Source organism: Parambassis ranga, chromosome 5 (genome assembly GCF_900634625.1).
Source record: "Parambassis ranga chromosome 5, fParRan2.1, whole genome shotgun sequence".
NCBI lineage: Eukaryota > Metazoa > Chordata > Actinopteri > Ambassidae > Parambassis > Parambassis ranga.
Genome location: NC_041026.1, coordinates 28,297,552 through 28,441,730, shown reverse-complemented (window position 1 = coordinate 28,441,730; position 144,179 = coordinate 28,297,552). Strand labels below are relative to the sequence as shown.

The following is a 144,179-nucleotide window of genomic DNA, read 5'->3' as shown; positions in this document are numbered from 1 at the left end:
ACTCTAATGGTTTTCTTCTGTAAAAATATCTTTACATCATCTGTGCTGCACTGTGCGGAGTGTGTTTCAACATACAACCAGCAACACTCAGAGTGGACCTGGACACACACAGAGGACAGAGGAGAGAGCAGTAAACACACAGACCAGTTCACATCATCAACACCCTCCGCCACACATTGATTCTGAGCCTTTTTTCCGCCAATGCGACTTTATAATATCGCTATCTTTCCATTCATTCAACTCCGCGCAACTCTCTCTCTCCCTCCCGTCCGCGTTCACACACACGTACACACATGAGCGCAGATATGTTGACAGAGAAGACGACCAACGTTCTTGATAATGGAACATCGCACCCTAACTCAGCACAGACAGAGCTGGTAACGCAGCAAACATTATAGGTGATTTAAGGTGAAACGCGGTTGCGGTTGAGATAAACTACGTCATATGACAATAGTCACATATGAATAATAACATCAAAAGCTGTTTTATTAATCAGTTCGTTGCCTTTAGTAGTTCCATATATCTGATTATAGTATTTATGCTATTAATGTATTTATGTGGTTATATCACATTATTTATTTTAACCTATATTTTACCAGAAAATGTCATTTTACAAAACAAGAACAGGCTGATATATGAAGTCAGTGTTGACTTCATATAGTGAAATAAAAACCTTCAGCTTCAGATGTTTTTGTATGTTTTTGTGGCCCTTTGCTTTTCTAATGGAAGTCTATGTGGCCCTTGCAAAAAAATAATTGCCCACCCCTGTCCTAGGGGAAATGCTTGATACGGCTGCAAATTTGTGCGCTTGCCCTTAAGGGGTTAGGGACCAAAAGTTATCAAAAACGCAGCACTTCGTCATACGGTCTGGCTGTGGCGCCACCACATAATTGACCCTTCACCAACACACAGGACATGGATGTATTTGAAAGAAATCAGGCATGCTGAGCCTGTCATTCTGAACAGATTGATATGCTAATGAGCTGATACTCTCATAGCGTCACCTACTGACAGTATGAATTGTGTTCAGGCTGACATTCCATGTTCCACACCTCGTATTTGAACGATCTCCTCCTAGGGAAATACTCTGATAGAGCTGAGAATTTGTCACATGGTTCTGAGGACATGGCTGAGCAAAAGTTATCAAAAACGCAGATCGATGTTACACCGTGTGGTGACTCTGCACGCATTGATATGCTAATATGCTGCAGTCACCGCCCCACCTACTGGCTGGAGGACCTGTATTTTGTATGTGTGTTTGGGTGTACTCTTCTGCCCTGCAGACCACAGCTCATGCCTGTATCGGGGGAAGAGAGGACGTGGGCCGACAGGGAAGGCGGCGGCTGCTAGTCCCGCGGACCGCAAGGAGTGCAAGGGCCCTTCATCACTGCCTGCAGCTTTAATTTTTATCTTAGTTTTATCTTATTTCATGTTAATTATTATATGTTTTATGTATGCACCAATCAGGCAAATTCCTAGTAATGTGAATCCTCTTCACTTACATGGCAATAAACACCATTCTGATTCTGACGACAGGATAATAAATGTTTAACAAAATCAGTTTAAACAGTTTAACATTTTTACTTATTAAGCATATTGACTGTGATTAGGATAAACTGTCAGAATGTGGTTTACATAATATATTAGTTGTAATACAATAAATCTGAAAGATGAGAATTTTTTGGATTGAACTGGATTGTAGTTGTTTTGATTGAAAGCACAAAGGTGTGGTTTCCTGTGAAGCTATGTGTTCACTGTACGTGTTCACTTCAAGATGTCCCACAGACACACTGTGGACAGTTCCAGTATGAAGTGAGCTTTCATCACTGATGGACAACAGTGAGATGAAAAGGTCCTTCAGAGTCTGTTCACTCTGTATGTTTTGACTAATGAACGTGTTATCCCACTGACAGTACATGACACACAAACTGATCCTAAATCCCATCAGTATCTCTACTTTTGTCCCTTTTTTCTTGTTTATGTTCTTAATATACTAGAATACAATCTTTACCTTTCCTACCATGTAGAATAAAGCTGTATGTTTGGGTCATGTATGCCTTTAATCTGGAACTAAACTTCACCTCACATCACCTAATGCATCTGACAGGCAGCTTTTACCACATTTGCTGTGGAGCAGACAGATGGGGATTATGACAGAAGAGTGAGTGGAAAGCAGCAAATAGGAAAAAGTGGAAAGAGGAATCTGGACAGAAAGCCTTAAAATGGAAGCAAATGCCGTTTTCTCTTTACATGGACCAAGTAGGCATTAAAGTCACTGTCACACAAAGGTACACAGCGTTTTCATCTGCTGTGAAATACTGATTTATTGATTTATTATGAATGAGTTATTCACAAACCCAGAGGAAAAAAAGGCCCAGAAGCAATCGTAAGGTATGTTTTGGCTCAGAGGTATTTACCAATGGATAAACTCCGCTCATGCTTCCCCTCTTTGTCCATATTTGGAGTTTTGGCGGACATGACGCTGCCAACATGGCGGCGGTCAGACCGAACCACAAAACGGCTCTTGAGAAACAAATGGGTGACGTCACAGAAGCTTTTTTTAGTTTTTACTGTGAATGCTTTTAGCCAATTTCAGCTAGAAAAAAAAAACTGAAAATATGTGCTTAAAATACAGTTTTACTAATACAAAACAACAACAACAAATACACTCTTAACACAAGAAATTGACTGGTTCAACCTACATTTGGTTCAAACATTAGCACATAGCCAGAGGCATGGTGAGATAGTTTTATGTGAGTCAGGAAATATGTGCTTAAAATACAGTTTTACTAATACAAAACAACAACAACAAATACACTCTTAACACAAGAAATTGACTGGTTCAAGCTACATTTGGTTCAAACATTAGCACATATCCAGAGCCATGGTGAGATAGTTTTATGTGAGTCAGGCTGTAACATATTTTTAGATATTTCCTCTGAGAGACAAAAAAAATATTATTCGCCAAACACCAGTATGGGGACATATCACCTTTAAAAATATAATATTGACCATCTGCCTATAATGTGGAGATATCAGGTGACAACTAAAACTTACTGTTGATCAATTGAAAAGGATGTCAGTGAGCTGTGTGGAGGTATACAGTGTCAGAAACTGTTAGCTGCTCTTCAGTTTACCACCCTATTACAGATCCATATAAACATATAGCTTTAGCTTGACTGACATTATGTGGAGAGGCACACATGGAGACAAACTTCATCTTAGCAGGTAATTAAATTCTCAGCTGCAGGGTAAGTTTCTGATGAAAGCGACGTCAAAGTCATTTAGCATTATTTAAACCAATCTGCCCGTTATCCAAAGTTTTTCCAAAGGTCTGGGATAATATCTGATGCTAATCACTGTCACAGTACAAAAGGTAGCAGCTCTCAGCTAGCCGACGAAATCAACTGGGCTGCGTGAAGCGTGGGATCGGAGCAGACAGCTTTTTATACCCTCACGCAAAAAAAAAAAATAGATGGCTCTGTTTCACAGCATGCACCTCTTCATGTTCGCTGATGCTCTGGAATGGGACCAAACGCCTGACAAAATGTTTCAGGAGAGAGAGTGAAAAATACACACACACACACACACACACACATATAGACAGTATATGTCCCAAGGCGCTTATATCAGACACAAATACACACACAAAATAATTCAGCTTTGCACTCAGAATCACCTCTGACAGTCCCCAGCCATGAAATTTCAGCTTTGGCAAAGAAGCAGGCACATACAAAGGGAAGACAAAAAAAAACAAATCGCACAAACACTCACTCACAGATTCTCGTATGCCCTCCCTGTGTGAAGGCTTGCCAAATTTAGATTTGGCCATGGATTTCTCTCTCTCTCTCTCTCTCTTTTAGTCAGTGCAAAGACGGGCTGGTGATCAATGCCATTAAAGGGCAGATGTTAAACTGTGGCCTTCTCCTCCTCCTCCGCCTCCTTGCATAACTCCTATTTTATCAGGCCAATTCCCTGAGGTGTAATGAGGCCAATAAAATCAGTGCCTTGTTAGCATACTTATGTAACCTGAACTAATGAACTGGGCTCAATCCTTGAGCCCGGACCAAGCCATATTTAGGTTACGTGTATATTTATATGTGTGTAAGAATTTAAAATTAGTTTCAAATTAGTAATGAGGTTGTCATTTTGTTGTTGTTGTTGGTTTTTTTGTAAGCCTCTGTAGTCAGGAGTCAGCTCCACTTTGTGATCAAGAGCCATGGAAATGGTTTATGGCGTAGTCAACACATTCTCCCTTTAATCCGCTGAATACTTGCATTAGTGTGCGAAGACAGCCAGGCAGCGTAGCATAAGCCATCCTGAATGCTTTCCAGGGTGACAGTATGAGACGGGGAAGTAAGAGAGAAAAAAAAAAGCTGGAGAGGTTGAGGGATGGGTCGAGGAGCGGATGATGGAGGAGACTGGGAGGGCTGGGGAAAGAAGAAGACAGGGTTAAGCTGGGTGAGGCGAGGACAGAGACACAGAGACACAACATGTCAACGAGAGGAGAGGAGAAGTGAGGAGGAAAGAGGAAAGGGGGGGGGGGGGGGTCACTAAGAGGAGAGCAGGGAGTCGGGGCTCCTACGTGGGAGGGTGTTTGACTTCAACCCCTGCTGTTCACTTTTTCGCTGCCTTTTTCAAAGAAGCCTTATGTCTCGGAATCTCACTTCATTTCTCTCATGACATCTTCGCCTGGCGTTGTCCATGCATCGGTGCCCTGCCCTCATTCCACTGTCTGCTTCTTTTGCTGTCTTTGTGGAGACGTGGGTGGGGAGGAGAGAGACTCTAGGTGTAGGTGCGTGTCTGTGTATGTGTTATAGCTAAGCTGGAGTCCTAGATAAGGCTCTTCTAAACAGTGTGAGATCGACAGAGCTGCAGGCCTCCAGCTTAGAGTTGGAACAGCCACCCTCTGAGTACACTCAAACCCCACACACCCGAGTGCACGCGCATACACACACACACACACACACACAGTGCATTCATTAAAGTACAGTTTGGGGGCATTTGTACAAGATTTTGTATTAGATTTTGTATTATAAGATTTTGATTTTCTGCTGTTTTACAGATTGTACTTTTTAAACATCATATTTATCTGACAAAAAAGCTCAAATTTTTTAAGTTCAGATGTTTTTCACAAAAAATATGAATAAATGGATGGATGGAACATCCGTTCATTTAACATTTCCGAAATATTTATTTATATAGTACTTTTGCTTCCTATATTTTATATCAGTGTCAGTATAACAAAAATACTGGTCAGAAAGGCACATTTACCATGATATAATCATAGCAGTATTAAAGTACAAGTACTATAATTTTCTATTAACAAAACTATCACTTAAAGTGATCATTTATATGTCAAAGAAGGAGTAAAATACCCAGAATGCACTGCACCTGTCATCTTCTTCCTTCTAAAAACTGCTAGTCAGAGGCATTAAAGTGAGATTAAAAGCCAATAACACAGTGGCTAGACAACTAAAGCATTGTTTGTGAGTTGACAGACATAATATACACGTGTTGTATGTTTTTTACACAGTACTGTTGTCCTTAGTAAATAGGACGCTGCAGACAGCAACTGTCCCTGCCCAGTACTATGTGTCATGATCCTGGGTTTTGTTGTTGATTTGATCCTTGTTTCTTGTTTATTTTCATGTTTGTGGTTTAGTTCCTTGCTGCCTTGTCTTGGTATCTTGGTATTATTTGGTTTTCCTGGATTTATTGGCGTTTCCTGTGTTGTCCTGTGTTGGCTGTCTGAGTTCTGTTTCCTGTGGTCTAGTCTGTTTGCTGTTTTATTGTGAAAGTCCCATCTTCCTTGTGCTTGTCCATGTGTTTTACTTCCCTTTGTGTTCCCTGCTTGTTTGATTACCTGCCCTGCTCTAGTTGTGTTCACCTGTGTCTTGTTGTGTGTCTATGTCAGTCCTGTGATTCCCTTTCTCTGTGCCAGATTGTTTCCTATAGTGTGAAGTAGATTTCAACCTTGCCACCTTGTTCCCCGTCAGTCCCTCGTTGGGTTTGTTTCCAAAAAAACACACCTTTTGTGGAACCCTCTGTCTGCGCCTGAGTCCTCCTCACCCAATCCCTGACACTAGGCAGTTCTGCATTGTCATCAAGTTGCCCCAAAGGTCCAGCATGGAGGCTGTGCTGAGCATGTATTGTTACAAATGCTAACCACATTCTCAGCTAATTTTGATACATCCAGGTGTTTGAAATGTCCGATGTGTATGTATCTGTATGCTGTGGTCATATCTATGTAATGCATGTCATAGGTGTTGTGGGACTACCATGGTGTGTCTTTAGTGATTTGTTTTAACCCAAATGAAAAATCCCAAACCCAAATTTTTGTAAACTGAAATAGGTGTCTAACCCTAATCACGTGTGAAAATAAGTGTATAGAATATAATGATTCATGAAGCATCAGTACACATCACAACCCAACAGTACCCAAAGCTCCTAGATGAGAACCTGAAGCTACATCAGTCAAACAAAATCTAAAAATAAAGTTCCAAATAAGCAAGTAAAAATGTATGTAGCACAAAAAATTTGTGATATTATTTGGACTGCATGTTCATGATCAAATAGTCAAAGGTCACATAAAGGTTAAATGTAATGCCAAGGTTTCTTGCAGTGGGTTAAATAATTTGTTGCAACAGGCCAAGTTTTGTCAGGGTTTGGGTCCAGAACGTTTGATGACGTCGACTTTTTTATGGTGGCTAGGCAAACGGGAAGAAAGGACAGTTGGTTCAGGTTGGTAGAAAACAGAGCTGAGTATCATCGGTATAACAGTGGCATATGATGTTTTGAAAGCAAACAGTTGACTCAGGGGAAGTTTATAAAGTTAGAAAAGAAATGGACCTGGGGCAGACTGCTGAGGAAGTAGAGGAGAGGAATAGAACACATGACTGTAACTACAAAATTTGTCAGGGAGCATTAAATGGCGGACACAAATGCATAGTAGCCAGTGGTAGAAAGCAAAACTAAATCCTTTTATACAGTCCAAGGTTCGGTACACAGATAATCAGTCGGCGAGTCAAAGGTACAAACGGGCACAGGCAAAAACGGTAGTCAAAATTCCAGACGAGGTCAAACACAAGAAAATCCAGAAGTCACTTGAAAAACACACAAGGAAATCACAAGAGCTTACAGGCTGCTTGGAAGGCTGGGACGTTAGGATCACTCACAAAACGAACTGGCAACAAGAGGGAGGAAACACACAGACTTTTTACAAAGGAGGGCAGGAAGACAATATGACACAGGTGAGGCACATTAGGGCGGAGCAGGTAATCAGCAGGAGGGGGAGGGAGCACATACGAGGAAGGGGAAGTCAAGACACCTGAAACAAGAGGGAGACAGTGGATACAAAATAAAACAGGAAATAACTCAGTAAAACTAGAACTAATGCAAAAGAAAATGAACTACAAAATAAAAGCCCTGACTCAAACCATGAATGCTTGCCAAAATGCTTGCCAAAATTAAAGTATCTGCTGGTCAAATAGGAATGGAAAGATATACATTTAGGCTAATATTTATAGAAGAAATAAGGACATTTAAATCCCAATGAATTAGATACCAATAACACACACTCTCATACTTGCAAGATAAATCATCCATCCATTTCTTAACCTGCTTGTACTGTATGGGTTCACCGCAGGACTGCAACCTATCCCAGCTGTCAATGAGTAACAGGCAGGGTACACCTGGTCGCCTGTTTATCGCAGGGCTAACATAGACCCCGATTAGACTGGGGAAAGTCAATCGAGCTACAGTTGGATTGAATCTGGATTGCTTTTGAACAGGATCTGTTCAGACCTATTTTCCAATCTGGCTATTGCACACATGCCTAGACACTCAGTCTAGCTCAATCTGGCATCTTTGCTGTCACATCGTAAAATTCAGACCCGTTCAGACCGGGTGAGGACAGGGTGTGCGCATGAGTTGCACAGTTTCTTCCGTTTCCTTTTCCTTTCCTCTGTGCTCCAGAACAGTTGATTAATTTGGAGCCATGATAAACTCGGGGCAAAGCTTAATAGTTGGACGGATGATTGATAGTTTAGTAGTTTGAGAGGTGGACCGGATTAAAACCGATCTGGCTGAAACCGGATTTCGCGCTGTTTAGCTTGACAACAATCAATCTGGCTAGAGCCAGATTCGAACCAGGACCCTTCTTGCTGTTTTGACCAGGATAAACCTCATAAGCACAATCAGGAAGGTAAAGATCTCTTTTGTTTTGACCTTTTATTGTCTTACTGTTTAAATATTATTCCACCTAGAGTACATTTTCTCACCACATAGACTTGTAGTGTACACACATTTAAGAAACTAATGCTGGCTGTTTTTGTCTGCACTGAATTTGATGTTTAACGTTCTGAGTTTCTGTTCTGGGAAAGTAGTGAAGCCCAAGATTACAGTCATATGAGGCCTGGCTTTAACTGTCTGAGAAGAGGGGGAGGGGAGTAATGGCAAAAAAAGGAAGAGGAGGAGGAGGCGGTGGTGGAAAGGCGGCTAATAATTGCAGCTGGCTTGTTTTAATTGTGCCCAGAGTCCCTGGTGTTTGCAGGGGCCAATAGAGGGACTGAGGCACTGTTGTGTTGATCAGCATGCTCTTTTCTGCTCTGCACAATAACACACATATAAGCAGTACACCACAATGACTCTCAGGCGCGCACACACACGGTGACAGCCAAGCTGTCAACAATCTCAACAACGGCGGCCATTATGAGCAGGCGTACCACTGCCACCCTGCCGCCTCCCCTTGTGTCGCCTATTTCAGAAATGTGTGTGTGTATGTACAGGAGGGTGTGTGTTCTTTAAATCTTCAGAACACGCTGTCCAAAAGCGCCCCTGCCAAGTGAAAGTCAGCGGTGCTAGGCTGGCCAGAGTGGCAGCAAAGCATTCAACAAAAACTTTCATTTAACTAATCTGCATGAAGAAAGAGCAACCGGTCCTAGCTGAATTTTAAATCTGACACCTTCCTTTAAACGATTGTGTGAAGTTGACCAAGGTTGTGATGTTCAAAGGGACCAAGCAGCGATCATCCTGGTGGAGAATCTTCCCCATCCTAAATCAGGAGGAGGGAAAGCGTGTCAAGGAAAAAAACTTTTCTCTTGTCTGTCTCGCTGTACTTGTTTTTTCTTCACTAGTCTTTTGTTTGATGTGTTCACGAGAGAGACAACAGAGAAAGAGAGAGAGAGAGAGGGAGCATGTAAGAGATGTGTGTGTGTGTGCATGAGGGAGAGATTCATTATTCGGATAATGAGTCCATCTGGGACAATATGAGACAGTTCACTTCCCCTGTGGGTGTCTCCAACATTCAGGAAGAGGACACTTTTCCAGCTCGGAGCCAGAGGACGTTGAGCAGCGCCGCGGCCTTGTTAGCATGATTGCCAACAAATGATGCCGCCATTGCTGTGCAGAATTCTGCTACAAGAGCACTATCAAGTGTGTCTGTTCAAGAGTTTGTCTTTGTCTGTGCTGTAGTGTTTTTGTCCTCTAGTTATGACTCATCCACTTGATGACTCTTGCTTGTCGTCAAGTGTAAAGATAAAACAAGAATAAATCTGCATTGTAGTGACTGAAAACAATGGCAGCTTACTACTTTTTCAGTCCCGTTACCTGGGTTTTGGGATGTTGTGCATCTGATACCATACATACACATACTGGTTATTATGATTGACTTAACTTTTCCTAGACCACTGTCATTATTTGGCATATATGTAGCATATACGGAGTAGCTGTGTGTGTGTTACATGTTTCTACACCTATCATCACTGAGCAACAAAAAGCTTTCTGAATGGCAGCACTATGTTGAAAACATTAAAAAATGAAAAAAAAGAACTATGACTGAATCGCCTGTATTGGATCCGAGCATCGGCATGCTGGTACTGGCTGCAATGTGAACAGAATTGTGAATTTATACCACACTAGCTACAAGATGGCAGCAGGTTTTAGACTATGTTGGAGTGTTAGGAGCACACTTTTCTAGATGTGCATATGACAGTAATTGAAAGCTAAATGAGTCAGTGCTGCACAGCTCTATTTTGCTGGGTAGAACTAAGGTCAAGCAACGTGACCTCAAACGATTGAGAATGTATGAACTTTTCTCTTCAAGTTAAACAAAGCTAAGGCTTCAGACAGCTGCAGTAGTCTTTTCTTTTTGTGTTAGTGTAAGCTCCGCGCACTGCTGTGCGGTGCATCCAAATCGCTGAAATAAACCTTAAAGTATGGATTTTCTCATAGAGTTGAGCCGTCAATTTAGCACCCATGGCTGATGTAATTTTTTCCCAGCTGGGTTCGGCACTCGCTTCCTGATGGGAGAATCACAAACATTAATCAATAGCCCCCCCCCCCACACACACACATATCTCCTTGCCTCTCTCTCACCTCTAAAACAAGCAAACAGAGGAGCACACACCTTTGTCATCACAGAGGTGTGGAAACTACTTCATGAAAGGAAGTCAAAGCCTTGGTGAATATGACATTTTTGTGACAATGTGTCCCTGTACTTTTGGTCAGACGTGGCACTGGGTCGTCCTCTTTTTATTCACTTGCTTTTATCCCTGAGCCAATACACAGCAGCCGTTGGCGGGCGAGCCCTGCAGGAGAGAGGAAAGAGCCAGTAAGAGCGTGCAAGGTCGGAGATAAGTGGAGGTATTAACTTGTGGAATGAGACAGAAAGAGACCAACAGAGATGCACCGTTCATTCTCCATTCAGAGCTGCTGCTACAGTGCGGCATACAGGAAGCACACTGGGACACTTCCCTTGTCATTAATCACAGTGACAGGGCTTTTGTTGTCACTTAGCAGCTGTGTGCTGGGGAACATTACCCTACTGTTCCTGATTACAAACACATGTGCACCGCAAACCACAAATGCATGTGCATGTGGGACCAAGGAGGAGCTGCTGTTGACCTTGTGTGAACCCACAAAGATAATCTGAGTTCTTTGTTGGCTCAAAGAGCTGACTGTTGAAGATGTACAACGTAAAAAATAATCATAAAGGAACAGTAATTTAGAGAACATCATTTTAAAAAATGACTGTGATTAGGTGATGTCGGCCATTTTGGAAATGAGCGCTTCATCTACACTGAAAAAAATCTTTTTTGGCCCTGTAATTATTACTTCAATTATATATTTAATTCTACAAAGAAATAAGAATTTATTGGTTTTACATTAAAATTGCAGTTGCAATTGGAGCATGACGTCAGAGCCCCTCCCCACATTTGAATCTTTCCGTCAAACAGTCCAGAGAAGCTACACTTGGACGAGGACGGCGGACTTCATTGAATACATTTGGGAAGTTTATGGATATGGAATCATAGAGGTTAGTTTTAAGCAAAACGAATTTTGTACTTTGCTGTGGCTCATTGTTTCTGCACTGAAAGCAGCAGCGCTAGTTAATAGCATGTATTTTCCTTAGCTTTTGTACTGAGAGGCCCCATTAACATGAGGTTGTGGTTTTTATCAACGCTGGATATGTTCACGAGGCTGCTGGCTAGAAGGAGAGACTTGCATATGGTATATAATGTGACATGATAAGCATTTTAGAGAAGAGCTGTGCGGCTTGCACCGCTTCCTCCCCTCCCCCACCCTTCATGCGCCACACCTGCCGGTACAAGTCACTCTAATGCCACGTTGCCTCTTGTCTCAACAGACATCGTTATCAATTCCACGTTGAGTTGCGCACTTCACATAACATTAGAATACAGTTGTAGGCTTACATTCCCCATATAGTGTTCTGTTTACATGTGTATGTGCTGTTATGTATTGTTATCTGCAATAAATGTTCTTCTTGTGTTTAACAGCGTCAGGTTGAAGCTGGTTGAGCTGATAAAAGGTTATTAGGTATTTGATGATCGTCATGACCATATGAAGATGATCTTCTAGCAACTAGTAATTGTCTTGTGCTAATATAAGATCAAAAATCTAATTGTGACTTATGTGTTTTCACAGGATGTCAGCCAAGAAGCAATGAAAGAGGCCTGCAGGAATCACATCATAGAAATCACTGTCATCCATCCCATCATGGCACAGGAAAACCAACAATACAGGTGTTATTGTTGGACAGTTGATTTGGTGTTTTTACTGTTCAGAAATTTTGAATTAAGAAGAAAGCAAGAAGTCAGATTACCACATTTTTATGTTTGTGGTTATAATAATATGTACATATTTTAAATATGTATGGCATTTCAAGTGTCAAATACAAAGATGTCTTTCAAACATCCCTTTTGTTTGTAATATTAAATTATTAAATTCATATTAAGTAGTTTATTACTATTATTATTAATACATATTAATTACATAGAATATAACAAAGAAAAGGTTAGTACAACAACACATAAACACCAGCAGTGTTTACTTGGGTTTTGTAATAATAATAATAATAGATACAATAGTAATCTGAGTAGAAGTTACAAACTATCTGTAAGTATTTCCAGAGAAATATACTTAGGTTTTTTTTGTAAAACTAATTGGTTCTAGTAAGTAAATATTACTTAAGTAAAAATTACAAGCATTTTTTGAGTGCAATAAACTTTCTTTTAAAAGTTTTTTAAGTAAATGTCACTCCAAATGTATTTCAGTGTATGGTTTATTGTGGAGTAAAAAAAAATAAATAATCAACACTACCGTATTTTCTGGACTATAAGTCACACCAGCCAAAAAATGCATAATTAGAAAGAAAAACACATACTTATAGTCTGGAAATATATGTGATTTTGGACAATAACAAGAACATGCAATATTTTTGTATAAAGTGAAAATATGTACTTTGTTCTTAGTACACATCCTGTTGTAACAATAAGTTTTTGATTTTTGTGTTTGTACAGCAGAACTGGTTACATCTACATACATGTAAAGTTCTTGTAATAAAAATGGTCAACCTCTTCAAATTGAGTATGTAATGATTCTGTTTTCTGGTGTCCTGTAGCATATTTCTTGTTTTTTGCTAGTTCTCTATTTTGACATCCTGGTTCTCAGTATTAGTTCTCCTTCCTGCCCTGACCTCCCTTGTTGTTGTTGTCTCCTGTCCTCCCTTGTGTTCGTACTATTGTCTCGTTCTCTTGTTGTATTTAGAAAGTCCTGTCCTCCTTGTGTTTTACTTCCTGTGTTTCCCTGCCTTCTGTGATTACCTGCTTCAGTGTGGTGTCCTCCATGTTTTCTCCCAGTCCTGGATTTCTCCTTTGTCTACCTGTCCTCCTGTTGGATCTCTTTTTTTTTTTCTTCCTCGCCCTTTTCTGTTCTTTTGTACCTTTTGGACATGATTGTGTTTGACTTAGGCTTTTATAATAAAAGCTCACCTTCCATTATGTTTGCCTGTCTGCAAATCTGCATTTGGGTCCTAAAGATTCTGACCAATCAGTGAGCTGCAATTGGTAGTATGTTTCATGTTGTTATTGCGACAGTCTGATAGATTGAAGTCAGCATCTTACATGGCTAAAGATGATAAACAAGAGGTCGGCCATTTTGAAAACAAGTTCTTCACCTATTAAGATTAAGATTAAGATTAACTTTAATTTAAAGATGTATTATGATGTACTGTGGAATAACACATTCAGATCTGTTATTGCTATTAATGTTCATCACCTGGATATTTTCACATTAAGCTACTCTACAAAGTTAAGAAAGGAAAAAAAAGGAGAGGTGTCACTCTGAATGAAATGCTGCTCCATCTGATCTGTTTTTCATTTCTGAACACCCTGTAATAATAATTGGAATTACATGTGGATGTTTTCAGCCTCATTAGCATTTGAGACAGCCACTCACCAAAACAACAGGTAAAAACTGTGGATAATGACCGTGTAACACAGCCATTACTTCTGAGTATGCATTATCATGGTTACGCATATATTGACCTTTGAAGTGTTAGACAATATGCAATTTGAAATTTTTCACTGGGTATGCCCAAACTACCTCTCATAGCCACACACACACACACACACTTTGAAGAGTGATTGTGGATGCAGCTGCATGCCCCGTGCCAGTGGTTGTCTGTTAATGAAAGTAAAGCCTATTTTAACGAGATAATTCTCCATGCAGTGTGTTTAATTTAAGTATATAAAAATATGTTTGAAATAAGTGACATCATTCACTCTCCGATCTGGCACCACCCATTGCACAAAAGTGAGGCCAAAATACAGGCGCTGTTTGAACCCGGATCAATTTTCTATATTTTACAAACTGAACAAATCAATCAGTTGAATCTGTAAATCTTCGTTTCTGCTTTAAAGCTTTGGACACTTGCCCCGGGGAGAATGGCAGTTTTGGGATTCCATTTTGAGCCCAAGAAGCTTCCTTTTCTACTGCATGCCCATCTTAACACCAAGCTGTTAACATGGTAAGGCAGGAAAGGGTCAATGCACAATTATCAAAAGAAAATCAACAATTAGTACACTAAAAACTGTCATGGTGAAAACACTGAGATCACACTGAGGATAAAAAGCTCAAACACAACCCACAAAGACGAGTTGCCTGACAGAGAAGTGAGGGGATAAACACACAGGGAGGCAAGGAGACACAGGTGGAGCACATCAGGGTGGGGCAGGTAATCAACAACAGGTGGAGACGCAGGAGGGGCGGAGGAGGTCAGGAAAGAAAAGAACAAGAGGAGAGGGTGATAAAATAAAGATCTTTTATGACAGCTGTACTGTGAGTGAATATGACTCGCTTGGTTTCATTATATTAAGACTTAAAATGTTGCCTAATTAGAGGTGTGACTGCTTTGAGTGACAGATGGGAGCAGACATGCATTGTAAGTTCCCTTCCCGCCCACCTCAATGTTGTGACGGTTGAAACTTCCCACAGGGACTCAAAAGGGCTTCTCAGAAAGCTTTAAGTGACACCACGCATGCTCCGTCCATAGTTTTATACAGTCTATGGTGCAGTCTCCTATGCGGCACCTGTACTGTATTGACACTTTCCCAACAACATGATTGTAGTGACCTTGCACAATTAATGATCCTATTAGTAATTTAAGAGAGTTTTTTGTCTTAAAACTGAACAAAAGTCATGATTTAGTTTGGCTCACGCATCTCTATTAACAGGCTGAACAAGAGACACCGCTGTGGGACGCTTGCTGAATTCAAATGTGTACATATGCAGCTCTGTCTGCTTCAGGTCAGTCTGCTGATAACTTTATCAAGCAGACGGACGGCAGTCAGTTACACACACACACACACACACTTCCTCTCACACATAAATGGATTTACAGTGTCTGGTGTTCACTGTCCCTCTGCACTCTTGGCAAACAAATGAGCAGCCTACATTCAGACAAGATAAGCTCATCGACTGTATGTTTGTGTGTAGCAGTTGTTTATGTGTGTGTGTTTAAGGGCTTTATACAGTGCTTTAAGGCACCATGGGTATTATGCCCCCAAGATGGTAAATTTTTGGACTCAGTCATTATCCTGTGTGTGTTTGCATTATCCTGACTATGCTTCTGGGTCAACACACTCCATATTGAACTCTATTTGACCCTACCTCCCATCACGCATCGCTCCCGGTTACCTCCCACGGTTTGCTCACAATTCCTACCATCCTTTCCAATCACAGGCACAAAGGTACATTCAGACAAAACACACACACACAGACGCTTAATGCAGAGATGCTGACACACACCTCCGTCCTTTTTTCTGTGCCAGAGCTGCTCTCTCTCGCTCTCTCTCTCTCTCTCTCTCTCAGAGTGACAAACAACTCTCTGGCTGTTTGGTGACAGTACTTGTTTACCTTCCTTCACTCCTCCTCTTCCTCATTTTTTTTTTTTTACCGCCCCTCTGAGAGAATCTGTCAGGGATAAAGAGCTCTTCAGACACGGACTAGGACTGAGCAAGAACGACCCTCTGCACCAAGTTGCACAATACTTAGACATCTATTTCTGTCGTCCTTTATCCAAGCGTATGAGTGTGTGTGTGTGTGTGTTTCCCAGCCTCACACACAATGAGGCCGTCACAGTTTATCAGGCGCAAAAATGTGTCCCATATCGATTCTAATGCCTCAAATGAAAACGGGTGCAGGGAGAATCATAAAAAGCTGTGAAATGAATTGACATGGCTGTTTCCAGCTTGTAAAGTAAACCTCACTGGTGCAGAGACAGGTCGCTTCCTTTAATTATGCTCATGCAGGCTTGCCTGTACCCACACACACACACACATAAGGAGAGTGTGACCGTAAGGCAGGTAGACTTCCCTTAGAAGTGGAAATGAAGGTGTTTGGAGATGACAGGAGGAGGTGCCTCCAGTCAGATGAGTAGATTTTTAGAGGCTCCTTTACAATGACAGCTATTCCCTCAGTAACAATACACATATTACACAAACAGCTTATATATCTCTGTAACTGGAAGCTCTGCTTTAAAAAAAAAGTATTGTGTAAACAACTTTAACAGGACAACCTGTAAACTTACAAAAATATTTTAAAAAATGCAAAAAAATATGCTTTTCTGCTTTGTTCTTCTTCTTAATTAGCATTAGCTACTAAATCAATTATTAAACCCACTCTTTAGTGCTCTTTTGTATTATGAATTATATTTTTTCCCCTTTTTTAAATGCATAGTATTTATAAGGGTTTATATAAGGGTTAGATAGAAAATAACCCATAGCCCAAAATTGCCCAAAGACCATCAAAAAGATATTTTAATATATATTTAAAAAATTAACTGCAGCATCAATTTAAATATTAAAGCTGCAAGCAGCGATGATCGGGCCCTTGCACTCCGCGCGACCGCCCCCTCCCCGTCACACCATCCCTTCCCACCCCCGCTCCCCCCACGAGCTGCGCCGATTTTGCCAGCGGTGGGAAGAAGCAGAGATGTGTCAGTGCAACAAATCTCTCAATATATGTAAAAATTGTTAGTGTGCAGTAATCTCCTCTTTACAGTAGGTGGCGCTGTCCACAGATGTCCACACGTGGTCGGGGTCGGGTCTGTATCACATGTAAAAAATTTGAGGATTTTAGGAGCATCCGTGGTTGAGTTATATCAGTTGCAGTACCGTATGTGTCCACTGGGTGGAGCCAGACACCATGAGAATAGTGGAGACCTGTCTGTGCATCAAACCTCAAAAAACATTTGATTCATACATGAAAAATGTCCAGAAGCAGTTACTTCCGGTTTCCTGTAGGTGGCGCTGTGCAGGTAACTCATGAGCATGCAGACATGTGGGGGGACGGACCGTTAGGACATGAAAAAAAATTGAGGACCCTAGGACAATGCACGGCGAAGTTATAAGCAGTTGATGTTTCATGGCGAATGTTCAACAGTCGCCACCGCCACGGGCAGCATGATACAGAAAACCACACAGGTGTCTCTGTGGGACGTCAAATCTGTGATCCTCATTTCGCTGTGTAATGACAGGGAAGGATTAAACAGAGTGCATGTCAGTGAAGAACATGGCACTTCCTGTCTCCACCACAAGGGAGCGCCATAGATCATGATGACATAGAGACGTTCAGGGAGGGGCTCTGACCACGTGCAGAAAGTTTGAAGCCGTTTGGAGCAAGTATGTAGGAGAGAGAGCTGTTCGTGTATGAATGGCGAAGTGACGCCACAGCGGCCACGCCCTTTAACTTAGAGAAAAGCTTTTGATAACTTTTGATCAGCATGGTCTCTAGGTGACAGCGACCGAATATGAAGTCAATCGGTCGAAATCCCTAGGAGTTCGTCCGCATACCAAAGGTGGAAATCGCTGAAATTTGACCGCCTAAATCAAAATGGCTGACTTCCTGTGTGGTCTAGATCAATGGTGCAAGAGACTTTTATGTGCGCCTGGGCGTGTTCTGTGTGTGTGCCGATTTTTGTCTTCCTACTCCAAAAAAACCCCTATGGAGAGGGGTATAAAAATTCAAGGGGGCGCCATTGAGCCATTTTGCCCCGCCCACTTACGAGACCCCCATCAGTTGCTAGTACATGCCCCCGAGAATGTGTGTATGAATTATCATGATCATAGAAGGTCATTAAGGTCATTAAATACTCAAACGTAATCTCACGGCGAAGGATCGACAGTTGGCGCCCCGCCACACGGACACCATTGCACGCAGCTTCACGGCCTTCATAGTGTAGCTTCACCAACTAGTTGGGAAGGTTCTAGAGGTGAAATGAAGTTGATGCTGTCAACTATGTAGGAGCAGTACATGTCAGAGTAAAAAGAGGCCATTTCCTGTTACCAGCAGGGGGCGCCACGAGTAAGTAAGGGTTTCAACATATGGAGGCGTTCAGGGCGGAGCCCTCGTCATGCTCATAAAGTTTGAAGACGTTTGGATAAAGTATGCAGACGTGAGAGCCGTTCAAAGTTACATGGCGAAATCATGAATCGTCGCCAGACTTTGGCGAGCCACAGAGGCCACGCCCTTTAAGTTAGAGAAAAGCTTTTGATAACTTTTGATCAGCAGGTCCTTTAGGTGACCTCCAGCAAATTTCAGGTCAATCGGGCTACAGCTCTAGGAGGAGTTCGCTCACATACCAATGGTGTAAATCGCCAAAATCGCCATTTTCCATCCAAGATGGCGGACTTCCTGTTGGGTTAAGGTCATGGTGTCAAGAGACTTTTTGGTGCGTCTTGGTATGATAAACATGTGTACCGATTTTCGTGCACCTACTCCAAACTAAGCCAAATGCGAGGGGTGTTTTGAAAATTTCAAGGGGGCGCTGTAGAGCCATTTTGCCCCGCCCCTTTGCAGCGACCACAAAATATCAAATTTTTCGCCACCCCTGATGAGTGTGCAAAGTTTCGTGAGTTTTCGTGCATGGCAAAGGGGTGAAAAATGCAGTTAAACAGGCAGGCAAATAATAAGAATAATAATAATAAACACAGCAATTACAATAGGGCCTTCGCACCACTCGGTGCTCGGGCCCTAATTAAGAGGAATTGTGTATTGAATGAATGTATGATAAACATTACATGGCCTTTTTAAAAAAAATCTGGTTTTATTTACTGCATCTGTTTTTTTTATTGTGGTAATGTTTTTTTTCTATACTTCACCAAAATAAACACCTGCTCTTCTTGTATTTTCATGCAGACAAAGTGTAAAATCACACATCAAATGCACAGAGCCTGAGGGTAAAGCTTGTAGGGTGTACAACCAATGTCCTGATACCAGTGATCTCTGATTGAAGCCTTTGGCTTTGTCAAGCGGGCACACTCAAAGAAAAAAACCTGCCTCTGTCCATGCATCTGAGATCCTGGAATAGTACAGTGTATTAACTGATTTCTCTTATCTCACCTTGTTCCTCAGCCTGTGTGTACTACTACCTGTGTACTTTAAAATTCAGAGAAATATTTTTATAAGAATGTGTAACATTTGCACCTGTGACTTATGCAAGGACACTCTGCTGCCTACCTCATGAATTTTCATTTAAATAGAAGCATTTTCATTCAGTGTGAGCACAGCTTCCTGTCAAAATAAATATCTCTCTCCAGTTTATAGCACTGTTTGACCCTACATCTTTTTACTGTGTGATTCAGTTTGGTACCTTAAACTAGCATGTTTTGGTGATTTTTAGAAAACAGGAGCACATAAACGGAAAGCAGCATAGATAATGAAAGTATTTCAACCTGTATGTGTGCTTCACTTAGTGCTGTGTCACCTTGTCACATTTGGACGTTAAGGTGAGACCATTTGGAATTACTGGATTCCTGAGGCAGTGCAGGTTTACAGGAAGGTTTAGGCACTTTGGAGTTTATTGTGGGGAATCTACTGTGGCTCAGGGGGTAGCGGGTACATCGAGATCCCCAGGCCTGACTGTCTGCCGATGTGTCCTTAGGCAAGACACTAACCAAAGTTGATGCCAGTAGCTTCACCATTGGTGTGTAGACAAAAGCATATATGTGTAGTAGTGTAAAAAAGGCTTTGAGTAGGTAAAAAAGTGCCACATAAATACAGGCCATTAACATTTCTATTGGTCGTGGTGACAGTCAGTACAACCTTGGCCTAGCATAGGGTAATTATTAAGCATGGATTCATTATATCACTGGCAGGACATACAGTAATTACCTTAAATTTAAATAGCAGCTATTGGCCAATGTCATGTCATTAGTAGTTGTATAAAAAGGATTAGTGTGCATGTGTTTGTGGATATTTTTAGGGTCAGGATTTGTCTTTTTCCTCTTCTGTTTTCCCCTGCACTCTTTGTCCAGTCATCCACACACTCCCCACTCTCTTCTCCCTATATGGGGAGTTCTGTGTAGGACACTATATATTGTGGTTATCGAAAGCTGCTTATCGAATAACACTGTCGAAAGCTGCCTTTTCTGTCACTGCTGTCGCATAAATAAAACATGTTGATCTCTGCCAGTTAAACAAGCTACATCAGTAGAAATGATCATTTGTACCATTATAGCACAATTTATTAAATAAAAGTCTCATTATGTGATGACAAATTATAATAAATTAAATTTAACATGTCACGCATGTTCAGGCGACCTGCAACCTGTGTTTTTCACATGTGACAACCATGAAAGTGCACCGAAACGACAGTCAAACTTGTAACTTTCCACCTGTGAACCCGTACCAGACTGATGTACTCCCAGTTCTATGCTCTGACGTCACACAGCTCTCTAAACACTGGAAGCCCCCATTGATGCGGTGCAGATGCCAAATTGTTTATAAAAGAAAGATATTGCTTTAATGTTATTTATCTTATCTTTAATGTTATGCATTATTGGCAGCTGCTCTATGTTTCAGTTGCATTCCGGTAAAATGTGTTGGTGTGTGTATGTGGCTGCCTGATTGAGTGGGTGTGCTCTCCAGGTAGTAAATCTCTGGGTGGCTCCTCCCTTCCCCACCACTCGTCTCCAGAAAGATCACCCTCATCTTTTCCCAATCAGCTTATCAAGCACAGTACAGCACAGTTGCATTTAAACTACTTTATAATTATTGGGACTAGTTCAGTATTGTGCATCCCTAATTACTATCCTAAGTATGCAAAAGCTTCTAATATGCTCATTGCTTGAAGAAGACTTCCCTATAATATCATTATCAGTGAGGTATGTTAGATTGGTGAAACTGTTTGTGAAGCCAGTGAGGAAACAGATTATTATATCTGTGGATGCTCTCATTCATCCAGGTCATAGACATTTCCCCAAGTGGCTTCTGTTCTGCTGAACTGAAGAAGCCACTTGGGGGAGTGGCACAACGTCTTCAAAAAACAATCCTTGAGTCCAGTTGCCTCGATTTAAACTCTTGGAAAGATAACAGTATTGCGATCGCTGCCATCCAAAATGCTGTTACTGGACAGGCTTGACCCTGGTCCCTGTGGAGACTGGCCTACAAGCCTGCACAGAGGTTTAGTCTGCTCACTTTTACATATACAATACACACTGACTCAAACACCATCACTCAGAACCAGCAGGAGGATTATTTGGGAAAATCTGAGTTTTGACAGTGGATTACCTTACATATTTTTTCTATTGATTTAAAAAAAAACACTTTGCATTTGATGCAATGGCTGCAGTTGAATATAGAACACAATCTGTGCATGCGCATCTTTGTTCAAAAATAAAGGGAACACTGACCAAGTCAGTCACACTTCTGTGAAATCAGCCTGTCCAGTTAAGAAGCAACATGGATTGTGAATCAATTACAGCTGCTGTTGTGCAAATGGAACAGACAACAGGTGGAAATGAGAGGCAATTATCAAGACAACCCCTATAATGGAGAGGTTCTGCAGGTGCTGACCACAGCCCATTTCTCTGTTCTCATCCTTTCTGCCTGATGTTTGATCACTTTTGCATTTTGTCAGTGCTCTCACCCCTAGAGGTAGCATGAGGTGGTGTCTGCCAGAGCCCTGCAACATGACCTCCAGCAGGCCACTAATATGCATGTTTCTGCTCAAACTGTCAGAAACAGATTCCATGAGGGTGGTATGATTGCCCGACGCCCACAAATGGGGATTGTTCTTATAGCACAACATCCTGCAGGGTGATCGGCATTTGTCAGAGAACACCACGATTGGCAGATTCACCATTGGTGCAATGTACTCGTCACGGATGAGAGAAGGTTCACATTGAGCACGTGACAGACGTGACAGGGTCTGGGGACGCCATGGAGAACGTTCTGCTGCCTGTAACGTCCTGCAGCATGACTAGTTTAGTGGTGGGTCAGTAATGGTTTAGGGAGGCATTTCTTTGGAGGGCCGCACAGCCCTCCATGTGCTAGCCAGAGGTACCCTGACTGCCATTAGGTACCGGGATGAGATCCTCAGACCCATTTGTAAGACCATATGCTGGTGCAGTGGGCCCTGGGTTCCTTCTGATGATGACAATGCTAGGCCTCATGTGGCTGAAGTGTGTCAGCAGTTCCTGCATGATGAAGGCATTGATGCTATGGACTGACCTGCCTGTTCCCCTGACCTGAATCCAATCCATCACATCTGGGACATCATATCTCGTTCCATCCACCCACGCCATGTTGCACCACAGAGTGTCCAGGAGTTGACTGAAGCTTTAATCCAGGTCTGGGAGGAGATCCCTCAGCAGAACATCTGCCGCCCCATCAGGAGCATGCCCAGGTTTTGTAGAGAGGTGGTAACCAGTACAACACTTTGGAATGTCCCAAGGAAGAAGTAACGGACCTTGAACAAGAAGACCACAGAACAAAAGCAGCAGTTAATGACAGAAACAATTCACGAGTTGAAAGACCCTAAACCAACTATCAGTGACAACAGCAACAACCTCCAGAGGGTGGGAGTGAAGGTGTGACAATCTATTTTTTGCAGAAGACTTCTTAGACAAAAATACAGAGGCTACGCCAGAAGATGCAAACCACTCACTAGCCAAAAGAATAGGGAGGCCAGGCTGGAAATTGCCAAAACGTACAGGTATGAGCCTCAGACACTCTGGGACAAAGTTTTATGGACTGATAAGATAAAGATGAACCTTTACCAAAGTAAAAAAGGCTAAGGTTTGGAGAGAGACAGGATCTGCTCATGATCCCAAAAGCCCATCTGTGAAACACAGTGTAGGTAACTTCATGATTGGGCTTGCATGACGTCTTCTGGGATATGTTCAATAATCCTAAATGATGATATAACACATAATGGCAGCAGCAAAATGACCTCAGAAGTCTACAGAAACATTTTGTCTGCCAATTTAAAGAAATATTCAACCAAACTGACTGGGAGGTCCGACGACCCAATACACACTGCCAAAACAACAACAACAGGAGTCCATCAAGGGGAAGAAATTGAAGGTTTTAGACTGGTCATTGTCAATTTGTGTACTTAAACCCTACAGAGCATGCATTTCACCTGCTATAGAGCAGTGGTCCCCAACCACCGGGCCGGGGACCGGTACCGGTCCTTGGGTCATTTGGTACCGGGCCGCACAGAAAGACTGAGCAAAACATATATTATTCATTATCTGAGTCTGAAAGCTGTTTCATTTTAAAAATCGATCAGATTCATCCGCCTGTGCCTTTAAGCACCTGCCCAGACGCTTGTCTCGTTCACGGGATATGGCCCCCAAAATTAAGCCCACAAACAGCAAAAATGAATAAAAACAAACGTCTTTGGAGAGCTTCTTCGGAAAGGGGAAAAGGCCTAACAAGGAGACAGAAGAAGAGGAGCCTACCCCTTCAAAGAAAAAGAAACCTGCATTTAAAAGACTATATCAGGAGTCATACGGATTTATTGCAACAGGTGATTCTCACACACCAAGTCCGCTCTGAGTGATATGTGGCGACAGACTCACAAATGAGGCAACAAAGCCTTCAAAACTGCATTAAAAGACAAGCCATGGAGTTTTTTGAAAGAAGCAAACATGAACAAGAATGACAGAAGCAATTAATGATGGCCAAAACAAAATTACGGAGTGGACTGGACATAAGAAACACACTTCCGGTGTCATTGTCTCCCATTATCCCCAGATGGGACCGCCTCATTGCTGAGAAAGCTCAAAGGCTCCACTAATTAAGCATAAGAGTGAGTTGTCTGTTTATGCACTTTGTTTTTATTTTTTTTATTGTTTTTCTGTGCCGGTCCGTGAAAGTATTGTTTTACATGATACCGGTCCATGGTGCAAAAAAGGTTGGGGACCGCTGCTATAGAGGACACTAAAGGGACTAACCCCGGAAATAAGAAACCACTCTAAGAGGCTGCAGTAAAAGCCTGACTTAATGCAGTTATTGCAAGAAAGGGATTTTCAGCTAAATATTAAGTCTTATGCACTTTAATCTACTTAAAGGGGACTGTATTAGGCCTGTCGCGATAAACAATAAATCAATTAATTGCACGATAACTTTTAATGGGCTCGATAAGTTTTTCAGCCGCGATAAATTACATTTTCACGCTTGTTTGTTTTCCTCTCTCTCTCCCTGCCAAAGAGTCAAAAGGCGTCACTCGGTGCGTCGTAGCGTATAAGGTGTGCAAAGTCCCGCCGTCAGATTTAATATGGCCCGCGGCTTCTGTCTTAAAATGTGTCAAATCAACAGGTAGTTGTAATTTTTTTAACTCATTGTGTAACGTTTACGGGATGTTCTGAGCAGACCACGGTCAGCTCGCTGTCTGCGTCGCCACGGTGCGTCACAGTGCTGCAGGGCTTGGACGCTGGTTACAGCAACACAGAGAGCTGTGAAGCTGCACAACACTGGTTCAACACTTCGACACAATTCACCATGAGACTACACATGCTTATGTATACAACGTGCTATCAGAGTCCGCGTTGTACGAGTGAAGTTCTCTGCCTTCTGACTGGCGGCACTCGCGCCAGCGCCACACACTAGTTCTCTTGCTCAGTATTGTACCATCTATCAGTTTATTTTATATGTTTCTGTCTACATGGTGGCGTTTTTAAAATTCACTGCAGCTGTCTGCGCACAGCGGCCCGATGCGCATACACACACGCAAACGTGTGCGCACACAAACACACATGCAGACACATGTGCGCACATACAGGTGAGCCCACTCCCAGCAGCAGGTAGAGTGCGTGTTGTTTTGCTCTCTGTTGCTCATGCCATGCTGGGTTGACTCCATAGACTATGCTCAAATAAGCAGGTTGGTTTAACTGCTGCTATTATTCTGCAAGTGAACTGTACTGGAGAATCATTGGTGCTGCCACTGATTTAACCAGCCATCCAGCAACTAAAGATGAAATAAAGATAGATAAAATATAATAATAATCTGACCCACTTAATCAGATGATTTATTTTTTTCTTAAATTAAATTAAATTGTGCTCCTGCCCCATGTATTTTGGTATGTATGGTCCATATAGGATTTACATGGGGACCCGTGGTGGGGCATTCACATAGGGTGAGAAAGTTGTACCTAAATTAGGTAACATTAAGTTACATAACGGACTAACACATAGTAACTGCTTTTGAAAGACAACTTCAAGTACAACTATAGGGACAACAATAAATTGAAGAATAAAACCGTGGCTCCTCAAGACTGATATTTTTCAAAAATGCTAGTACAGTGATGGAGGGTTAGCTTCAAGGGAGAGGCCCTGGAGCTGCTCTCGGCCAAGCAGCAACCTCTTGGGCTAAGAAATAAAGCCCATGCAGAAATGTTAAAAATTGCAGTTCACCCTGCAGCCTCTAGGGCTCCAACAGTGAGTAAATCCTCATAGACTCCAATGTCTATGAGGATTTACTCTGTGATGATGTCTATCATCACAGCATACATAAAAATATTTACAGCCTGGTACAAGGCTGATTTCTTCTTCTTTCTGATTTTCATACTGATTACGGGTGTGGCTGCCTTGAGTGACAGGCAGGTGTACAGTTACAGCTACCGTCTGCCCACTTGTGCTCCATCTCAGCACAGGATTAAGATCCCAGATGAGCTTTGTAATTGCTACAAATTACCAGAGGACCCCAAGTAAAGCTAGCTTGACCTAACTGTGCAGAGACTTGTCTAAACAGCCTGTAATGTGCAAGCAGCACCTCTGTTTAATGTTATTTTTAACTTTGTAAAGTGATTTCCTCATGCTAACGGTCCTTGCTAACCACATCTATCAAAAAGAGAGAGAGTACATAACTGACTGCTTTGCACCAAAGTGGGACTCAAGACTAAATCTGCTGGTTTTTGGCCTGATAGTCTTGAGTCCTTTTCTGTCTTCATTTTTCTCTGTTCTTTATTTAAGCTACAACAAGTCGTGTGTCACACAGACAATATTTGACCCCCAATAACACACACATACAGGAAGGGCCCACACACCCACACACACACGGTCTCAGAGGAGACGTCCCTGTCAGTCTGTCAACTCTCGGGGTTTCCAAACAAGTCAAGACAAGCTTTCTTTGAGACAAGATACAAGACAACTCATCACTTTTGCCTATTCGTCTTTGGGGATGTCAGTCTTGTGTTGAAATGTCATGTTCACAGAGAACATAAGGTTTTTTAAAAAAAAGAACGACAACAAAGACTTTGAGTCATCAAGTTGTAGTTTCAGGACTAATTCTTGTGTTCATGAGCATTGATTGTACGGAAATGAATGTGTGTATTGTGAGAGGACACTGGAGGCTTACAGGCAGCTGTCTAATTAGGACGAAACTGTATTGAAACAACAACAACACTGACCCCCACTGAGCCCTACACACGCACACACAAATATGTGAAAATACATTATGTACACACATCCATGGTGCAAAAGTGTGACCTCATTATCGATGTATGTCTTGGTTAAGATCCTCTCACGGTCTATGCTGCTCTTGGATGGTCTAAAAAAAAAATAAACATGGAGGATGGTAAGGACACAGTAGCTGTGGTCCAAGCTGCTCACTGTGTATCACACTGATCAGGCCAGGGAGCGCTGTGTAATTAATAAAAGCTTTATTCCATTATATGTATCGGATCATTTTACAATTTATAACTCTGATACCCTAGCTCTTATTAATCTTGCCTATAGATCTTATATATCTAATAAGCTGATAATCAATGATATGATAACACACACACATAAATACAACTCTTATATTCGGGAACTGATCAATATCCTACAGTGTTTTACACAGGCCAAACAATAGATTATATATTGAATAGAGAATATTTGTCTTAATGCTCTCTTAACCTTTTCAGAAATAAAACATTTAGGAACTGATATAACACAAATGCTCATATATCAGTTCATTATGGATATAGTGTTATATTAATGCCAAACCAATGACTGACAAAGAAATAGTTTAAAAATGAATAATTCCAGGGGACTTCAGCCATAGTGCAACCGACATTTCTTGTACATCAGCATTAATAAACGTAGGGAATATCAAGGGCTTTGGGTAGGTCCAACAATAAGAGGATATCTATTGGTAGGACGCCAAAAAAGAATGGAATTTAACCCTTCCTGCACCCAATGAGAATCTGTTTTTTGGTATGTGAATGGATCAAATTATTGGTGGGGACAATTTAGGAATCACTGGACATTGGTGGGGGACACATCACCTCCATCCATGCTAAAACTACGTCCTTGCTGCAGGACAATGTCGAACTTAAAGTGTAGTTCAAAACTATTGTAACATATAATGTGGAACTTACCTATTTACAACAGGAGAAAAGCTATAAAAATATGAAAATATTAGGAGTATGTGAATGTCAGGTGGGTTTATCATCTTCATTTACAGTCTATATTCTCACATTTATTTACATGTAGTTTGAACTGCGACTAATGCTACTTTGATCGTTGATTCATGTATAAATTAGTGAAATGATTTGACTAATTTGTTTGTCAACTGCACAATTAATCAATGGCTCTTATATAACAAGACCAGCTTTAACATGTAACTTAAACATGTTCTATTTAGGTGCTAATGTGCAATAAAGACAATAACTTGAATAAATTATGAATTTAAACATTCATTTAATTTCAACTAATTTTGCCGCCAATTAGACCATTATTAAACCTATAGTTTCATTGATAAAAATACTGTTTGTGCTGATAAAAACATACATGTAAAAGGCAAAAAAAATAAATCAATAAAATGATGTCTTAAATCAAACATAAGGTTTATTGTAAGGAAGTCAGCATCCCCACATGGTCTCTGTGAGGCTTGATCTCCTATGAGAGCAGACATTCCTGCAGCAGAGGCTGCTCTGATGGGGTGGAGGCTGCAGGATAACTAGGTAACAAGCTAACTATATCATTGAGGCAAACCTGTAGGCCGTGTATAAAAGATATATGAAGGGGAGCCTGGATCCGTACTGTCGCCTTGCATTAGGCCAGCATGCTTTCTCTTCAAGCATAACACAAGTGCATCCATGCCGAACAAGCTCCACCTTTTTTTTTACCTTGTCATGGTGAAATGTTTCCACACTTTGGATGATTTCCGACGTGACTGCGTTGCATCGGCTGCTGCCATTTTGGAATATTTTTGTTGTTGCCTTCTCTACCGCTTAATGATAGTAAAAATTGAAATGATTCACTCTGCTATAGCTTCCATCATCACCTCTGGGTAGAGGCAGAGCATAACAGGCAAGGTAGACAAGTGCTCAGGGCCAGTCAAAGGCCCCCCAAGGGCCAACAAATTCACACCAGTTGGAGGGCCCCAAAAGACTCTAGAAGTACCTCAGTTCCACAGTGTGGAGAATACATGTATTGACATATCCAACTAACAAGAAGCTATAAACCCATTGTTGGTCTTTGTGGAATTTTTATAATTTCCTTAGTATTTTGAAGACTAGCTGAACAAAAAACAAATGTAAATGATAGTCAAGATTTAGTCAGTCTTCTTCATTTGTTAAACAAAGTAAAAGTGTAATTTGCTATATGTTATAGGACTAACTTGTTTTGTTTTATCACAGAAAGAACAAAACTCTTAACTTATAATAAATAAAATGAAATAAAACAGAAATCAGTTTTCCAGTAAACAGATTTCATGTTTGCAAATTGAGTTAGTTAATAAGAATTTTAACTTATTATTTATTTTACTTAAAAAATATATTATTTGCTCAAAAGCTTTGTCCTGTGTTTTATTATGATCATAATCATTGTATTTAATTTTAGCAGAAACCCCACCCCTACCTGAATGGGCAGGGTCTTCTCAGCCTCTTTTTACCAAATTACATTATTGATATATTTGGCCATGTAGACAAGTAACACAAGCAGCAGCACTGTCTGTAGCAGCAGCAGCTCTGCAGGAAGAAAAAAAATCGGTGAAGCGGCAATCAGTAACATATGCAGGTAAATTAGCCTGAATAATCAGTGCTCATTACTCAAAGCATAACATACTAATCAGACTGTCTGTAGTCATGTCTGAGGGAACTGATTTCCAGCAGAAATTACATCACTGTGTGAAAACGTACTTTCACTGCACGTCAAGCCCTGCGCCAGAGAGCTTACAGTTTGATTCTGGTGGGTTGCTCAAAAGAATTGTCACAGATTAGAACAAAAAGACTGCAGTAAAGTTTGAGCTGATGTTAGGGCACATTAAGAAATGTTGCAGTGGTATATGTGTTCCCTATAGTAAATAAGCTTTACAGGACATTCCAAAAAAAAAAGTTTAATTAAAAAGTATACATTAGTAATGTCATATCTTTGAATTAGCATAGCTCATAGGTTTAGCTGCTACTAAACCAATTCTCTTGTGCTTTTTGGACATTGAATATCATTCACTTTCACAGAAACTGGTTACTGGGCATGTCCTCACATTTGCTTCCAGTATTAGCATGTAATTTAGTAAATGTCAGTGTCACGGGTGGACAGTGTACATGTCAACCCAGGTTGCGTTTTGCAACTACATATATTTCCATTTTTAGATTTTTTTTAAATGGTTTGTGGCCTTTAAATTTTAAAAATACTTTAACTGTTAGTGATCTCAGGCAGCACAATATGACTTACAGCATCCGGTTATTTGGCCTAATATATGTGAGGATGCCAGCTACCATTGAGGGAAAAACTGTGAATTTGACCTGAACGGGCCAATCAGCATAAATTAGCTGAATGCTAGCGGGATTTTGTATTATAGTATGTCATTTTGTTACCACATATTCACATGGAGCCATTTTTGTATCGAGTTGCAAAGCACCGTATTCTACCTTTGCTTTTTGCAGCCTTTTATTACCCAACTTCATAGACAAAGCTTGCGTCTGTGAGCTAACATGTTAAAGCGCAGTGCATCTGACCCACAGCTGTGTAAGCTACAGCACCCTGATAAGAGTTCACTGACCTCTGTGTTGGAGAAAAATGGTACAAAAGAGGAAGCGGCGTCTTTGCAGTGGATCAGGTTTATTTTAGATTCTCTCTGTTACCACAGAGGTGAACGATGGTTTTCTTGAAGAAACTGAAGGTGTCAGGACATTGGAGAGGACCAAGGGGCAGAAAAGCCTCACTAGTGCTGAGTCTGATCAAACAAGCCATCCGGAGAAGAGGAAGATTAGATTAGATGAGGTCCTGGCTGATTCAGATGGCTGACTTTGTGCAAACATACAGTAGTTACCTTCGTCTGGGGATGTAGTCAAGAGGGAGTTCCTCTTAAATGGACATGACTAGTTTTTTTTTTACACATTTTCTGCCTTTGGTCATGTAAAAACACAAATTCCTAAATAAATGTTGCTCCGAACATAATACTCAGGGAGATGGATAGGGCTGAAAACAAAGGATGCTTTTCCACTGCAGGAACTTGGGGCTGGTTTACATGAAATAAACTAACAAGGCAACAAAACTTTATGTACTTTTCGTGAGTTTTTACATTGTTCGCTCTGCTTTTGTTTTTCTGTTTGATTAATTAAATATTGATTAATTGATTATTGAGCTTAACCAGTGACTGGCTTTACCACCTTATATGGACTTGTGCCGCTGTAATAGGTCTCATGTTTGGATGACATCAGCATGTCGCATGTATTATTGACCAAATGTGGCTTATTTGTTTGCATGAAGAAAGCTGTGTTGGAATAAACATGATTTGGCCAAAAACACAAACTGTTAGCTGAAACAGAAGATGGAAAAAGTTCACATTGGAACAAACCTGAGAAAATATAATTTGTAAAATATGTTAAATAGGCCTTCTTTGTTTTCCTGCTTCAGTTAAAAGCTCGGTGGTTCTATCTCACAAATAGGGCCCTGCTATGTTTAATCCTGCAGATACTTTGTGTTTCAAAGAAAGAAGATGCTTTTAAAAACAAACTATTGTGTTGTTTGCGATGGCTTGTCGAGTGAAATCTCAGAGCTTTTACCATCAATTCTGGCTGGTTAGCTTATGTCTGAAATGACTTGCTCCGAGGCGAGTCGATTACACTGAGGTGAAGCGATCGGATCAAAGAATTAAAGTGAGAGCAGAGACGGTGACTGTGCTCCGAGCGGCTCTGTCACTACTGCTGCTATATTTAGCCAACACACACCAACAAGCCCCACAACAGTAGGCACGCACTGACCCCCACCATCTGCTCTCTCTCTCTCTCTCTCTCTCTCACACACACACACACACACCTTAAGATTTCAGTGCCAACTGTGGCCCATGGACCTCCAGGTAAACCCAAGTGGACTTTTTAAGAATCCTGTCACGGGTACGAGGGGACTCCCACTTTGTTGCTGTGGCGATAGAGTTGTTAGTAAATTTCCTCATTATGGTGGATGCATATAGTGTATACAACAATGGGGCTTCTCAAAGACTTAGCGCGAGAGCAGAGAGCTATGGGGAGCCATTTTAATGAGCTTGGATTTGTGTGTATGTGGAGTTTCAGTGTGTGTATATAACACAAGCACACTCACACATGCACATCTATCACGCATTCTGCTTCAATTATGGTAAAAGGACAAAATGACCCAGCAATATTACTATTACTCCTCTTTGTGGTCACATTTATATTCATAATCTTTTATTCTTGTGCAGCCAGCGCCTTAGTCACACACTGCTGGGTGTTTATTTTGAATGTGGAAATTTTCTATAGGCTTTGTACACAGTGATGTTACACACAGATTTTTTCTTTTTTTTCTTCTTTAAAAGAAAGGTGAAAGGTGACCAAAGCAGCAGATAGTGTGACTCCAGGCTCTATACATTTGTGTTAATATCCCTTGTTGTGGCACTAATAGAAAAGCATAGATCAGTTTTTGTAGTTCCAAAGATACAGATCCTCGTGGTCCTGACACACTGACAGAAATCCTTGAATTGTTTTGCTGTTATTGGCGGGTTCAGAAAGCATTTCCCTCCTCTGCTCTTAGAAGACTTGGAGCGTCCGGGTGAAGATGACAGTGTTGTCGTCCTCGCAGCCTATTAAGACAGGCAGACTGACAGTGCAGCCTAGTGGCAAAGAGACAGAGCCTCACACATGAACACACACAGACACACACTGCAGATGCAGGACACGACCACAGAGCATAACTGCGTCTGACTTAGAATATGATCCATGTTGTTGTTTATTTGTGTATGTGGACAGCTCTCTCCAGCCTTTATGGAGACAGTGCACGTAGACACAAGTCTCCCCTATACATGCTGTGGAAGAAGCATTCTAAACTCACACAGAAACCCCTGTGTCTGCAGGCCTGGAGGTGGGGGTGGAGGAAGGAGTTTGGCAGGCATAGCGTTGCCTCAGTTTGGCCTTGACACTCGTCTCAACTATCCTCCATCGCCTTGGCTTAGCAGGCCAGCTGCATGTATGTTTTCACACTCGATATTCATGGACAGCCCTCACAGTCTTAAATATTTTGTAGGATGAGGACGGGTTTTCTCCTTGTTGTTGTTGTGTGTGTGCGATTGGAGTGGGCCTGGCAGTGACGGTTCAGCAGCAGCCTTGTCGTGATGCCAGCAGAGCTGTGACAGTGCTGTGCTTGCCGTGTCCTGGGGCTCACAGGGCGTATAGTTCAGTTTGGAAAGTCGGCATGGCAGCAGCTCTGGCAGACCCCCCGTGCAGACCCCTGTGACACACTCACCATGTAAACATTAGACCAGAGTTACAGTCTGAGAGTTCAGCTGGCCCCGGTACACAGAGAATACTGGGAAATACATACAATCATTTGAATTTCATTAGCATTTTAGTATAATATCAACACATATGTGTGCATTTATTATTATTAATTCTATTAATTGTGTAAAAAAGAACATATTTATCTATATTACTAGTAATATCATATATAATAAAAATATATGATGATATAAAAAATAATTAAAAGTAATAGCTGTGGTTAATGGTAGTAAATCATCTCTGTATTAAATATTATATTTTAATTAAGCTGTAAGGAGTAACAGTATTAATATTAGTTGTAGAATTAGTAGTAGTAGCTAGTACAAATGTATGATTAGGTAAACTAATAGTAGCTGTAGTTGTGGTAGCACATTTAATATTAATATATATTATAAAATTAATAATATTAATATATTAATATATAAAAAATTAATATATAAAATTAATAATATATATATATATATATATATATATATATATATATATATATATATATATATATATATATATATATATATAAAATTATTATTATTATTATTAGTACGAGTGTTAAATTTGTAATGATACATAATAATAATAATAATAATGAACATGGCATTGGTTCCATGCTAACTGTCTTGGCATACATTTTAATTTTATAATGTATGCCTCTTCAATGTAGATGGTTTAGTAACCTGTCTTGACCTTTCAGTCCCATCACATCATCATTAATCAACATGGCTGCATTTGTTTGCTTTATTATTAGTTTTATATCATCCAACATTAACCGTACCTCATGAATACAAATGTGAGTTTTTGGTAGGGTGACTAAAAATCTAATTTTCTATCAGCTTTATGAGCCACAGTGTGTGTGCGTGTGTAATGATTGTATTTAAACACAGCTCAGGTCATTGCAGCGGTGTGTGAAGGTGTGTGTGTGTGTGTGTGTGTAGCGAGTGCAGAGGAAAACAATTGATTAGGACAGGTGTTGTGACATTTTCCACCATCGCATGAATTGATGCATGATCATAGTCCTTGAATAACAGTGACACACACACACACATGTGAACTCACACTCTGTTGCACCTGGACATAGTTGTGATAATAGCTTTGTGAATGCAATATGGAAGATCGATAACTGATCATTGTCCTTGAGCCTCGCAGACATGCTGCAGTTTTCAGTTCATCCTATCAGTCAGATATTTGCCACTGGGTAGGTGAGTGTGTGTGTGAGAGAGAAGCCAATGACAAATGAGGGTAAATAACAGAGGAAGAGAGAGAAGGATTGGGGGGATGCAGTTTGCCAGCTCATGACCCAGAGAGATAAACAGAAAGTGAGAGTTGGCCGGGCAGGTAGGACAGGAGGGTGTGGCGACCGAGAGAGCATTTAGTGTGCAGCAAGGGCTCTAATTGGCTGCCGCAGCTTTGACAGGCACCCTGGTCCCTCCCCTTCCTCCCGCTGCCTGCTGAAAGTCTGTGTATGTATGTGTGTGTGTGCGATGGAGCCGGCAGACTGAAGCGAGCCACAGAGGCAGGCTCTAACTCCAACCCAATGAGCTCCCAGCCCTCACACACACACACACACTCACACACACGCTCTCCCTCTCCTCAGCACCCTGCTCTCGCTCTCTTTTCAACCCTGGGACACAAGAAGAAGAAGAAGGAGAGGAGAGAGAGTGAGAGGCAGCGAGAGGGAGAGTGAGGGCGAGGGAGTAAGAGAGAGAGGAGAGAGGGAGAGAGAGGCAGAGGGAGACTGGCGGGGTGTGAGGGAGAACACCATGGCTTCAGATCCGGGGCTGGCTGCGATGCTTCTATGGACTATATCACTACAAGCTATGGGCACGGCAGGAACTAACAGCAATGAAGGTAAGAGTGTGTGTGTATGTGTGAGCTCATTTGAATAGACAGAGTTAAATAATGAATATACTCTGGCAGCTGGGATTAACTTCATACATGTGGAAAACACACACACTGACATCAAAGTTTGCCCCACACAAAAACTCTGGGAGCAGTAATATTTGTGTGTGTGTGTGTGTGTGTGTATTTGTGAACTGTTCTTGACATATTTGCCTGGGTTGCGTGTCAGCTGCAGCAAAAGCGCAAGTGTCTGCTGTGGGGTTAGGCGGTGACGTGAAAGTGTGTGTCTATGTGTAATTCTTTAGACGATGTGTTTCCAGATGTATATATAGGTTCTTGTTTCACACACACACTTTGCTCCCTAAAGCCCAGACTGGGTTTGTTTACTTCCATCCTCCTGTCCTTCATCTTTCCACTATGAGATGGAAAACTATTGTTGTCACTTGTTCAACTAATGCCACACACACACACACAGACACACACTACGGAGTCCCCCGGCACCTCTCGCTCTTTGTGTGTGTGTGTGAGAGAGAGAGGGTCCTTGACATAGGTCTGGTCTCTGGAGGCTGAGTGACAGCAGCAGGATCTCCACTGTAGGGCCTCTTCTTCGCCCCTGATGGCAACATTCAGGTTTAACTGCTGTAGGGTGGGAAAAAAATAAAAATGAAGAAGAAAAGGAAGAGGAGGAGGAAGTGATAGTCATGAGGGGAAAAGAGAGACATCATTACTTTCAGGTGGGGTCACCTCAGAGGTGAGGGAAGCCACTTATCCTGTGAGGTATCGAGTGTCAGTGAAGTCCTGTCAGATTTTAAGTTCCCGTCCCCTTCTTCGCTGCCCCTGGATTGGTCCAGAATGTTGACATCACTGTCCTGATCTCTGTCTTTACAGTGTGTCCATCTGTCACGTGATGATCTGCAGGTACAAAAAATGTTTTCACAGTGGTCACAGTGGATATAGCTAACAGTGTATAAATATGATCAGAAACATTAATTGCAGTAAATATAAAAAATAATATATAAAAAAAGTTGACTAAAATGAATAAAAAGCGTGCTTACAGGGCTTCAAAATGACACACTGAACCAAAGTGCTTTCCCAAAAATGTTCTTCTTACTACTTCTATATGTAGAAAAGATAATATGTACTCAAATCCCACTGAGATGATCTTAGAAGCTTGAAAAGTACACATATCCTCCCTTCGTACACTTGCTTTTTTAATGATTTGAAAGCCTAGAGTCTATTTCAATTAACATTAAGAACTGTTTGGTTCCCAACTATTCACCTACAAAAAAGATATAGAACCTCCCACAGAATGAAACTATTCTAATTTGTCTAAACAAATCAATTTTCTCAAATCCTGCAAACAGAAGCCACTGCTTTGGTTTTATTTTGAAAGTGATTAAAGTCACAATTGTAATTAAACCCAGGCCAACGTGTAAAAAATAAAAAAAAGGTTTTCTTGTGTGTGTCTGCGTCCCATTGCGTTTTGAAAAGAAATTACATTGCAGAAAATTGAATTTCTCTCTTTTGCCGAAGCCAATTAGGAAAACAACATGGACGAGATAACCTTTGGAATGAAATTGGTAGAAGAACAGGTAACAAACAGGCACAGCTCCACTTGACTGCACAAAATGTTGAAGAGCTCTCACAGTAGACCGGCTGGTTTTAGTGTGTATATTGAATGTAAGAGTAGGAGACGCTGGTCGGCCATTTTTTTCCCTTTTTTTTGGTGTCCTGTGCAGATGCTTACAGATCGCTATAAGTGTTTCTATAAGGCTCTCCTTTCCCCACTCCAGCCTGCGAATCATATGTATTCAATAACTCAAGTTATAGTCAACACTGTTGTTTATTTATTATGTGTGAGTGTGCAGATGCAATATACTGTGTTATATGATGATGCGGAGGGGTCAGAGCCGGAGGAAGAAAGAAACGAAGGGAAAGCAAATAATATTTTGACATGCAATAATGTGTCTGCGTGTTTTTCTTCAATAAGTGAAATATTGAATCTTGCACTGAATCCATTGTGTGCCTGAGAGACACGGTAATTATTATAGAATCAGATTGATGCTGTTTTTTTTTTTATTATTCAGAAACAGAAAAAAAAACAGAAATGAGCTGGAATGAGTATGAGGGTAACAGTATGTTTTCCTATGCAGGGATGGAGTTCAGTGCTGATACACTGATGGAGAGTAAAGTTAAAGCTGCTGTTAATCAATCAAAAAATTATAATATTTATATGTATATATATATATATATATATATACATTAGAATAATCTCCGCCTACAGACTTAAGAGCAGCATATGGTTGAGGATGTTGTCCATCATTTGATGAAGTCCATTAAAAAAATATAGGCCTATACATAAATACAAATGTAAAAAAAGAGGAAAGAATAGAAAGAAAAAGAAATGAGAAAAACACGATTTGAAAGTATTTCGTTTCATTGGATAAAAATGTGATGAAAGTTAATAGCTACAAACTCTCACATTCTGGCAATCACATTTTCACTATTACAAGTTCACTATTATTAGTAATAATACAGTCTACAATTGTTACTATAGAAGGCTTAGATTAGCTTTTTGTTTATTTGTTTCAGATTTTTATACTTTTAAATGTATAAGGGTTTCATGGTGGCATTGACTTAGTGTTAAAATTTCATCAGGACCTTCATATAAAAATGAAATTTGACATTGTTATTCCGATATGTATAAAAAGTAGGTCAAGATGGCCATAAAGTGGCCAAGTGTCTTCTGTGGTCTTTTCTGTAGACGACAGAGTGGTGGCAAAGAAAAAAATTGCCCATCAAGTGTAAGGTTGGCGGATTGATCCCTGGCTGCTCCACATGTTGACATTTCTGAAAATAAAAATAGATTGTGTTATCATTTTTTTTATTATTATTGAAATATCAGGATGCAAACCAGAATTATTTGTTTTAAAAAAATCTCTGTTACTATCAATGTTAAGTCACTTTTCATTGGTAGTACATGTACGGAAGCCCAAAAGTGTTCAAAATTTCATTCCATAAGACATTTGAAGGGCGGCTTGATATATGAACAAATACAAACATATATGCCATAAGATTATTTCAGTACATTTTTAAAACCAGACATCATGTTCAGCTCATGATGAAATATCTTGAAACATTTTTATTTCAGTCGATCTTTGTGCTTTTTATCATTTTATTATAAGTTTGTTTTCCCCACTTCATCATACTGCTGTTCACCTCTTTCTCAGCCAATACAACGCCGAAACAAAGAACACAGTCGGTAATGTTACTGGCTGTTCCGCAAATTTTGGAAGCAAATTTCAGTTTAATTTGCTTTTTTTTTTTATTAGTATATGTTTATATGGTTGTTGTCTGACAGTTTTTCACATTGAAAATTCATCATGAGGAGGCTATAAACTCAAAAATCTGAGCTATTTTATAAAAACAAGGTTTCCTAGAAGTCCTTTCTGACGGTAGACACTGAATGTGTGTCATTTAGATGAATGGTATTAAAAATTACTGGCAGGACATCAGTACTTAAGAGCAGTCAGCGCACACACACTCGCGCACAGCGGTGCACCTGCATTTGTTGTGAGTTTTGGTACGGAGTTGGCCCCCTCCCTGTCTGTGAGCCTGCCGTCCCCGATTCAACTCCTGCACACTGTTTCACACGGCTACATTTCCTAGCGAGGACAGGGAGTGTTCCTTCAGGTTGTTGTCAGTACTGTGGAACATGAAAAGACCCATGCAGGGAGCAGGACTCTCTGCTAATGAGCAAACTGTAGGTGGATGATTATTACCACATACCTCTGCTGCAGGAGGACCAACAGGGGAATGAGACTCAGAGGCAGGGAACAATGAGTCACAGCAAAGATTATTTTTGCCATTTTTTTATGATTTAGAAGCAACAGAAATGAACATGGGGAGAAGTTAAAAGTGGTTAGACTGCTGGGAGCTCCAGTTTTGTTCTCGTTTTACGAAACAAAAGGGGGAATTTTTGTGGCATTTGATTTTGATCACTGCTTAGATGCTGCTGTTTGTATTGATCTCTCTTTAGTCAATAGAGACACCTGATGCATATTTAGCAACATCACATGAAAATATATCGTAATTATTATAAAAAAAAAATTTGCTTAAGGATGCTTCAGCAGGCTCTCTGACAATTGAAAATATTTTTCGACACCTTCTTTTCCACCTTACACATACACAAACCCTCAAAATCTGTTTTTTTTATTAACAGCAACATCACTTCAAGGCATCACATACTAAAAATGTGTCATTGCATTAACCAGAGAGACCATGAACTTTCCCTTCCTTCTGTCTGCTAGTTTGTCTTAACATGGGTTCTCTGTCGGCCCCCCTTTGGTGCCCCCTCTCCACCCAGGCACCCGTCTTTGTTGAGACATCAGCCTTGTTAGCCGGCTGTCGACAGAAATATAGGAGCTTCCAGATCAATACAGCTCCAGCTCTGCCGGTTCTCCTGAGCCGAAGCAGTCCAGGGACCCTCTCACGAGCCCTTTCCACCTATTAACAGACAAGTCTGCACTAGCCGGAGCTCACCCCACCCCTGGGCCTCTGCTTCTGTGATCGTCGGGTAATTCTCCACTCTGCTAGCATGTGGGCTAGGAGATTCCTCATTGGCATGGGCTGAGGTGACACTTGACAGGTCTGTAATGGGCTGGTGTTGTGGTTGTGTTACCACATCCCTCCTGGAGAGGGAGATGTCTATGATGTTCCCTTCACTGGGACTTATGAACGGAGATCTGGGTCTGCAGCAGCTGCTGTTAGAAACAAAAGAAGTGATGTGTGATAGTGGAAGAGTGAGGGTGAGAAACAAGGAGAGAGTGCAAGACAGCCTGGAAGAAGCAACACAGTCAGATGAAGAAAAAGGAAGGAGGGGGAGCCTCCGAAGTTCCATCGGCGGGTGTCTTTATCAACACCGGCGGAGAGTGTCTAGCTGATAATTTGCTGCTCTCAATTCCCTTCAATCCATTAAAGGATTTAAATGTTCATTAAGTTTAATAGAAGCCCAGCGAAGGCCTAATATGCTCTGATAAACGCAGACAAACCTGCCAACCTGTTCCAATTGCTGCGGCAACAACAAAGAGCCATCCAGCTAATAAGGTCAAACTCAAAGTTTGTATAGGGCTCACTTTGTGAAGAGCCTCTGTGACAAACACAGAGTCTTCAAGTCGTCTACATTAAACAGTAAAATGGGCTGCCCTTCAGAATGACCCATGAGTGGTTAATGCTTGCATACATGTGCACTGTGTGGAGCGGCTTCTAAGGTCTGCAAGCATTTGCCAAGCATGGTGCATTCAGTGACCACTTGAATCACTTCTGGTTGATCAAATTTTAGATCTGGTGGACAAAGAGGCTTTTTGTGTCTCTCGCGTTAGCATGAGCAGAAGTCATTTTAACGCTGTCTCATGCAGTTATATGATGTGATTTAATCTACAGGGGGGCTGGAGCCTATCTGAGCTTTCAATGGGCAAGAGGCAGGTTATAGTGGCCCTCTTCTTTAAACTCCCTCGGGTTTAATTTTAATAAATCTGCTGTGGGAACACAGAAGCTAGCAAGTGTAGAGTTCAACTGTAGAGGAAAAGACTGGAGAATGAACAGAGGGACATGTATCATGAAGGATAAGTCTTGAAAATACTCTGAGTCTTTGTGCTTTCAGCCTATGTCTACTTTGTCAAATGTGATTTGGCTAATCAGAAGTGTGATAGATTATTTACTTGCTGGTGTGTTAAAAGTTCAATGCCATATTGTAATTTCTTTAAAAGAGAAGACAACATAGTACCACTTTATGAATTCAAAAGTTTCAAAAATGAGGACACACACTTGTATTTGGATTCATTATGCATTTAAAGCCATCCACATCTAATTTTGGCACCGTTTCCTGCCGACACACTGGTGACATGACCCAAACATGTGACACAATCATGGAACAAAAGTCCACATACGAAGGCAGGCTGGGGGTGGTTGTATAACACTGCAGACATCACTTATTGTTTTGCTTGCTTGATCACTTGCTGTTAGGTTTCATTGTCACTCACAGTAAGGTTTTTATTTTACTTGTGGTTTGCTGTGTGAAAAAAAACACTGGTTAAGACCAGGCATTAAAAAAACAAGGTAAGGGGTTAGGTCAAAATCACGGTGTGTCGTAACACACATACATATTCATAACGATAAGTACATTATAAAAGGAAAATGTTGCTCTTCGATGGTGTGTCAGTGCAAATGAATGGAAACTAAAGTGGCTGGAAATTACATGCAAAATGATAAAATGCAAAATAATAATACACTATATTCATACGTTATGTATTAACTGCAACACAGAGCTGACTAAACAAGAAAAAAAATAATTTAATTTATTTAAAGTCTACATGTGTTTCAGACTTATTAAACCATGGCAGTCAGATGGGAAATGTAATCAAAAGCAGTAACCTAAAGTCAAATTTATGCATATGTTAAATACAGATTTGATCTTCAATAATCAAAAATCAGATTAGATTAGAAAATTAACCCCAGGAATCGCAAATAATCAGTTTCTAGTAGCTCTACTTGTCTATAGCAAGCAGCAGGTGTGGTGTCTCACCCTGACTCCCTGCAGTGATGGTCATATGAAAGAAAGTAGTGTGTGTCTGGCTGCAAGTAGTTAAGTGTAAAAAAAAAAAGAAAAGGCCAGAATGCAGACGATGAGAGCGGCCATCTTTAATGATTTTTTCATGCCATTATCCTGAGATCAGGGAGTTAATTGCTCCGTTATCACAAGATTACAATGTGTTTTGTCACATCTCTACTTCAGCTACTCAAATAAACTATATTAATGGAAGGCAACTGTAAAAGTCACATTTTAGGCCATCAGATTTTCTGTGAGGTCACAACAAAATGAAAGTTTTATCTTAAAAGATCAACAAATAATTATTGCAATAATGGCCATTGTTCGGCTTTTGTGCCTGAAATAAAATGGTTGAAAATAGGTTTCTAACAGCTAAAGCTAAACATTAAGCATTTAAAAGCATTGAATTCACTCCAGTGTGCATGAGGGCGGATTTCTTCTGTGAGTGTGACAGGTAAGGCGAACGCTCCACGCATGATGTAGCGACCCCCAAAGCGAGCGTGATGCAGGCTGATGGATATCCCTCGGGCCTGTTTCCATAAGGAAATAATCTGTCCATACATCACAGCCATGATGCAATTAATATTTGGCAAGGGTAGAAGGTGGAAATGATGAGACTGATGAGAATCCAGACACACACACACAAACATGTACACATGGAAAATTAGTTAAAATAAAAGAAAATGGAAATCTCTCACAGTTGTAGATAATAAATTACCCAGCCAATTCATTGCTAAGTTCTGTTGGGCAGCAGTGGCTCAGTGGTATAGCAGGTGATATGAAGAGTATTTTGGCAAAAGGTTTTTAAAAGTCTGTTTCACTGTCTTGCATCAGTGCCTATAGCTTGTGAGTTACCTCCTGCTGAAGTAACCGAAGCATTTAGCGTACACACACATAGACACACACACAATCTCCTTGTTTGGAGGACAGCAGTGTTTGTGTGGTAAATGAAGCCTAAAAAGAACCTTTGCCTGTCCTGGCCCTTCTGACTTTTACAGTGTACTATTACCATTTTACAGCAAATTCATCATTACCCTCAGACACATCCAGAGCACAGGGCCAGACGTAGAGAAAGCCCTTCTAGATCCTGCACTGATAGAATGAATATTTTTCACATAAGGTTAGTAAAAAGTCAGCAAACATAAAAGCAACAGTACCTTCCAAAATGCCACCTGCGAGTCATTTATTCTATTTATTACCAAAAAAAAGGGTGATTTATATCTCCTATTTATCTGCTACTGTGTTTTATTACTTTGTGAATGCCTAATCAGGGCAGTAAGGTTGTGTAAAAAATGCAGAGCAGACTTTAGTATAAAAAAGTCACATGGTTTATTTATGAAAAAAATAAACAATTTCTTTAAATGTGAAAAACTAGTGAAGTCTAATGTTTCCAGTGATGTTAAGTGATGTTACCTTTTGCTCTCTGATCTCTGTCATCATCTGTCTTGTCTTCAAAGACTTTATCTACTCACACTCGAGCTAGATTAACAACAGAGCTTGTGTGTCCCTGCGTGGCACAGAGGGAGAGAGAGGAGTAATGCTCCCTAGCTCGAGCTGCAACTCTCTCCGTAACAGAGAGAACAAACACTCTCAACACAGCAGCATGTCATCACTCTGCACGTCATCACCTCAGCTCCTGTTGCTGATCCTCAGTCATCCTCAAGTCTGCTGCTCGTGCTGACATAAAACATTCTGTTTTACTGAATGTTTAAAAACATTACACATTGAAAATGTGAGCCAAAAAGACTTCTTCTGTTTAAAGCAGCTGAAGCTGATGGGTGAAAGGAGGATTAATGCAAAACCATAACTTTATACCTTTTATATTTCCGTTACACTAATGGCCATAAATGCCACATTTTCATGTATTTTCACATAGATGTATAAACCCACTGTGACATCATGGCTAATATAATCCAAAATGACCTGAGGCGAGTGGTTGCCTAAGCAGACAGCTAGCGATATGATTAAGGTAGCACCCACCTGTGACACTGGGTCATGCTGTGATGTAATTTAAATGGATGATTTATTTAAAAAATCATCATATGTACATTTGGCATGAACATGAAACATCATGTTCAAGGACTACATTTTTTTTGGTACCAGGCTGTAAACATTTTAACACAAAGGCCTTTGGGAACTGACTCAATTTTAGAGAAAACTCAAGTGGCCATTTGAGGTACTACAGTTTTTGCCACTATTTTTATTATTATTTATTTTAATCCCTGGAGTGATGTATGATTAAATGAATTCATTAAAATGAATTACTGAATGAATATTCACATACTTAATTGTTATTTTAGTTAAAAACTATCAATTTTATTTATTGGTGGTTGCTAACCTGCTTGGTTGCTTTCCCCCTGCAGATCTGCTCCTATTAAATATAAAAAATAAAAACATTGATAACCTGTTTTATAGCAAATATTAATGATATTACATCTCTGAGCTAAAGCCTATTAGCTTTAGTGTGTATAGTTAATACAGATGGCCATATGTTTCCACAACTTTCACCGTTAGCTTAACTTCAGTCTCTTGCCTTTTGATCTTTTTTCTTCTTCTAACCTTTCTATCACACAAAACTAAATGCAGCGCCACCCATGGTGAGGGTTATACAGCAGGCCACATACACACACCCACTGTGGCTGTTACACTCCCACCAAATCGCACAACCTTAGACGTGGGATTTCCTTATTAACAAACACCATATTGAATAAGCATGTGTAACAACATTAAACAACAAAATAAAGATGTCAGACCTTACTCTGCCTCAAGCAAAAGAACAACCTTTGTTACAGGTCTGTCTAGGGATGTAGTCTTAACAGTAGGTGACCCATGTCTATCAAATGTGGTCTCACTAACCAGAAGCCTAACCTTTCTATCACACAAAACTAAATGCAGCGCCACCCATGGTGAGGGCTATACAGCAGGCCACATACACACACCCACTGTGGCTGTTACAACTAAGCACTAACTTCTGGGGCTGACATATGAAGCTGATGTGGAAGTGCCAACTGCAGTTTACTGATGAGTCAATCTCCGTAGACCTCTACGTCAACAAACAGCTGACCACTCCACCTCTTTGTCCATATGTGGATTAACCAAAATCAGGTGGTGCCAAAATGGCAACAACCATTATGGACAAAACCAGAAGGCAACCTCCAGGTCTGAGAAATTGCAGAAATACCATGCAGTCGACCGCTTTGCCTGTATTTGGAGTTTAGGCAGACCTACCTAGTGACCATCTGAGTCTCCAACAGAAACTCAAAACAGCACTTAAGAAACCTACAGATTGTGAAGAAGCTTTGTCCATAGTTATATACACTCCCTGGGCAAAACATATAAACAAAATCTGTAATATAAATGAGACATTTATATTTTACAGCACAGCTCACTTTCACCGAAGAATTCCTGACGCTTTCTAAAATAGTTTTTATCCATTTTAATGGATCATCTGCAGTGGTAGCAGGAAAATAAGTTGGTGATGATGGGGAGATTACCCTGATTACAGATAACCTACTGTGGGGTCTGAAAGGGAAAAAAACACTGCACCAAATCCAGCCAATCACTGCACAAACAGTCTGTAATAAAATCTTGTGTGTTAATATTTTTTTCTTCTTTGTGGCCACTAAGAAGCTTAAAGCCTGGAGGCAGGAAGCCACTGCTCTAACTAACCATTGTACCACTATGTGTTATGTGAGTGGAGCTTTTTTTTATGAAATGGAGTCATGACTACGGTTCAGTGCGGCATGTGTCCCACTTTATATATAAATATATATATATATATATATATATATATATATAAGGATATCTGTGCACCCATTGAGGACACACACTCCATAGCCAAAACAGTGATGTGACCATGGCACGTTAGACACACTGACTGACAGTAATTATCACCATTCATCATTAAGCGTAAGCCAGGGATGATAAGAGCTCTTTATGTAAAATGTCAGCTCAATGAAATGATGAAAATGATTAAAAGGCATCAGTGTGAAATAGAGACGTACATGCCGCATGCGGGCTGAGTTGGAGCTGACAGCGCGGGGGCCTGCGGGTGGTGCAGACGGAAAGCGGGAAAATAAATAAAGAATAAAAGTAATTTTATTTATTAAAGAGGATGGCAGGGTGAGAACTGGGCTGGTATATAAACATCACAAAGATCTCTGGCTGAAAGTTGAGTCGATAAGATATCACTGTCGTCTTGACTTAACTATTCTCTGTGCTCTGTCTCAGTCTTTTAGTTCAACACATCTAACCTCTGTGTGAACTCTGTCTACTATAAATCAATAAGTTGAGGCATACTTTGTTAGTTTTTGCAGCAGCAGGCTACAGTCAGGGGTTCTGTTCTGCAGACAGCCCAGATCTCGACTCACACTCCGTCACCGCCTCTCAGACTTTCTTGTCTCTCCTCATCTTGTTTTCAACTTCCTCAATCCCCACCCTCTCTTTTTTCCCCCCTCACCTCTCCTCTTTACCTGTGCTATAAATAGCTCTGCATGCCTCTCCTCTGCTGCGTCTATACCCCTCTGGATGCTGTCCCTGGGGGAAAACTAGGCAGGCCCAGGCAGCAGTATAGCCTGCTATTCACTCTCTCTCTCCCTTGGGAACTGATGAGCCTCGCTGGCCCTGTGCATCCTCCACCCTCCATCATGCAGTAAGCATGATGCCTTGCAGGGATATACAAAGTAGGGTCCCGTGCACCAGCCTTGAAGCACCTGCTAAAATAAGATATGAAGGATTGTGATGGGTTGCACTGGACAGTGTAAACCCAATCATCTCGTCACTGCTCCGGCAGAGGAGCAGCCACTCCACTCCTTGTCCTCTCTCTGACCTAATCTTGTGGTTTTTGGAGAAGGCTAAACTAGGGCGTGTTTACAGTATATTCTGCTGTTTCTTTGTTGGAAAAGCGCTGTCTCCAGTGCATTTTGTGCTGATATTATGGAAATAAAAAGTTGTGCAGTGCACACTTTTATGCTTCATTTCCATAACAATTTTGGATGCTCTGGCGAAGGATGATGACATGTGCTCTTGTGTCTCCAGTGCAAAAATACTTGTAGGTTACAGAAAAAGCAAATTCGTGTATCAATGTTGCAAATATAAACACAGATTTTCCAGTTCTGTAACCACTGTCTATATCTACCTCTTTGATGAAGTATACAAATTCACATCAAATTCCCTTTTTACCCCATTCTGTGACTATAAAAAAAATACAAAAACATACAATAAATAGTAGTAGACAGTATAACGTGTCCCAGCCTGCAAAATGTTCCTTCTGTCCCTCTGTACAACACTGTGAAAAGAAAAAATTAAAATTAAGAAACCTTTATTAGTCCCACAATGGGAAAATTGCTTAAGGCAGCCCAACAAAGAGCACCATACACCAGTGAGTACTGGAGGCTATGCAGGTAAAGTGCCTTGCCCAAGGACACACAACAGTGACTAGGGAGGAGTTGAGATTGAACCACCAACCTTCCAGTTATTGGACAACCCTGCTATACCACTGAGCCACTGCTGCCCAACAGAACTTAGCAATGAATTGGCTGGGTAATTTATTATCTACAACTGTGAGAGATTTCCATTTTCTTTTATTTTAACTAATTTTCTTAGCTAAAGTAAAGCGGAGAGAAATGGATATGCATCTTTAAAAAATCAGTCCTAAGCTGGATTCGAACCTGTGTTGCACATTTTAAAACGATTGTTTACGGATGTCAACACGGTTTTATGAATGAAGTGAGGTGAGAAATAGAACTCAGCCTTGGCTATGGTGTGTCCACAGCCTATAATAGCGCTTGATTAAACAAGAAGAGTGTGGAGCGCTTGTTTTAATTGACGGGTTGGCCAGGTGTAAATCTAAACAGACGTAGATGTGCACCCGCCATTTTTGGACAGGAAGGCGGAGTAAAGCGATGATCAGATAGCAGAAAATTGTCATCTTCACTGACAGAAGTTTTAACAGATGAAAAACTTCGTGTGACAGTTTTCACAACTTGGAATACTTTAATGAAAAACTACCACTTCATTTCTCTGAGCCTTATGATTAAGTTTTTTTTTTTGCTCAGTTCGTAAAGTAAAATAAAATTGTTGGTAGTCGGCTGGTAGTAAGCTTTCAAAACATAGTGTGTGGATGTGCTCGCTGTCATTAAGGAGCCTCCACAATCATACACGCCAAATCCAGACATAAATATCTGCATTTCATGTGGCCTGATTAGATCATTCGTTTTATTTTCACGGTGTCAGTGGGTCTCACAATGAAACCTCACTAAACTATTAGGATTCTCAGCTGTCCTTGTTGTCTCCTATAGCATTGATCTGGCAAATTCAACAAATCAAAAATGTATGAGCCAGATAACGATTTCATCACAAAAGTATCAAGCTTGTAGCAGAGTCATACCGTTTGAAAGAGTTTAGTATACCTAGCAAATCAAGTCTTCAATCCCTGTTCCCTGTCTGCTGGAGTCCCTTGGGGGCCTCTGCAGCGGTCTACGGTGCCCTTTCAAAGCCCCCAGAGGACTCTGTTTAGGCCTGCTTGTATTTTCCATGGATATAAAATGACTATTGAACTTACGCCTAACTTTTGAATGATCCCACAGCAACTGTGCTCTAATATGCCTGTGTTTCATGATTTGTTCGTTGTAAAACTTTGTCTGATCAGTCACAATAGGGATGTGTTGTGTGTTTTATTGCGAAGGTAGTTTGAAATGAAATGAAACCTTGCTCTATCAGCATTTTATTTCACACTTATTTTTCTTTCTTCTACGTGACAGATGTTGCTGTTGCATTTAGATTTTATTTTATTGTTTACATCCTATTATCACGTTTGACACCCATGGTGGTAAAATGGATTTGGCCCGTGTGTGCTTTAGCCTGCTTCCTGTTGTTTTCTCTGTTTACCACTTTTCTCCTTCCTGGCTCTCACCATACAAACAAAAAGAAAAGTTCAGAGGGAGGAAGATGAAAAGTTGAAAACAAAGTCTCATCTGAGGGGAACGTTGGCATCAGAGTGTCGTAATAAGTCTCTCAGCAGTCTTCTGCCTCCACCCGCCTTTACCGCTGCTTCCTCGGCACCAAGGACAAAATGCTTACACCACAATGGAGGTGTGCAGAAAAAGAAGGGCCTCTGGGGAGAAAAACTTCAGGGAGAGTTTGGAGAAAGATGAGATGAGGAGAAGGAGGAGGAGGAGGAGGGAAGAAGGTTAGTGTAGGTGTAGAGGTAACGAGATGAAGCTTTAATGATCCCTGTGGGGAAAATGGGCCACTGCTGCAACAAATACTTAGAAGGCACAGCATGAAAGGAAGAAAATGAAAGAATAGAGAGAGCTGCAACACCACTGACCAGCAACACTTCTTAAGTGTATTGAAGTAAGATTAAAGTAGGCTAATGTGTACCAAAGGTGACTACAGGAAAGGCAAAAATGTATTAAATCTTCAGCCTGAAAGATTTCCAACCTAACAGGTGCATGTCCTTTGGTTTTTGTATTGTGCTGTGAGAATACAAGCAGGTCATATCAGTTGGACACTTATTGTGCTTGTAGTTTATATGATTCTTCCATTTGCATATGGGTCTAGCTATGTTGCAGAAACTGTTCTTCTGGTGTTTTTTTGGAATGAACAAAATTCTTTAGTATATTACCACCTTCATATGGATGGGAAAAAGGGTAAATTGTTCTCTGGGAATATGAATAGCAGAACTCGTCACACTTCACAGCTGGCAGTAAAGAGGCACACCTCTGATTGTGTAATGCTGCTGTGTCTTTTGAAGTGCTTCGTTTGTTGCTTGTGAATGAACAAAGGTGGAGTAAAGATGTCAGCATAATTGGGACCACCAAAATGGGTATGGGTGGGGGTGCACTACTCTACACCAGACAAAACCTACATTGCATATAGCCTATCTTAATGAAACAGATGTTATAAAAGTGGCGTGTCTCTTTTAAGAAACTAGGCAGAGTGTGTGTGTGTGTGTGTGTGTGCGCGTACCTGACAGGGGGTGAGCGTACATGAGTGTACGCAAGAGTGTATGTGTACAAGACAAAAGAGAGGTCATGTGCCTGTTAGTGACAAGTACTTTGTTAGGGCAGGAATTAAATGTACAGTACAGACTAAAACAATAAAGCTGCAGCCCTGCAAGTACATATTTGACACAGATGCTGCGATGTGGCCCTAATTTACAGCCTATGCATGTGTAGATGCGGCAGACATTTTTTTTTTTGTTGTGGGGTTGGGCGTAGTCAAGGCAGGACGTAGTTGTGCAGCATGTCTCCTTTAAGAAACTGGGGAGTGAGTGTGTGTGTGTGCACGTACCTGGGAGTGCATGAGTGTGCACGAGAGTGTGTGTGTGTGTGTATACGAGATGAGAGAGGTGGTGTGCTGGAGTTGTGGCGAGTTGTTTGTTAGCGACTGGAATTAAATATACGGTATGTAGTAAAACAATAAAGCTGCAGCCCTAATGCAGCGTTATTTTACTGTCTATGCATGCGTGAATGCGACAAAAAAAATAATATAAATATAATATATAATAATTTGTTGTTTGTCTGTCACTGTATATAAATGCTTTTTACATAAAGGCTATGGTCCAGACAGGCAGCACTCGAAAGCGTTGTGCCTCTAAAACACTTCCAGTTGGACCTGAATTCATTTAGGCTGTCATTTATTGTGACTCCATACTTCAAACACACTGTATGTGTATCGGTCCTCAAGAGACCATCATCCTAAACTCACACTCATCTGCCTTTTTTGTGTGTTTTTTTGTTAGCTTGCCTACAAGTTGCTGCTTAGATGTTTCAGGTCAGGGTTAAGTCAGACCAGCTTCATTTATTCATGGCCACAGCAGGACCTTACTTTTTTTTCTACAAAAACAATAATTCTCTGCCTGAGCCAGGTGAAAGAAGCTGTCTCTGCACAATGTCAAAGACTCTGTCTCTGAGAAGTCTGGCAGGTTACATGCCTTTTAATGGTTTTACTGTCTTGTTTAACCTTGTTAGTACAATGGCCTTTGCTCATGTCAGCGCAGACAGTTTGCTTTACATCTTTTGTCTCTGTTGCTAAGAGATATAAACTCTGTCTGCCTGTCTGTAACCTGCATTTAAGCTTTTAACTATTGTCTCTGTATCCACCTCTTTGTCTCAGAAAGAAGTGGTTAAACAATAAGTTGGACATATTTTCTTGCATTGAGATTAGTGATGAGTCGAGGTGGGTGGTTTGTATAGAACTGTCTCAGTGCAGCTTTCTCTGCATCATCATCACAGATGAGAAGGTAGTGATCTGTGACAGAAGGGTGCAGCCAAGTTAACGTTAAAACAGGAATAATACTTGATGTACAGAAGATTGTCTGAAAAATTAATGCATGAGATTGGGTAATTAAAAAGATTAAATTCATCCGTATTCTCATTTTCTGAATATATATAATATTATAGATGTTTAGTTGTGCGATTATTGGGCAACAAAATCCCTCAGAATCCGTCCATGTTGTTCTTACATACCCAACTAAAATGACTTAAACCTACTTAAGAGAAATGTCCCACCTTACATTTAAATCATATCATTTAATCATAAAAAATTTTCATTTATTTGCTTGTTAAATAATAATAATTACACAATAATGTGTAATCCTGTAAAAGACACTTTTTTGTGCAGTTAATACAGCATCATGTGAGTAAATAAAAAGGAAAGAAAGTAAGACAAATAACCAGTCAAAATGCTGGCGTAATGTGTCGTGACATATGTTGTGGGTAAGCAGTTGCAGCAACACAAATATGTTCTGTATTGGGTGCGATCCCAGCCTGGAGTAGGGCTCCCATGTGTTATAGTTTATTTACAGCCCATTTGTCATCCAGAAAGCCACATGAGTTTGTTCCCCTCAATGTAAAATCAAAGAGAGTGCTGCCTGAGTAAACTTCTGAAGCACAGCTTAAATCTCTTTAAACAAAAATCTGACTCTTTAGGGAAACTTATCGAAGCAGCAGGGACAGATGTGTTTCTGTGATGGAGGAAAACAAAAATACACTGAAAAGCTAGAAAAAGAAGAACATTGTGCATAATTATTTCACACTGATATAAGTCTTAGGTGGAGGAAAACCTCCTCTCAGGAATTTGTTGGTATTACTGATAAAAACAACTGATCAGTAGACCACATGAATCAGCCCTGTCACATGTTCACTGCGCCTACTAACTACATAGTAAGAGAAAGACTAAAACTGCACACTGCAGTGCTCCATATTGTTTTATTAATAACCACCCTGCATGGTTCCTTCCTCTGGCACTTTTTTTTGCACAAATTTCATACAGACCCTTTTACTCTTAAATCAGTGCATTTAAGCAGGTTTGCCAGAAAACCAGCTAAAAAGTTGATTCACTAAATTGCCAATTCAGTTTTTTCCTCTGCTGTGTTGCATTTGATGTCCAAAGGTGCTGTTGGAAAACAGGGTTAGTACACAGTAGAAAGCAATATGAATGCCAGTGTATATCTCGCAACAGTAACTTATCAAAGTCCGCACTGCATGAGCAGTGTTTGAGCTGCTGTTGATGAAATTTGTGGATGAGTTACCAAAAAGACTAAAACTTAGTGTGTCCATCCAGTCACATGTTTACATTGCTCCACTGCAAATGGTGATGTGGTGTGGCGAGTATGATCGTATGTTTACTTAAGCTGAACACAACAGACGTGCCAACAATTTAACAAACAACAAACAACAATTGTGTCAACTTATTTTTACATGTTGCATAATTAATGTACCAGCTAAGTACTGATTTTGTGTAACAGAAAAACACCAAAATCTATGAAATAATGTGTTAATATTTGTCCCAGCTTTTGTGTTGTTCATTGTCATTTTTCCTGTGGTGACAGAGAGAGCTGAAAACACCGTGGTTTATGTCTGGCTTTGTTGTGAGTAAGTGTTGGTAAATTGATGACAATGTCTGTTCTTTTTTTGATGTGTCTATATGATTACATTTGCTTGAGTTGCAGTCTCTTGCTGTCTGTCTGCTGGGTCTTAGTGGGTGTTTTGGTCTGTGTGACTTTCTGCAGGTGACCATGTCAGGTTAATTATCAAGGCAGAAAAATGTGTCTCTAAATGGCAAGTGACAATATCAGCTAACTCTAAAATACAGAAAGAAAAATGTAATAATGAACACAACTATGATAAAAATCAACATAAATGCATTGCTCCACTATAATAATAACATAATTCGGGACGCTAAAGAAATTTGACTCATTAAATCAATCTATTTGGTTATTTGTTTTGAATTTATTTCCTGAGTACTTCTTGAGTAATGCCTTATCCTGGGTCCTTTCCTAAATTGTTTTTTTTCCCCTCTCTATATTCAACATTTTTCAGACTTTTTTACTTTGCAGGTTATGCTCTTATACGTCTTTTGATGTTTTCTTTCTTACTCCGGGTTTCGATCTCACAACACAAAAACTGCTTTAATCATACACCATGCGTTCGTACTTGAGTGTCTTTGTGTGGAGCAATAACATGATCCACTACCACTGTGTTGCTTTCCTTCATCTCTCACAGGCACCAAATGAACAATTTGTGAATCAAAGCTAATTCTCTTTCACCTTGTTTCTTTTTCACATGTTGGTTCAGTGCACTTCCATAAAACTATCACCAGTCATTATCACAAACACTACATTTGTATCTGCAGTGACGGTGAGGGAGGATGAAAACAAGTGATCCTCCCTCATTTCAAGTCATTTTATATTGTTTTATTGCCACTGAATGGACAAAGGCATGGTGTTTTTTCAGAGATGGTAAATTCTCTGGACTTTTCTCGTAATTTGAGAGTGGGGAATTGGTGTTAGGACTGTGGAGCAAATGCAAAAACAAAACTGGAGAGGGTAGAAGATGGCTGTGTGTGTGTGTGGTGTTTCGGTGGAGCCCCTCTCATCTCTGTGAAGGCTTTTATCGTCTCCTCTGGTCGCTGATGAGGAGCTTTACAGGCGGTGAAAAGAGAGACAAGAGAAGAAGAAGCTTGTTAGAGCTGGGAGGTGTTGATGAGATAATTACACAGCTGTCATAGTGCCTGTCTGGCCCAAGAGCTGTGCCATCAACGTGTGTGTGTGTGTGTGTGTGCATACATATGTGTCAGAGGCACATGTTTGAAAGTGTAAGTCAGTGTATCACTTTTCCAGAACCTGGCTGAATGCACATTTTTGATTGCCGTCATATTTTGTCAATGCATGTATGGAGTGATAGATGTGTGTGTGTGTGTGTATGTGTATAGGTACGCTTGCTGTGGGATAATGGCTGCACTTTTCCCTTTGAAATGTATGGCTGTATGGTTTTTGGGGTGGAAATGAGGTTTTGAGCATCTCCTCTACTCTGCCTTTTCTTCCGTCTATAGTTTCTGCTTGTGTGTGTGTTTGTTTTATTTTTTTTAAAGGAATCATTGTTCTTGTTGGCTGTATGGAAACACCGCAGGCGCTGCAGGCAGACTCCACTTCCTCCCAGACAGCCCATAATTCTTCTGTGTTGACTTCAGACACATACACTCCCTCTTTCAGATTGCCGTGACCACTGCTTTGCTGCTAGAAACAGCGAGAGCGCGAAGAGAGTGTGTGTATGTGCAAGAGCGCAATGCTTTTCAAAATCAGTGGCGGGCTTGTGTTTGATTTGATACATGCCTGCGACAGGAATGCCGGGCCGCAGGCGTCTTTGCACGCGAGCCACACGCTAACCTACTGGCCAGATTGAAGCGCAGGGGCGAGGGGTGGGAAAAGTAATGGTGGAGGAAAGTTGACCACTGCCCTGGGAAATATGCGGCTTGTCTCTGAGCGAGTGGGAAAAAGCTCTCAAGTTGGCGGACAGATTTTTCATTTGGTTCTCTCCGAGATGTGGAGCAGCGCAGGAGTAGAGAGGGCAGGAAAGAAATTGGTGGAGGTGGAGGTGGTGGTGGCTGTATGTGGAGGGCTGGTATTGGTGGTTTGTGATTCTGTTATGAACGGAACGCTGTGAAACAGAGGCAAACTCAATTTCAAGCTCGGGGTCCTCCAGGAGATGCACTTGGTCCCTCCACCCACCACCACCATCAAACAAAGGCTTTAACCTCTTCGCTGCCAACAAGCTACAAAGCTTTTGGATTGGAGCTCAGCTTAAGCTGTCATGAAGGTCATCTGAAGAAGCACTTCTTTCTGAGCTGTTTGGAAATGTGTAGTATGAAGGTGGAGGTGAGAGTGAAGAGAGAGAATTGAGAAATGCATGTGTGTGAGGGGTGTGTGAGGTACGCTAATTACTGTCTGTCCTCTGTTTTGTCCTCACACACTTCCTGTCACATTAACCCACGACACCAGACATGCCACTAAACCTTATTGCTTGTACACAAGTCGTAATTCGGACAGCTAGAGCAAATTAGATAAATGACTTCCACCACCTTCAAAGACAGAGGGATTACTCATTTGAGTGGAAATTAAATTAATACCACTGGGAATGGTTCTTGAATCTTCACAAGGTCTGCTGCGGTGATAACAGTGCCTTGCATGTGGACCCAGGGAGTGGATATATATTGGGTTTTTTTGTTTGTTGTTCTTTCAATAATAACAGTATAACAGAACAAAATTCCCTCAGTACAACGAAGAATTATTAAATCCACTTACGCCAATACGCCACTTTTATTATGTCACTTTAGTGGACCGACGAAGAGCACTCAGAGGAGTGTAATTGGCGGCATCCATTTGTGACCTTGGCTCCAGTGCGAGGGCCCATCGCATCATCAATACAAGACGGCAGGATGTCGGCGCCTCGGGGAGGGAGAGGCAGAGAGAAGGCTGTTGGATGGGGGAGGGATAGACGGTGGCACTGCCATCTGTCTATGTGTTCTGACCCACTGCCCTCCTCAGTAGCCCAATGCCCAAATTAGGAGGAGCGACACACCAAGCTAATTTCAACATGTGAGCAAAGTGACAGAGAAGTAAGAAGACTGCGAGGCTCCATTTGGCAAGATTTTCATGGAAAAATACTCCCGTCTTATTAAGCGAAATCATGAAGAGGAGCAGCAGAGAAGAGTGCTCCATCCCCATTACTACATTTTACACTCATCTCATTTGCCTCCATGAATTGCGGATGTTGTTGACCCACAGGAAGCACAGAAATTGACACTTGAGAGCAAAACATTCCCTCCAAAATAGCAGTTACAAGCTTCTGTAACCCAGATTAAACCTCCTTGGCACGCTGTAAACACTCTTCAACATTGTTCAATTCACTGCCATGTTACCAGACTTAAAGTTTGCTACTTTGGAGAGCAGCTGACTTCTGTTATTTAGAGGCACAGAAAAGCCAGGCAGCCTGAAGATAGTTTTTTAATAAAGTGATCTGCAAAGTCAGTGTTGTTTTTCTGTGCATCATTTGTCTTAAAGGCCTGTCAGCCCCACACACACCCAATAATTCTGGTTAATTAGATGTTTCCTCAGCATAAAGCTGGGCAGAGCTGCTGGGAGAATAAAGACACTAAAATTTAACAAAAAACTGGCTGAAATATCGATTGGAAAGTTTGCGGAGAGATTCATGGTCTTCAGAGAATGAATTGTTTGATTTCTTAACAAAACCTAACCAACCATTGGCTTCTGGGTAAAGGTCTGGGGCAAAAGTGTGGCCACCCCAGACTCCATTTGTAGACCTTTGTCATGCTTATACCTGGTACATCAGCCCATGGGATGGATTATACCAGGTCAACAAATGAACTTGCTGTTTTTGGCAATCTGACCAAATGTGACCATGGATCATGTTATCGATAGAATAGGTGAACATTGAATCATTCTCCACATTTAACTGAACAGACCATAGTAATTTTTTATAGCTTTGTGATGTTTTTGTTTTGACTCTTGTTTTAGCTTTTGTGCACACTGTACATCATTCAGTTAGCGCAGAAGTGAACTGACAGAGTTAAGAAAGAAGCAAATGTGTGTTCAAAATGATGAAGCATGTTTTCTTGTTATTTATGGAGATAAACAACTTGACATTGTGACAAAGTAAAATAAGGTCTAGATTAGCTATACACACACGCAGATATCGGCTGATATATTGGATTTTAACATTCCAAATATTGGTATCGGTATCAAAATTCCTATGTAAGTTGAGCTTTATAGCACCAAATTACACATGGCTGATAACAGCTAGATGCTAATAAATTTGACTAATCAATTAGTCAAGGCAAATACTGCAATGGAACTATTTGTCCGTAAGCTGGTTCTCTATCCTATCTCTATCCTGTCCTCTATTAAAACCATTGTTAAAGGTAGGGTAAGAGATTTCATTCTGATGCACTTGTTGTTAAATCAGTGTAACTTCTCTTTACAATCCGATAGCAACCAATTAGTTCGACAGTTTCGCATTAAAATGAAGAATATGAATCATCTGTGGAAGCTATAAAAAGCTAAAAACATCAGCCAATCCTCCGAGTCGACCCTGCGCGGAGTACTGGCTGGTTGTCACTCTCTTCCTGAGAGGTACGTGCATGATGAAGTCACAGACCGCAGCTCGTCTTGAGTTAATGCGCGTCCATGTGATTGGGAGGCGTGGCTTCGGGGTGAGCTCCGAGAGAAAGGGGTGTGTGTTTACTTTTGAAATCTGGCTGACTTTCACTGAGTTTTCAAAATATCCTACCCTACCTTTAAATGATGTTTATTGCATCATTTAAAATAATAGACAATGTTGTTCAGCCTGAACAGGTGCATAAAGTTAGCCATAAAGGCAGCTGTCAATCACAACACAAAGGGAGCATAATTTTAAGAGGAGAACTAATCAGGCAGAAGTGTAAACACCTGTGTAATTGTAGCAGGGCTGTGCAGATGCTTTACGCTCATTACTTTTCTGCTTATGCTAGAAGCCACTGTCAGTCAAACTTGTAATGTAGGTAGATCTCTCTGTGGTTATAAAGTTTCTGTAGCACTGTTGCTGCTGTTATGTGTTTTCTTAGCATGATTATAATGATTTCATAGGGTTATTATGAAATCTTTTGTCAGCTTTGCGCACATAAAAGCAGATTTAAATATCTGTGACAACATTTCTTAAGTGACCACCTACTAATGCTAAATCTTGTCGAAGCGCTTTTCTGAAACTTATCAGTATGAGTAAAAAGTATCTAGCCATGAACTTGGTCGGTTGATTGTAAGGGGGAGGAGGCCAGGCCTTGCAGTTCACTTCCTGCTTCAAGGCAAAATGGTTGCGTATTGTAGCTTTAACATGCACAAGAGACAGGAAGAGAGCAAGTGTCAGACAGAAAGATGAAGGATGAGTGCTGGAAAGCTAACAAGTGTGAAGTGTTTTGGTAAACTCATTTTAATGTGGGGAACATCACTTGGCTGCTTGACAAGTAGCCCTGGGGCAGAGATCATATTAGCTGAAAGTGCTGAAGGCGCATGACGCACACACACTTGCTGGTACAGACAGTATGGACAACAGTGTAGGATTAATGGTTCTCCAGCCAGTTTTTTTTCTCATCTGTCCATCCATCTCTTTTGTATATTCTGTCACTCAGATGTAAAGATGTTTTCACACAGAATGCGGAGTGAATTATAGATGCAGCAGGTTGCATCTGAAGTCAGTGGAAAGATGCAAGTTAGTGAACAGAAATATGTTTAGGCTAAGAAGACACAAGAGATGAAAATGGTTGTTGTGTCCCAAAAAATGGGCACAACCAAGCTGGTTGTGGAGCTTCAAAACCTTTCTTTAGGAACTAATCTGTTGGACATGAAAGAGGGTTATATATGGAGTACTTAAAATACAGTCTGATTAGTTCTTTTCTCTTCTCTCTCAGTGTGTTGTGTATTATACAGGGGTCTTGTGCCACGTCTTACTGCACATTTAACAGCAAACATTGTGAGTCCTGTTCTATTCTAAGCTCGGACCTCTAAGGGTCCCAGCTCCAAGGTCCAGCAGGTCAAGGTGACATCACATGCAGTGACACCTGGCTCAGAGTTGCCGTGACGATAGTCCCGCCTCATCAGTCACACCTGTCAGACAGGTGTATGAATGTGATGCCAGTGCACACAGAGGATAGTGATGAAGGACAGGATGGAAGGAAAAAAAACAATAATTTAAAGTCATCACTTATCTGCTCATGTTTTTGTCTCTGCAGTAAATCTACTGGACACGACAACGATCACAGGAGACTGGGGCTGGATAACGTATCCCACACATGGGGTAAGAGCCAAATTTGAATTTTTATTGATGCCCAATTTACCTCAAAAAAAGGTCTGGTAAGTAATTCTTATTGTTCTATCTCTGCACACATTTTCACCACAAAGCGACACCTGTTGAAAGATATTTCTATTTTTATCCCCTCTGAAGGCGAGTGAGGCAGTGATTTTCCAGTTGAGCGAGAGTCTGTGCTTATTAAATGGGATCCGGTTGTAGCGCTGACACCACAGGCTAATTACATGTTCGTCATTTGCAGCCAGACAACTACACGCAACACTCACCTAATTCCAACATCAGCTCTGACATCCTTTTCAGCCTCCTCCACTCATACGCAACAAGGTGCACATTGCCAAAAAAAAAAGAAAGAAAAGGATAGGCGAGGCTCAGCCCCCAAGGGAAAAGTAAGAGAGAAAGATGAAAGAGAGAGAACGAGGTGACAGTGAGGGCAGAGCGTCGCTGCATTAGCATATTGTAATGCCACATGATGATGCCTGGGGTGATGAATTAGGACTCCAGCCGTGATCTTTATAGCGGCGAGATGCCACTGTGTCCCTGACTCCCCGGGCTGTCAGTGAAGTGGTAGAAACATTTAAGTCACCTCCGGCCCACACAACAGAAAGTCGCTGTGATTGAACGGCGGCCAGGAGGAACAGATGGATTGTCTTTCAAGTCCTGAGAAAAGAGCTGGAAGAATTGGATTATAGTTTTGAGTAAAATGACTCCTTCTGTGTGAAATCGGCATGAGAAGTAAATCTCTTCCATCCTGACGGGCCAGTGTTACAACATCTAGATTACATAAACTCGGCCTGCAGTGTTTCATTTAATTGGTTCAATATGACAGAAATATTCATTCTTAACTACAAAACCTTTTTTTTTTACTTGGAGCTCCTCCATGCTGAGTGGATGGATTTAATGCAGGAGCTGAGCTTTGTGGCATTGGATTACATAAGGGATGTATCCCATGCTTAGTGGCGAAGATGTGGTAGACTACTGGAGGAATTAGGTCTATGAATTCCTATACCTTTGTTTTGAAGGTATGCATGATAATTACAGATGATAATTAATGTGTCAAAAATCACTCACTGGTACTTTCATAGAAATTTAATTTAATGGCAACCTGTACTTGTCCTTGAAGGTACAATTTGAAGAAAAAGGTATAGTACCTTTTTCTAGAGGGGTTCAGTGTTGCTTCTGTCCTCATCCTGTCAGGTGGAGACAAGTGCTTTCCATCATTACGCACAGCTACAACATAGAAATAATCTAAAAACAGAAAGACCAGGTCTAGGTGTGACAGTGGTCAAAGGTTGGGATTCAGTAAGTGGTGTTCAAGAAAGAAAAAGAGCCGCAAGGGGTGGGTGCTAATGCTAGCTGGGCAGCTCTGTCCTTGATACTGCACATTATGGTTGCTTCCCCAGAGCTTTAGCTAGTGTTGTTCCTTTTATTGACTAACTGTTTGCTTGATGATTGACAGGAAGTTACAATTACCCTCAAAATGATTGACAATAGAGGGCAGGCTACATGGTATATTAGCTACATTTGCAAGGGCTGTGGTGAACAGGTTGCAATGAACTATCCTTGAAAACAATTCACAGGAGGCTCACCTCTGACTTACTGAAGAACTTTCTTACACAAAAAGGATGTACGCAGCACATATATTTTCTTTTAAATTGCCTTTTATAATTATGCTTTAATTAGAAAGTACTTTTTTACAACACAATATGTAGTGCTCTTATTTGAAACCTCCACTATAAAAACAATACAGTAGTTATGCATTGCTTGGTCTTCCAGAAGGTTTAGGTTTATATATGCTGTATCATGTGAATTCCAACATTTTTTGTAGTAGTCACCATTAAACACAGTCAAGGTTACTGAGTTTAGAAGGTTAGGTCACAACCACAACACAAAAACTACCACTTTGCTTCTTGCAACACCAACATTAAATGACATCTCATTAATTTCTGTTCTGTATCCTCTCTAGGGTACAGCACACCATGTGCTGCTGCTTTCTAACAAGAATTGTGCCATAAGTTATATTCCATTGTTAAATGATGACTTCAATTTTTGGTGATATTGTTTTACTTTTGACAGAGAGAGAAAAACTAGTTCTATCAATTTTAGTGGCAAATCTCACAGAGTGTCTGGACAAACACCTCAGCATTGTGTTGGCAAGCTGCCTGAGATCAGCAGCATTTTTCAGCTTTTTTATATTTTCAGTTTTGATTTCTCTACAGTTCACTCGACAGTTTGTTACTGCTCATTCACAGAATTAAGATTGCTTACATTTCACGAGTGATGGCTGTGTTTTGACAGCCATTTGTCTGGCTACACAGTATTTGTTAGAAAGAGTTAGGCTTGTTTAATCTGAGTGAGGAGCTGCTGTTCTCCATGTGGGAGGTTTGATTTACTCTGAACACAAAGTGCCACTGTAGAATGGGCATGTTTTCAGCTTGATAATGATGCGTTTAAAACGATTCCTCAGCAAAGCTATCAGCAAACTTGCAGCAGCACTTTATTGCTGCGGGTCTGCTTTGGCTCTGAATGATTTCAGCCATGCTGAGTAGCAACCAGAAAAGTATCAATGTTTAATGATTTGAGCCTCCTTGTTGCCTGCTGAAGACATCATGTCAGTGCTTTAGATTGGCAGTATGATTGAACAAACAATAAAGAATCTGAATGAAGAACTGTGTGCATTAGGTTACTGTCATGCAGAAAGATTGAAAGCTAAGGTTATATACTGTATGCTGAAAGAGTTCTTCCCCTACAGAGGGCTGCAGTGCAGGAGGAGCTGATTTGGGCTCCTCTTGTGTCAGAAGTGAAAGTCTTAATCTTATAGAAAATGTGAAATGGCTCACAGTAGGAACACTTCAATGTTTTGGATTTATATGAAGCTGTCAACACACATCTACAGCTCAATTTTGCATCGGCAGAATTGGGCAGCTCTGGCAGCATAGTTTGTGTTGTAGGGTTGTGTGCTCACATTTAAACTGATGTAACAGTACTGATATGTGTAAACAGTATGGTTAAGCGCTTGATTGATTGAGAGTCTTACAGTTGTTATTATGACTACATTTGCTAAAGAAACTCTGTCATTCAGATACACTTTTAGATACTGAAATTTGACACTGATTTTTGACTGACTTTTTGTAGTCGTTTTGGTACCCATAACTAATATTTAGACCCATCTACTATGTCAGAACACAATGTCTGTTGTTCCATGTTTCTGTATTCAGTTTTGTTTCTTTTAATACTAAAAGTTATTTTCAGATTAGAAAAATAATCATCTCAGATATGACGTGATAACCTTTAACTGAGATCTATGATGTGACTTATACACCGTGTGCTGTCGACAGTATTTTGGAGTGTATAAGTGAGAAACACATTGCTAAAACCTCATGGGTTTTTTGATAAATGGATGTTTTGACAGTTTCCAGCTCTCACTTTCTCTCTCTTACACTCTTTCACGCACACATGCAGCACACATATAGGGTCATTTTTTGCCATCCTGACAGCTTACAACATTATGAATGTGCCATGCTAGCCGCATCGGGTTTTCAGATGCCCTCTGCTTCGGGCAGCAGAAGCAGCACTTTGATGGTCTTAGGTTGTGAAAACACTGCTGCAGTGTAAAGAAAAGATGTTGGCTGACGTCTGTGCGACACCCTGCTGTCACCGTGGTGCGAAGAGTGACTCGTATAGGTATCGTCACACTGACTCATGAAATGTGTGAGATGTTCGGATCCTGCAGTGCCGCGTGAAATGTGCCATTACATAACAAATACTTTGAGCTCAGTTCAATAGTGATATTTTTATATTGTTCAGGAGGCGACACACATGTCACAGTAAGCGAGTGAGGAAAGCAAAAGGTGAGAGGGAGAAACAGATAGAGAGATTGCCCACAGGGAATACAAGTGGAATAAGTGTCAGGTCCATGGTGGAGGAAGATGGATTAATATTGTCATTGTGTAGTTTCCTGAATGTGAAGTCATTCTGAGACAGGGGGACAGGGACAGACATCTCTACTATGCAGCTCCCACCACTTTATTTTCTGTTTTTGAGCCCAGTCAGTTCCATTGAGTTTGTACCTATGGTGTCTCCATAAAGCACAAATGAAACACATTTGTGTTATTTATATTCCTCCTAAAATGTTATTTAAAAAAAGTTTGTGTGTTATGTTCTTTTTATTTGTACATCAACAATCGCCTGATTTAAAGGGGTGTCTTTATGATCCCCCTCTCCTGAGGAGGCTATCTCTTTTCTTATTGGCCTTTGGCTCCCAAGGCTTCCAAAACATACACAGTGGATTTCACTAATTGTTCTGGTGTTTTCCTGTGTTTAACTGTTTTAGTGCGCGTATCCCATACCAAACCGGCGTGGTTCCCTAAAGACTCCAAATAATGAGTAAATCCCTCCCACCTTTGAGTGAGCCAAACAGTTATTGATTTTATTAAATCCCTCTCAAAATGATAACCTACACAGAGATTAAGTTTTAGAATACTGCCTTTGGGAAAAAAATACAGATGAAATCAACACAAAAACTAAAAACATTGTGTGTATGGAACGTATTAGCTTCTTTTAGCTTGTTGTTTTTGGTTTTGTTTTCTGCAAATCCTATTTAATGTTTTAGTTCAATACCACTGCTCCCCTCATCCTTCTCAGCAGTTTTAAACAACAACATTAACCTTTTCTCACAGTTTGCCTAGAGACAACCAGCTAGTGTTAACAACTACAGAAGCTGATCAACAGTACCAGTTGTTAATTTGCGCCTTGTCTACAAATTGTAAACTGTGTGTGTATGTGTGTTTTTGTGTGTGATTTTTAAAATGTTTTCTGCACCTTCTCAACACAAACAGAATATTGAAGCCTTAACAAGTATGTCAGCCGATATCTGGTATTGTTTTAACCATACACTGTACTGTAGTAGGACTATTCTGCTTGCTTTAAGGGATCCTCAGTGCTTTGTTGTAATTTCTCTCTGGAAATTTGTAGGTCTGATTGGTTGAAGGTATATTTAAATGCTCCTATCCTTTAAAAAACTGTTTCCTCCAGGGTTTGCTCAGATGGTTAATAATGCTACAACTTGGACAGGCACTCTGACAGTGTTTAGATGGCAAGATGGATTGCTCTTTCCGTTCTGTTTTTTTATACAACAAAAACTGTGAATAAGGCTTAAATAAGAGAGAGAAAAAGACAATTACCCTGTGTGAGCTTCTGATTCCCATAAATATGGACAGATAGAGAGAGAGGGAAGCAGGATGTTTTCATACTGTTATGGTCAGATTCAGATGTATCTTGGAAAATAACTGAACATTGCCAGTTTACACTTACTATACAATTGTGTATGTGTGTGTAAGGTCTTCATTAGCACCCTTACCACTCCATCTATTTGAGTCTAGTTTAGATGGCATCATGACAGATCACGTCTACGACTCAAGGGGCTTCTTTCCATCCAATTTATTCAGGCAGTGGTTAGGATGCCCGTGGGCTGTCCCAGGAGCATCTTTCTCTGTTTTTCCTCTCTCTTACTTACACACACACACACAGACACACACACACACACACACACACACACACTCTTAACACTCTCTCGGAGCTTGTCAGATAGGGCAGGAAGACTTCATTATCCTCCAGTCCGATATATGTTGGCCATGACAGGTTCATCCACCGGCCACCCCACAATCGATACAGCTGGCAGTACAGTGTGTGTGTGTGTGTGTGCGTGATTAACGTGGGCCAGGGAAGCCATGATGTGGATGAGCAAGTGATGAGCTGAAGTGTCAAAAGCCCACAGTCTGTTGCCATTACCATTTCTCACTTCCTTGTTACTTTGTCTTCTCTCCCTTTCTCTCTCGCCTGTTCTTTCTCTCTCTCACACACATGTAAAGACACAGGTTTTTGCATATTGCTGTCTGCACTCTTCCGCTGCCAGTTTTGAAGTTTAATTTTTATCTAATGCGTGGAGTGACCAATCTAATCTTCTTTTTCTAATCTCAATCTAAAGATAAAAGATTTTAAGGGTTTATGTAGTTTAGCTATAGGCCAGGCACATATGTATGTGCCACATAATTTAAAAAAGGACATACATTCCTAAATAATACAATAGTGTACAGTATATTATGGTGAAATCCAAGACAACCTTCAATAGATCACAGACAGGTTTGTGTAATGGCATGGATATGGGGAAGGATATAAGAAATGTTAAGCACATTAAGAGACCCAATTCACAGTAGCCTTCAAGTTTTAAACTATTTACTACTACTACTATTTACTACTTCCTAGATGGGGTTGCCAAAATAAGCTATCAGGACAAGACTTTATAACCTAGAAACTAAGGGCCACATTGAATGAGACCTAGAGCTCATTTGCATAGATGGGTGAACCTCACAGAAGAACATCCATCAACGCAGCACTGCACTGATCAAACCTGACCTGGCTGAGCCATTCCTCACAAAATATCCTCTCAAGTGAAATCTTTTGTCCTGATGAAACAAAAGTCAAAATATATGGTCCCAGTGAGATCAGTGGAAGAGGGAAACCAGGCAAGGGACATCACTACAATAACACCAAGGGTATGTGTTTGTACTTCTGGAACTGAAGATGGAGACACAAAAAGCCTGCACGATCTCTAGAGGGACCTGAATGTGGATTTGCATCTTCTCATCTTAACCAACCTTGGTAATCATGAATGATAGTACCCAGAAAACTGGAAAAAATCAAAAGAAATGTGTTTCCAGCCTGAGTGATTATTAAACTACCATTGCTGTCAAATGTCATTGCAAATCATGTGGGTTTATTGATGGTGACTCACCTTTTGATTAATCAGTAAGTGTCAAATGTGGAAACTTAAAAGTATCTAAAATCCATGCCATCCATGTCGCTGTAAGAAAAGCCAAAGTACCTCAGTATGTCAATTTTCATTTTAGTTGTCATAAATAATTGATACTATTTTTGCCAAAAATAAATTAAATTGACTACTATTCATAGAGGAAATTCTGGCATCCACTGTAGGTGAATTGTAATAAACTTTATTGCATGGGCCACAATAGGAAGTGGACAGACTCTCAGTAGATGGGCTCTGCTTAAACTCTGCTTTGCGTGTTGAGGTCAGTTACAGGCTTGTGCTCTCTTGATGTCAGGGAATCTAGTGGATATCAGATCTTAGATGTCTTAGACGTTTGGCGAAACTTCATGTACAGTACAATACAAAGGATGTTCAGTAATTTTCTTTTGTGTATAAACATTATTCAATACAATTAAAAAAAATCATCTGATTGTAGTGGGTCTTACTATTAGGCAAATACAATGTCAGATGAACAACATAATACATCATGTAATATGTATTACATGATGTATTATGTATTACATCACCATGCTACTGTTAATAAGCAAAAATTAAACCAAAGGTAAAAAAACCCTATGTTGTATCTAACAGCTTGTAGATCCAGCTTTAGCAGTAATAACTTGAAGCAGTGGTTTCCTGTATGAGGTTTTCAGTCTCTCACATTGTTGTGGAAGAATTTTGGCCCTTTCTTCTTCACAACTTTGCTTTAGTTTGTTTAAGTTCTTATGACATTTACTTATCCACAGCCATCTTAACGTCCCAGCACAGCATTCCAACTTGGTGGAGATCTGGACTTAGAGTCAAACTTTGATTCTTTTTGTTTTGGTAGCCATTTTGATGTTGATTTGCTGCTATTCTTTGGATAAATGTCCTGTAGCACGACCCAATCTCCACCGAGCTTTAAGCTTGATATTTGTGTTCACAGTTACAGCTGAACTGCAGAGAATGTGTAGAGTGCACTGTATGTACAAAAGCCGCTTGAGGCGTCTATTTACCAAGCTGCCTGTTCCCACTTACACACTCTCTGCAGCTCTGCAGCTTTTTACAGGCGTTGCGTCAGGACTCAGCAGTGATCCAGCACCTGCAGCACATCGTTGGCTCCACTTGGTGTGTTTATTAACAGAGATATTTCGAAAAGAGCAGCTGCAGAGGTGTGTTAGTACCAAGATCATCTAGAAGCAGCTGTGAAGTCCTGTGCCATGCTGCTGTCTTGTGGGAGCTTGTACAGCCAATTATTCCTCTGCAGACGGTCATCGAGAGGCCAACAGAGTTAGTTCAAAGACTAGCCGAAAGTGTGATAAGAAGGTGTGTAATCAAACCTGGAGGATGATGGTGCTGATAGCAACAGAGAGGGTCCAGAATGTTTACAAAAAATTTTCGTCTTCTCAATCAAGAAAAGCAAATGTAAAATATGTGGATTTCTTTGGAGCTGTATAGCTGTAATAATTCCCCATTTTATTACTTCTGTAAAAACTGAGATTAGATTCACTAATATGTGAAAATAATTTTCTCTGTCATCTGCAAAAAATATTTTATATTGCACTCTAGACAGTTTCCCGTGAAATTAAGGTGAAAACTATCAGTGCTGATGCTCAGTGTTCTTTTCAATCATGCTGGGTAAAGTGAAAGTTGAGAGAATCCTCCCACTCTGTCAGTGAAAATGTGACCAGGACAGATTAGGTGGTCAAGGGCCCTAAGCTACACTTTTGTTGGGGACTATACAATTTTCTGTTACCAAAAGCAGAGTGGACTAAGTAGGAGTCTAGCTAGAAGGAAAAAGGATATGTAACACAGCACATATTATAAGTACAGCAAATACAAAGGATGTTCAGTGATTTAATGAAGTTAGTACCCCCCTAAATTTTAAAAACGTAATACAAAATCTTCTGATTATTGTGAGCCTTAGTATTAGGCAAATACAACCTCAGATGAACAACAACATTTAAGTTTTATCACTGTGCCATTATTAGTTTAACAAAAATTAAGCCAACACGAGTGTTTAATACTGCGTCCCCTCTTAGTGCTTCGTTAGGAATTAATTAGGTGAGCTGCAGCAGGTGCTGCTGACCCTTAGTCTTTGATGAATTGATCCTCAGCAGGTGTAAGGACCTCTATTAAAACAGGCGTTTGTTGCTCTGGTACTTTCAGATGTGTATTAACACAATGCAGAGGGGGAAAGACATAAACAATGTTAGAGAAGCAACTGTTGCTGCACATCAATGTGGAAAGACTTATAAAACCATTTCAAACTATTTGGAGTTCAACATTCTGCAGTGAGAAAGATTATTCACAAAACTTTGCCAGATGAGACCAAAGTGGAGTTGTTTGGTCTTAATGCTCACCACCATGTCTGCTGAAAACCAAACAGCATTTCAGCACACTGTCAAGCATTTGGGCTTGTTTTGCAGCCACAGGACCTGGACCATGAACCTCCTGTATACCAGAGTATTCTACAGGCAAATGTGGTATCCATCAGACATTTAAGTCCGAACATGGTCTGTCTTGACTTCATGTTTTTGGTGCCATAGCTCGCCCAAAGGAAGCGGAATTCTGTGTGGTCCAAATTTTGCTGAAGTTGACACCCCCCCAAAACATACTGTGTTCTGTGTTTCATATGTATGCTGACCCTTCTTCTACAGCTTTCTGACGTTGAAGTTGTCTGGATTTAGCAAATTATAGTTCAGCACAGTTTAAATATCTGCTGTGATAAAGCACTGTTCCAGTCCCTCAGATGACATTTTAAGCTATACCTCAGTTTATATTGTTTTTCCAGAAAGATTGAGAGTGTCTATTTGAAGGGCAGTTTCACATATGCAAGCAACCTCAAGGTAGTACTTTCCTGTTAGTTTTCAACGTAAATTGTAGTTTGTTGAACCTCAGTGGAATTGATTTAAAGGCAGGAACAGGCACCACGAGAAAGCATTAGTGTTTTTTTTCAGACAGTAATTGATATTGCTGGAGGGACAAAAGTTATAAATTAAGCAGCAATATTTTTGCTCCCAGGTGTATTTTATACAGGCGAGGAGCTGAAACTGAGCCCTCTCAGCTCATTACCTGTATTACACACACCTGTCCACAGAAGCAATCAATCAATCCAGATTCCAAAATCTTCACTATGGCCAAGACCAAAGAGCTTTCCAAAGATGTCAGGGACAAGACTGTGAACCTACACAAGGTTCAACCTACATCAAAGGGAGGATTAAGATTGAGAATACCTTTATTATTCCCACAATGGGGAAACTGCATTATAGCAAAACTCTGGCAGCAGAGTTGAACCCATACCCCCAAAGAGACAGGAGCCTTAATCCAGCACCTTGGACCACTCGGCCATGCTACCCCTATGATGGATGGGGCAATGTACTGTCAAATCTTGGGTGAGAACCTCCTTTCCTCAGCCAGGGCATTGAAAATGAGTGGTGGGTGGGTATTCCAGCATGATAATGATCCAAAACACACGACCATGGCAACAAAGGATTGATCTAGAAGAAGCATATTAATGTCTTGGAGTGGCCTAGTCAGTCTCCAGACTTTACTCCCACAGACAATCTGTGGAGGGAGCTGAAGGTTTGAATTGCCAAACAGCCACCAAACATCAATGACTTGGAGAGGAGTGGGACAAAATCCCCCCTGAGATGTGTGCAAGCCTTGTGGCCAACTACAAGAAACGTCTGACCTCTGTGATTGCCAACAAAGGTTTTACCTCCAAGTACTAAAGCATGTTTTGTGAAGGGATCAAATACTTATTTCATTCATGAAAATGAGAATTAGTTTATAACTTTTTTAAATGCATTTTACTGGATTTGTTTGTTATTGTTCTGTCTCCTACTGTTTAAATAAACCTACCATTGAAATTATAGACTGATCAGTTCTTTGTTAGTTGGCAAACTTATTAAATCAGCAGGGGTTCAAATAATTTTTTTCCTAACTGTATTTTGACTGTTTTAATCATTTTCAACACTGTAAAATCGTGTGATGGCAGCATGTATCTGCTGTAGCCTCTTCAAGTAATCTTTACATTGCAGTAATTTTAAGGTAATGAACAGACTGCTAGTTATTCACAAAGCTATTAAATTATTTAATTATTTAAATTATTAAATATGTTGCACACATGGTGTAGTATATTCAGGCTCTTAGAACTTCTAGCTCAAGGTTTAAGGTTTACTAAACTAAAATAAAGAATACTAAACTATGGAAGTAAATTTTAACATTTAATTAATGGGAACTATCCTTAGAGTTAATACACTCAACAAAAATATAAACGCAACACTTTTGTTTTTGCTCCCATGTTTCATGAGATGGACTTGAAGATCTAAACTTCATTCCAGATACACAATATTACCATTCCTCTCAAACATTGTTCACAAATCTGTCTAAATGTGTGATAGTGAGCACTTCTGCTTTGCTGAGATAATCCATCCCACCTCACAGGTGTGCCACATCAAGATGCTGATCTGACATCATGATTAGTGCACAGGTGTACCTCAAACTGCCCACAATAAAAGGCCACCCTGAAATGTGCAGTTTTGTCTCACAGCAAAATGCCACAGATGCCACAAGCATTGAGGGAGCGTGCAATTGGCATGCTGACAGCAGGAATGTCAACCAGATCTGTTGCTCGTGCATTGAATGTTCATTTCTCCACCATAAGCCGTCTCCAAAGGCGTTTCAGAGAATATGGAAGTACATCCAACCGGCCTCACAACCGCAGACGACGAGTAACCACACCAGCCCAGGACCTCCACATCCAGCAGGTTCACCTCCGAGATCGTCTGAGACCAGCCACTCAGACAGCTGCTGAAACAATTGGTTTGCATAACCAAACAATTTCTGCACAAACTGTCAGAAACCGTCTCAGGGAAGCTCAACTGCATGCTCGTCGTCCTCATCGGGGTCTTAACCTGACTCCAGATCGTCGCCGTAACAGACTTGAGTGGGCAAATGCTCACATTCGATGGCGTCTAGCACGTTGGAGAGGTGTTCTCTTCACGGATGAATCTCGGTTTACATTGTTCAGGGCAGATGGCAGACAGCGTGTGTGGCGTCGTGTGGGTGAGCGCTTTGCTGATGTCAATGTTGTGGATCGAGTGGCCCATGGTGGTGGTGGGGTCATGGTATGGGCAGGCATCTGTTATGGACGAAGAACACAGGTGCATTTTATTGATGGCATTTTGAATGCACAGAGATACCGTGATGAGATCCTGAGGCCCATTGTTGTGCCATACATCCATGAACCTCATGTTTCAGCAAGATAATGCACGGCCCCATGTTGCAAGGATCTGTACACAATTCTTGGAAGCTGAAAATGTCCCAGTTCTTGCATGGCCAGCATACTCACCAAACATGTCACCCATTGAACATGTTTGGGATGTGCTTGATCGGCGTATACGACAGCGTGCACCAGTTCCCACTAATATCCAGCAACTTCGCACAGCCATTGAAGAGGAGTGGACCAACATTCCAAAGGCCACAATAGACAATCTGATAAACTCTATGCGAAGAAGATGTGTTGCACTGCATGAGGCAAATGGTGGTCACACCAGATACTGACTGGTTCTGAGTCCCCAGACCGCCAATAAAGCAGAAACAAAATGCACATTTCAGGGTGGCCTTTTATTGTGGGCAGTTTAAGGTACACCTGTGCACTAATCATGATGTCAGATCAGCATCTTGATGTGGCACACCTGTGAGGTGGGATGGATTATCTCAGCAAAGCAGAAGTGCTCACTATCACACATTTAGACAGATTTGTGAACAATGTTTGAGAGGAATGGTAATATTGTGTATCTGGAATGAAGTTTAGATCTTCAAGTCCATCTCATGAAACATGGGAGCAAAAACAAAAGTGTTGCGTTTATATTTTTGTTGAGTGTACATAACCTGCTACTGTGCCAGTTTGTGATGAACTTGTTAAAATGTATTCTCATAGGCTCAGCTGTTGTAACAGGCTGCTAACATTAAGAAGAACTTTACAACACTGGTGCCTAAACTTTACTGAGAGGATCTGGATACACTCAGTGTTTCTCTGCTGGCTTCATGTGGTCCATTAGGTCCCCCGTCCTGTGGTGAAGCAGGTGGATAATATGAAAAAAAGGTCCCAGAAGTGAGCAGGACATTATTCCCCAAATGCTCCTGGCTAAGGGTGCTGGAGACCTGGAGAGTAGCACAGAGGCCATGAACACACACTGCTGTGGCTCTTTCTGTTGTAAAATGCTGCCTCAGTGGATATTTGGCAGTAAATCTTCCATGTCTATTCCAGTTCACACAAACCTAAATGCCAGAAAAACTGCTCCTTTTACTCCTCTTAGTTGGAATGTTTTCACCCTTTTGCACACACTTGCCCACGTATATATACACACACACACACACACACACACTGTCCTGTAAAAATTGCATCTCAGAATAGATAGCAATTACACCATCTCCCCCACTGATCCCAGACCAGTGCAATTAACACCCCTATTCCAGAAAGGTTATCGCTGTCAAAGAGTCCACAGACAGACACACACATACACACACACACAGGAGCAAAGTTATTAAGTCTGTTCTGGTTGTGTGGCTGATAGTATGAGAGGCAGAAAGGTGTTGGGCAGAGCCTGATATTTCCACTGAGTTAATATGCAGACCTGTTACTTCACATAGAGCCCAGCATTAAGCCTGGAAATGCCACCAGCAGACACACACACACACACACACACACACTGTGCTGCACATCACGCCATACCTATTCTTAGTCTATTTTCATCATCTTCTTTGTATCCCTGCCTTTCTGCCATTCACCCTCTGTGTATAAGTTCTAAAGAAACCTCCATCAAATATACTAATCTGAAATTAGATCTTTCAAAGAAGACACCATTCATCAGCTTTGTCTTTCTTTAGACGCCTCCACATGTGTGCTGTCTGCAGGCTTTAATGCAAATGAGAGAGGGGAATAGATTACATGCATACTCCGGTCACTACGTGCAGGTTTGTACCATGTAGCACAGTCGCTAGATTTACACTAGACCTTACAAGTTTTCTGAATACATGAAGCCCCCTTAAGGAACACTTACTAGCTTTTACTTGTTTCTTATTGACTCCCTAAGGACTATGTGAAAATCAACTGATGTTCTGGGTTACATTCATGCAGACTCATTGAAAATTCTACAGGGTTTACAAACTTTAACAAACTAGCTTACAAAGCAGCACTATACGTTTAGGTTAGGGCGAAAGTGACCTCTAATAACTTTTGTAATTACAATGGAATGGGAGCTAAAGAACAAGTTACATGACACAGACACAAATGAAAAAAGTTTTTAACCCAATTTAACTAATCAATACTTTTAATTTTATTAACAATTATCTGGCTTAACCAGGAAAATGGTGTTGATTTTCTGATTAATTAAAATTACCAATGTTTATGTGGTTTACTTACTACCAACACAAACCAAGTTATTGGTAGAAAAGCTTTGTTCATGGGATTATTTTTGTCTCATGTAATGTATTTGTGTAGCACAAATTTGTCAGTGTTTCAAGCGACAATTTATCCATCCATCCATCTTCAAAAGCGTCTATCCGAGGCCGGGTTGCGGGGGGCAGCAGTCTAAGCAGAGACACTCAAACTTCCCTATCACCGGACACTTCTTCCAGCTCTTCCGGGGAATCCCAAGGTGTTCCCAGGCCAGCTGGAAGACATAGTCTCCCCACTGCATCCTGGGTCTCCCTTCGGGGTCTCCTACCAGTGGGACGTGCCCGGAACACCTCTCCAGGGAGGTGTCCTGGGAGCATCCGTAACAGATGCCTTAGCCACCTTAGCTGGCTCCTCTCGATGTGGAGGAGCAGCAGCTCCTCTCATTTCGGCCTCTTGTATTTGCGAACTCATTTTTTCCCAGAGCTGATTACAATGAGTGAGAGTAAGAACATATATTGACCGGTAAATCAGCTCCTTTGTCACCACAACAGCCCGGTACAGCGACCGCATTACTGCAGAGGCTGCACCAATCTGCCTGTCAATCTCCCGCTCGTTTTTCCCCTCACTTGTGAATGAGAACCCGAGATACACAAACTTGAGGCAGGAGCTCTCCCCCCACCCAGAGAGTCCAAGCCATCTTTCATCATCACCATCATCATGTCCTTCTATTTTTTTAATGCAGTTTTAATGTTTTAATGTTAAAACCTAGCCAAGTATTTTTGACTTTGACTTAACCAAGTAGTTTAATGGCTAAATCAAGTGAAAATAAAGGTGAAGTGATGTCTGTGACTTAAAAAAAAACAAAAAAAAAAAACAGTCCATTTGTCCAGATAAGTTCGGATCTAATGACAGATTTGTTATTCTGTCCATCCTACCAAATGCCACCATATGTTGTTTTTGGGCATAAAAATAAACCAATCATTGTGTTTATATCTGTGTACATGTTGTAAACCCTAATCCAAAATCAACTATAAATGAAAATTCATAAAAAAGTTCCATTTTCAGTTTTTTTCTAGGTCTGCATTGTAGTATGCTGCAAATGGCCTTTTTTTATTATTATTGATTACCCTTTTTCACATAAAAGTCCAGAAACAATTACCTTCTTCCACCACCCACTCCTCTCCATTAAAATTCACTCTGACAAAAGGATGTTCTGAACATAAGTTATTAACAGCTGCCACATTAGCCTAAAATCTTCACCCCAGTTCCGTCAATCATTCTCTTTGTTCCTGTAAGTGTGTACAGGTAATTTGAATGGCAAAAGGTTAGAATTGTTATTCCACTAGATGTTTATACATGCAGTGCTGGAGGGAGGGTGAGACAAATAAGGGGACAGGTAAGGACGTGTAAAGCTAATTAACAGCAGCGCAGAACAGAGTAAGTCCTCGTCCTCGTTTTTATTTTTCATTAAAAGTGTGTTGTTGATTGTTTGTTTTTGTGGTCTGAAAGCCTCGCAGCAAATTTAGTTTGAAATGTACAACATGAAAATTGAGCAGGAAATATTTTTCATCAGCACAGCAGACTCCCTGCAAGAATCTGTGTGTTATTCTGTTGCTGCAGCTGCCTTTAGAATCAACAATGATGAATAGCGCCTTAAACGAGCAACTCCCTTCCTATTGTCCCTCACACCAACAGCACACAATCATCTCTCTTTTCAACCACTTTCTTTCTCTACTTATTTATTAATCAATCTTTCATTCTCTCTTTCATCTCTTTTGGCATCCACTCTCTTTCATATGACACTTCATGAATAGCCTAATATAGATTTCATGCTACGGGGTGTAGCTGAGAGAATAGACCCTAAGATTTAGACGCTCGCTTTATAGGCAACTGTTTTAACAAACACTTTTATTCAGCCTCTCTGATCTTCAGGCAACCCAGATTGCAACTTCTTTGTCTTTGGTGGAAACAGTAAATGGGCTGAGGAAAACAAAAGAGATGAAGATTAAAGAGAGAAAGGGAGCGTGGAGAATCAGAGAAATCGAGGAACGTCGATCAGACGAGTAATAATTGCCACAAAGAGTCAGCAGAGGCTGAGCCGTTTGACTGCCTGACCCCACTACGTTCTGAGCAGAAACACAATTGGCAATAAATGACAAGCTTGATTTTTTGTGCTTTTGTCTTTCGCTTATGTTTTAATGAAGACAGTGAAATATCAGTAGTATCAGTTTACTCCAGGCATTCTCAGGGATCAGTAGACAGAGGTGCTGATGAGTCAGTGTATCAAACGGCCTGTCTTATCGACACACTTTCCTATCTGTGTCCTCTAGTGCTAGTTTATATTTTCACCGCTGACAGCAAATAAAACACGGGATCAAAGTGGAAAACATCAGGGTATACAGTACACAAGTGAGACCGTGCCTAAGCTAGTCAGCCTTCTGTCCACACTAAAAATGTGTTTCACCCCACAAAAAATGGAGATATTCCAAAACAGCCTGCAGCTTGGTGGCAGAAGGGCAGCAGTGCTTTGAACTAAAACCAAAAGAAGACAAAACACATCAACAAGAACAACAATGAATTTATAGACCCATCACTTGTAAAAGCTGGTTTAACATAAACTATAGCACATCGTGTCTGTAATCTGCTGGCAAAACAGTACAGCATTTCTGTTTTGGAGAGATGTGGAACAGAGAGGTATTTTTATTTCTTTTTAATTTTATTTCTTTTAGCCAGCTTAACACCTGAATCTTCTGGCAGATTTGAATTGTTAAAAATGTAACAAAATCAAACATTTTCCACGTTACAACCCCTTACACTAGTTAACAAAGTATTTTTTTTCTGACATCCGTGCTTGTTTGTACAGAGGACTTTGTATTGCAGCACGGAATTAGCCCACTACTTGACTGATTTGAGGTCAAGACACTTAATGTAGATGTTTTCTATAAAGAATGATTCTACTCCTATACAGGTTTTGGTGTTATACATCATAAGTGGTATTATAGGTGCATTTATTTGAACCATCCGTTATCCTCCAGTAGTTGTAACAGAGTCCAGGTTTCTGATCAGGTGTGTCGTTCTCACTTCTCAGCCACATTTGGCCATATCCTCCATGCATATTTCTCATAAATGGGGTAAGGTTGTCCAAGTTCCTGAAACCAGAATTAGACATTTACATGCACATGATATACCCAGGATACCAGCACACATATCAATGTACTCCATGCTCCTGATTAGAACTCTTCTCTGACCTGTGTGCGTGTGTGTTACAATCTGGAAGAGTAGGACAACTTACATCTTCATTAGTAGCTGATGTTGAAGTCTGTTGAACTCATGTTCCAACCTCAGAGTTTGTCTTCAAGAACAAGTCACTGTACTGTCTGATAATGGTCACATAATAAAACCAATGCATTCTTTCTGCAGTGATTTATAACACGTGTTTCTTAGCTTTCCCTGTAAGTGAAAAAAATAACAAATATAATCTTATGTAAATCTTTATACAACAATAACTATAAATTATGTTTAACCTTTGCCTTTTTATACTCACATATTGACTGTTTTTGGCCATTTTCATTTCTGCTAGAAGTTGTAAGTGTTTGGAGGATTGGAGAAAATTTTCCCTTTTTCTTATTGTACATTTGCTTCCTTTTAATTGGAGGGTAGTTTTGTTGGCATAGATTTGGGAAGTGTCTTTCAATCCTATTCGCTCTGTCTGTCGGATAGAGGTGTCAATCACTTAAACTGACCTGCCGGTTCCTGAGATATGGCTGTGTGTATTGCATCGTGTTTAATAGGCAGCTCAGGTGCCATTATTTCCTGAACAGCAGAGGAGAGCGTACAGCTGATGCTTTTCTTTTCATTTTTAGATTTTGTATTTTATGTTATTTTCTTGATAAAATAACATTATATAGGTACAGGAAAGTGTATAAATGTAAACAGGCCATTTGTACAGATGTAACAGCATCTTTCCAATAAGATAAAGTGTGGGTTTTTTTAGATTCAGGCACACATTTTGCATTTAGACTGCGTGCAATCTTTTTTTAAATCAGATCAGATTTAAGGGTGATGAAAATCATCCAGGTCATTTTCATTCAGAAGATTGAAGCAAGGCATCTGGACTTGTAAAGTTTTCTTGAAGTCGTTTCTCTGCTCCTCCGAGCAGCTTCATCAATTCCAACTGTTTGGTGGGGAAACCTGGTTTATATGTGGTGGAGGACCTCAGTGGGTGGGTCTGTGTGAAACTCACAATCAATAGCTCTAAATGATCAGATTGAATATTACATATACGAGTTGTCATATAATTGAAAATATGTTAGCATCTTACTTTAAACAGTTTGTTTAGTCTTGCTTTGATTTATTTTTGACATTCTACAGTCCTTTGTGTGTGTGTGTACCTGTTGTACCTGCACTGTGTGTGCATATATGACAAAAGAGTTTTGCTCTCCGTCTGCCACATTTGATTTCTCCTGATGAGAGATCCGATGAGTTGACAGGCAGGAAACAGATGTGCAATTTACAGCCAATTAATTTTCTACTCTAGTGTCCCCCCCTCGTCTCTCTCTTGTATTTCTCTCTGTGTGACACACATACGTATATGCAAGCAAACCCACACTGCATTGTCGGCTGCTCTCGTCGCCATGATAGAAAACTCTCTTATCGTGCTCTCAGAAGATAAACATGCCCCACTGAATCTCTGACTTCGTCTTCTTTCCCCCCTGTCTGTTTACTAAGGGAAGAGCAGAAAAGATTTCCATTATTCTCACAACTAAACAACAACCAATCTGCTCCAATCTCATCCCCACCCTGCTTGCCATACAGCTTACAGCCTCCTGACAGTCTGCCTTCAGTTGCTGTGATTTTTCATTCCTGGAGAAAATTACCCTGAGCTAAAATCTAAGATTTCCCATGAAAAGTGAAGCAGAGAGAGAGAGAGAGATGAGGAGAGTTAGAGAGATGGGTTGAGAGCACAGTGATGGCAAGACAGGAATAATGAGGGAGATAGAGAGGTTATACACCCCACTAATTAGTTGAGGTCTTCACAAGTTCAAGGACGGTTTCAATTTAGCTGATAAAGATGAGAGGATGAGGTGCGGAGGGAAGGGTGAGTTGGGTGAAGCTTCCTAGATCTTAATTATCCCAGTGGTTTTTGGCTGGCAGTGCCTGGGGGATGTGTGAGTGTGTATGCTGGAGGAATCAGAGGTAGAGAGGGTGTGTGTGTGTGTGTGCATGTATGTGTGTAGAAGCTGAGGAGAGAAGTTGGAGGTCTTCCACGTAAAAAAACCCAGACATCGTATCCCGGGCCGAGTTCAGCTGGGCACGACCCAAAGATTCCCGGGGTGGACACTTTCCCTTTCAATTACTACAACCTCGCTCATAAGCATCCTAAGCCCTGGAGGATCATGGGTAACACCAGGGTTAAACACACATGCACATCTTTATTCATACATGTATACAAATTGGATAGGCCCATGCTTGTGATACTTACAATGCTTCATTCTTGTGCAGGATGAAATTGATAGTGAGCATGATTTAAGGGAGAATCAGTTTTGGCTCTGTTAAAAAACAATTTTCACATGTTAAATTGCAGTTCATGCGGAAGAGGCAGAGCAGCAGACTGCATTCTCTCTTGGTACAGAAAGGAAGAAGAAGGCATATTGTTTCAGTTTACATGAACATGATGATCCCTGTTAGGATTGGGGATTTGATGAAGGCTTTTTTTATATTTGTGTTATATGTAGTGTTTAACCCAGAGCAACTTGTTTTTAAATCTTAAATATGTTTAGCATATTTTCTCCTTTAGACTTTCTGTAACTCATACATAAGTTTTTGTTTTCCTGAAGACAAAAACTGCCCAGGTTTGAGCAATCCAGACAAGCCTCTAGACTACTTGATTATATATTGTTTTCTAAATGTTGTCTAGCCCTGAGGTCAGATCAAGTATATGTGGGACATGTGACAGGATATGTTTAATTTCAAGTCAGTACTAATAATAATCCTATAATGTGGTTAGAGGAACTCACACCACCATGTGGGTGGTAAAAACTCTCAAGCTGAAAGAAGTTTTTCTGTTTTCATCGAGCCTTTCATTAGCAGGGTTTTCCAGTGGTGGTCATAGTTGGTTGCCTTTAACAAACAAATCTTTTTTAAGTGACCTCCTTTCATTTGACCTTTTGAAATGACCTCTGCTTGCTTTATGTAACATGCGTAAATCCTGTTTCAACCAAAGTAACCAAAGGAATAAAGCTGCTCTCAAAATCCCATTCCCTGCAGTTCGGGTTAAGCTCTTTCGTGAACTTTTGACATCTCACAGCTGAGTCTCTGTGTTACCATGAATAAACCAGTTGACAGAACATCCCTATTTCTTCAATGACACAACTGTGGTGCTGTTAGTTCTATTACAGGAGCACGGAAGGCTGATATTTTCCCTCAGACATCAAAATGTACTGTGCAACTGGATTTGCAGTGACAGTGGAAACCTTAAGCAAGAGGTGTAAAGTATTTCTATAGTGCAATAAACTGCTGAGGAGTTCAGCAGACAACTTCACCGAGCTGAGAATGAACATGAGAAAGTTCCTTTTTTTGTCAGCCTGGGTGTTATTCTTGATAAATTCTCCATTATAAGTATTAATTATATGGTTGTGTGAGTGTGGCATTCTGTGGTTAATTGAGGCATTCTTCTGTTATTTGTTATTTATTTTTATGAGTAACAGAGCAGTGCTATGTGTAACTGACCATTGTTAGGGACATAATCCTAATCATCTGGCTGTACCAGGTCTAATCCATTTTAGATCAATATTGTAAAGTAACTGATTTGAGCTGATCTGAGCATGTTGTTCATTGCACAATGTGATTCATAAAATAAACAACAATAAAGGGTGGAAAAAGATATATGTCATAAGTTTAACAGTGTTTCAGCTGGTTCCTCCAAAAATGGAATCAAATGGATTCATCAGCTGAGATGAGTTGGTCTATATTAGTTTATTTTATTTTAGTGGTGGAATCACTGACAGACTTATACTTCCACAGATACTACTTAGATAATAGATTAGATAATACTTTAGATTCTCTTTTTGTTATTATTTAATATAATTTATATTTGGTTTAATTATCCTTGATCTGTTTGGGTTGAGTCTGGTCTGGTTTGGATTCTATTTTCTAAAAACATTGTACACTTCAGGTTCTGGGCAGGTCTTCTATAGCTTAATTTCAGATCAGTTTCTAAATTCTGGAGCCATGGTGACATTTAATTTTCAATTAGAAATTAAATTTGCTCTTAAAACTCATTATCACCCACAAACAAGGATTTCTGTGTAATATATAAAGCATTAAAAAGTCCCTTTAGTTCCTGACTGAAATCCTAAAATCAAATCTGGTGGCATGCTCTCACATTCACTCATTGAACTAATCTGACAGTTAGTGACAACAATCTATAGATGTTCAGTTGTATTCTGCAAAATGAAATGCAGATGTATACATTATGTAAATATCTAGTTTACATTTTTATGTTGATGAAAAAAATAGACTGTTGTGTCGAGTTAGGCTGGAGTCTGATTATTTTCTGTCATCTTGTCCTCCATTGCCAAACTGCATATGTGCACCTACCTACATACTGATGCATTCAAATACTTGGTTGAGGTTCAATATAAACTTCTTGTGCTATATAAAATGTGGCATTTTCTGGGCATCTGTAGATAGAGTGCAGCTTATACACAAAACACGCAGAGGAGGAGCAGAGCTGCCTCTTCCCTGTGATTGACTTCCCTCCTGGAGTTGCACGTGTTGCAGGAGGTGGTGTAACACATTTAGGAAATACCAACACATTTCGCTTACTGTTCCTGCTTGCAATAATATTATTACCCGTTGGTACCCATTCAGTAAACAATGTAAATCTAATCACATACATGAGGGGCATCTCATTAAAGGAAAATGTGTCCCATTAGAATTGCATTAAGTGAATTCCAGCAGTGCTGAGATGTATAACACATGGTTGCATGTGTTGGTGTGGAGTGGAATACATCAGCATTTATAACATGCATTAATACAAGTTTAGCAGTGTTTATGAAGATAAATGAAGTCTTCAGACAAGGGACATGTCCCTATGCTTTGTGTCAGGCTGTCAAACATGTCATCACACTGTAAATCTACTCAGAGATTCAAGTATATGTTTGACATGTGACAGGATATGGTTTATTAATAATACATACAGTACTAATAATCATCTTATTATGTGGTTAGAGAAACTCACACTAACATGTGGGAAATAGACACAGCTATATGATCAGAATCAGAATCAGTCTCAGAATTCCTTTATTTATCCCCGAGGGGAAATATGATGCATACAAACATGTGACTAACCTAAGAATGTTTCCCTGTCTTCCTCTCTCTGGCAGTGGGATGCCATTAATGAGATGGACGAGTACTTCAGTCCCATCCACACATACCAGGTGTGTAATGTTCTCAGTGTGCAGTGGGGTTGAATGTGTTAGTAGGATAAGAACTTCAATGGAATACATCACTTTGATCCCAAGAAAACTGAGTGGTTATGGCCTAAATTAAGTTTGACTTTAAAAACACAAGCTATGGATTAGTTTTAATCCTGTATTACAAACACGAGTTGAACAGCAGTTGTGTTTTCACTGCTTTATGACAGGTGAGGTTTGAATAGTTTTAACTTGGGATCATCTTCAGCTCCAAGAATAAAGTGTCCAGATGTTTTATTCTAAACATCTTAACAATTAGGATTTTTAGCTGCTTAATTAAAATTAGTTATACAACAACTAAACATTTTAGGCATCAGCATCTACTATTGATCCTCCGATTTTAAAAAAGTGGAGGAGCCATTTTAAACCTTATTTTGGAGCAGTTAATAAACCCTTAAGTGGTGATTTTACACATGCAGTTTTAATGTCCCAGTGACTTTAGAAAATGCAGTTATGGCTGAAAATGTGCTGCACATAGCATCTTTAAAGATTATAATGCTTCTGTTTTTTTTTTTTTCAAAACTCTGAATCAGGTCTGTAATGTGATGAGCCCCAGCCAGAACAACTGGCTGAGGACGGGCTGGCTCCCTCGAGAGGGAGCCAGGAGGATCTACATCGAGGTCAAGTTCACCCTTAGAGACTGCAACAGCATGCCTGGAGTGCTGGGCACCTGCAAGGTAATGAGAGTTAAGCCAAAGGGAGGGGCAAGGAGTAACCTATGTCCTGTTTAAAAATGCATGTTTTTGAAAATAAATGTTTTTCATAAATAAAAATAAACAATTCAAGCTCACTGGTTTAGTAGATAGATCAGATTTTAGTGAACTAATAATGTTAACTAACACTGCAGCACTTGTCACAGCACTAATTATCATCATTCAGAACACGAGAAATGGGAACCTGCTGTTCATTTTAACAACCTAAATATAGACTTGACAGAGCTTTTTAGCAGATGGGACTGCTGACCAACTGTGACATTTGGATTGCAGTTTAACAAACAAAGCATATCTTGATTGATTCAGTGCTGTAGTGGTAACTGTGTCCCATATACCATAAAACAAACAGCTGCATCTAAATGGAGTTTATGAGTCAACTTAGCACATGCTGTATTACCGCCATCTCTCTTAAAGTGATGGTGTAGATAAGAAACACATCTTTAGATTGTGTTAGCCACAATATAAAGAAATTGACAAATACTTAATAGTGCCATTGTAAGCTACACAAAATCAGCTAATAGTCATTAAGTAGTGTTGTTTAAGCTAGCAATAATTGGGGCCGGGGACCAATAAAGCATACCACCAAAAAGAGGAAAAGGTTTTAGGTTTAGGCTGCATTAGCCTCTGCTAGTTTGGCTAATTTTGCTGGACAATGGCTTTGTGCAATCTTGTGATTTATGTTGTTGTAAACTTATATCCATTAATACTGTACAGTGCTCATCTTTAGTTTGAAAGTTTCAGATACTGTATGATAGAGATGCTATCTGTTGCTGCAATTATCCTCTGTTATTTCATATGTTTATCTGGATAATAGAAATAACATTATGTGTGCATAATACCTATTTAATATAAATCTGATTATATAATATTGGAATAAGAATAGCATTAAGTTGTATTTGTACAGTGGGGATTCTGACTTTTGATGTTGTCCAAAAACACACACAGTAATCATCACATCCGTGTTTGTTCTGCAGGAAACTTTCAACCTGTACTACTATGAGTCCGACAGAGCAGTGGGCACGGCCATACGAGAGAACCAGTTCATTAAGATTGACACCATTGCTGCAGATGAGAGCTTCACCGGGGTGGACCTGGGCGTCCGCAGACTTAAGCTTAACACAGAGGTACGAACTATGACAGCAACATTACAGACTGATAGCACAAGTAGATGTCAGTTCAGGCTCTTTGAAGCAATGTCTCACTTTGGATAGTTAGATTTGTTCCAATTCGTAGCACGTACAATTTTAAGACAAGTTGGAAACATCCACAGCCCTGGAGAGCCTCTTCCAGTCTCGTCACTCAAGTTGTTTTGTGCTCAGTTTTGGAGATCTGTGAAAGGAAAAACAAACAGCAGGGCTTGCTTCAGTGTCTTGGGAAATACTTTGATATTGATAACAGCTCCAAATTTGATGCTGGGTAGTGAAACTACACTTTTATTAATATCTTACATAGTTACAACGAAGAAGTTATCAAAGACATTTATTACTGTCCTCGCAATGCCCCTGCTTTTCTTTAGGAAGCAGAAAAACTTGAAGGTTGCAGTTGTGGTGTTGTAGATTATTCTTTTAATGTCTCCCTATACCCATTTTTTCCTTCATTACTGCATAAAGCATGAACAATCTGATATAGCTGATAAGGTCATAACTTTAACAGCAACCCTTGATTCATCATCTAAAATTTTATGTAACGCAAATATGTTTCACAGTCTTACTGTCAGTGTCTTAAATTTACATAAAACATGACAAATACAACTGTAACTTTATTTGCAGAGATAATATAGTTTATTCTAAAGAAAAATGCTAATACTTGTATTAAAACTGGCTTTTATGAAGATACAATGGCAAAATTGTTTGTAATATGCTAACTGCTTCTTGTAGCTTGCAAAGATACTAAGCTTCCTGTGTTTCCTCTTTGGCAAGTCATAACTCATCACACAGCTTCTAGCATAAAGTGCTACACACAGACCAATTTATTATTTGTCATATACTCCCTAAAGCGTCACATCACCATCTCTTGTGCTGGTGTGATGTTTTTACATTTTTTTTAGTTTTTAGTAGCACTTTCATAGCAGACTACCATGTTCCTGCCTGCGTTACAATAATAATAATAATAGAGTTATCAAAATGGGCAAAGTAATTCTGTTTGTAATAGGGTTGCTGCATGAAGTTGATTTTTCTGTGAATAATGTAATATCCGTAATACTCATAATGTAGACCGAGAGTTCTAGAGTACTGTCACGGTCTTTAAGCGTGTAAAAATATATTCCACACTTGTAAGTAAATAACTTCATTTGTGCTGCAGCTTCCTCACTCTGTGCAGTGGTTATTTGGCAGACTCAAACATACGGGAATATTATTTAAAATTGCCATGTGCAATGGTTACCAGTTCTACTTAATCTCATACATTTAAATATGATCTGTGGTTGAGATTATTTTTGTTTTACTCACTATGCTTGAGTTAAATACTTGAGTTAAAAACATTCATTGTTTTGTGTTATTATTTAGCAATGAATTTCCACCAGTGTTGGATCACTGTGAAACTTATTTTAATATTATTCTTTATTTGTATTTATGTTTTTAAAATATACTCGAAATGAGATAAAGTCATAGTGTGTGTCTATAATTGGAGATTGATAGCAGATAGGGAAGGATGCAACTGTGACAATAACTGCTGATTCATGATTGCACAGCATATGTTTACTGCTTACATAAGGTAGCAACAAAAACATCCAAGTAATAACCTGGAAAGACCTACGAAAGTCTTAATTAGCTGTCTAATTAGCTCACAGTGCTGATGTATGAGGAGCTTGATGAGTCTGACAGTGAAATATCTATTCAATCCCATCAAATCGTTGTGTAAACAAAACTACTAATTTAGTGATAAAATACGTTATATAAATCATGCATCCATCCTATTGACTGTTGGCTCTGAGTCTTCACACCTTGATAACTGACTTTATATGTATTTTTAGATGCTCCCGCTGTAAACCTTTAGAATAATGGTTTCCATCAGTTCCACTGTGTTAACTACCTGTGACTACATGTGATATGCTACAAAAACAAGCATCATAAAAATGTAAAATTATCTGTGTTTCCGGCTGTTTTTGGAAGCGTAGCAGTTGATTAATGACTGCTGCCAAAGAACAAAACCAAACACCAGTCCACAGATTAAATTAAGCCCGTGTTCTCACTGATCCACCTGTTTTGTTAAGAAACCACTGCGGCAACTGTTGTTTGAAATGTCATCATAAAAATAGGGAGAGCTTGTTAACCGGTAACAAAGTTGTTACATGCCTATGTATCTGTGTGCTGTAGACAGAAGTGTCAAACCTCTCCTGTCTCCTTGCAGGTGCGAGGCGTCGGCCCTCTAACCAAGCGAGGCTTCTACCTGGCCTTCCAGGACATTGGCGCCTGCATCGCCCTCACCTCTGTCCGAGTGTACTACAAACGCTGCGTGGGCGTGAGCCGCAACCTGGCCGTGTTCACCGACGTGGTGACGGGGGCTGACTCCTCCTCTCTGGTGGAGGTCAGGGGTCAGTGCGTGGACCACGCCGAGGAGAGGGACACACCAAAAATGTACTGCAGCGCAGAGGGAGAGTGGTTGGTGCCCATAGGGAGGTGCGTGTGCTCGGCTGGCTTTGAAGAGCACAGAGACTCCTGCATAGGTAAGTGTACTAACACTTTCCTGTAGAACTTTGGCGCAAACCAAACAAGCATGACAGAAAATGTAAACATGAAAGGAAACAGTGATGACTGATCATACAGTACGAATTACTGGTTAATGTGCTGAAAGGAGAACTATCAAGAAAGTGCTTTTATAAAATGTGTAATTATCAATCCAAATTAAGCAGAAGGCATTCTGCCGGTTTATGTTGGGAGAAAAGGAAGTGTTTTCTTGCAGTTCTTTATTATAAAGTGAGTTGTGGTGATCTGAAGGTGTACTAAAATCAAAGTGGACATTCGTTAAGAGCTCAACCTAATGATTTATGCTAAAAAAGCAAAATGATCTGAGAGGAAGCGTTGCATTAGGATGAGTTGTTGGATGTAGCATTGAGGGCGACCCACACTGTGAACTCTCCAGAGACAGCTGGAGGTGCACTTTAACTTAATCAGAGAGTGGTGAACTGTAGCTGTGCAGAGGCTTTATTAAAAAAAAAATGACAAAGTGGGGTGTAGCACATGGCAGTTTGGCACCTTCTGGGTGTCAGCCACTTTAGGAGTTACTACCATTTTTACCTGCTCACAAACTCTCATGTAAAACAGTCATTAAAATACAATTTTTGTATGTGCTGAGTGATAATCATTGCTCAGAAAATAGCAACATTAGTTCTGCATATGAAGAATAAGAAGATAGTATGTGGATGAAAAACAATCAATAATTTAGGGCTTTTCCAGCCTAGTCCTCTCTATCTCATGAGAAATTGTCACATCATATTGTAAAATATGACACAGCAGCACTTGCACCATGATGCAATTCAAGAATAAGACATGAAATGCATACATACTTAAAATATCCAGTTTTGTTGTATGTAGAGGTGTGTGTGCTGTTATCCTATAGCAGCCCAATGTACCGTAACTTGCATATGTTTATGTATATGTCAGCAGCTGTTTTGCAATGCATGCTTTAAAAAACCTTCGCTCTTCAAGCCATGAGTGACTCACTTGCAACCAGCAAGTCATAACAAAAGACAAACATCTGTCAGCACTCAGAAATCAGAGAAATTAGCCTTTTTTCTTTTTATAGTTTCTGTCTTTTAAACTGTGTCATAGAGCACAAAGACACATTTGATTGTTTTTACTTGTTGGCATGGTTGTATTGTTTCAAAAGTGCTGGACTTTATATTGCAGTCCACATACACTGACAAATAATGCAACAGCAATGGAGAAACAGAAACTACTCAGGGTTCAGAGTATATAGGGATTTCATGTTTTGATATTTATGTTGTAATTTGTGTCCAACTGGACCACACGAACGGTGTGACGGTAGCTTGAGCTACACAAGACAATCAGATTTGACTCATTTATAACCATCTTTCGTTTTCTCAATAGAAAAATGATCAGGCGCTTCAGTTGCCCTGTAATTGACCCATCTCTGAGTTCAGAGCATCAGTGTCTGTGGAATACAAAAAACCTTCAACGCAACACATGAATTTAGAAACGTACTAACCTTTATAAGGAATCAAAAAGTCTGTTTGAAGTTCTGCCTGTGAGTTTTGTGAAAAAAAAAATATAAATGAAGTAGAGACGTTCAAAGTTTGGTCAAAAGCTTTTCTGAAGTCCACTGTTTTTCTACAGCAGGTGAATACTGAGAAAATAGTATGTCTGCCCGAGCTTTATTTTCTCATTCAGCCATCTCTGATGAGGTTTGAGCTGTAAAGATTCTCTCAGTTTTTGCCTTCTGATCCTTTTGATTTTTTTTCTCCAGTGGTTTTTGATAGGCTGACCTCATTCGCAGACCTGTGCATATCTCAGGTTGCCATGGGTTACAGTAATTAAAACCTATTAATCACAGAGCGATGGATAATTAAACGCTAAAAGCAGTTTGTCAGCTAAACGAGCAGAACGAGACATGCAACACCGATTTGCTCCTTTCCCTCCCTTTCCTTCTCGTCCTCCTCCTCCTCGTCCTCCTCCTCCCATCACCTCCACACGCTCATAAATAAATCTCTGTTGTGTCTTACCAACAGCCTCTCGCTTCCACACAGCGTCAGGCTGTGTGTTTGTGTGTTTACGTCCAGTTCAGAGGGCCACAAACAGACTTTCTATAATTAGTTGCAGGCAATTAGTATCAACACAGAAATGCAAAGTAGAGCAGGGTAAAGAAAGCAGGGAAGAAAACACCTCATTTTGTTTATGGAACAGATTTTATCCAACATTTTAATGCTTATATAAATGTAACATGCTGGTGCAAATTATATGAGATATGATCTCATAAGCAGGGGGGTAGCTTAAAAGGATCTGAAAACATTCAGAAATGTATTTGCTTTACAATAATCTTCAGCTAGAGGTGATTTTTTTTTATTTACCATTACATCATTGCAGCCTGAGCAGAAAATGGAGTCATTTTCAATATCTCCTCCTCTGACGTCTTGTCTCTTCTGGTACCAAACTGGGTCGCTGTGCTAATTCACCCTCGCCAAAGCCAGCCACAGTCACGCACACACGAGACCAGACAAGACCCAGAGAGTAGGGGAGGGCACGAGATGATGAAAGGAAGATGGCCTAAGTGGTTATGGCTTGTGTGTGTGTGTGTGCGTGTGCGTAACAAGAAGGAGAAAAAAAAATCAGACATGAATGTGCGTGGATATGTGTGTGTATATGAGCGTGCTTAAGTGGTTCTCCCCTGACAAAGGTGCAGAGCTTTGGCTGAGAGCACGACATGGCGTGTGTATGTGTGCGCAGCGAGCACAGGGTTGCGTGACACGCCATTAAAAGTGTCACAGGGAGGGAAGCAACGAGAGACGAAGGGAAAAAGAGAGGAGGACTGAGGAGAGAGAGAGAGAGAGGCGGCAGTGGAATGGTTGGCTGGACCTCTCGTCCACTTGAGTTTACATCAAAACACTGAGGCTGTGTGGCTGTTACTGCTCGTATATGCGTGCAGGTGGCTACTGTATGTGTGTGTAGACGTGCCTCCCGGTGCCAGCAAAGAATAGACTAAAGTGCCCCATACAGTGAGAGCGATCGAGGACACACTGATATGAGGCACACACACTTAGTCTGGTCACATTTACTCTGCTCAGCCGGCCCATCCAAGCTTGACACACACACACACATAGAGAAAAGGGGTGGGTGCGTAATCGCACATGTGGGTTAGCTCTGCACAGTCAATGGACCACATCCTGTCCTCCTAGTCTGTGAACTGAGCCTCTGCTACATCCGTCTGATTTATTGTTAAGTTCCATCCACTTACAGTCATTGCAACTAACACAACTGATTTAAAAAACTCTTAATGTACTAGCTTGTATAAGCCTTGACATGATTACAATCATTTTACACCATCAGAATTACTGATTTTATATCTATTCTGTAGCTCCTAACGGTATATAGCATATCTTATTTTTCTTATTTTTTGGTTCCTTATTGATATTATATATGATGTGATTCTTCAAAATATCGTCACAATATATAACTATGTTTATTTCTCTTTTTGTTACTGTCATATATCTTGATTAAAATATGTTCACTAATTAGCAAAAACATAAACATTAGACTTTACAATATACAAAATCACATTTATTTTTGCACCAATTTACAAGCATAGCTGTCCATCATGTAAATGTGCCAAATGTACTCATGCGTTTATTCATTTTCATTTGCAGTCCCTGGCAGATCAACATATAAAAACACTTACAATCACTAACATTATGACATCGCTGTTTAAGCATGGGTAACACAGACAGACAACTGAACACATAAGTAACAAACAAAAGAACACAGATACAGTTTTAACACAATGGCTAGGCCACTACATCACTCATGTGATTTATTTACCGTAAACATATGTATACAGCATACATAGAAAACAGTGAGACATTGCAGCCTTAGTCTTTGGTATGTATTTAAGTCTTTGCAGACAGACTTTGTTACATCATAACATGTCATGAAAAAAAAATAATGATAACAAGCAATTTCTAATTGAATTGTGTCTTTACAAAAGAGTCATTGTAATGGCAGATCTATTTGTGTGTGTGTGTATATATATATATATATATATATATATATATATATATATATATATATATATATATATATATCTTTTTTGAAGAGTCATTTTACAGTAAATGACTATATACAGTGTAAGAGAAATTCTATATTTAGAGGACATGAGGTAATTTAACTGTATATGTGTCATTTCTTTATTTTTTCATATTTTCTACACACACATATATATATATATATATATATATATATATATATATATATATATATATATATATATATATATATTGTTTGTCATCTTATGGTTGGTATTAGTTTATCATGTTCCTCAGATTTATTTATCCTCCTTTACTGATGATTTTAGACAACTAAAGCAGGAAAAGAAATGCATACAAGCATACAAACACAAATGAATGGGGAAAAAAGACATTTGGAACAAATAAATCAACAGCTTTTATTTTGTGTTCATTTATTTTTTTTACTTTATTTTTTTGTGTTTGTATGTTGATTTAGTGAATGGTCTTTACTTTAGATTAAAGCAGGAATTTTCAACACGACACACCAGCAAATTCATCCTCTCAAACCTATATGGCACAAGCATGCTAACCCTCTGTTATACAGTGACTAGAGGGAGATTAGGACCTCTTACATACTCAAAAACATCAAAAACAACACATACACAAATTAAATAAGTAACATAGGTTACTATGAACTGTGCAAATAAATCTTAATTTTTTTTAATGATTTCTTATATGATCTAAATCTATTTATTTTTTATGTATTAAAAGATGTATTTTTGCGTTCATTTTTCCCTACTTAAATGCCTTTGTCCTTCATACTCAGATCACTTTGATCCTTTCCTAAAGATGAAATCATGGCCAGAGCAAATAATCAGATTTAGGAAATTGCAATGTCAATCACAGCCAACAGTACAAAAGAATAGTTATTTCGGGTCTGATAACATTCGGGTCTTATAGAGGATTATCTTATGCTGGCATTTTCAGTCTTCTTTTTTTAACTGAAGATTAATATTAATAAGAAATATTTTAGTAGGTTTATGTGGATTCATATGATATTATTTTTATGTATTCTAGGAATCAAATGATTTTAAGAGAAACATTTCCTATCAGTAATATTATCAAAATGTTGCTGATCTAAGTAAAAAAAAATTGACTCAGTTTGTCTGCTTTAGCCTTCAAATGATATGTGTGATCAAACTGTGTGTGTCTGTGTGTATGAGAGTGGGGCATTCTGGCATCTTTCGTAATTCGTCACCTCTCCCTCTTACAGACAACAGTTATTGGCTCCTCCAGTCAGTGAGGGATTCTGGGATTGCTCAGAGCCTTTTTTGAATCCTGTGTCAGTAAACTCTCCTCCCTGTCAGAGTGAGAAAGGAGGAGTTAAAGAGAGGTTGAAAAGAAAGAAAAACAGAAAGAAAAGCAGTGTGAATAAAGAGAGAGGTGAGCATAAAAAACAGAGGTGAAATAAAAGAATTTTAAAAAGAGATTATGATCACGCAGAGATTATGAACAAAGTGGAATGAGAGAAATGAGGCATCAGAAGAGAGAAGGTGTGACGGTCTGCCTCATAATGTGATCGTTATCTGTCAATGTGGAACCATAGAGAAATATCAGAGGAAGGCAGCAGCAGGCGACAAGGAGGATTTAATATTCCCTCTATTATATATTTATTTCGTCACAGAGATGAGCTGAGGGCTTTTGTCCTTGCTCTGGCCTCTGAGCACCTCCCTCCTCTCTGCTGTCACTCCTCCTCACGCTTGGTATTTTCCACTTCAAACACACGATGCACATATGCAGAGGTGGACATGCACACTGAGATCATTGAAACTCCAGAGACAGAGCTGGGCATGGCTACTTTTGACAGGATGAAATGCCCTCACTGGTTGAAGGTCCCTTAGGTCTGGACTGATAAAAACAGCCGCCACTCACCTTATGATTAATGGTCCTAAGATCAGTGTCACAATTTATATTAAATATGGAGATAATCTTTTTTTTTATCCCTAGACAGCTAAGTATATACTGAATATTTAATCATAATATCTTATTCTTTAGTCAAATATAGTACTAAATTCTACACATATCAACAAGAAATATTGCTGAAAAAAATATTATTTTCTTCTTCTGTCATGTGATTAGAACATTAAACATTAAAAAACTTTTTTCTTAATAGTTTTTGGACATAGACTTTAGCCCACACAGGCTATATAAGAAAATGCATGTGCACATACTATAAACCCATTTAAATGTCTTAACAGGTGCATGTTAGCATGTGTGGTATTGAAATACAAATTGCATTTGTGGTGTCTAGCGTAAAATACGTGATGTGTCATGTGTTAAAGGTAAAAGCTCTGAGTGTGCCCTGAGAGCAGTTAAAGTATTGGATGAAGATGGATGTGGAGATTGTGGTGCAAATATGCTGAAAGAATCTGCAATCAGCAGACAATGGTTAATTATTCGTAAATGTATTGATTGATAAAATGGTGTAAATACCTGTCATTCTCACACTGAAAGCAGTTGAAGAGTTACACAAAAGAAATATCATCTATGGAAATATCATCTATGGCTAAGCACAGTGCTACTGAAAAATTACATGAAATTTAGTTTAAAGTATAAGATGCAAAAGGTTTAAAGGAGTTGAAGTGGAGTTGCTGAAACTGTAATTTTCATTAAATTCCATGAAGTTCACTTTTCAGTAAACACTGAACAGAGTTAACAGATGCCGCTGTCTGTCATTATCTGATGTGAAAGCAGTTGGAATCCAGTAGATGAATCGGCTCTGAAAGCAGCTGAAGTGTTTGTTGGAAGTATTGTTTTTTTTTTCTTTTTATTATTATTTGAAGGGTTTGCTGAAAGCATTTGCAGTCTTCAACATTTTGTTTGTAGTGTAGGCAGTTAAATTAGTTAGTTAAATTAAAACACACTGAAAGTAAAGGAAACGTCAGTTGTGCAGATAAAAGAATTGCAAATGTTAGTTAGAATGCATTAAAATAGTTTAAATGCCATCTAAAACATAAGAGCGTTTAAGAATGGATGCAAGTAGTTATTTATTTATAGTAATTGTAATTGTTGAAACTGTATTTTGTGAAGTTGAATTGTTGCATGTCTGTAGCAGCGGATGTGATTTAAAGTGTATTCTGAAAGGTAACATTTCATTGCTGAGAGCTTTTGACTCTTTTTTTCCACTGTCACGCAGAATACGCCAGCCCCTTTACAAACTAAGATAGGTGGCAACAACACCAGTGCTGACTTTGATCCTTACTCTCTTGTGCCTGTGCAGCTCATTTTGACACTTGTGATGAGCTCTAATATGTATGCGTGTGTAAAGATTAGCAATGTTGCCCACCACTTTCATCAGATGAAGTTTGCTTATTTCATCATTGTTATCAGCGTTTTCGTCGCCTTGATACAAGATCATCTGCCATCAATTTATTACCTATTAAGTGATATCTGGCTCCGGCTGCTGAGAGACGCTGCGTCTGCTCCTGCTGCTGTCCAGAGCAGAAACTTTCATTTTATTCATGACTAACTGATGAATGAATGTAGTTAAGGTTTTGACAAAATGTTGACAAAATCAAGTTAATAAATTCTCTTCTTCTTTATAAATTAGTTTATGAATTGTCTCTGACACGGAGCAAAACTGATCTGTTTGCTATAATAATTTAGGTTTTTATTCACAATATTTTGCAGTTGCAAAGCAGGGTAGGGTCTTACTTCCTAATTGCGATGTCTGTCCTGTGATCAAGTATTTCTAACAAACTGAATATATCAAAAAATACAACAAATCACATTTTAATTACTTTCGTAAAAAATCTGTGGCCAGTGGACAAGTTATGTTATATACACTCCAGCAATGAGTAAATATACAGTGAAAGGAGCCGAACTACAGTTGATGTGAGGTAAAATGGTAAAATGGTCAGTGGGAAATCCCATTTAAATCCAAGCAGTTGAACTGTAGGTTATAGAGATGAAATTGAAATACATATTTAGAATATTCAGTAAATAAGATATATACAGTATAATTAGATCATGACTCCCATATAAACCATAATTAATATGATTTGTTCTAGGGTTTAAGTAGAATTAGGGTTGTAAATCTTTGGCCGAGCAGCAGGAGTTGTTGCGTCTTTCGGCTAAATCCCACCATGATTTCCTCCAGACTTCAAAGTTCCTAATGAAGATGCAGTTAAGTGATTTGGGGAACAGATGATTTGGTGAGAACTTCATTATTCCCGACTCACGACCACTTGAGTGGAACACGATATTCATAATTGCTGTCAGAATCAACTTGTGGCGGGCTCATTATCGAGAACATACGAGGAGCTCAAACTGAACGGTCTCCAGAGTGGGAGAGATGGGGGAATACGCTGCGATCAAATTAGTTCCATCCTCCTGGCGGTTTGTAAACAACTGTTGATCAACAACATTGTTTGGAGGCAAATGACACTGAAGCACACTTGCAGCCTTGGGATGTGAAAGCTGCCCGGTGTAAGAACACACACACATATGACTTTACAGTGAGTGACACCAACTCACACACAATCCTCTAATGTCTTTCCACCAGAGATTTATATAAACTTCAGATGAACTCTGTGTAGGAGAATCATTTTTATGTAAAAGAAATTCCAAATTAGTGTAGAGGGATTTTCATTCAGCAGTTTGCTTTGTCACTCGAACATTTGTGCATCAGTGTAGTAAGATCTGGAATACAGCAACACTATTAAAAAGATATCAGAACATGGCATCCTTCATTTTTCCTATTTGTTTTTTTTTTCTCTCCCTATTTTCTGGCTGTCGCTCCTCACTTATCTAATCTGCCAACATGTATTAAACAATTATTCCAATTATATACATTATATTTAATATTTGTGATGGAGATTTATATTTAGTTTTTAGATGTGCAGTATTCAGTTCTCTTCCTCACCTTCTCTCTTTCTCTTTGCCTCACTTTCTCCTGTGTCTCCTCTCGTTCTGAAGCTGAGCTTCAGCTGACAGAACTGTATCATTTTGTCTCTTAGAGGAGGAAAGGCAGTTTTAGCCGGTACTGTATGCAAATATCATACAGACCATGCTTCGCTAAGGCAGGATGATATATAACAATAACAATACTTTTCAAATGGGGTTTGACATTTAACCATGTATTTTAACCCTTGAAACTACATGAATGCTAAATAAAAGTTCCAGTTCCTGGAATTAGCCTATATTAGCAACTAACTAACTAAGAAACTAACGAGTCAGCACCAACATCATCATGAAGTGAGGGACATTATATTATTATTATAACACCTTCACTTTGTCATCCCTTTCCATACTGTGAACTTCAAGTAATCTGGCCGTAAAGTGATCTTTCTCAACCCACAGGATTCAGCTCTCTGCGTGTTCTTCTGCATCTTCCTATGGATTTCCGGCAGACGGTCTCAGTCTGCTGACTGCAGCAGACACATTTTCAAACATACACACATAGGCCCTTCACTATCTCTAATTTGTTTAGATATGGGCCAAATATGTGTCTGTTGTTGAACCACAGGGAGACCCTCAGAGCCGCAGAGACTTTTTTTTCCACTTGAACGGCTGTTCGCACTGGTGCAACCTCAGATTTTTTTTTTTTGGTCACACCATTAAGAAATTGCAACCAAATTCTTTGTACTCTAAAACCCTGCGTTCATGTTTATCCATACAACTCAGCTTTATGGGTTGCTGCAAGTCACATGTCAAAATGACTTGTAAACCAAGTTATTTCTTCCATTTACATTAAATGAAAGATAGTAAAGTTGCTTTTAACCTTTGCTACTGCTTCTTTGTTGGAAAATATGTATGTTTATCGTCTCTATGAGAAACAAAACCTACTTCCCAAAAAGCTGCTCTCATTTTCAAGCTAATTAGTTTAACATAACAACATTTTGGCGTGGGCGCTCTGGTCCAAGCCATCTTTTCAGTGCCTGATTCCACCTGATCTTATATATCTTATAGACCTATAGATCTTATATATTGTGCCCAGCTTAAAGCTGTAAGTGCTAATATAAGTTCTATCCCTTTAAATCTTATGTTTTAGCATAGTCCAGTACTTTTTTTCTGCTGTAAATTTTTAACGCAGGGTTTTATGGAAATGGACTTAAAATAAGTACTGCATCATTTCTACTAAACGCTAAACTTATTTTGTGATGTCACCATGTTCTCAGGTGTCAGGAAGTATTTCCTAGAATAAACCATTGTCATACATGATGGTAATGATTGCAAAACATATAGAAATGTGCTCAGACTTGTAATAACTTGTCCTTTGCAAAGCAGATAAACTGTGTGCAGTGCATGACGAGCGGCGAATTGAAATGTCTCAATCTGCCAGATTAGGATATTCAACTTCATAATAACACTGGAAGGTTTTCTAACAAGCTGATAAATACCCATCATGCTCCACTGTACACACACACACTAATGCATTACTGCTGCAGAGCAACATGAACTACACTGATGTGGGCAAACAAAAAAACACTTCACAACAGCACCAGAACAACAGCTATCACAGCTGCAGCGACCGCATGCTGTGCATTGGGAAATGAGGCACTGGGACTGTGTGTGTGTGAGTGTGTTATATATATATACACAAATATATGTGTGTCCCCAAAAGTGTGGGTCTCATTAAGCGCCTGAGCATTGTACATCTGTTTGCGTGTGAGCCTCAGTGCTGAGGCATTTGCTGTGCCAAGACTAATTAGGCTTTTTGTGTCTGTCTGTTTGGTCCTTGTCAATGGCTGACGGAGGAGTGGTCACTGTTTGTGTGTGGTGGTGGGGGTAAAGGAAATATTGAAAAGAAAGAGCATGAGGGAAATATAGGAGGACAGAGGAAAATATGAAAGTAGGAGAGGAAAGATGGAAATGAAACAGTAGGCGGAGAAAAGAAAGCAAGGAAAGGAAAAGAAAAGGAGGTAAGAGAACGAAGGAAAGAAAACAGAATGGAAGGGTGATGTAAAGAATAAGAGAAGAAAAGGAAGGGGAAAAAAGAGAGAATAAAAAGAGGGTTAAAGGAAAGAGAAAAAAGTCAGATGAGAGAAACATTGGGAGGGAAGAGATGGCGTTATTAAACATTTTAATTCTGTTAAGCCATCACCACTGTGTCTGTGAAAGTGTGTGTGTGTGTGTGAGAGAGAGAGAGGGCGCGATAACAGAATGAATCATATCTCAGCCACACACAGCACTGTTGTGTCACTCAAACTTCTCTCCAATCTTTGTTGTGATTGGCTGAAGCCCTATCTCCACAGCAGGTGCAGAGGGCTACACATCAGTATACAAAGCAACTTTGCTGACACACATATACAGACACACATGCTTGCATACCCATGTTGCTAGCTACACAAAGACACACTCTCACAAACAAATCCTCTTATGCGAAGCCCATATAAATGCTTAATTCAGGAATGAAAACACGCACACAAAAGGCCAAGAGCCGCTGGGTAAATTATTGATTGAGTGTGTGCCACCCCCCTGGCCTGCAGTAGCCACCCATGTCCCAGTCCAGTGTCTAAGAGCTATTAGTGCTGACAGTAAAGAGACAGGCAACATGATAGCAGATCACTGAGAATCTGGCAGCCTGCTTCTGAAGGGACTGCGGGACTCCTTCAAATGATTTTCTGCCCTGACTTCTTGTTGAGCTAAACTGATGTGCACACAGGACGCTGTCATTTACTTTCCCTCATTCGGGCCTCAGCTGGAGGTGTGTGTGTATGGGATATGGACAGTTGGATGTATGTGTGTGTGTATACAAGTGTGCGATGAATTGTTACAGTGTTAGCATTTCCAACAGGGAGTAGCTGTGACAATACTGTAATTTTCACTCCTCTATCAACATCATTGATTCTTTAGATAAGGACTACAGTAAATACAGGTTATGTTTATATCATTCCTCACTGACAACCAGACTTGGTTGAACATTCTCTTTGGGCCTTTTTTTTTAAAAAATATAGTAAGGTAATGTTGGCTGATTTTTTTTTTTCAAATGTCATTTTACATTATTCAGATTATTTTTTCATAGATTAGTTTGTATGTAGCAGTAATTTAGTCTTTGCAGATTTATGTATACGTCTAAAAGTGCAATGGAGAAAATACACTTGTTATATTATAGCCAAGTGTATAACACCTTGCCTTTTTTGTAGGATAGATTGCAAGTTTTCACTTACCTAACAAAGAATTTATACTTTTAAGACATGAACTATGTGAGTAACAGTGAACACCCCCCCATCAGTAGAAATTTAAAATAAACTTAAAATAAAATTGTGAGAAAAATAATTAACTAAAAAAAATGTAATTTGTAAAATTATAACATGATTTATGAGATTGTTTTCTGTTCTATCCAGAGCCTTAAATAAACTTCCTCAATAGAGAGAGGGAGCATCTTAGAATAACAAAAAGTTAAGACGTCACACATATTTAAATTACAGTCCATCCTTAGTAGGAGAATATAAAAACAGGTTTGAAATTTTTCAATTGTTTTAAAACAACCAGTGTGTATGTAATGGTATGAGAAATACTGTAGATGGACTGCTGCATGTTTTCTGATACCAGAGCATCTTGCTGCAGTAAACACACAACTGACCAGTAAGTGAGGAGAAGGTTCAATGCTGTTTAAAATAGCCATGATGACTTACAACCTTTTTTCATAAGACCCAGAATTAAAAAAGAAGAAATTAACAATGTCAATTATGTCAATTTTATAGTGTACAGCAAAATGGACCACCGTCTATGCTTGAACATTTTCGACAATAAACTTGTCTGTCCTTCAGTGTGAGTCAAAAATATGTGATCACGGACAACGTTCTGTTTGTATCATTGCAGAGTTGTTTGTTTTATCAGTGATAATACCACATTCACATGACATACATTTGTCTGAGCATGTTTACATATAACTACACTTTTATTGCTATTGGTAATGCTTGGTTTAACTTTGCACCAACGTTATTGTGAGACAAAGTGTTTATTAGACGGAAGCAGTGCAGTGTAAAGGCAAGCACATGTCATCATTTGTCCTTTTGACCTCAGCAAACAAAAGAGCTAAAGGGAGAGAATAACAGATAATATAGGTTGAGTATTCAGGCTGTTGCTGAGCAGTGTTGATCATCTTGGCTCGTATGTTTACTGGATCCGTCATCCATGACAGGAATTCCTGTTGTTTTCCAAGCACTTATCCTTGACTGCCCAGGTTCCAGAGTTGCTCTGAGTTTCTCTCCCATTGTTATTTGCGCTCCTTGATGAATTACAGAGGACTTGTACCTTGTTTTGAATGTTAAGTGTGTGAATTTAGTTTTTTTTTTTTTGATCCTTCATTGACAGATATGTTATGACTGGAGCTGCCTGGTAGACCGGCTGTGACCACATTAGCACAGTGTGACTCCTGCCTCCGCTCAGCTCTCCTCCCGCACACTTTGTCCTTTTCAAATATATAAATAATCAAAAACAGTTGATTAATTTCCCCTCTGATGCTTCGCAGCAATTGCTAATGTCAGAAAAAGAGGAAAGTTTAGCTTCCCTCCCCCTCCTCTCCTGCTGCCTCTCCCCATGCCTTTCCCCTCTTGCTCGCATTTCCGACACACGCGCTTTACACTGTCTGATCTTCTCAATCTGCCGTTAATATGCCTTTCAGAGTGCCACTTTTTTTTCTTTTTTTGCTACCCTTCCCCTCGACCCCTCCTTCCTCCCCTCCTCCCACTCCCTCCATCAGACACAGTTTAATGGTGACAGCCATTCAATCGGATAATTAACATCCGTTTAACGCTCATTAAGCGGGATGTATTTGTCTGGTTTGATTTGTAATTACCAGGCCTTTTCCACAGGAAAACACTGCGGTAATGTTCCCTTTGTGATGGCTTCATTGATGGAATTGATTTGAACCCAGCAGGGAGGGAAAGAGGCAGGCGAGGAGAGGCAGAAATGTATGGACTGAAGATATTGAAGCCATAGTTTTAATTTGTCTGCTAGAGAGCAGCAATCATATACCTTTCTTTCTGTCTGCCCAGACACATTTTATACATTTAGACAGTTGGATCATTAACATTTAAACTTTCAGTTGTGTTCAAAAGTTAGCTTTGTATGAAAACAAATGGACATGCAAGGAAACAAATCAACAAAAACCCTTTCATTGTTGTAGGCATTAGTGTTAGAGATATACAAACGAACAACATACAACTTTTGTGCCATTATATTTATTTGGCAAAAATTAAGCCAAAAAGAAAAAAAAACCTTTAACAGCAAACTTTAGGTAATTGTTTTCTGTATGACTTTATCAGTCCCTTTCATTGTTGTGGAGGAATTTTGGTCCAGTCTTCTTCACAACATTGCTACACATTTTTTTTAACATTTATTTATGCACAGCTAGCTTAAGACCCAACCACAGCATTTCAATTGGGTTGAGGTCTGGACTTTGATTAGGTCATTCCAAACCTTGATTATGTTTATCCGTAACCCATTCTGATGTAGATTTGCTGCTGTGCCTTGGATCATTGTTGACTCAATGACTGCAACTCATCAGTCCACCACCGTGCTTGACAGTGTGTATGAGGTGTTTCTGCTGAAATGCTGTGTTTGGTTTTCAGCAGACATGGAGGTGATCATTAAGACCAAACAACTGCACTTTGGTCTCATGTGTCCATAGGACATTGTTCCACAAGTGTTGTTCTTTGTTCAGATGCAGTTTACTGAACCTCAGTCCTGCTTCCATGTGCTTTTTAGACAGAAGAGTCTTTCTCCTGGTAACCCTTCAAACAAACTGTACTTGCTCAGTCTTCTTCTAATTGTGCTGTCACATTAACACTGAGCATGCTCAGTGAGGCCTGTAGACTTTCACATGTAGCATATGGGGCTTTTTTTGTATTTCTCTGAGCATTGCACGGTCTGAAGATATACATTTGATGCAATTGGTAAATGGTGAATTTGTATATATCTTATTTACAAGTGACTATTTTATGATTTCCTTTTACACAGCCAGCAGCTGATTTTAGATTCCTTATTTGTGAATGCAAAAACAGTAGAACTATCAATGAAGACTGAAACCGTTTTTGCACCAGGCTGTAAACATGTTTACTCCTGCTTATTTTAACATGGAGGTCTATGGGGATTAAGTCATTTTGGAGCCAGCTTTTACATGGCTACTTGTTTCTAATCAAGTTTCACTGCAAACACAGAATGCTTAGAGATTTTATTTTTTTCCTCACAGTTGTTCTCTTTAAGGTCATTTATTAATGAGATAGATGACTTTAAAATCTATTTTGATTATACTGCCAGAGGATACTGTGTGAAGCATGCTATTTTTACTCCAGGTGATGTTTTTATCAATATTGTGATCTGAGTTGTTAAATGACCAACTGTGTCTTAACACCGACTTTAAAAGTGCTACTAAAAGTAAACTAGGTTTATTTCTGAGGTTCTAAACACTGAAATGGTGTCCCTGTCATCACATCACACTTTGTGCCCCTCATGGAGGATCAGATACAGAATCTGACAATTTTCACATTCAAGAAATCTTTTTTTTAAAAATTGACCTTTTGTTGTTGTCTTTTGATTCCAACACAAATCAGCTTCTATCAACCTGTAAAGAATCCTTAACCAGCCCCTCTATTTTTTCCCAAGGTCATCCATCTCCATGCACCTGGTCAGAGTAAATCAAGCTTACCTCAAATTGGAAGGTGACGCCTCCATTTAAAGCGTACAGTGGGTTGTTGCTGAGCAGCTATCCAGCTGTTAGTATCTGGATTGTGGATGTAACAGGAGGTACTGTGTGGATGGTGAGTGTCCCATTTCCACAGCTGATCTCACTGACACGTTCATCCATCACTCAGACAGCTTCAGCGGCTCGTTAGTGGCTTCATGTGCTCCCTGGGGAACCAGCTAAGAAGCCTTTGGCAAACTTTGTCACTAGATTTTGGAGCACGCTCGATTCTCTTACAAGGTCGACACTGCGCTGGGTCTAGGACATCAGGGCTGGATGTTTTCCTGGAAAGCGTGTGGAACTGTTAGATCTGCTCTTGTTGATGGACTGAATTTAAGTCGCCTGACATCTTCATCTTGTAGGATTTTTTTTTTAACTTGGACTTGTCTCACCTATTTTATGCTGGCTACAGACAGAAGGGGCAGCCTTACTGTCAGATACACTTACATTAGAGCTATAAAAAAATTCTTTAATATTACATAGACTGTCCTGCACAATTATTTCAGGCAAGCTTTGCCAGGATTTATGTCCGTATTCTATCTACTCCTTGATTTAGGATTATGTGGCAGTGGGGCCAATGCAGTATGTCTAATGACCTTTCTGTAACCTAGGCTTGGCAGGGTGGATATATATGTGTTTCCCACTTTACACCTGATATGGAAGTACATATCAGTACTGTTGTTAATGAGTAATAACACATCTACTGGTAAGTAGAGGAGGTCCTGCTGGTCATTTGTATGGGTTTGATAACTGCTGATTTTTTGGGATTTATTACTGATTTATTTTTTGGGAACATTAATATGAATTTTTTGAGACAAAACTGTACAATTCCTATAATGTTGGGACTCTATAAAACATTAAAACAACAACAAAAAACCAGAATGAAATCATTGAAAATCTTATAAACCCATACTGTGTTCCCAATAGATAGAAAACTGCCACACTTAACTATTTCATCGAAGATACATAAAGAACATAAAGAAAAAAAGAGTCTTGTGACTCCACTGGCTTAACCAAACAATTCAACGAGATGTATGGTAAAGCTTTAAAAGAGTTAGCAAGAGATTCACATCTTTATTTATGCATTTTTACTTATGCAATTGTACAAGTCAGCCTTTAGGTAGGCAGGACCGAACAAAAAGCACCGCTGGAAAAGCAGAAATAAAACGGCTATGAAATATAAACCATAATGTCTGTGTCTTCAACCAGTCTCCATGTATTTTGCCTTTATAGGGACTTGTATTGTCAGATTTTTTTCTCATTTTTTAAATCACATCCTTTAAGCAGAGCGTGTTCAGAACCAGCGCTGCACACTGGGCGACACTGAGTTTACAGCAGGTTGCACTAAGACCCCCACCGCTCACCTCCACGCTCCTCCCTCAGTCTCCTCACGCGTGGGACGATGATGTGTTTTCTCCAGCTCCCCACTTTTTTCCAATGTATTTATTTACCTACTTATACAGGGAATAAATCAAGGTCAGCACACAATGCTGCGCACGGCTATTAAGATTCATTGTAATGCAAATTCTCCTGTAGCAAGTGCACTACACTGACAGGTACTGACACGCTGGGTAACATGCAAACAGCTGCACGTGAGCACTCGCACACGCATACATGGGGACACACTTTTACCAAATACATGCTCTGTACAGTAACAGTTTAGCTAGGTGAGGAACACAGTGGAAGCACCCTGCTCACTGTATTCTCAGCATGTTTCTTGTCCATATCTCAACAGATATACTACTGCAATTTTTAACATTATTATCTAATAGAACATAGAAAGCATTGAATTTGTTCAGCAAAACAACTCAAATACATTGTTAAAATGACATTTCGCTTTAGTGCACCCTACAAAAAGGTTAGGGAATAGGTTATGATGAAACTTGATTTAAGCTTTTGCCATTGTACCTTTGCAGAGGCTCTGCAAGTGGTGTTCATAAGTGCAAACATTCACATTTGTGCACACAGAATATAGAGTTTTTATGATGACTTTCTGTTTGTTTAGTTGTTTAGTTAGTCTTGTATTCTTGACAGTGGCAATTGACATTGGATCAGGTTGGAGAGTTTGTTGGAAGGAGGCATAGACATGCTACCAGGCGCTGACGTGTCTTTTAATAGTGTGCACTAAGCTAGCTATACAGTGGGTACGGAAAGTATTTAGACCCCCTTAAATGTTTCACTCTTTGTTATATTGCAGCCATTTGCTAAAATTATCATTTTTTTCTTCATTAATGTACACACAGCACCCTATATTGACAGAGAAACACAGAATTGCTGACTTTTTTGCAGATTTATTAAAAAGAAAAAACTGAAATTTATTACCAGGATTCACTAGCTGCATTTGCATTCAGACCTTGATTCAGCAAATCCAGCTCATCCCACCTCAGAGAGGTGGATCTATCTTTACCCGGATTTTGCACTGTTCAGATGCTGAAAAAATGCTGAAATGCTTCCTGTCTCAGCATCCCTCTCAAGCTGCTACAAGGTAGACAAGATGGCAACCCTTCAGGGTGATCACTGTTTACCATCTCAGATAGAATTTGGATGTTTTTAAAAAGTTCATAATGGAATATGATCATTTCAGAATGTGAAATGATAACAGCCATTCCACTGTGTCAATGAAATGTATGTATTGCATTACAGAGATTTTTTACAGAGAAATTAGCGTGCAGTTATGCCTAAACTGTGCAATTCTGTTGTAATCCAAACAAACCTGGAAGCAGTAGTGCTGCCCAAGCAGCCATTTTGACAGCTTTGTGTTTTTTTATTCACACACATTTATCCTGTGATTGACCAGCTGTTGTTGTTTAGTTGTTTGACACAACACAATGTCCAGTTCATATGCAATAAAATATCAAGGAAATGGTTTCAAAAATGATTCCAGAAGAAATTCTGTTTCATTTTCCTTATCTTTTAAAATTGATTTCAATTCCCAGCAGTAACCAATTTTGATATTTTCTGATTCTTTTGTTCATTATTCCAGGAAGAGCAGGCCACATTGATTGTGTGTGTGTGCATGTGTTTTTTTTTTTCTTGATAAGTAAGAACCAGCCCAAGGAGCGATTTACATATAAAAGCCAACCAATGTGAAAGCCTGTGGACATACAGTGTGCCGAGTTTGAACTCCTCTGCCTAATTCTCTGTTATCCAAACTTTTCTTGTGCACTCAGATTAATGGTATTGCATTGTGAAAAAGGGAATAGTAGAGTTTGTTTATTGTGTGTTTGACTGAGTGTGTTGATTGAACAGAATCCCACGCTTGTTTCTTCATCTTTGTTTGAATTCATGAAAGATGGCACCAGTGCTAGGATGCGCTATTGACTAAAATGAAGCTCACAGCTCTGCAGCCTAAGAAAACACATACAAATACACAAAACTTCAACATCTTTTTCAATTTGATAACACATCTGATGCAACACAACAGATATTTACAGTAGTAATAGGCAAAAGCAAAAATATTGCAACCGGTCTAATTTCAATGGCTTTTCTAGCCATCATAATTGCATGTAACTACAAAAAACAGTATACTATTATGAGAATTTTTAATATGATCTCAACATCAGAACATATTTTGTGTCAGGTGTGAAATGACGACTTTGGGTAAACCTTAATGTGTAAAGGCCAAAATACAGGCAGCAGCTGCCCACTAGTTATCATGCTTACCATTTAATACATTCTTTTCACCATGATATTATTATTTATAATTCCCATTCGTATCTTAATTTCTCTTCTATCCAGAGCACCAAACGAGCAGTACATCAGACGTGAAGTGAAAGGTTATCACAACTGGTCTTGACACAGACCGCCTTCTCTCTCTGCCTTTGCATATTCACATGTGTGTTGATAAATTCATACGTGTGGTTACCTCAGACACCACCCTCATGTGTATATTTGTGTGTGTTTCATTACCATACCCTTTGCCTTTGTGTGTGTGTATGTAGAAGTCCTGGTGAATCTGTCAGAGACTTCAAAGCGCTCGCCGCCTCTCTCCTTGATGAACGAGCTGTTCCGATGTTTATCGTGACCTGCTTTTCAACTCAGGGGCTTCACAAAAAACATCAAGGGATGGAAGGATTAACGGGATAAAAAGAGAAAACAGTCTGGGATAAATATTACACATAGAAATACTTTCTGGCTCCTGTAGGGGCACTGACAGTGAAATAAAGTAAATAAAATAAAGTTTTTTATTTATTTTTTTAATCTATAATGATACACACCATGGAGTATATATGTACGATCATCCGCAGAAGTGTGTGGGTGTGTTAACCATTTACAGATCAAATCAATTAGAGGCTCACTCTAGTGAAGATCATGATGTTTACAGTAAGTTGCTAACACAGAGGTTAGCATGTGGAGTAGCAGATAGCTAGTAAACCAAATTTTTACTTTTTGCATCTGCAAGAGTCTGTGAGACAGTTTAGACACCTATATATCCTGCATGTATTGACTCCAGGCAAACAGTTAAAGCTTCGGTCAATAATTATCAACTCTAGAAATGGGACGTGCTTATGTGTATGACAGATGATCAGAACAGAACAACTGTTTGTTTGACTGACAGCATCTGGACTGATATGATTGCAGAGATTTGATACAGAAGGCTGGAGAAAAGGTGGTGGCTGTAACATTGCTACAGACCTGGACCTGTGTCCCCTGTTGCACCATCAATTCAATTAAATGAATGTCATAAATGTCACTTTCACTCAGGCATTAGGCATAAAAAACATTTTAAAAGACATGGCATGGAAAAACAAATTAGATTTAGGTGAAGTTTATGATTTGGGTTGGAAGACATCATTTGATAACAATATACACAAGGCAAAACTTTCATATTTACCATCACCACATGGTCTACCAATAAGGTGATGAGTCCTACCCCCAGCAGTATGTATGGTATGCACTGCATTTTGATGTGACCACAAGTGGGCGCCAAATACACATTTAGTGGTTTTTCCAAGGCCTGAAAATATCAACTTTTCAGGGCTCTGAAAAACTGCTAGTGATTTCTAAAAAGAAGAAGTAAGACTGAATAGTTTGTACTTCAACATACTTCTGGCTACATTCTCTGACCACCATGTATTTTGTTGTCCAGGATAAATTGTGTGCCGTATATAAATGTTAATGAACTAATGCTACCAGAACTTCATTATCTAGGAGGCTAATGTTCCTCTGTGCCTGTTGGATGTGCACATATGTCCTCTATTGGTTGATATTGTGTCAGTGACTTGTTTACAGCTTGTTCTGTACACAGGTGGCAAAAATTAAACTATTGCAGCTGTAAAGAATGAATCTTAAAACACACTGATTCTCACTCACTCCTGAAATTGCAGGACAAATACCCACCACAGTCAAGATTACTATCAACTTTCTGGGAGGTCTGTGTAAAATTCTTCAAAGCTAAATTGTCCACTGCAGGTCCCTGCTGCTTTGTAGGCATATCTGTCTGGCAATAAAATCCAGATATTTTTGTCTCAACACTCTATTTCTTAGTAAAAAAAAAAAAAGTACATACTGTTCTATGTGAGCTCCTCCTCACTTTACCCCGCCTGACCTCTCAGTTCCCTGGTCTGACTGTCAGAGTAAAAGGGAGATTTTCAGCATCACCTTCGGAGGTCCCACAGCATGCTGGACCTGTAACATAACCCAGGAATATTCAGAGTGACCTGACCCAGCACGGACTAAGACTGATGAATAGAAAGGAGGATTTAAAAGTAGAGATGGTGGGAGTCTGCTCCACAGGAGGGGAGCCTGAGAGCTAAAGTCGGCTTGGCCTCCCATTTTCAGAGCTCGGTTGTTAGGGGCCTTGCATGTCAGGAGAAGAATTTAAAGTCTATTCTTGATTTTAAAGGGAGCCAATGAGAAGTTAATATGGGCTAAATATGATCTGTCTTGCTAATTCCTGTCAGCATTTGGGATCAGCTTGAGTCTTCTCAGAGAAAACCTCCCGATAATAAGGATTTACAATAGTCCAAACTGGAAAGCATGGACACATTTTTTTAACATCACTTTGAAGAAACCCATCCTTAACTTAAGTCACTCTCATCTCATCCACAGAAAAGGGACATCTCTGTTTCTCCGCTATGAGCTTTTCATCACTATAGTTACTTTGACACCAAAATCCTCTGCTGCTCTTTTGTATGGTTGATCACGCAGGTCGTTTAATTAATGCACTTTTTGGTTCCATCAGCACTGACAGAATTCATGTGACAAACATGCATGAAACACATGATCTTGTCTGCCTATTCCTTATTTCTTCAGGTTTTTTGTGAGACTCTTAATGGAAGTTGGCTTAAAGGAAATGCACACAGAAAAAAGTCAGTCTAACCCTAACCCTCACATTAAATGGTGAATCCTGAAATGAGGTTATGAGCACAGGGATTGTGCACTATTGGCTAAAAGTCCATAATAAGTAAGACCATGTGCACCATTTAGTCCTGTATTAACAGTGAAAACTAATAAAATGGGTAATATTGAATCCCATTTATGTGATATCATAGTAATAAATTATAGTGGCTGCCTTCTAGTCCCTGCATAAGGTCTTTCTGTCTGAGCACAGGAAGTGTAGGGAGGTGAGAAGATGCCTAAACATTTGGGACATTTTAAATAATGAAGGAAAATGTTCAGACGCTTTCAATTGGCCTAGCAGTGTTTCTGTGCTGACCCTGCTGATGTATAAACACTGCTGGTTCATTGAGCATTCACTTCTAAAAATATCAGCTTTAATAGCCAATTCAGAAAGATATTATTATTTTCAGCATGTAGAATGGCTGTGCTGCAGAGTTTTGCCAAGTGAAATCAACACATTTGTATGATAATTTATGTCTTTGTACAAAGCGTGATATACAGTTAGGGAAAAATTATTTGAACCCCTGCTGATTGTGTAAGTTTGCCCACTAAGAAATTATCAGTCTATAACTTCAATGGCAGGTTTATTTGAACAATGAGAGAAAGAACCAACAAATCCAGAAACATGCATTTCAAAAAAATTATAAATTAAGTCTCATTTTTATGAATGAAATAAGTATTTGATCCCTTCATAAAACGTGCTTTTTGGAGGTAAAACCTACACATTGGCAATAACAGAGGTCAGACGTTTCTTGTAGTGGCCACAAGTTTGTTGTAGAAACTTCCAAACAAAATAAACAAATAAAAGCCTAGATGATGACATGACTTACATGACAAGCTTTTTGACTTCCAAACAAACAAACAAAAATTACTATTACAGAAAGTTTTATGACATCTGTAATAGTGTTTCCACTTAGTTCTGTTTTAACAGATTTACCTTGATTCACAGATTATCCAACAGGGGAGCCAGTGCAGGTGCTTTAATTAGCAATCTTTAGATCTGTCTGGGATGCCATTAAACCACACAATACACATGAAATCTTTGCAGCCATAATGAACAATTTGCTCAGGCACATTTCAGGTACAAACATTGGAAGGTTTTATTGCTTTGAAATAAATCTAAAAATGTCTCAGAATACAATTTAACTCTCTTCTTTGTTAGAAGTTCACTCATGTTGGTTATCCAATTTCATGGCTCCCTCAGAACCTTTGAAGTCTAAACACCTCAAACTGTCTTCTATGAACTCAACAAGCAAAGGTTAGGTAAGCACTACATCTAAACTAACACACAGCATAAATTACCCAGCGAGGAAGAACAAACACCAGCAGGCTGCTGCTGCTGCTTTACTGCATGTGCGCGGTTTACCCCTGCCCCATTTACCATAGCAGAAGCCTATTAACCGCATGGAAAGAGAATATATTTATCAGAACTTCCCTCCATTATTAATCAGCGTGGAGTTAAAAGTGAATATGTATCAGAGGAGCTGAATAAGGTTGAAACACGGTCTGGATTCTGATGGTCTCACTGGGAGTATCAACAGTGCAGTGCCTTTTCAGCCCAAATCTAAGCAGAAAGAAGTATGACTTTCATCTCCCCTGCTCTGCGGTTATAAGGCCTGTAATTATACATAGATTTGGGAAGTGGGGATGAGGGGGAGGGGGCTTGTCCTAAAATGATTGCTGTGGCAGAGATGACACAGTTTTGGAAAAAGTTGAAGCTGTACGTTGATATGCACACTGTGTGATTCACGCCTTTCTGGCTGCACTCTCTCTGAATTTTATCATGGTTTGAGTGATTATAGGACTGCAGCTTCCCAGCAAGCTTTCTGTTTATTCTATTTATTCTCTCTCTCTCTCTCTCTCTCTCTCTCTCTCTCTCTCTCTCTCTGCAGCCTGTGAGGTGGGCTTCTATAAGCCAGTGGCGGGCGATGGCCTGTGTGGTAAATGTCCTCAACACAGCCACTCAGAGATCAGAGCCGCCCTCGCCTGCCCCTGTGACTCCAACTACTATCGGGCAACAGATGACCCGCCAGCAGCTCCGTGCTCCCGTAAGCAGAAACACACTGCATACCAATCCCACACCTCCAAAGTCATGCACATAAATATACTCGCACAACACACAGACCTTATCTTTGCCTGAAAAATCCAATTTACTACTTTAGACATGATCAAACCCCTGAATGAACTCAAATCTCCATCTTCCTTTTTTTCTCCAGGCCCTCCATCTGCTCCAGTAAACGTCATCTCCTCAGTCAACGGTACCTCTGTGAATTTAGAGTGGGATCGCCCTCTGGATACCGGCGGTCGTAGCGACCTGCAGTACAGCGTGCTGTGTCAGAAATGCTCTGGGGAAGGAGGGCCCTGCGAGGACTGCGCATCCTCCCCAGGAGGGATCAGTGGGGGGAAGTTGGGCGGAGGAGCGAGCATCGGGAGCGGGGGAGGAGGGATGGTGGAACGTTCAGGCACAGTGGCGGTTCGATTCGTCCCGCGCCAGACCGGTTTGAAGGAGTCTTGGGTGACGGTGCTAAACCTGGTGGCCCACACTAACTACTCCTTCCGCATCCTGGCCATGAATGGGGTGACACATCTAAGCAGTGAGCCCTCACTGTATGCTGTGGTCAACATCACAACGAACCAGGCAGGTAGGGTTCAGAACACTTACATACATACTACTCATTATGAAGGCTTGATGTATCTATAATTAGTTACCTTAAATATATATTTAAAAAAAAAACATGCAGACCAATCCAATGAGCATTGTGAGGAAGCACAGGCAGTTATTGTCATGATTTAGGCATGACCAGGCTCGACCAGGGTTGCCATATGTCCGAGAAATCATGGCAGCTACAGTCATCTTTTAATAAAGTGAATGTCAGAGCATGCATTGCCACAAAGCTGCAGGCTAAAGGTCAGATAAAATCATTCCTGTCGTGTACCTGAACAGCTCTTTTATATGCTAAAATGACTCGTAAATTGAGTTTGCTGGTAGTTAAACATTTAAACATTTATTGTTAGTACTGACATCTGCAGGATTATCAATTAATATGAGTGTCTAAATAACAGCATGTTAATATTTTTAAATTAGCTACTCGCTAACATTAACATTGTATGTTTAAAGTTTTTTTTGGCAACAAGTGTAGTATAATTTGCTTTAAGGTAGTAAAAGTAAAATAACTGCATGTTTTAAAGTTGATTCCGCAAGCAGTACTCATCTGTCATACGTTGCTTAAATTATCCAAGAATTGTCCTTGAAAATTTCTGAAGCTGGGGACACACTACATGACTTTTCTAGTCTTAAAACAGATTTTGAAAAGACGAGGAGGACACACTGACAAACACTGATGACAGTCGGCTCACTGCTGCTGTCGTATATTCAGCTATTTACATGAAAAAACACAAAGGAGAAAAAATGGGTTTGGATCAAGTAGTAGAGGAGGCGATCGTTGCTTTGATATTCCCGCTACTTCCTGTTGTCTTCTGATGGTGGTTCCCGTTGGTCTGACATGTTTGAATAACTGTGACTGAGGTCGGAATCGGGTTCCCCTCACACACTTGCAGATTCACCCTCACATACTGTCAGATTTTGGTGCCGACTACACATGTCAACTCACCCCAACTAGTGCAGACTGGTGTAAACTGCCTGACAGGAAATCGTGGGTAAAATCAGGCCAAAAAATCGATTAGTGTGTCCCCAGCTTTAGAAATAATAGAACTCCAAGTGTTGATGGCAAGAAGCAGCTGGCTGTTACTGTGCCTTATGTTGTATTGTAAAAAAAACACACACATTATTTTAACCCCTTTTCCGTTATTATAATGTTCAGATACTGTAGCTACTTTAAAAATAATTTATTGATTCAACATTCTCAGTTGTGGGGTGTTTTTTTGCTTAGTACCAACTCAAGGCTTTTTTAAAGTGCAAAATGGTGTCTGATCCTAAGTGATATTTAACATTTAACATAACTGTATAGGCAGAACCTAGCACCACACCCCTACAGGTTCCTAAAAGGACATGTTAATACAAAGTCCAACTGAATTGCAAAGCGGAGGTGCACTTCATACATGTAACTGTGAAATCCTGGGCCCAAATCAGTCTTTTTTTTCTATTTTTCTTTTCCTTTGGTGGCTCACTGAGTTTGAATCTCGGCCCTTTGTCAGATATCTTCCTCCTCTCTGTCTCCTTTCTGTGTCTTTTACTGTCAAATATGCAGAAGTGCCAAAATAACAATCTTTGAAAGAAATGTGCTGTCTCAACGACATTTTGTGCTGATAATGAAAAACAGGTTGTGGCACACACACTTTGTTTCCATAAGGACTAAGTTGGAATAGCTGCTACGGTCAGCAAACACTACTTATGTCTAACTCTGACCCTTCTGTGCTCCCATAATAACAACATATAATACCTCTAGTTAGTTAGTCATTTACTGATTCACACAAACTGTTAGCTTAAGTTAAATAGCTTCCTCACACCAGCATGAATACGCTGCAGTATCTCCTTGTGGGCCTCATCATTAAAGCTGGTAAAAAACACTTTATTGACTTACTCTTAACAGAAGTACATTTGGTAATCTACCTTAAAAGGCTTTTGGATAGCCAGCAAGTTTATTAAATGACAAGTGCATGCATAAAACATGATTGAGTTCTGTCTGTTTGCCATCGTTATGCTATTTTCATATAGTTGCAGTCAAAAATGAGCTCATACTGAAACACGTGAAGAGGTTAAAGTAGTAATATATAATTATACTTTTAAGTATTATAGCTATTATGTTATTGCCCTCCTAAAAAGCATCACAATCAGAAGAGGGTTGTGCTAAACAATTTGTTTTGTTGTGTTGTTTTGAGCACCAATATCTAACCTTGTTTACTGTGTTTCATGAAAAGCACTGCTCCTGTAAACAGGATTTTTCTGCAGGGTAATCTCGTCACCTTATCATGTGTCACTGTGGAACTGACAAAGCAGTAATCTCTCCTGTTTGTCGTGCAGCTCCCTCTGAAGTATTAGCGATCCGCCAGGAAAACACCAGTCAGAACAGCGTGACTCTGATGTGGCACGAACCCAACCAGCCCAATGGAGTCATCCTGGAGTACGACATCAAATACTACGAGAAGGTACTCCACTAACTGCGGCACCTGTACCACTCATAAGCTGCACCAACAAGCACTCACTGCAAACATTTGTTTTCAGGTTATGTCAACATGTTTGGTTTATGTTTAAAAAACAAAAATACTCAGTGCAGTTTAGGAGGGGAAAAAAGTGACACAGTCTTCACTATACCTGTAAGCTCATTGTCTTCAAAGGACTGCGACTAAGCTGAGTCAAGATACTGTGAATGCAGAGGAGTGACGGGTGGATAGACTCTGGATAACTTAATCCAAGGAAAAGATCCTGCTGGCAGCTCGGCTAATTGAAAGGAAATGGGGGTCGAGAGAGGGAGAGTGCGAAGGAGGATGAGAAGGTGTAAATTCCAACTTAGAGAAAGTGACAGTGACAGCAAGCGGCTGGCGGGCGCATAAGCCGCACAATGAGCTAATTGCCATGAGTATGTATGTGTGTGCACGGTGATAGAAATCAGCTAATTGCAGAGAGAGCGGCCTGGGAGCTGGCAGTCTCATAGCCAAACAAGCAGCTCGATGTGGGGGAGTGCTGAAGGATTAGCTTGTCTCTTGCGGCGGTGTCTTAATCTGGCCTTGCTCTGGGGGGGCGAGACGCCTGTGGGGGATTTCAAGTGGACAAGTCAGCAATGTGCTTTCTTAAGGTTTCTATAGCACTGTACCAAATAACAATGAGTCACAGCAAGGGTGGCGGCCACTGCAGCAGCAGGATGATGAAACAGTACACCAAGCACTTCTTCATAATTAAGCTCCTATAAGAAACTTGAATGATTCACTCATCCTGCTGTTTAGATGCACCTAGTTATGCTCTCTTCATCCACACTTAGAAAGTATCTCTAAATTTAGTACAAAATGAATGTGATGATAATGATGAACTTTATAGTTTCAAAGACTTTCAAAAAGAATGTTTGTTCCCTCAAAAAACAAGGAATTCGTCCCCTTATTAATGAATATGCACATAATAAATAAAATGTTGCATGGCTCGTAAGCATTATAAACTTGACAATTTACTTTTGAGCAAAAGGTATTTACCAAAATAAGACAAACACTTCTCCAAGTAGCTGTCATTTTCTGCTTGATGGAAGCAGATCAAAAGATGTTTGAGGTAATTACCTGCCAGTCACATCTGACTGGTGAAGTTGTATTCATTTATAATAACAGTACACAGAATGCTTAAAAGGTTTGCTTATTAAAGAAATAAACACTGTTGGAAAAGCTCTTTGTGGATATAAAGGTTTAGTGTGATCTGCATTTTCCTTCTTTAACGATACGGACTATAATTTTCTCGTTGTCAACTAATCCCATCAAAATCCCACTACATAATTCTTGAAGAATTTGCATACAGTACCATGTCTCATTGGCTTTAAATGCTTTGCAACATGCAAGATAGAAGAAAATGCATTGTAAGCTCCCAAAAAACTTTGGAAGTAGCACTTCAATCACTGCTGTCTGCGTATTTAAGATTTAGATTGTAGGTAATAGAGAAAATAAATGTTCCTACAACATCTACATCTCTGGTATCACAGACAAATAAGTTCCATCAATGTCAGAATTTTGGAATCCAAATGTTATTTAAACTAATAATAATTTGCAGTTGTTTTTAATATTTGGATTTTATGCTTTCCTCTCAGGGAAACAAACAGTAGTAGTGGTCAGAATCAGATGAATTTACACTGATTAAAAATGAATCTTATTTTTGTAGCTAATGCACCTTTCAACAGTCCTGTAAAAGATCATTTAAATCTGCAAATTGGCACTATAATAACCACGAACATAGCAGAGAAGCTTGTTGCTGTTTGAAAGTTTGCCGTTTGTGGAATGTGTTTAATATTGTGAAAGTCTGATTTACTTCAAACTTTGAATTTTACCTAAACCTGATTAAACCAAGTAGCTATTATGGCTAAAATATGATCTGAGACAGAAGACAGAATACCGATGTCCAAGTCTGGACATTGGTGTGACACCACCATCTTCCACTCGACCGCTTCACTTCTACACCCAGGAAACTCCAGCCTGGCAACACAGATTTATTATTAATATTATAAAATGTTTCAAATCTATAGTTTGCTTTACATGTTATATCTGTTTTATCTTACAAGCATATCAGCAGATGGACCTCCACATACCTAACCTCTTAATGTGCTTGGTTCACTTGCAGGACAATGAAGAGCAAAGTTACTCCACTCTGAAGTCTAGAAACACCAGCGCCCAGGTGGCAGGGCTGAAACCGGGCACCAAGTACATCTTCCAGGTCAGGGCCAGAACGTCAGCAGGCTGTGGACGTTTCAGCCAGAGTGTGGAGATTCAGACTGGGAAAGCAGGTGTGTGTGTGTGTGTGTGTGTGTGTGTGTGTTTGTGTTGGTCTATAGGGAAGTGGGCATAGTGTATCTCTAAATTAAAGCCTCCTGCTTCCTCTTAGCGACAGGAGGCCTTCAGCAGTTGTAGCTTGTTTAATAGGAGTTTGTCCTGTTAACAGACTTGGCACAGTAAGCTTCTCAGAGCCAGGGCAGACTGCACGGCAGGGTCTCAGGGCTATAGAGGTTTGGGTGTCAGTGAGGCCGATAACAGCCCCAGTCCATCCCTCTGTTCCATTGATCTATGCTTTGTTAGAGGGTCACCCCTGTCAGCAAAACCGCTGCCTGTCCTGGCTTCAAACAGCTTCACACAGCCTCCACAGCTGTGGAGGGTAGAAGTCTCCATGAGTCTTCTGTCCACCAGAGGCAAGAACAACGCACAATGTTGCTAAAACAAAAAACAACAAAAACAACCTTTTATTAGAATATTCTTCTTCCCTAATAGGAGATTTGGCAGATAACATGCAGAGCAGGCTCTAGGTCTACATAGCCTAACCTCCTGCCTGGTTGGAGTCCCAGCGCTGTTTCACTGACTAATAGTCTCCCTTCATTCTGCTGCTCACTGGACCCCGACTCTCCCCCGCTTAATACTCATTCATTTTCAGACTCAGAAAACAAGAGGACTGCACATATCCCGCAACTAACATGCTGAGTAATCAATAAGTCCTAAAGTTTATGAAAACTGGGAGCAGCTAGGTTATGTCTGCAACTGCAATCTGCATGTAAATTCTCACTGTTGAATTGTGCATAAGCCTGTGTGAGGTCTACTAGTACAGTGATGCTGTGTAGGTACATCCTCATAATCAATCTGTCAATTGACCACCATTTAGACCAGAAGGACAAATCGCATAGACTGTAGAGAGTATGGCCCTGACAACTATACAACTATGCCCCCTGCTGGAATGGCATTTAGTGATGCTGTCATTTTTTTATTTTATCTAGCACTGCTATCAGGGTAGAACTGTCTCGAAGGGCCCAGTGTGTTGTAACATTGGAGTTGGTTTGATGACCTATGATGGCCAGATTTGCAGCTAATGCTCAGCACCATCTTGCAAGGACATTACAAATTAAGGGTTAATTATGTCGCCTTACATGATCTGCTACATGCAACATGAAACACCCCTAGCATACTGCCTGACCTGATAATAACTAGTGACATTGTGCTATCAACATGGGATTTGTAATCACATATATAAACACCTAATTTACAAAATACTAGTGCATATAGAAGCTGCGAAGAGACATTTTACAATTTTTTTCACATCATTGTCTTAAGATTAGGAACTTTTTGTTTAAAAAGAAAACATACTGTGATTGATCCAAGCGGCAACCTCTGGGGCTTAGACTTGAAGCCCACATGGAAGTGTCAGAACTTGTAGGTTATGACGCAAGCGCTGGGGGCTGGCTCCAGAAGTCATTTCCCATAGACTCCCATGTTAAAATGGCTAACTTCACAGCAGAAATAAACATGTTTACAGCCTGGTACAAAAAACCATTCTGGTCTCAAATGATAAGTTCCTTTCTAGTTTCAATTGTACGAGGGGTGAATTCACTCACTTCGAGCCTTAAAGGTAGGGTAGAGTCAGCCAGATTTTGAAAGTAAACACACACCCCTTTCTCTCGGAGCTCACCCCGAAGCCACGCCTCCCAAACAGTCTGTGACTTCGGCCATCATGCACGTACCTCTCTGGTGCGCGCAGAGCAGGAAGAGAGTGACAACCAGCCAATACTCCGAGCAGGGGCGCCTCGTAGGATTGGCTTATGTTTTTAGCCTTTTATAGCTTCCACAGATGATTCATATTCTTCGTTTTAAAGCAAAACTGCCGAACTAATTGGTTGCTATCGGATTGTAAAGAGAAGTTACACTAATTTAACAAAAAGTGCATTAGAATGAAATCTCCACCCTACCTTTAAAATAGCTCTTCAGAAACAAATGGGTAATGTCACGGATGCTTTGTTTATAGTTTTTACTTCAATGGATTGATCACACCTAATTTAGCCTTCAGTATCACAGTCATGATTGATGAACAATCCAGGTGGACAGTACATCAAGGTGTACAGTATACGTGTATAGTTTATCTATCAAGAATAAATCACATTGTCACAATAACTACAGTTTTTGTTAGCTGCTGATCAGTTGTCGAGGAAGTATAGCCCATTATTCAGTACAGAACAAATACAGTCTGAGATGTTGGGGTTTCCCCCCACATGAACTGCTTGTTTCAGATGCTTATAAAACATTTTAGCTGGAATAAGGTTGGAACTTCTACCATTTTCAGCCCATTAACTTTGCTCTTCTTTAACCATTCTTTTGTAAAACGACTTGTGTGGTTGTTGTTGTTGTCTCACTGCATGACCTACTTTGTCTTTTTCAGTGTTCTACTCATGGTTACCCTGGGTTCCTTTGTAACCTCACAGACTGTTACGTGACTTGTTTTGGGAGTCTTTGTTGATAAATCACTGCTGTGGAGGGTAACAATGGACTTGAATTTCGTGACAGGAATTTGTACACAGGCACAGTTCAAACTCTTTAGAAGTGGTTGTGTAACCTTTTCCAGCCTGATGAGCAGCAGCAGGTGTTTGTATGAGGTCCTCAAAAATGTCCTTTGATTATGTCATTTCCACTTCCACATGTTGTGAAGATCAGACTCTGATAGATCACTGTTTGAGTTAAACAGGGTTCACTAACATCTTCTATTGACTGAAAACACCTCTGGAGAGACGGACTCTAATTTGGCCTTCAAATAGACTGCTAATCCTTCAGGTTCACATACTGTCGCCTGCATACATTAAGTCATTTTGGATCATTTTCTTAAATAAATGTCCGATGTCTTAGGTCATAATTATGCATAAATGTAGAAAAATTACCGGGTTCACACACTTTCAAGCAGTAATGTATATCCATACATTCAGGGCACATAGTTATATAAACGGGGGTGTCTCTTCTAACCCTAAATGAGGGTCGCCTCCTGTACTATGGGCAACAGTGGCTCAGTAACCAGAAGGTTGGTGGTTCGATCCCAACTCCTCCCTAGTCACTGTTGTGTGTCCTTGGGCAAGACACTCACTGGTGTGTGGTGCTCTTTGCTGGGCTGCCTTAAGCAATTTCCCCATTGTGGGACTAATAAAGGTGTCAAATTTAATTTAATTTAATTTAAACACTGGTCATTTCACTTTCAAAACTCAGTCCCCACTCTTACTGATGCATTTTCCCTTCTATCATATCACAGCGCAAACACATACAAGCCAAGCCTCAGCCTTAAATATAATTTGTGTTTGTCGATGTCATAAAGATGTTCCTGTTTTTGTTTGGACCAGATTCTGGCTGGTACATGAGCATGACATCCCTATTCTTTATCCTGACAAGCACAAAGCTCTGATTGAAAATATCCACCAGCGGCCGCACAGACCTCTATGAATCACTGAAAAAAAGGCCTGGGATATAATTCAGATGTAACATGGTTTTTAGGTCAGCTGTCAATTTGACATGATTACAGAAAATTGTTAATAATTTTCTTGCACCAAGCTACAATTTATTGTTCCATCATCTAAGATTAACAGGCCCTATTGGCAGTTCATGGAAACCTTCAGTTTTCTTAAAGTGCGATGCAGACGAGACGTGAATATGTTTGTCAGATATTGTAGAAACTGCAGTGAGTGTGGGAGTGTGGGAATACAATTATCTGCCTAGAGTCTAAATATTACACACATTTCAAATATTGTTTCGCTTGTAGATAAAAAGTAAACATACATTTTTTTATGGCTTTTGTACTCGTGCCACCTCATCTGCAGTGCTTAAGGGAACTCAGGTAGCACTTCCAACAACACATTTGTAATACTGACTTACATCACAGGAGATTCAAGTTTTAGGCCTTGTTCACATTCTCCCTGTCTTTAGGCATATAACCGTTTGGTTAGTTACCTTGCACAATAGATTTTTGCGATATTTGTGAAATTACACATTTAAATCCTTCCTGCCAGGCTCCAGACTAAGCAAATGCAGCTGAACCACCAGTGGTTCTGACCTGACAGCTGAGGCCTGTATTAATGAGGTCAAGAAGAGATCATTTGCGCTCTGTGAATATATTTTCTTTAAAAAGAATATCATCATTAAATGCTAACTACTCACTGTCTTAATAGATTCTCAGCAGCTTATTCTGTGTACTTTTTTTGTTTGGTTTTTATGTAGTGGCTCTTTTCCAAACAGTTTTAACCCCTTCCACCCACAGCCTATTTGTAGGGCATCAGCTTGAAAATGGCATGCCCAAAATGATATATCTCAGCAACCACAAGGTGTATTTGAATACTTTTGGTGTCATAATAAAGGGAACACCTGGGAGATTTGCTCAGATGTGTAAGCAGCACCCAAGTTATTTCAATCTGTACCCAAGCTTGTAGACATTATCTATGCCAAGTTTCATTTCATTCTAATTAAGGGAAACAAAATTACAGAGGGTTTAGTGCAACCTATGTAGACCTAATTTCCAAGATGGCCGCAAATTTTTAAAGGTTTTGGAATTTAATGAACCAAACTGTGTATGTATTGTATGTATTTCACTTTTAAGTCACTATTGGTGTTCATCACTTCTATTTACATCACCTTTTACTTATATACATACATTATTACACATCTATAGGTTATAACAGATGTATAAAGCCACGGCCACATAATGCTAAGCTAATACCTCGACAAATAGGCAGGCTCATAGCGTCGCACGACTTCGAACGACTTCCCAGATAGCTTGACTCTCAGTTACCATGCTTAACAACTTGCCCCTTCAAAAGCATGATGATTTAATTGTCTTATGACCTTCCATGCCATGGAAGTTTATTGACGTCTGTTCACTTTGAAAACTAATGCTAAAGTGCCACTTTTGGGTTCTCACTTATGTGACACTTTCATATCCTGACTACATGTTCATATGTAAAGCAGTCAAGAGTGAGATTGCCCTGAACGTTAAACAGATGAATTTGTTTTTACTCATTATGTTTTTAGTCATAATGGCATGCTCCTGTAGCTATTTATAACAGCGAAGGTAAAGCCATTTGAACTGCATTCAGTCTTTCAGAATAAATGACAACATTAGCTAAATGTTTCCTGCCCATAATGGACAGACTTTCAAAATGTAAACAGGACTGATTAGAAAATGGCGAGCCTCTTTATTGAAGCTCCAAATTCTTGTTTATCTTGTTTAACCAAGTACCCTCTACCTGCCTGCTGTGTTTGCCAGTGTGTGTCAGTGTAAACTCTCTACTGCTGGTGGCAGCTTGTCTTACACTCTTGGTCTTTGTGTGTGTGTGTGTGTATCTCTACAGCTCCTCTGCGTTACAACACTATGACCATCATCTGGATCTGCATGGCCCTGGTGTCCGGCCTGGTCACCTTTCTGGCCATCATCATCTGCAGGAAACGGCAAGGCTACACTTTACCACACTACCCATCGCTGCTGTGTGTGGAACACTTTCTTACACTACTCTACCGTGCCTCTATTTGTGTAATGTTGCTTGTGATCAAACCCCTCCCTCCCCTCCCTTTGTCTGCACTGTATTTCATTTGCCATAAGTAGTAGTTGCTGTAAGCAAAAATGAAAGTAAGGTTGAAATGTGAGTAAAGGAAAGATAGAAATATACTCAGAATCAGGGGAGGGGTCGCATTTCGAACCTGTGTTTGAGGAGCTAAGATACCTTTAGTTCTTCTTCTATGTTTGTAATAACGGTCGCACAAATAACCTGCATGCTGTTCTTTTAGTAATATGCTTATCAGCCCTTCCTTTTTTCTCACTGTCTTATTTAGCTAATTTCCTAACTGCTAATTTCCACCTCATAGTGGATTTAATTATGTTGATTCATGTCCAGTAACTTGCAAGCCAAACGTTCCTACTTATCCCATCAGCCTTTCTCTCTTCCCTTTTGATGTCTCTTACTTTACACCTCTGTAGTACTGAACCAAAGAATTAATTTCACTGCACATAATTAATTCACACTTCAGCGCATATTAAATTTTTCATTTTCACTCTGTTTGAGGAGGACAAAATAAAAAGAGTTTAGTGGATGTTATCTAGGTAGGATTACATTGTCATGACTGTAACGTTCAGGTAGATGGGCTACTGCTCAATTTAGCAATACAAATATTGATAACTCCACACATCAGTCTGCTCAAAAGCAGTAAGACCATTGCAAAAAGTGATATTTTAAACCAACATACTGTATAGGCTAAGCAATAGAACATTTGAGCTGATACTAGAGCTTAGCTGTCTACATGCACACATGGACAAAATTGTTGGTAGCCCTCTTTTAAGAAAAGAAAAACCCACAATGGTCACAAAAACAAGTTGAAACTGACAAAACTAATAATAAATAAAAATGTTCTGAAAATTAACTAATGTAAATCAGACATTGTTTTTGAGTTGTTTTTCAACATAATTATTTTAAAAAACAAACTACTGAAACAGGCCTGGACAAAAATGATGGTACCTGTGAAAAGACTGAAAATAATTTGACCATAGGGACATGCTAAACTAATGTGTGTCTAATTAGCACCACAAGGTGTCGTCAAACTTGTAATCAGTCAGTCTGCCTATTTAGAGGGTGACAAGAAGGCATTGTGCTGTTTGCTGACATGGTGTGTACCACACTGAACATGGACTCACAGAAAGAGAAGAAGAGAGTTGTCTCAGGAGATAAGAAAGAAAATCATAGACAAGCATGTTAAAGGTAAAGGCTAAAAGACCATCTCCAAGCAGCTTGATGTTCCTGTGACTACAGTTGCACATATTATTCAGAAGTTTAAGGTCCACAGAACTGTAGCGAGCCTCCCTGGATGTGGCCGGAAGCGGAAAATCGATGACAAATTGAAGAGACGGATAATTCGAATGGTAACTAAAGAGCCCAGAACAACTTCCAAAGACTTTAACAGTGAACTCCAAGGTCAAGGTGCATCAGTGTCAGATCACACCATCAATTGCTCTTTGAGTCTAAGTGGACTCTGGACTCCATGGGAGACACCACTGCTGAAAGCACATCTTAAAAAAGTGAAATTTGCCACAATGCATAGTGACAAACCACAAAGCTCCGGGGAGAATGTCCTTTGGACAGATGAGACAAAACTGCAGCTTTTTGACAGGGCACATCAGCTCACAGGCGCAAAAATGAATCACACCAAGAAAAGAACATCGTCCCTACATTGAAACATGGCAGAGGCTCGGTTATGTTCCTAGGCTGCTAAGAGCAAAACATTGGACTGTTCTGAAGTGGCCTTCTATGAGCCCTTATCTAAATCCTATTGAACATCTGTGGAAGGAGCTGAAACATGTCATCTGGAGAAGGCACCCTTCAAGTCTGAGATAATTGGAGCAATTTGCTCATGTAAAAAGGGCCAAAATACCTGTTGACAGGTGCAGAAGTCTCATTGACAGTTACAGAAATAATTTGTTTGCAGTGATTGGCTTAAAAGGTTGTGCAACAAAATATTAAGTTTTGGGTACCATCATTTTTGTCCAGGCCTGTTTCATTTGTTTGTTTTTTTTTAAATAATTATGTTTAACAACAACTCAAAAGCAATGTCTAATTTACATTGGTTAATTTTTATAGAAATTTGAAAGTTTTGTCAGTTTCAACTTGTTTTTGTGAACATTGTGGGTTATTCTTTACTTAAAAGAGGGCTACCAACAATTTTGTCCTTGTGTGTACATTTTCCAACACTTTCTCACACATGAGCAGCACAGTCGGTCCAGACTTACCACAAAAATGACACATGATCACGTAATATCTGGCCATGCTGACATACATGTGTATACTAAATACACAGAATAAGATGAAAGGGGGAAAATAAACTGTACATTTGCACCATACTTTCTCCCAACATTTAGTTAAGTCATTACTACCACAAAGAAGCTTCTCCTCATGTTCACACATACACACAGAGGAGACAACATGCAGACACTGAGAAATAAACCTCAGCGTTTGTATTAGGGAGAGCTGGATATATCAAAGATGTCAGCTCAATGACTCCTATAAAATTTGATCACTGAGGCGCGTACAGCAGCTCCCGCATTTGTGGGCCCATTGAGCACGCTCACTAGCGCTTCTCCAGCTGAACCGCTTGAGAGAGTTGAAATTTTCAGCAGCTAAGCAGGCTGACTTCCTGTAAATGATAATCGTAACTTTCAAAACAAAGTTACAATAAAAAGAGAGAAAATCCAAGGCATGAAGATAAGGTGGAATAATTCAAACAGTTACATCAAATTACATCCATGAACAATAAAAGCAAAGTCATCATCACCTGCATCACATGCTGAGGATTTCAGGCTGACACAAGTCAAATTGTACAGGCTCCCCGCAAATAATGAGCAAGAGATCTGGCCTTTCTCCAATTCTGACTATAAAAAGTGTTTTTATTTTTAGTTGCTTATGTGTGGTTGGACTAGAGTGTGCCATGTGATGATGTGAGAAGCTTAACGTATATAAACAAACTTCTCAACAGTCGCATGACTTAATATCATAAAAATCTCTTAACTTGTGTTCACACAGCCATCTCACCAAAACACAGTAAAAAAAACCCATTGACTTCAAGCTGAAGGGACAGGAAGTGTTTAAGGACTTGACTACATATCCTGTAGGTTGTTAAAACCTGTTACTTGCTTCTCATTCATAATTGTATATACATTTTTACTATACAAGAAAACACACATCTTCTGCAGATAAGTTAAAAACAGCAGGAGGTGTAGCACCCTGCGGTGCATCAGTATATCAGTATGGCAGAACACATACTATATGCTATAAAGCTACAGGCAAAATGTGAATATGATGTGTGAATGAGATGTTAATTCCTTTTCCTCCTTTTGATCCTTTGCCTCTTACATGTTGTCCTGGAATGCCTTTTCTTTAAAGTTAATCCTTTTTACCAGACTTAATTCAAAGTGTAGCATATAAGGCCATGTTTTTGTACTTGTTTCCAATAATATAAAATTTGACATTATTGAAGTAGAAGCAGAAATCTCAGACAGACTGATGAATAAAATGAAGGCTGTGCTCACTGCATGGTAGAAAATAGGACTGGAGGTAAATGAGAAAATGTAGTTGGACTGATCCTTTATGCTAATCTGTTTCTGTGAAAACTTAACTTAAGAAGGAGGGAAGGTTGACTGGTTGTTCCTTATAAATAACTGAGCATCGCTAAGTGATGAATAGCTGTGTTGAAGTTAATAATTCATTATGAACAATTATTGATTCATTAATTATGAGCTGTGATCAAACAAGTGTTCCACTATTGTCCTGTATTCACCCCTCTGTATGTTTATGTGTGTGCACGCTTGTGTATGTGTGTGTGTGTGTGTGCGCGCATATGTGTGTGGTTTGTATAGGCACTGTGGCTACAGCAAAGCTTTCCAGGACTCTGATGAGGAGAAGATGCATTACCAGAACGGTCACGGTATGTTTGGTCCATTCTTCAATTATTACCAGTAATAGATTTGATCGAGCTCCACAAAGAGGTCGCATTTTCATCCCAGTGTAATAAAGTTCATCCTCAGAGAAAAACTATTTTCATCACACCCTGAGTGATTATAAGGAGAATGTGCTCTTTCTTCCCTGCATGCTGTGTGTTCTCTTCCTTTCTCTGTCTGCCCCTCATTTCTTCCCCTTTCATCAGGTTTTCCCAGCACACACCAGTGACAAGGGCTCAGATGTGATGTTGCTCTCATTCTCCGATATGTGACCAAATGCTAATGTTGTTTATCTTAGTGTCATTCCCTGATGCGAGGTTCTATATCGACCCGCACACGTACGAGGACCCCTGCCAGGCGGTCCACGAGTTTGCCCGAGAAATTGAAGCTTCCAGGATCAAAATAGAGAAAATCATTGGTTCAGGTAAAACCATGAACTCATGTGCGCTCACACACACACACACACATATAAACACAGACACACACATACAGAGAGAGTGAAAATCATTGGCCGAGCTAACTTAAAATCATTGGCCGGTGTAAAGGCTGTGGTGTGCAGCAGAGAGGAGGATAGCAGAGCGGAATCAGAGCGTTGCGTGGGGCTGTCAATCAAAGCTCCTCAGACAGTCAGGGAATACTAACAGCTCCACACAAAACACTGTTACATATGACTGCTGCAGAAACATAAAGTCTAAAGTCAGGGATACACACTCAAAGTTCCTCTGTGCTGCAGATAAGAATGGATGGATAATTAGCAGGTTTCGCACATACAGCCTATGTGGACAGACTATAAGGGGATTTCTTTCTCTTATCTAACCTGGCAAATTAACTGACACACACTCATTTACACAAATGGCTTAAGAGGAGGAGGGGGTGGATATGTTAAAAGGCTGGATGCGTTTGAAGTGCTGCATTAGGCTGCTCGTCTGCCATGTGTTCAGGGGAGTTTGGAGAGGTGTGTTACGGACGCATGAGGCTCCCAGGGAAACGAGACATCCCAGTGGCTCTGAAGACCCTCAAAGCGGGATACACAGAGAAGCAGAAGAGGGACTTCCTGGCTGAGGCATCCATAATGGCCCAGTTTGACCACCCCAACGTCATCCGCCTAGAGGGAGTGGTAACACACAGTACGCTGCAACTAAAGCTATATATCACTGTGAAGAGTTTGAAGCATGATTTGCTGTGAAGTAGGGCTGTAACGGTACATGTGTTAATGCTGACCTGTTCAGCACACAATGCAAAGAATAGCATATATATATATATATATTTAATGATATATTTATTAGGGTCACTTTGAACACTGTTACATTGCACATATTGTGGTTTAGATGCTCTGATGTCAGCTTTCTTTACTGTGGCACATAGACCTGCATGATGACCTGTTGAATATCCTAAGCAGTGATTGCTGTAGGGACCGGGTATCCAGTCCGGCATGTCCTCACACATAAATAATATAGTATATTATACTATAATAAATAATAGTTTGATTGTCCGTGACTCATCTGGCTGAGTGGCTAACGTAGAAGGCTATAAAGGCCATCAACACATGGGGCTGGATGGTGATTTGAAGATGGCTCTGGACTTCACAGAGGATACCTGGCGTTTTTTTGTTTTTTTTTTGCTTTCAGGTCTATTACTACTTGGGGTTTAGCCAGCATTGTGGTTTAACACAGACCCTATAACAACTTCAAACATTTTAGTTTAACTGGCAAGATCTGACTTTGAATTTTTTGGATGCCGTGCTGTGACAGGTCCTGCTCTGATGGGCTGATTTTACATAGACAAGATAAAAGACCACAGGAGGGCACTATATAAAAACCTACTCCAGCCCTCAGTGTCACCAGGTGATGGGATAGAAGACATCATTAGCAGAAGGAATAAGTGTGCTTGTTTAAAAACAAACCCTAGCTGCTTGACAGTCCTGGTAATCCTGTTTTCTATTGTGTGATGTGATGGACCTAGAATAGCAAATACAAGATGCAAGACATCTGTGGTAACTGCTATTTCTTCACAGTCTAATGAGAATTTTAGTTAGTTGTTTACTGTTTTAAACATTTTAACTTTAAGACACTGAGGTTTTTATTGGTCTTGTACAGATTATTGAACTACTGGGTAAACTTCTCAGCTCAAAAACAGTTGTGTTCAGAAAGGCAGCCTTACTTTTTTACATTCCAAGCTGAAAAAGTGTTCTTTTTTTAGTTTTACTGTACAACACAGGATAGGATTACAACATACAACATAGGATTGATCACTGTATGCATTTTTATTACAGCATGCATACAAATATCCAGTTTATTTTCTATACAAACATTAAATGAGTAACAATATATGCAGGGAAAGAAAGAGAAATGGCTATAAGAAGGTTTACATTTTTATTGTTTTTCCAAATTGTATATCTGGAGCTGTCTCTGCACCATTTCACAGTTTTGCTACAATGAGCACAAACAGCCAAAAGTGTTTTCAGTATGCAAACTGACCTTTTGAGTAAATATGATTTTGTCTGTTTTCTTGTGTGCAAAATACTCTCAGACTGCTTTGAGTCAGCTTTAAAGACAAGAGACCCTGTCTGCACATGGGGTAAGAGAAAATAGTGTGTGTTTTATGTAGTTATGTGAGCTAATCCTCGAAGTCAGAGGGGGAATAGTACATGAAATGAGACAGAATCAAGGCACTATGTTTACTCAACACAGAGTGTAATAAGTGTTGGCATGTAAGTATGTTTGTCTGTATCCTCCATTTTTTGTCTGTCCAGGCAAACCAGTGATGATCATCACAGAGTACATGGAGAATGGCTCACTGGACTCCTTCCTCAGGGTTGGTATAGAAGCTCTCTATAAAAGTATCTATAGGTTCTTGTTTGCTTTTATTATTGTCTGATCTTAGGTGTTCTAATAGCACTTCATCTGTATATATGTACTGTGTCTTTATACCTTTGATTGCCACTTAATGAGTGGAGTTCCTTGCCTGTTTATTTTCTGCAGTGGGCCTGCGAGCTTAGCTTTGCTGAAACATGAGAAAACACACATGCTAATAGATCAAACGCACGCAAAACGTCTTCACCAGCATCTTTTTTAAACACTGTGCATGTGTTGTAAGAATGAGTAAAGTTATTTTCTTGGTTTCCTGGTGTTTTTAAGGGCTAGATCCTTTAAAAGGTGGCACGTCCTCACAAATAAACACCACATTTTGTTGATTACCACCTACCCAAAACCCAGCACAGGGTTACATTTGCAGGCCAGTACGAATGGAGGAGTGGATGGTGGCTGGAACCCTGCTGCAGACTTTAAGATACATACAAATTAGTTGTTTCCAAGGACTGGAAATAGGGAATATGGAAATATTGGATTCATATTACATTTTCCTGTTGGCCACAGTGACTAATCCACCAGTTGCATCCTTTATTACGGAAAACTAGGATGCATTTCTTGGCTGCATTTTAGTGAGCCTTTAAAATGATACAGCCTTAAACTGGTGTCTTCAGCAATCAGTTTTTAAAGGATTCAGCTCCTATGCGAAGATATAATCCTTTGAGTTTGGTGAATAACCTTAGTACACTGACAACAATCTTATGACAGTCCTTCATTCCTTGAAGGACATGAGCCATGAATACCAGAGCTTCCGTCCTTCAGCAACATTGACAGCTTTAGTTGATTTAAAAAATGTTCAAGTTCAAATGGTTATTAAAAAATATATCTCACTTATGTACTACAAAGCTTGAAAAAGGTTGATTCATCCTACAAAGGATGTGATCTATAGGAAAGCCAGGCCTCAAAATGTGGATCATGTTAGAGAATATTGAGCATTCAATGAACCAACTGTTCAAAAACCATACATCAGACCATCCTATTTAAGAAAACTTGGTTACAAAGTCCACACTCCCTAAGGCCCTACCTTTGAAGAATGTGGCCCCGGTCATTGTTTATGTGTTGAAGGATTTTTTTTCCAGAAATAAAGGCTTTAGAGAAGTTTTCTTTAACAAGATATAGGTTGGTTTAACATTGTACTGCAGTGACAATGTCATATAGCTCATATAAAAATACCACAGATTATTACTTAAAAGCAAATCCCTGTCATGTTTTATTCTCTTATCTTTACTCTCTCCTCTATCTTGATTAAAATCTCTTCTGTTATCACTCTGCTCATCTTCTCTGCTGCTATACCATCACATTATTTTTTGATCTTCCTTTAAAACTCTCCCTCCTTTTCAATCTTCCCCTCCCTTTTCTCCACTCCCTCCTCGCAGAGGCATGACGGCCAGTTCACAGTCATCCAGCTGGTGGGGTTGCTGCGTGGCATCGCAGCGGGTATGACCTACCTGTCTGACCTGGGCTACATCCACAGAGACCTCGCTGCCCGCAACATCCTGGTCAACAGCAACCTGGTGTGTAAGGTGTCTGACTTTGGGCTGTCCAGAGTCCTGGAGGATGACCCCGATGCTGCATACACCACCAGTGTGAGTTTTCACATTGAGGCAAGCATTAATGCAGTAACACACACACACACACACACACACACACACACTGCCCTTTAGATGGGAGGCTGATCGCTGATCTTACATATTGTTGCTGTTGGGTAGAAACCTTGTATGTCCAAAGCTGTGACCTTTCAGGGAAGAGAGACTCTCAGTGACAAATATGTCTTTAGTGGATTGTACGTAGAGTGGAACTCCCATGTGACCCTTAAACAGAAAGCAAGAAGCTAAGATTGACCAATCAGTTATTATTACTAAGTAATTATTACATCCCCATATTAGAGGAAGCCTCAGGCAGGCTCTTCAGTAATTGGGCTTATATAACCTCATATAGGTGAAGAACCAACACCTACATGCTGCATTCCCCCTGATGGAACCAGTGACTGGAACAGAAAAGATGCTCCAGCATGGCTTCCCCTCCACAGGTGCCTATTTGAAGAGCTAATTTAGTCCACCTGCAAGTGCTGAGTAGCTGTGTGATATTTTATACACATTAAAGGCACATTCAACCACACTGACATTGTCTGCTTAACTACCTATGGTTAGTGCTAATCAGTCTGTGGGAGATCCTCTGTGGCATCTTATGTGAAGGTAGAAGCCAGCATTATGGGACTGGTAAGAGTTTGACATTTTATTTGCAACACAGTCCTCCCCTACATTTACATTCGCCCGCTAAATCTCTTTTCTTATTTTTACTACTGTCCCTTGTTTGTTTAGTGTCCTCAGAATCTACCACTGGTGGTTCATATCTCTGTCTGTAAAATGACACAGTCCTCCAATGATGACACATCATGAAGCTTTGAAACTTTTGCATTTTTGACTTACTTGGGCTAAAGGCGTTTTAGAGCCAGCAACTTTAATGCATCTTCTGATCAAAAGACTCTTGTAGACATTTAACTTAGGACAATATAATATATTTTCTTTGTTAGCTCAAAAGATACTGACACTAGCAGCGTTTTTCCCTCTGATCTGCAAAGACCCCCCTGACTTCCAAGAATAAAGTAGAGGGGGAAATAAAGTGGGACTTCATTCCATAGTGGAACATAAGGTTGTAAGGAGTGTTTGAGTACACATTTGTTCACAGTGTTGCTGATTTTGCTGACTTTTTCTAATCTTTTAATCTTCTCAGAGTTAAATTCCACCTGCATGTATTGACAGCTGTAGAGTTCCTTTTGCTCTAGCGTAGGCCTCAAACTCATCAATCAGCCTTTCTATAAGTGCAGCACTAAACTGATGGACACCCACTTTAATTGTGTTTAAAATAGTTTCTAAGATTGCAGCATTAAAAACCATCTACCTCAGTTAAATGTAACCATCTTTGCCTTCACATTTACTAATCTAACACACAAAGCGCAGAGAGGTTTGTGCTGCAGTTTTCTAAACGCTCTGAGCCTCTGTGATCACTATCGCAGCGTGGCTGCTCTCAGCGGAGGCAGTTCACATCATTCAGCTTTATTAAACGCCTCAGCATATCTTCACCTGACCCTTCCACCTGCATCATTTCTCTTTTCTACAAAACACACCTGCAATGCTCTGCTTTAATATATAACACACAAATTTGGATATGTCCGGATTTGTAGATCCTCTGTCCAAAAAAATACAAAAAAATAAAAGTTAAGGTCAAATTGAGAGCAGTCAAAGTTTAAGTCCTATAACTGTGAGTGCAAAGGAATTGTCTCCTCCTTCAGGAGAGAGCAGTCAAATATTAAACCTGAATACTGCTGGGAGCAAATGTATTGAGTCTTGCTAAAAAAAGGGAGAGAGAGAGAGAGAGAGACTCTGATGCTATCAGGCAGCAGATGGAAATCAGTGTTTGACTGTTCCAGTCTGTAGCAGCAATCAGATTACAGAGAGCGAGGTGATTATGTGCAGCATCACTCAGAGTCATTCTGAAGGGGAAAAAGATGGTAGATAGTGATATTACAGGTACTATAGTATCATTACAGTGTACCTCAAATTAAAGCTTGCACATTAATACAGTTTCCATTAGTGCCTGTTACTGTAAGAAATCAAAGGTGGCAACAAAGTCACTTTGAAGAAACTGAAAGTGGTGAGAGCAGGAAGGTTAGTGAATTCCACAGGGTCTGTTTTAAATGTTTAGCAGGACATCAAGTGTCTGTAATGAGAGTAACCTTCAAATGTTTAAAATAACCCAGAGGGAGCGCTTTGTTTATTTAGAAAGTGATGTGTCCATTTGTCAGCCTAATTAAGCGTCAGGTTTATATCAAGAATAATATAATAAGTAGTTCACATACATGCAAACATTTGCAAGTCTATTCTGGTCCAGGACACACATCCACAGCATCTCTATTTGGTCTCATCTTTCCTTTCATGAACATCTATAATGTTGGTGCATGCTCTCAGGTGCTACAGTCGGTTCTAAAGTTAATACCTTTCAATTGTATGGTTTCTGTGTGTAAAAACAAAATAACTGAAAATTCATGTAAATGAAGTCCATAATGTATTTCAGATGTATGGTCAGAGTTATATACCTCTCTGTGTGCGGTCAGGTTGAAGAAAAAGCGCAACCTCTAGTGCAGCTCTTTCATTGGTTATTTTAGGATGTTTATACATTCTATAAGACTTTGAATCTAGATCAGACTTTCTTCTGTTTGAGCTGCTCCGTGTCTCTGACAGGGTGGGAAAATCCCAATCCGCTGGACTGCTCCGGAGGCCATCGCATACAGGAAGTTCTCCTCCTCCAGTGACGTGTGGAGTTACGGCGTGGTCATGTGGGAAGTGATGTCATACGGAGAGAGACCATACTGGAACCTCACCAACAGAGATGTGAGCACTGTTGATTCAATCACATTTTACTAACCAGAGCTAACATGGTATTTACTGTCAGAGTGGACTCATGCATATTTGCTGCACATGTGCAGGTGATCAAGTCAGTGGAAGAAGGCTACAGGCTGCCTGCTCCTATGGGCTGCCCTGCTGCTCTACACACACTCATGCTGGACTGCTGGCAGAAGGATCGCAACGAGAGGCCGCGCTTCTGCCAGATAGTCACCGTTCTTGACAAGCTAATCCGCAACCCAGAGAACCTGAAGTCTATGGACACGCTCCGCAGGTGGGTGGGCAACAGCGCTGATCGTTATTTACAGCAACGCTACATGAGCGCATTGTGTCACATGCGGAGCAGCCTTTTGATTTAATTTGGCCAGACAGTTCGCCAACATTTAATCAAATATTGGTTCATGTGATTAGCGGATTAAGCTGCAAATCAAAGCAGGACACCGCCTGCGAGGGGCCGAGAAGATGATCTCTTGGACAATATACAGTGACAGACTGTTAGGCTACTAAGTAACTGTCCTGGAGTGGGAGGCAGAGTAAATCCAATCTCATCCCGCTGCTATCGAACATGGGCGCAGTGGGATAAAGTTGCAGCCTAAAGTTTCCCTCAAAGTTCTCTGGCAGATGAAGCGAGCGGTCATGTTCATTTTCCAATAAGCTCATCTGTGATACACGCGCCGTGCGCTAAGTAAAAGCCTCGCCGTGATATTGACATTGATCCGCAGTGAATCTGGGAGCAGGATTGAGAGGACACCCAGGCTGAAGCTGGACCTGTGTAAATTGCTCAGTTCTGATCCCGGGTCCTATGGAGTCAGTGGTGCATGGCACTGTGCATCTGTGTGTGTGTGAGGTGATGGAAGCTGTAGGTAGAGGAGAAGCAGAGTGTTAAGGATTTCTCCCTGTATTAATCTAGCCAAAGCAACCATCCTGCACCCGCAGCCACCACCTCCTCTCTATCATTTTAACTGCTATTGATTTTCTGTCTCTGTTACTAGCACCTTTCAAAGCCCCCTTTTTTCTCCCACTATTCTCCCTCTCCCTCACTTTTTGACTCCTCTCCGTTTTCGGACTCTTCAGTCAGATCTTTCCTATTCATCTTCCTCTCTCTGTCTTTCTGTCGCAGTTTAAACAGTCCTCCGCTGATGGAGAGAGCCATCCCAGACTTCAGTAGCTGTAACTCAGTGGACGAGTGGCTGGACACCATAAAGATGGGCCGCTACAAGGAACACTTTGCAGCTGGGGGATACCACACTCTGGGACACGTCATAAGCATGAACCAGGGGTGAGCACTGACTGTGATTAACCCTCATGGACTGTTCGCAAACACTACCCTAATGTGTTGTTCGGGGACAAAAACGTCCCCTAACTTTAACGGTTGTAAAAATATATTAGATAAATATTTTTTTGAATTTTTTTGCATAGACCTTTTAATTAACTTCAGTTCTAATCAACAGTAGTGAAAAAATCATTTTCCCCCAGGATTTTAACCCTTTAATCACCAATTTTATAAGGGGTGGTGCTGAAAATTGAAAAAAAAAAAACACACAAAATGGCTCATTTTTAATAGAAAAGGTGAATGTGGACTGGATTCTTTTGAACCTTTATTACAGTCTTGGTCATGTCAAACATCAGTAAAAAAATTGACTTTATTGCATTATTAGTTTTTGCACAGCACTGGATTTTCTTTTTTTCTCCCATTTTGTCCCATAGACTTACATTATAACCACACGTTTTTTGACTGCACAGCCATGGCACTACATAATCATGCATTCTTGATTGTTGGTGGTTTACCCTGTTGGTAGGAGGTAACATTTGTGATTTTTACAGTTAACAACTTAATGACCATATTAACCCTTTACCTGCAGGCCTGTGCTCATGTAGTGTAGTTTCTGGCTTGTATATGGAGTTATAGGGAGTATTTTAGCACATAATTGTGTGTCTACACACTGTGTGTATGTTAGAGAGCCATTTTGTATGTTTTTTTTTCAATTTTCAGCACCACCCCTTATAAAAGTGGTGATTAAAGGGTTAAAATCCTGGGGGAAAATGATTTTTTCACTACTGTTGATTAGAACTGAAGTTAATTAAAAGGTCTATGCAAAAAAATTTCAAAAAAATATTTATCTAATATATTTTTAAAACTGTTAAAGTTAAGGGACGTTTTTGTCCCCGAACAACACATTAGGGGGTAAAATTTGCCCACAGTGTACCGTTGACATATGAAAAATTTTAAAATCATATTAACAAAATTTATGTAAAATTAAGCTTGTTGAGGAAAAATGATTCAATTTGTCCACATATTGACAAAGTTATGGCCAAAATAAAAAAAAATTTCTCTCAGAGGACAAAAATGTCCCGAACAGCACATGAGGGTTAAGGATGACGTTGACCTGTTAGCAGCAGTTAGCAGCCATTTGATTGTTTAAAGAACATGACTGAGTTATCTGTAGCTCCTACACTTAAAATAGACCTTGTCATCACTGTCCCTCAACCACTGGGCTCATTCACAGACATAATAAACCTCCTACAGGATCTTTTTTTCTGCCATGATTCCATCTGTCATCATTCTGTTCACAACACCCCGCTATTAATGTGAAGGTAACAATTGATTCTGTCACAGTAATGAGTTAGTTTAATATATAGTATTTTTATTATAACAGTTCAAATACATAATGTCATAGTTCTTCTACTACACCTGTCTACACTCAACAGTTTCTTCAGCCATGCGCTTCGCATTAAGATGCCTGTAGTCATGGAAAGCTTTTAATGTGAAACAATCTTTAAACACCAACAATGTGTTAAAGGGTGCACTGTCCAAACTTATGCTTACAAAGTCCCAACATTTAAGAGAAAACTTTCACATTAGCAATTTGGAATGGTTAAACCAGCCCTTCCTAACATGCAAGCCAAATTTGCCGCATCCTCCTGTTTTTTTGGCCCTCTGGCACTTGAAAAGCTTCATAGAGAAGCTTATGCACACCATATGTCTCTGACTTCTTGGCACATTGATGGAAATTGAGAAAAAAAGTGCATATGGTTTGTTTCATGTAACTGTTTAGAAGAATCTGTCCTCATTATAAAACAAAATGAATGTTTGACCCCTTGCAGAATATAAATTGGAGACCTCTGCAGTAGAGTATAGTTAGTATGTTTAAATAAACAAGGTGTCTCCTCCCTTCATGCTGCCAACTCCATATTTGGATATTAAAAATGTCCCACAATTATGTCCCAGTTTAAAAAATGTCAAAAGGGATGTTACACTACATGCAATGCATTTTGCTGTGTCTGTAATATTTCATATGCATGCAAGTGATCCCCCTACACCCTGACTTTGTGGCATCTTTATTTAGTTTCAAAGCTCCCTGCTGATTTGCTCCCTGCTCTTCCTACATTGATATCAGGTATATAAATAAAATATTGATGTCAGCAACCCCCCCCCCCCCTCACACACACACACACACACACACACTTTTGGTAAGTTTTGAGGATCACTGTCAAGTCCAACTGCCTTTAATATAAGATAATGATCAGTTTTACTTTCATCTTCACAGTTTCACTCAGTGTGAGTGAGGTGCGTCCATTCCAATGCGACATCTGTGCATACCCTCTGTTCTACACACAATTGATGACTGAGCTGTCGAGGCTACAGATAACAATAATAATAATAATTACAAACCACTTGAGTAGGAGGTTCAAAGCCAATAATGTGACAATATGGCTTGTATACACTGTTTGCATACTGAACACATTTTTTTGTTGCAGACTTTATAGCTTTATGTCCAACTACAAACAAAAGACAGTTTATTAGACATAATATATTAATAATTAGGCATATGTAGGATGAAGAGGTTGCCCCAGCTGAAAGCTATACACTGCCAGCCGGTGAGGAGTGTGGTGCAGAGCGGCATGGTACCAATGGTACCAGGAGGGGACAGCTAGTGAATTTGTGGGCTGCGGTGGCAATTTTGTTTTTATTATTTTTTATTTTTTTATTGTTTTGGGGATGACAAACATTTTACAGGAAAGGTTTTGGAAAGGTCACACATGAACAAGGGGGTGCTGGATAATCCCCAACAGAAACAACAACCAGGCTAAAGAGATTAAAGAATACACTCTGACTACCTTATTTGCCACAAGGGAACCACACAACCAACTTTTGTTTATGACAAGCCCATCTTTTATACACACAAATAGTGGTTTAAAATATGAAAATATGTTTTACAATGTGGGTATGGTTGTTGTCAGCTATCACAAATGATTAAAACCCTTGTTTCCTGTTCCATGCAGAGACATCCAGAGGCTCGGGGTGACGCTGATGGGACACCAGAAGAAGATCATGACCAGCGTCCAGCTGATGAGGGCGCAAGTCCTCAACAAGAGTGTGCCTTCGGTGCACGTATAACTCCAAACTCCGAGGCTTCTTTCTGCTGAAATCCAGAATCCCGGACTTCTACAAGGTCTAGAGGGACTCCATGGAAAAAAAGGTGAACAGATAAATGGGAGAAGAAGATACATGGGAACTTTACAAGACTTTTTCTCAAGAGATTAAAGAACAAAAATGTGAAAGGTTTTACCTTATGGAGCAAGTAAATATGACTTCTTTGGGACAAGTCCAACCTTTCATTTTTTTTCCTATCTGATTACATTTTGAGTTTAAATGTCTTGTTTATAAATGGAGAGACTGCCTTAATTATCACAAATGATTTTAATTTTATTGTCTACAAAGAGAACATAATTTATCAATCATGAATTTATCAGAAGATTTACTGAACTGGGCAATAGCAAGAGTACCTGGAGTTATGTAGTGGGTGTGTGTGTGTGGAGGGGTGGGGGGGTATGTTTTGCAACACTCGCCGCCTCTCGTGCAGTAAGAGTTTGAGGAGAATGAGGCCCAGAACGAGGCTCGAGCCAGCGAAATGTGCAGAAACCAGTGAGATAGGGCTCACCCGAGTTGCCAGATCGTCTCCGCAGCGGAGAAGACCTATTTCACCCCAGGCTATTAATACCAACAACGGGCACATTTCTCCACCATCCAACCTTGATGAATGACCCCAGGAGAGGCCCTGGAGCCCTCAGCCCAGTCTGAAGCTGCACAGCGCTTCTACGGCAACTACTGTACTTGGAAGACGTGTGTTTGATTCGGTTACAGTGCACTTTATTCTACAATCTCTCTCTTTGTGTTTGCAGTGGTGTGTCACAGATCTCCTCGCAGTTACGACTGGAGCCACAGTGTCGGCCCTTAAAAAGAATAGCCTGTTTTAAAAATAGTGACTAAATATATATACAGCATAAAACCCAAGAAGAAAGAGAGATATCTAACATTCATTAGTGTTATAGGTAGATGAGATTTTTCTTTACTGTGGCTGTAAAGGAAAACATATTTAAATCACATATGATTTTTGCTAAAATATGCATAGTATTAATTGGCCATTTTTTATATGATCATAAATATGGCATCTGATGCATTTTAAGTACATTTGGCAATTTCATTCCTAATGCATTATATTTGCATGTCAAATCAGATTAAGTAAAGCCAAATGTATTTTAAATGCATTTTTGTAGTCGTAGTTTGACTGGCGAGGAATGTGACACGATGCTACTGTCGTAAGATTTTCAAAATGAGTTCTACTGGATTTCTTATTCAGATTTATTGGAAAGCTTTGAAATCTATTTCAATAATTTATTCTTAATATATTTCAAATATATATCTCTGACATCCTGTCTGGCTTTCTTTAACATTTCTGATACAGAAATTCAGTTTTTTGTAGCTTAAAAGTATTTTTAAAAGCATCTTCAAGACCCCAGATACTGGAAACATGTCATGAAATCATAAATCTTTATTAGTTTGTTAGCCTAGTTGCTTCGAACAGGCTATTTTAAACAAACTGTGTTCATTGACAGCTAGATGTAAACATTACCCATTGTTTAAGCTAGGTGTAGAGCAGGGGAGTGCTAAATAGCTATGCAGAAATGTATCTGTTTGCTAGCTTCAGCTAATAAAAAAAACTTACAATTACAAAATCACATTTGTGAACAAAATATCAAGGAAAAGTTGCATAAATTTTATCCCTGCTAAATTTATTTTCTCTAATACTAAACGACGTGTGTTACTGTTGCTGTGTCTCATTTTGGGTACTTCCATTAGTACACTTACAGCTGTATAATGTGTATAGTGTGTCTAATCAGATCAAACATGGCAACTTGTGTGGACTCACTGGAAATGACAATAGCAACCTTTAACTGGCTAATGTACTGAGCTAATTCTAGTTAGCTTTAAATTAACCTGAGGGCTTCCGACAGTGATACAGTGGTGCTTAGTGGGGGGAAAAAGCATGTAACATTTATATGGTGCTGCATTCACTGTCCTATTCTGCAGTAGTCCCTCTCCCAAGATGGCTGCCATTTACAGGGACGTCGTTTAAGGCTTTTTGACAGTTATGTGCCGACAATCTGAGTACTGCAAGTCGCCACACTTGTAAGTGTGAATGCACTTTTGTATCACAACAGCAAGTATGGAACTGCATGATTTGAGACACAGCAAGTGGCTACCAAGACCACCAATGTGGCTGCCAGAGTTCCATCAGACATATTCCATATTGGGTCTGTTGTCAGTTTTGACATGAACCTGGACTGTTATTTTATAATTACTTAAATACTTAAATAATCCCTTAAATGTTTAAATGTCCTCTAAATATTAATCCAATATAAATATCTTTTTTAGCTTGCAACCAAAATTAGTCTATTGGGGTGGATTTATCTAATAAACATAAATCGCTTTTTCAGCATCTTCTGAGTAATATTTTGCTGGGAGGGGGTGTGTTACACCTGAAAGCCTTCTCAAAATGGTACATTTAATCCACTGCAACTTACTTTTGGGATCAACGTCAGCACTAATGCCATTCAGTCTGTACCCCCCAGAGTACCTGAAACACCGTCAGTGCTGGGATATAACACGCATAAGCTACGTAGACTGTAAAATAAAGTGTTACTTCAGATGAAATGTGATCACACTGCTTGCCTCAGTGTTGCTGGAAAGGTGAAAATAGAATGTTTCTAAACAAAAAGTACATAATCAGTCTTGATTTAAGCCCCCCGTGCCATCAAAGAGAATGTCTTTTTGTGCACCTCAGTAGGTTTTCCTCTTAGATGGTTGATGTCAGTTTTTATTAGAGGAGAAGAACATAATATTTCTTGTATTATAGTGGCATTTCACTACTGTTTTTTTTCTTTAGGATGCTTTTGAAGACACTGGACTTGAACTGAAAACCCATATTTTATAAAGTTAGGATCTGTTTTTGCTAGATGAATTGATTTATAATGTATACAAGCAAGTTCAGTCACTGGAAGGAAGAGAAAAAAACAATAATAATAACCGGATTTATTCACATATCATTATTTATTCATGCTCATTTGTTTTTCGAATAATACAACTCTGAGAGTTTTATTACAGTTGATGAATCATCCTTGTTGCTAATGATAAATCATAAATGTGCAAACTGTCCATAAAAGTACACAATAAAGGAACGTTTGTCTGTGTGTGACTGCAACAGTGATTTGTGGACTGTTTGTAACGCGAGCGTGTGCAGGATTCAGACATCGAGGAGGCACACATCAGACGGGTGAAGGTGTACAACTGTTAGCAGTGACAATCACATTGAGAACTGTGAACCTTGTAGCTACCCTCAGGTGTATGGAGCAGTTTAGACACTTTGGGGGGCCATTTTCTGCACTGCAGGAATGGAAGAAGAAGAACCTACCTTAAGGTTGGACCTTCTGAGTGGACCTAAAGGACTAGATGATAATTGCTTAAACGCAGCATTTATTTCGTGAAACTATGCAACTCAAACGACAAAGCACAGAATTAAACAATATCATTAGCCACCTATCGGCAGCATCAAGTCCCTGCAATGGAAAAACACCTATCATTTGTTTTTCCTGGTCTGAAATCACAGCTGTGTTCCTACAAACCATAGACTGTAAATAAAGATGGATGCTGTGGCTCCACCCATTGTACTAAAATATTTCATGTCCATGAAAAAGACACGATCTTGGAACAAAACACAAAGCACCCCCCACTTATGTTTAAAGCATGACTTGCACATCCTATGTTAACAATGGGGAAAATGGTGCCAGTCAAATGTATTGATTTACTTTTGTAGCCACCCTCAAGTAGCCGGTTAAGACACTGCAAGTGCAGTTCGTGACACTTCTGCATTGGCTTCCTTCTCAGTCTTTTTCTCAGAAGTAGAGTGCCAGACAGATACTAGCCCTTTTTGCCCCTTAAATGACAGCAGCTTTTTCAGTCTGGCAGCTGATTGGCTGACTGAATGTACCACCATCATCTCTCCCGTAGGAGAAGGAGCTTTGTGGTCCGACTCTCTCTGCTTGGTGACATATATGATGCATTAGTATGCTTTGAGAAGGGCTGTCTTTCTGAGTAAAATGTAAATGTGGGAATGATCCTGACCCAGCTCCGAATGTGCCTGATGAATCTGTCTGAGTAATTGTCCTTTCCTTCACCTTAGGAGGGCTGTTAGGAGATAATCCTCTCCTTGGTGAAACAAGACCTAACACAACATCATTAATCTCATTACAAAGGCCACGTTGCTTTGTTGCCACCGAGTCCCACGCCCAATTATCAGCCGCCGCCCCATCCCTATGATGACGGAGAGGCCCGTCCCACTGCTGAAGACCATCTACCCTGTCCCCCGATTGACTTCTCTAAGAGCGCTCTAGCAATCTAGAACCCTCCGAGCCTCGGCTGCTCCCGCATCCTCCTGTCTCTCTGGTGTCCTCAGAGACGCAAAGCTGATCATGGCAGCCAGCGGTTTTGGCGTTTCTTATCGCCATGCAGCAGGTCTGCAGGCCACAAGGGAGCAGCAGACAATTCACATGAATTCATTGTCAAGTTTGCTTGTAGTAGTTCAACAATACGAAATCACTATATACATGCTGTCAAATCTGTGAATCTCTGCACAGCCACAATGAAGTCTTTGTCGACAACTTTGGAGCATCACATGCGTACAGTGATGTAATTCTGCCTCTACATGTCATCACATTTCCATACACTGGACACAAAATATCCTTCATCTCCGAAATGTATTTGAGAGAAAATAGGTTTAATTTTATAGGAGCGACCTGCCAATATTTTACTATTGTATTTTACTATTATATTTTATACAATTATCACTGTAGGAGTGATGATTGTGAGTGTGATTGCAAATCGTTAAGTTGAAAATAGCTTGTTATCAAAATGTGCATTAATCGTTACATTAATCCATTATAAGTGAAGCTGAGGTGGGTCTGATCTAAAATAACACCCGCCTGGCACTTAAAGTGGTCACACCCTGAGTTATGCAAAAAATAAATACATTATAAAGTATAAGTTATGTAGATATGTACTCCTCATAGCTGCCATAAAAATGGAGAGTTGAGATGAGACACAACAGTTTATGTACCAGACTGTAAACATTTATTTCTGCTGTAAAGTTAGACATGGAGGTCTATGGTGATTGACTCACTTTTGGACCCTCAAGTGGCCACTTAAAGAACTGCAGCTCATTGGTGTAAGTTATCAGCCCTGGATGGTACTGCTTTGTTAAGGCGCAGAAGGGTCACATATGTATGACTTACAGTGTTGAAGAGTAATATATATATTTATATATATTAAAAAACTCTTTTTATGTTGAAGTTTAAAATTTATGAGAAAAAAACAGATAGTTCTTAAAGTTCTTTCTCTTTTCTTTCTGTTGCTCTTTCCCTCCCTTTGCTAAACATGATTTGGTTTGATTGATTTGGATGAGCTTTGCACTTAGATTTATCAATAAGAAAATATTGTTAATTTTAACACAGTGTGCACACTGATGTTGTCTGTTTGAATGATGCTGTAGTTATTTTTACATTATTTATTATGCTAACTGCAGTTGCTGTTTATTTTCCTCCAGATAATTGTGAGTCTTGTCTTTAAAACGTCTCATTTTTTTTGTAGTTTTCAACAGGTTTCTCCAGCAGAGAAAGAACATGATCAAGGGTCAGTGAATTAACATGTTTACCTGTGCTTGGATTAGGTTCCTACAAATTATGACATGTCAACAAGGAATCTAGTTTCTGTAAGTTTAGTTTCCTTTACAACATGCCTCCATGAAAGAGCATGTTTCTAATCAAGGGAGTTTCTGTATCTCTGTGGAAGCAGAAGGAGAGATGATTACAGGGAGTGCTGCGTCCTTGTTTCCTCAAAGAATCTTTCCACTCAGATTAGTGACTGACACTAAGTAGTGTCTGTATGTCTGAATGAATCCAACATTTAAATCCATGCTGAGGACAAACTGTGTGCTGACATTACAGAGACTGTCAAAGAAAGCGGGCCGACTCCTGTATCTATGAAACACTTTGAAAATGAGAAAAGAAGGTCAGACAAAGGGACAGAGCTGCCGCATGTGGATTTTACACAAAGACTTATAAAGACACAAAGTGTCTATATAACTTATATAGAATATATAAAGAATATAAGGGGTTCACACACTTTCAAGCAGCATGTATATCTATATAACGTATATTATTTTACCTTATGGCAAAATAAACATATACATAACATACACACGAGGATAAAGTATTTTATTTTTATTTTAGATACTTTAATAATCCCAGAGGGAAATCGTTTTTAAAGCTGCCACCAGTGAGTGTCTTATTAGAGTAACATGGTATATATGCATTATGTTACTTACTAGTCTAACTTTACCAGCAATACAACGGTATAGTTTTAGCATGGATGGAGGTGACGCGTCCCCACCAATGTCCAGCAATTTATAAAATGTTCTCACCAATAATTTCATCCCCTCCAAAAAAATTATCTTGGGTGCAGTAAAGGCTAAATTCTGTTCTTTTCTGGAGTCCTACCAATACATATCCTCCTGTCATTGGCACACAAAACCCTTGGTATTCTGTTTCTGATTGGGCTCAGGTCCTACTGTAACGCATATGGCCATGTGATTGGCTGTGCCTTTCCCTGCTTCACGTGTGTAGCTAAGTTGGTTGGCAGTGCCAAAACACAGAGACAGCGAGTCCAAGTTGTTGGAATCTTAGGTCCTCACCAATGTCAAAAGCAAATCTACTTGCAACAATATATAAAAAACATAATATATATAAATGTAATTTATCTGCTGTCACAACTAGCAGGAGATGATGAGCTGTCAGTGACAGTGTACAACATAATGCACACTGTACTGTATATTCATGACTTTAACAGACCACATATTATTCATGAGGTACACAAGCTGACAACAGAAATCCATACTTCCAGACAGGTGAAGTTGAGACACTGCACTGTGTGTTGTGTGTCACTGTGCTGGTTGTGGATGGGTCAGGGTGTTAACACTATAAAGATATAATAGTGCTGCTTCCAGTGAAAATCCAGCTAACAGTGTTCTCACAGTCAGGGACTGAGTGTTTACCAAATAAGGTATGTGTATGCCAACAAATGAATAATAATCAGTGTGTAAATGTTTACCACATGGTACAGTCCAATTACTGATGTGTTTGCTCAGAGTGAATTACATTAAGTTGACGTGAAGGTTTTCATCAGAGTTCATCGACTGGACAACTCTTTATTAATAAATCATTAAACTTACAGCATCAAACATCAATCATAAAAAAAAATCTTCTTCCCCCTAAAAAGTATTATCTTTTTGTGTGTCTTTAACAGAATCGGCATTAAATTGAGCTTTGATGTCCACCAGTCAATTTAGATAATCAATAAAAGAGAAGAAAGAGAATCTCTAACTCAGAGTGTAAACTTTTGACAGTCCCAGAGGTTCTAGCCTCATTTCTAAATCACAAAATAAAGAAGAAGCCTGCCGAGTTGTTTGGGTTGCACTCATCATGTAGCTGAGAAGATGTGAAGAAGAGAAGATGTGAAGATCTACTCACATCCCAAGATTAAACTACTATTATGAAGTGTTATGTTTCTCATAGTAATGAATTCATGCAGAATAAAGATGCAACGCTGCAGTTTCTCTCACTTGTTAGCATCTTTCAGTCTGTTGTTTTGGTTTGGCTATGTCCTAGCTTAATATCCGTTTTCTTTCAAACTACATCCAAACTGCAGAGATTGATCAATAAAGTTTTGAGAAAATATATACTTTATCAATCAAAAATAAATCGAATTGGCATGATCATTTCATGAGTAGAGGTTAAAAAAAAGGTTATTCCAACTTTATGATGCAGAGGCATCATTAGTTTGGGTCTTGGTTACCATGGTTATGGTTTGCTGCCTAATCCTGCAGCACAGATACTTAGTCTGCTGCTCACATTAAGAACTGAAACCATAGAGCTACCTTTGACCTCTGTGGATTTTATTGATAAATTGGGGAAAATGTTTTTTTATTTATTTATTTATGTATCAATCTGTCCATCCATCTGTGTTTATTATAACTATTTAATTTATTTTATTGTTTGTTTGTCCGGCCATTTATTTGTTTATTTTTTATTTATTTGCATCACAC

General features: G+C 39.9%; 1 protein-coding gene across 1 annotated transcript; it reads left to right on the top strand.

Annotated features, from left to right (window-relative positions):
- The first annotated feature begins 34,596 nt into the window (after positions 1–34,596).
- epha8 (eph receptor A8) lies at positions 34,597–136,973 on the top strand. Its single transcript, XM_028405020.1, has 21 exons — positions 34,597–34,655; positions 58,321–58,385; positions 80,995–81,048; positions 81,618–81,761; positions 82,772–82,921; positions 85,146–85,461; positions 109,399–109,554; positions 109,723–109,878; positions 109,969–110,148; positions 112,488–112,612; positions 114,774–114,936; positions 120,286–120,382; positions 124,332–124,399; positions 124,711–124,836; positions 125,354–125,539; positions 127,165–127,226; positions 128,656–128,865; positions 131,521–131,670; positions 131,766–131,956; positions 132,803–132,961; positions 135,967–136,973. Exons 1-21 carry the CDS (start codon positions 34,625–34,627, stop codon positions 136,079–136,081), a joined length of 2,904 nt encoding a protein of 967 aa, XP_028260821.1. The 5' UTR covers positions 34,597–34,624; the 3' UTR covers positions 136,082–136,973.
- The last annotated feature ends 7,206 nt before the right edge of the window (positions 136,974–144,179 follow it).

Excerpts from the sequence above, each read along its gene's own strand:
- epha8 (XM_028405020.1), top strand. The coding sequence starts at position 34,625 with ATGGGCACGGCAGGAACTAACAGCAATGAAG. Across the intron at positions 58,386-80,994 it reads TAACGTATCCCACACATGGG|TGGGATGCCATTAATGAGAT; the intron begins GTAAGAGCCAAA and ends TCTCTCTGGCAG. Across the intron at positions 125,540-127,164 it reads AGAGGGAGTGGTAACACACA|GCAAACCAGTGATGATCATC; the intron begins GTACGCTGCAAC and ends TTGTCTGTCCAG.